Genomic DNA, 123,178 nt, shown 5'->3' with positions numbered 1-123,178 from the left:
CATCTCTCTAGCCTCTTCTGCTTCTCTCTTCATTTTTAAGGACCCCAGTGATTACATTGGGCCCACCTGGATAACCCAGGATACTCTCACCTTAAGGTCAGCTGATCTGCAACCTTAACTTCATTTTCAACCTTCAATTCCCCTTTGCCACGCACCCTAACATGGTCACAGGTTCTGAGAATTAGGATCCGACGTCTTTGGAGGGGGGTGCATCATCCTACCTAATGCATACCTAAATGACAAAAATTATCTACATTTTTACACTTTACTTCTGAGCAAACTAAGTTTCAAAGGCATTAAATAGCTTTCCCAAAGTCTCTGGGCAATGTCATTTTCTGAGCAAAGTGAAGATACTGTTTTTCCCCAAATTACCATCCCTCTAAAAACTTCAATTTTGTTCTCAGTGTGTTCTTGCTTTTACTTTTTTTACTTTTGAAGAAATTCTCTACTATTTAAAGAATTGTATGTTTTGTGCCTTTTCTGTTGCAAGAGTATCTCGTGAGAAAAATGACTCAGAAGGAATCATGTAAGTGACTCACCTAGAACAACATGAAAGACAATGTGGTACAAACTAAAAACAAAATTCTAGTCTCTTATCCAAAAGCCCTTATGTTTTTAAAGATCCACAAGCTTAATTAGTGTCAAGGAAAAGTCAGAGAGGTAACAGTCAAGGTATTAGATTTCAATGCAGTTGAAAATACAATGTTTTTTTTGCCCCTGGTACAGCATCCTTCCCAGAGAGGGCACGTGATCATGACCATTTTGAGGAGGAGGAAACTGAGGTTTAGAGGAGCCACATGCTAGCTGGTAGCCAAGCTTTGATCCCACTTGTTTGTGCGTCTATCTGGCTCTCTCTGTATTCAGGTTTTTCCTTGACACCATGCCCTCGTTTCTGTGCATGAAGATATCTTTCTCCATCTCCAAGGAGTTTGGTTTGCAAAACATTCCATCTGCCTGCCTTCTGGTTTGAGGAGGCCTTGATCCTAACTCTGATTTCAATTCTGAGACAATGGAAATGCATAAAATTAGTTATTTGTTCCATGCAGTGATTTAGCCATAGGACTGGAATAAGAGTAGAATTCTAAATTTTCAGGAATAAGACAAATGTTATCCTGATCACACAACTTCTAATAAATGTAAGAAATGCACAATGAAAAAACTTTGAGAATCACATAAATACTTGAATAAATAAGGAACATTTTTCTTGGCACAAGACATGTCAAAGAGCCAACTGTGAGCAGTTTCAGGGCACATACCCCTCCTTTGCTATCTTTCCAGAGCTAGCATTGCTACATAGAGTAATTGTGGAGTTTCTTACTCTTTTGCTCTCTAATTTTGTATATGAGGTACACTTAGCCAAAATATATCCTTGCCTCCTTCTCTAATTGTTAAAATCCCAACCATAGGGTCAAATGAAACTTAAGTGCTACTTTCTCTAGAATGTCTTTGGCATGTTAGTAAAAAAAAAATTCCCCTAAATTATGATTTTTTCCCCCAGATCTATTGGCACATCACGCATTCAGTTGTATTTATTTGTGTATTTTAAATGTCTCTATTATATTAAAAGTCCAGCTGTTTTAATTTATTTTTGTCTTCTAGTGGGTCCAGTAGAAGATAATCTTCTAATAGGTCCTTTAATGTGATATAGTACATTGTACATAAAAGGTGCCCGATGTTTCGTCGATGAATAAGTAAATGAACGCAGTGAACAAGTGTAGTGCCAGGCAAAGAATATTACTTAATCTTGTTTTTCTTTTTTTTTCTTTATTTTTTAGCAATTTTTATTTTTGCTTCTAATATAGTACCTTGAATGTAGATGTTCAGTGTTTACTAATTGTTTAAAATACTTAATGGTCTTTTAAAAATAACAAAAGATGTGAATAAAAATAGTTGTAAAATATATTGTTTTGAGTTCATTTTTCTTAAAAGACATATGATTTGGGAATTATGAGCTACAAATGAGTCGATCTTAACAGTTTTAAAATGCATTTTATAGAGATGTAGTGAGCTTTGATAGTAAATTTATGTAGATTTTGGACTTCAACATACTTTGGTGTGATCCCTGGCCTTGTCATTTGCTGTATGAATTTGGACAAATCAGTTAACCTCTGTGAAACTCATATTCAGCATCCGTAAAATCAGGGGTATGAACATTAACTTACAAGTTAGTAATATTAAGTGGAAACTATAAAAATAACCTAGATTCTGTGCCTCACTCATAATAGCAAATAAGCACTATTTCTCATCCTTCCCACCCTCTTTCATTAATAATTTGTAATTTCCTTAAACAGTAAATCTAACTAAAATGCATAATGTCCTTATTTTCATTACACAAAATTAAAGTTTACATGCACAATGTAATCTCGACTGTGATGTTTTGCAAAGCATTTAAGAAGTATCTAGCATTACCAGTGTTTTGGACTTCTGTTCCCTTTCTCTTTTAGGAATAGTACTTTCTTCTTTTGAGAAACTATCTTCCAACTCTGTAGAGGATCAATAATCATAATTTCTACACCCTCCCCACTTCCCCATGCACTATCCACAGGGGTAGGCATGTTACCAAAATAAGCCAATCAGGTTTTCTGTAGGATTTGTCAAATGTGAACTGCAGTTAAAGCCTCTCTTTCCCCTGGGAAGAAAGCAGAGTATCTTTGAGCCTGGGTGTAGTTCACTATCGTGGCTTTCTTTTGGACAAAGCCAGCCTGCAACAATGACGTCAATGCACAGAAGAAAAGCCCAATTACTCATACATGCCCCCGTTTCATAGTGTGATTCAACTAAATCTCCAGTTCTGGCTAACTCAGCATAAGTTTGATTTTCACATTTGCAACCAAGTCAAATAAAATATAAGCAGTGAGTCACCTGAGATTAGCTGGATCTTTCTGCCTCCTCCCTGGATAGCCTCTCAATCTTAGTATCTAAGCCCCAGGTGCCTACCAGGTGAAGCACTTAGGTCTAATCACTGTATAATTTACTGGCTTCTGTTTCTCACTATAGGCTGTATCCTTAATCTTGGTCAGGGTTTGGCAAATACCAGGGTTTTGTTTGGCGAGGAGACCAGGTGGGAAAGTGTGGCCATATCAGTTAATCCTTTAACATCTTCAGAAAAACAAAATCAAAACCAAAAAAAACCTCTACAGGACATGCTTTGTTCTCAAAGAGCCAGTTTAAGGTCCATCCACCAAATTCTCCTGCTATGTGTAAAGCAGTGTGTGTCAAAACAACCTTGTAAAACTGAGATCCGACCTGTTATGAGTTGGGGGAGGGAGATCCTGTACCAGAGTCTTGGGTCCAAGTTGCCTGAGGTACTAAACTGAATAGCTTCTTAAATAAATGAACACATCTTAAATTCAAAAGAGCTGTTTCTCTTGTTTGGTCAATTTCCCCATCATTTCTCTCCCTTGCATCTTTTCTCCCTTATTTTCCAAATAACATTTTTAGATGACTTTTAAAATGTAATGAGAAATATTTATAGAAATATTTTAAATGCAGAGGGGGAAAGGAAATAAGAATCACCTATAATACCACCACTCAGAGACATTCCCTATTATTTTTTTTAAACTTCTTAAAAATTAAGTTTATTGGGGTAACATTGGTTAATACAACTATATAATTTTCAGGTGTACATTATAATTTGACATCTGTATATTCTGTTATGTGTTTATTACCCAAAGTCCAGTTTCCTTCAGCTACTGTATATTTGATCCTCTTTACCCACTTCATTCTTCCCCTACCCTCCTATATTTGATCCCCTTTACCACGTCTACCTCCTCGTTCTTCCCTTATTCCCTACCTCTGGTAACCACTAGTCTATCATCCATGTCCATGAGTCTCTGTTTGTTTGTCCTGTTCACTTGTTGCTTTTATGTTTATATTCTGCATATACGTGATATCACGTGATTTTCAACTTTTTCTGTCTGGCTTATTTTGCTTAACATGATTATCCCGAGGTCCATCCATGTTGTCACAAATGGCAGTATTTCATCTCTTCTTATGGCTGAGTAATATTCCATTGCATATATGTACCACAGCTTCTTTAGCCAATCATCTATCCTAGGATACTTCTGTTGCTTCCATGTCCTGGCCACTGTGAATAATGCTGCTATGAACATCAGTGTGCAAATATCTTTTCGGATATGAGTTTTCAAATCTTTGGGTAAATACCCAGTAGAGGGATTGCCGAACCGTATGATAGACCAATTCTTAGGTTTTGAGGAACCTCCATACTGTTTTCCATAGGGGCTGTACCAATCTGCAGCCTCACCAGCAGTGTATGAGGGTTCCTTTTTCTTCGCATCCTCTCCAGCATTCATTATTACTTGTCTTGTTGATTATAGCTATTCTAACAAGTATGAAATGGTATCTCATTGTGGTTTTGATTTGCATTTCCCTAATAGCTAGCAATGTTGAGCATCTTTTCAAATGTTTGTTGGCCATTTGTATATCCTCTAGGGAGAAGTGTCTGTTCAGGTCTTCTGCCCATTTTTTGATTGGACATTTGTTTTTTTGTTGTTATTGAGTTGTATGAGTTCTTTGTGTATTTTGGACATTAGGCCCTTATTGGAGGCATTGCTTGCAAATATATTTTCCCATTCAGATGGTTGTCTCTTTACCTCGTTGATGATTTCTTTTGCTGAGCAGAAGCTTTTTAGTTTGATGTAGTCCCATTCATTTATTTTTGCTTTTACTTTCCTTGTTTTTGAGGTCAAATTCATAAAATCCTCTTTAAGTTCAAGGTCCTTGAGTTTAGTTCCTATGTTTTCTTCTATGCATTTTATTGTTTCAGGTTTTATACTCAGGTCCTTTATTCATTTTGAGTTAATTTTGGTGTGTGGTGATAGACAATAGTCTAGTTTCATTCTTTTGCAGGTGGCTTTCCAGGGTTCCCAGCACCATTTATTGAAGAGGCTTTCCTTTCTCCACTGTACGTTTTTGGCATTTTTGTTGAAAATTATTTGCCCATGTAAATATAGATTTACTTCTGGACTCTCAATTCTCTTCCACTGGTCCATGTGTCTGTTTTTCTGCTAATACCATGCAGTTTTGATTACTGTTGCTTTATAGTATAATTTGAAGTTGGGCAGAGTGATGCCTCTAGCCTCGTTCTTTTTTCTCAGAATGACTTTGGCAATTTAGGGTTTTTGTGCTTTCACAGAAATCTGATGATATTTTGTTCTATTTCTTTAAAAAATGGCGATGGGATTTTGATGGGGATTGCATTAAATCTGTATAATGCTTTAGGTAATATGGTCATTTTAACTATGGTGAGTCTATGATTTCTTTTAATATGGTCTTGTAGTTTTCATTATATAGGTCCTTCACCTGTTTCATTAAATTTATTCCTAGGTATTTTATTCTTTTTGTTGCAATTGCAAAAGGAATTATTTTTTCCACTTCTTTTTCTGACATTTCATTATTAGAGTATAGGAATGCTACAGATTTTTGGACATTGATTTTATATCCGGAAACTTTATTGTATTTGCTTATTGTTTCTAATAGTGTTCTTATGGAGTATTTAGGGTTTTCTACATAGAGAATCATGTCATCTGCAAATAGTGACAGTTTGACTTCTTTTTTTCCTATTTGGATGCCTTTTTTAATCTTTCTCTTGTCTGATTGCACTCGCTAGGACCCCCAATGTTATATTGAATAACAGTGGTGATAGTGGACAGCCTTGCCTTGTTCCTGATCTTCAAGAGAAGGTTTTTAGTTTTTCACCATTAAGTATAATGTTGGCTAAAGGTTTGTCATAGATGGCCTTTATAATGTTAAGGTACTTTCCTTTTATACCAATTTTGTTAAGTGTTATAATCATAAATGGATGTTGTATATTGTCAAGGGCTTTTTCTGCATCTGTTGATATGATCATATAATTCTTATGTTTTAATTTGTTTATGTGGTGTATCACATTAATCGATGTTGAACCATCCCTATGCCCCTGGGATGATGCCCACTTGATCGTGGTGTATAATCTTCTTAATATGTTGCTGTATTCGGTTTGCTAGTATCTTATTTAGGATTTTTGCATCTGTGTTCATGAGAGATATTGGTCTGTAGTTTTCTTTTTTTGTGTTATCTTTACCAGGTTTTGGTATCAGAGTAATATTGGCCTTATAAAATGATTTGGAAAGTGTTGTCTCCTCTTCAATCTTTGGGAAGAGTTTGAGGAGAATACATATTAAATCTTTGAATGTTTGGTAGAATTCACTGGTGAAGCCATCTGGTCTTGGACTTTTACTTTTTGGTAGGTTTTTGATGATCGTTTTGATTTCCATCCTGCAGATTGGTCTATTTAGATTTTCCAATTCTTCTTGTTTCAGTCTAGGAAGATTGTAATTTTCTAAGTACTGGTTCATTTCTTCTAGGTTATTAAATTTGGTATTACCTACTTTTTCATAGTATTCTTGTATGATCCTTTGTATTTCTGCGATGTCAGTCATAATCTCCTCTCTTTTCCCTCGTTGTTTATTTGTGTCCTTTCTCTTTTTTCTTTAGTGAGTCTAGCCAGATTGATTTTATTAATCTTCTCAAAGAACCAGCTCTTTGTTGCATTGTTTTTTCTGCATATTTTTTCTATTATTTTTTCTTTGTTGTTGTTTTCAATTTCATTTATTTCTTTCCTAATTTTGATTATTTCTTTCCTTTCTGCCAACTTTAGGCTTCATTTGTTCTTCCTTTTCTAGTTTTTTAAGATGAAGTATTAGGTTGTTTATTTGGGCTCATTCTTGTTTTTGGAAATAGGCCTGTAATGCCATGAACTTTCCTCTTATGACCACTTTTGCCGTGTCCCAAAAGTTTTGATATGGTGTGCTATCATTATCATTCATTTCTATATATCTCTTGATCTCTCTTTTTATTTCTTCTGTGACCCAGTTATTCTTCAGTAGCATGTTGTTTAATCTCCATGTATTTGTAGTTCTTCCTGATTTCTTTTTGCAGTTGATCTCTAGTTTCAAAGCACTATGATCAAAGAATTTGGTTGGTATGATTTCAACCCTCTTATATTTGTTGAGGCTATCTCTGTGTCCCAGTATGTGGTTGATTCTTGAGAATGTTCTGTGTGCACTAGAGAAGACTGTATATGCAACTGTTTTGGGATGGAAGGCTCTATAAATGTCAATTATGTCCAGTTGGTTTATGTGTCATTTAAAGATGTCATTTCCTTATTGATTTTCCGTTTGGATGATCCGTCCATATCTGACAGTGGGGTATTCAGGTCCCCTATTACAATAGTGTTTTGGTCTGTTTCCCCCTTCAGTTCTGTTAGTAATTGCTTTATATATTTCAAGGCTCCTTGATTCGGAGCATAGATATTAATGTGTCATGTCTTCTTGGTGCATGATTCTCTTTATCATTATGAAATGTCCCTCAGTATCTTTCTTTACCTTTTTTATTTTGAAGTCTATTTCATTCGATATTAGTTCTGCTACTCCCACTTTTCTCTGAATGCCATTTGCTTGAAATATCATTTTCCACCCTGTCACTTGGAGTCTATATTTGTATTTGGAGCAGCATATGGTTAGGTTTTGTTTTTTGATCCATTCTGCAACTCTGTGCCTTTTTATTGGTGAGTTCTGTCCATTTACATTTAGGGTGATTATTGAAATATGAGGTCTTCTTATAGCCATTTTATCTTTTGCTTTCTGGTAGCTTGGTGTTTCCATTGTTTCCTTGTCTTTATGTTTCTGTCTTCTTTATTTTAGTTGGCTTTTGTGGATTTTGCCTCTGTTTCTTCTTGTTTTATGCTATATACTTCAGTTCTGAACCTTCTGTGTATCATTACTGTTAGGAATATATAAAGGATAGTTAAATATATACAGTCATCTATTTTCTTCTGCGTGTGCCTTATTTCCATTCTCCTTCGTGAATTTGGATCTTTGAATACTCCCCTTTTCAGTCATTGTTATCTCAATTTGTCCCTATGTATGCTGAACATTCATTACTATCTTGCTATAGCAATTCTGTTCTTATTATTTAAGCTTATAATGCCCTTTTCTTAGTAAGGGTCGCACTCCTCTGCTTCTGTTTGCCTGATAGCCGCTCTACTAATTATTATTATTATTTTTTTTTCATTTTGTTTTAGGTGAGCTGACCGCTTTCAGTATTTCCTGTAGTGCAGGCCTCGTAGTGGAGAATTCCTTCAATTTTTGTATGTCTGAAAAGGTCTTAATTTCTCTTTCATATCTAAAGGAGAGCTTAGCTGGATACATTATTCTAGGCTGGTAGTTCCTTTTGCTTACTAGTTTAAATATTTGATTCCATTTCTTTCTGGCTTGTAAGTTTTGCACTGAGAACTCCGAAGTTAGTCTAATGAGTTTTCTTTAGAAGTTACTGTTTTCTTCTCCTTGGCTGCCCTGAGAATTCTGTCTTTGTTGTTGATTTTTGACCATTTTAATACAATATGTTTTGGTGAAGGTCTATTGGGGTTGAGATAATTGGGTGTCCTGTTGACTTCTTGAATTCCAAGCTCCAGCTCATTCCTTAGATTTGGGAAATTTTCATCTGCTATTTGTCTGAAAAAGCTTTCTAATCCCTGTTCCTTTTCCTCACCTTCAATAATGCTCATTATTCTTGTTTCCTCTCCTGATGGTATCTGCTAGTTCTTGTATTTCTCTTTCATTATTTTTCATTCTTTGGTTTCTTTCTTCCTTCTGATTTATTTTTAGATTTCTGTCTTTGATATCACTGATACTTTCCTCCATTTGGTTAACTCTATTCTCCAAACTTGCTATTTCATATTTCGACTCTTGCAGTGTGTTCTTCATCTCCAGAAGTTCTATTTGGTTCTATTTGGTTCTATTTTGAGGGTTTCAATCTCATTGCTCTGCTTATCTAGTTGTTTTTTCAATTCCTGAAATTATTGATTTGAGTTGTTTTGGATCTTATTCAGTTTTTTCAGAAGTACCATCCTGAATTCTCTGTCATTTAAGTCACATATTTCTATCTCTGTAAGCTTATTTTCTGGAGATTTTTCTCTTTCTTTCTGAGATGTCTTGTCATCTTGGTTGTTCATGGTGTTTAATGGACTATTTCTCCACCTGGGCATTAATGGAAATGTACTCTGCTTTTTTTCTAGAAAGATGATTTATTTTATAAAGGTCTCTCTTTAGTCTGCTGAAGAGAAGGCGCTTTTCTTTTGGTTTCCAGTAGGTGGTATCTATGCCTCTTGGATCCCTGGTTTATATAAAGCCTTAATATACCTTTTAATTTTCCTATAGATATTTAATCATGCTCACTACCCTCAGTTTCAGTTCCTGTCAGTGCTAGTGACAGTTTCAGTAGCATTTGCTCAGATTCCCCTTGAGCTGCATGGCATTTCTTCTCAGAGGGTATGCAAGGAGGGGCTTTCTGGGGTGGGAGCTGGGGGCTGTGGCTCAGCCTCAGTTTTGCAACCGTGGCTGGTAAAAATCGACTGTTGTTTCTCTGCTATCCTGCTTTTCTGCTTTCTGCCCTAATGACTGGGCCCTGCTGCTGGCTGTGTGGAGCTTACAGCACTTCCGGGTAGGGCTGATCAGGAAACTCGCCACACCTTACAGTCCATTCCCCCACCCTCCCTCACCCCCCCCCCCCCCCCCCCCCCCCCCCGCCACACACACAGGAAGCTTCGGTGGCTGCGAGAAGCAGTTTCTTTATTTTTCCCAGTCCACCACCCAACTTCCAAGTTCTGACCTGTGCTAGCTCTTATGCACAGATCCCATGCCCAGATGTGCTGGTGTGCAGTTTGGGCATTTTTTGTTGAGTTTTAGATGTTCAGCTTATTGTTTCAAGGGGAGAGATCTGGAGACATCTCTCACACCATCATGTTTCTCCAAACTTCTCTTCCCTATTAATTTTTGGCATATATTCTTCTCTTTTTCTGTGCAATAATATTTTAACATGACTGATATCATAATGCATATCCAACAGTGCATCTTTCTCATATTTTAGTTGAACAAATCTAAATGTTTTCTATTTAGTTTTTTCTATTTCTTTGATGTTAGAGATAAAACTGCCATAAAAATCTTAGCAGTGATGATCAGATCAGAAATGACATCAAGTGCATTTATGGGAGTAGAATCTGATGCTAATATGGCTGATATCTGAAAAAAAAAAATTCATCTCTGGGGAAAAAGGAAATCCAGAACTATAAAAATTAGTAACGGCTGGACTTCCAGTCTTTCTACACTGCCTAAGTTGAAAGTCCATCATTTCCTGTGCTCGTTTTTTCTGTCAGGTTTCCCTTGAACAACCTGGAAAATCTGCTTTGTCAAACAACAGAATAGAAGCACAGTAGTTTGAGTATGAGTTGAAAATGACAGTAGTGTTTCTCACTGTTTCAGAGGAAATGCAAAATACAAAGATGTTGAAATTAAGACATTATTAAAGAAAAGAGTAGAATGCAATAAACATGTGCCACTTTGACACCAGTCACATGTGGCTCCTCTCCACCTGATCAACCAAAAGTTCCTTAGTCTAGGGACAGTGCACAAAGACACTTTTGGTTTCTGCCTAAGTCATATGATTATGCCTGTGACTGACCACAGAATTTGGCAACCTTTTCATTCAAGTTTTGAAAGGATCCAAATCAGATCTTTGGAAGAATGGGGTGGTATCTTTTAAAGAATGAGATGGAGAAAACAAGAAAAGATTGGTAAAATAGTTTATATCATGCATTTTTAAAAGATTCAATTTGGCCAGCAGGAAGTATAAGAAACAGGAATAAAAGCTGAATTTGGCCTTAACATTTTTCAAGAGATAAATGCTGCGGAGATTTACATGGAAGTGAAGAAGGCCAGAACAGGACTGACCAGGTGTAAAAGCAATAGTATTAAAAAATTGGTTTTATTTTGTATTTTTGAGACTGGAATCCTGATAAAACTCTGATTTTCCATCTTTGATAGGGTGGAGACTTATTTCCAAGGTATCTTCTATGTTGAGAACTCCATCTGTGACAACTGGAATGATTAGGCTTTTGAGAAAACTAAGAGAACAGCACAGACCCTGCTTAAATAAACTTTGGTTCTTTTCTTTGAACTATAATGTGGTCAAATTAGACTTAGGTATTTACAAGGGGATTTTGAAATTATCTTACCCAGTGGTTCTTAACTGGGGCACAGAGTGTGAGTAAGATAGCATTGGAACACATTTTCTTTCTCTTGCTGAGAAATGCTGATAGCATCTAATTCTCTTTTATTTCAGGTAGGGAAAGCAAAAGCCCAAGAAAACAGGTCAAATGCCCAAGGGCACTTTGTCATTAATGATATGATAGGACTAAAACAAGAAAGGAAGCAGGATAGCATTCTTCCTACCTTGCACCTGGAAGCCACATGGCCATTACAGCATGGAGGCACACACCTTACCAATGGTGTTGCTGAGAACTTCCTATCCTCATCCCTGAATTACATTTGCTCCCAACCCTTTGCATCTCCGCTTTTAAACTCTTTCCTTGACCAAGAGTCAGCCATGGTGAAACTGGATTTATGTGTGAGACTAGATAGGCCTTACCTGGTGGAACAAGTCTAAACGACCAGGAGTTGTTGAGAGAGACCATAAGGCCCCATACAATTCAACACCAGTGCTATGTATGATGATGTCCTCATATATAAGGGGTGAGGAGGTATTGGTCTTCTGATTTTGGTGTGTACATTAGCCTTAGAAAGTCTGATATTTCTAGAGATAGGTGCCCAGGTGCTGGAAAGGTTTTTTTTATTTTTTCCCTTCTCTAAAAAATTTTACCCAAGCCCCTCGATAAGGATGGGAACCTGACATTTCAAAGAGCTAGCAGCAGGAAGTCTAGAGCCTTTTGGTAATTTATATTGGTCACTTTTCATTTTTTCAGCTGCTCTGACAGGATATAAATTAAACAATTCAAAGATAGTTTTTCTCTTCAGAGCTGAATGTGCCTATTGCTCCAACTACTGTTATTTAGGAATGTTTTCACTTTACTTAAAGAAAATATAGGCATAAGTATGTTTTAAATTATCCATGATAATGGTGGTAGTGGTGGTAAAGGGGGAAAGGATAAGAATGTCTGCAGTTAGTTTGAAACCATATTTTCAATATTCATACTAACTTTAGGAAGGAGTTGTGGAAACGAGTCCATTAAAATCTCAAGTTAAATAAGATGGTCATATGCCAGCATGTTCATAATTGCACTATGTGTAATCGCCCCAAACTGGAAACTTATCAAGTGCCTGTCAACAGCGGAATAGATGAATCGTAGTATGGTCACACATTAGACTATCATTCAGTAATGAGAATGAAGGATCCACAATCGAATATGAAAATATCAATGAATCTCACAAATGTAATACTGAAAGAAGCCAGCCGCAAAAGGATGCATGCTGATTGATTCTATTTACATAAAAGACAAAAACAGGTGAAACTAGTGTATGATATTAGAAATCAGGTCAATAGATGTCCTTGGAGGAGTGAGGTAATGGTTGGGAGAAGGGGCTTCTGGGATCTGGGAGGCAATGTTTTGTTTCTTCTAAGTGTTGGTTATATGGTTATATTCAGTTGGAGAAAATTCATTAAGTTGTACACTTATGCTTTATGAAATTTTTGTATATATGTTGTATTTCAATAACATTTTTTAAGAAAGGCAAATGGACATTTTCTAGAAGCAGGAAAACCAACAAACAGGAAAAATACAACATCCTCACTTTCATCTTTTGTTGAGAAAAATAAAGACTTTGAAAGTGTACCTCTTTTTAAAATATGAATCAAGTAATGGACTAAAGTAGTCAACAGGATAGGAAAAGAGAAGAATATAAAAGCCTCAAGAGATGAGTTCCTATCAGGGACCTAAACGGTCCCCTCCCAGATTGCGGAGAGTTAGAATTTGAGAAGCAGGTCTATCTGAGGTGGTGGTGTGGAAGCCTCTCATTTGTATTCAGAAATGCACTTTTCAGGGTGAAGGGTTAAAGAAGTAGGACTTAGTAGTTAAAATATGGTCACGGATGGGGATTAGGAGTAGCGAAAGTAGTCAGTAGTATTGTAATGACTGTGTGTAGAGCCAGATGGGTGCTAGAGTAATTGGTGGAATCGTGTCATTGCTCCAACTGTACTGTATACTTGGAACTCATAACCAGTGTACTGTATACTTGGAACTCATAATAAAATAAAAATTTTAAAAATGCACTTTCCAAAGCTAGACAGCTGACACAGCAGGCTTAGTGAGTAACGGCCCCACATTTCAATTTATTATCAAAATATTTCCATCAGATGACAAATCTGAAAAGATAAGGAGATGCAGAGCTACATCGATGCAGGCTTGCCCCTTTATTACAGCCACCTCAGGGACAGGTTTAATTTTGAAAATCCTGCTTATAAACTACAAGTCATGTATCTTTAGACAACTGTCCAATGGCAATTTTTAACCCAAGGTTTGTACTTAAAACTTTTCATCAATATGATTTATAAGTTTAAAAAGTCTCAAAATGTTTATCTGTATATCACTTTACAGATCTTGGTTCGTAACCATTTATCTCGGTCTGAAATGTCAATATTCAATGATTACCTATAATAATAATTACTTAGTCATAAATGTAGTTAATAATTAAATATAAAAATTATTATTTATACATTACTACAAATCTCTTAAAAAGACCAAGTTTTGAGAGCGAGAGCAAGAAACTGCTTAGAAAATTTCAGGGAGCCTTAAGAATCCGAGTATCAGTCAAAGCCAAGTATAACAAAAAAACAGTTGTAGACATTTTAGCCCTAAGTACTTAAAAGAAAATGATCTCAGAATGAATAACTGATGACAGGCAAAGTTAGTTTAAACTACATAAGTCCCAATGTCCCGGTATGTATAAGAATTCTTTGGAAGAGACTTGAAGAATAAATGTTGCAAATAAAAGTAAAAACAAGGACTTTAGCAATGTGCCTTTAACTCTCATGCCTCAGTTCTGCTGGTGCCTTTCTCCTCTTCATTTTCCTCTGGATTAGAAACCCTGCTCTATGTAGTGGTGAACACTGATTTTAAAAGACAACATCAAACTGGCAGATCACGTGAGAAACAGAAATGAATGGTAATACTCTCTTTACAAATTAAGCATTATTTACACAGTGAGAAATGATTGATTTGATAAGACATTAGAGCCCCTCCTCCCTCCATGTCTTTTCCAGAATAAACTTCATTTTCATTATGATGCTCTCATCTCTGTTAATTGTCCCCATGTAATAGAGTGGCTTCTGTGGCCCATTCTCTTCGCAGAGTTCCCCATTTCTGCGGTGTTAACAAGTCTAGCCAAGGGCTGCACCAGTTCTTCTGAAGATCACCAAATTCGGCATTTTGTTTCTGGATTCATGTATGAATTTTTGAGGCAATGAAAGGCTTCGGAAAACTCAGGGGAGTTCTGCAAAGTTCCAATAATTCTAAGAAACAAACAAACAAAAGTCACCATCAGCATCTGATATGCATGTCCATACCATGTGGGAGCTCTACAGAACTTCTTTATGTAGGCCCAGCGAGTGAATTTGGAATTTATAGTTTAAAAGAAAAAAAAAAGAAAAGAAATTGGTAGAATGAGATCATTCCTAATTAACAGAATTTGTATGTGGAAAGGTAACAAAGTGTAGAAGTTAAGAGAACAGATTTTGAAGACAGACTATATGGTTTGAACCCTGGTTATGAGTTGCATTCATTTAGCCTCTCGGTGCCTCAGTTTCCTTTCCTGTAAAATGCATATAGTAATAGTACCTGCATTTTAAGGTTGTCATGGGGAGTTAATTTATAAAATAAATGTGTTTGCAAGATAAATGCATAATTCATATTTGGAATTGTAGTTAAACTAAGAAGAATTTGACCAAAGAATAAAATCATGATTTTTCACTATATCTTGAAAGGGCTCACAAAATAATTTAAATATAATGGACTTTAAATAGATATTTGTTGATTTAACAAGGAAGATAATTCTTTTCTTCCCCCCCCCCCCCAGAAAAAAAAGAACTCCATAAATATCAGAAACTTGATTTGGCCTGAATAACTGGAAAGGGCTGGCAACATGACAATTTCTTCTTATCTCTGACCCCAATGGGCAAAAACAACACTGACCAATCTACTATCGGCACCAAGCAGCATTTGAAGGAAGACAAGTCAGTACAATGATGCAGAGGTGATGTTTTCCCATCATCCCCGAACCAGCTCCTTCCCTTCTCTTCCCACTGGGACCACCTGCCACACCCACCTTGGGTTAAGAGGAGGTGGCTGCGAGGCAAGCGGACTGGAATAGTGGGAAGACTAGGAATGAGTTACACAGAGTATGTTTTAAGTTATGAAGATCCGCACACACAGCGGATGTGCTAACGTATACATCTTCCCACTTCTCTCTCCTCGAACCTGTTCTCCACACAGCATTATTAACATTTAAATCAAATTCCATAAATCTCTTACTTAAAACATTCCAGGGGCTTGAAGGAAAGCCATCCACCCCACCGTGACCTCCAATGTCCCGAGGACTCCAGTCTACCTTTCCGGCCACCTCACGATACGTTTCTTTTCCCGTTTCTCATTATAGGCTCAAACTATACTGAACTACTTTCCATTTCTCAAACCAGCCAAGTTCACTCCCTCTTCAGAGCCTGCTGCTCCTGCTGAGCCCACACCCTGCTAAGTGACTCCTCAGTGACTACACGGCTAGCTCCTTCTCAGCCTTCATGTCTCCACTTACACCTCCTCAGAGGCCTGACGCTGTCTAAATTGACTCCTCTCACCTGTACTAGCCCCGTCACAGCACTCACCACAGTTTACAATGACCTGCTCTCCTTTACTTCCTGACATATCCACTACAGCGGAATCTCTACGAAGGCAAAATACTATGTGTACTTGCTCCCTGCTGCACCCCAAAGCCTAGCACAGTGCTTTGCGTATTGCAGGACTCATTGCTCACTGGAGGAATAAATCTGTCGCTTGATCACAGTGATTACATGTACAGGAGTGATAAGGCATTATAAAGAGAAACACTGCTTAGTATTTTTGTTGTTTATTTGCTACTATGAACTCACTAGGACAGAAAGAAAGCTTTTCCTTTCCCAATCCCCATTCTAGGAAAGAAAGACCCATGCTGAACTTCTCAAAGTCTGACTTTCTAATGTGTCATCCATTACCACATCGGCTACCTCTCAATACCGCCCCCCCCCCCCCACCACCTGTCCTTCAGAGAGGATGTAAACATTTTTGGTTTTCAGGACTCCTAGTGGAGTCTTAAAAGAAATCTGTCTGGGATAGAGGTGAGGGTTGAGAACGGGTGGAGGCCAAAGCTGGGGAATTTACATCTGTTAGTCTACCTGGGAGGGAGAAGACTGGCCCACATCCCCAAGCCTGAGGAGGGGCCCCGTAATGGCGTGTGAATGACCAAGACACGCCTCCCTCCTCTCTGATCGGAGGGTGCGTGGCTGTCGGGGAGCCTGATCATCAAAGGTCAGGGTGGCCACAGCAGAGTGGAGACGGAGGCTTGTTGGTAATTTCTAGGCTTCCATGAGGCCTCTGGGTTCTTGTATAGCCCCAGAAAGGAGTGCGCTGAAAACTGCTGAAACTAAATTTCTCACATCCTGGCTTCGGGTGGGAGCTTAGAGTATGAATTAATTTGATGTAAATGTAATAATAAGTGTGTCATTTCCTACATCTGAAAGTTCAGAACAATTCACTTGATACATGGTCAAACATGACTGTATATGTAGGAATAAAAAGATTTAGACATCAGGGCTCCATATGGGTTTTCAGTCTTTTAGGTTCTAGGCCCACAGACTCTGAGTCAGAGAGCTCTGGCCCATTTACTCCGATCTCCTCCCACTTTAAGAAGCCCTGTACACGAACTGAGAGACAACTGTCAGGATGGCCTGACAAGGCCTCCAAGTAAGGAGGCATTGACTTGAAGAGCTGTCGTTGTTGTTGTTTTTAATTTTATTAATTTTTTAAAAGAATTATGTCTTAGGTATAATCATATGAGGACAAGAACTTCAGTAAAAATGTTCAAACCCAGGACTTAATTCTACATTTCTCTTAAACATATTAAGGAAATTAAAAAGAAGAAAAAACTATGCCTCAAAAGAAGTCTTTACAAAACACTACTAGGAGTTAGCAATGTGACAATACTCAACCTAATGCACACTTAACTCTCCAGCTCCATACCACCTCCTCTCTCTGCAGCCAAAGGCTTCACTTAGATCATTTAATTCTGAATAATTAGGTCAACAACATATCTGGGGTTCATTTATTTACCTAGGACTCTAGCTATTGCTTGGTTGTTTATAACATCAAATCTTTGAACAGATGACATAAATAATCTGTTTCGAAACGTGTATACATTATTAATAAAAAAATGAATCCATTCTCTAAGAGTGGGATCATACTTCATTAACATTACATAGAAACCTTACATGAATTTCATGCTATATGAAAACTATATAGTTTTTGTATTTGTGTTTATAATAACAGAAGAGGCTTTTACTGATTATTTCTTAAAATGGTTTAGTTGAACTTTTTACTTTATCCCATAAACGATGTTATTGTACTGCTGCTGTTTATTCCCTTGGCAAATAATGGCTCATATGAAAAACATCTATAGGTGAATGGTGGGGGGAGGAGGAAATGGAAGACAGTGGTCAAAAAGGCATAAACTTTTGGTTTGGATGTCAGCTGAACCTACTGTGGTAATCATTTCATAATATATGCAAATCAAACAATCAAGCTGTATGCCTTAAACTTATGTAGTGATATATGTCAATTATTTCTCAATAAAACTGGAAAACATCAAAACAAAAAACACCTAAGAGAGATGGAATTGGACATCATGTGACCAAGAGTGGACTTTGTATCCTATAACTGACCCGATTACTCCGGTCTGCAATTAACTGGATTTTTGAATTACTGAATAAACATTTTTGCAATTAATGGGTCCTCTGACTTGGCTACAAGGTTAACTAGAACCATTCATGAATAAACTCTCCAATCATTACCATTAACTAATGTTCATGATTCTTTTAAAGTTCACATCAATCAGCATGTTTCACTAAAAATTTATAAAGAAATAAATGCCTAAATAGATTTCTATGTATGAGCTAAAGATTAATAAAAGCTAACAGGACTTCTATAAGACTCACCAAAATCCACTCTAATATTTACAAAAATATCAGAAACAAATGCTAAATGGAGATAAATGGAGAAAACATTGGTATTTCAAAGAGGGTTTAGCTTAAGTATGCTAAATCATGGAATTCTAAGGAACAAAATAGCTATATTACTTGAAAATGTCCACATAAAACACTACAATTTTTTTCATAAGTATTAGTAATCAAGCTATGGAAAATATTTCTCATATTATTAGTGGTGTTAGTTTTATAAAGTGCCCCTTTTCTGACTGGAAAATAGTATCCAGCAAGTGAAGCATCTAAATTAGCCCCATTACTATTTAAGTAGCATACACACTGGTAACATTCTGTCCATTAGGACTTGCTTTAACAAATTACCAGACCCTAACATGTTTCATAGACATATTCCATATAAACAACTTTACAAATTATAGTAAATATAATTTTACAGATAATAGTAAATATTATCCTAACACTCATTCCCTGAAATGACTGTGGATGGCTAACAAAAGCAGGATTTCTAAAAAGAAGTCATTTAAATTGTGAATTCAATTTCTACAATATCAAGGGAAAATGTTTTTGTTTTAAATATTAAACTTTTATAAGTTTATTTAAAAGTATCTAAGACTTTAGTTAGCAAGAATAGGATAATTATAGCTTAGACCTAACAAATGGTTTTATTGATTCAGCTTTATATAAAGAATAATTTGCCTTTTGTTTTTTGTACTGTGGCTGTTTAAGCATAAGACTACCAAAACTTCCTCTGTTTCAGAAATTTCTACATCAACCACTCTACACAATTTTTCAATAGCAACTCAATGTCTCTTAGTTTTCAAGGTTCTTTAAAAAATATGTTTTACTTTGTACAGCCAGGAAGCAGCCTGTTTCCAAAACTAAATGTAACCTCAACCTTTTGCCAAGGAAATCCCTTTACCTCCAGAGAAAATAATTTCCTTGACAAAAGGTTGGCAAAATTTACCCTTAAAAAAAAAAAAAAAAACCATCAACACATACTCTTCTTATTATGAATGAAAAATAATCATAAAGACATCTTTTGGGCCAGAACAAAGAAAATAAAAGTTGAAAATAATTTCACACATTTATAATAAAATGATAAATATTTTTACAAATACAAAATTCTATGTATTTATAAAAAATTGGTAGTTTAAAATTCATAGTAGAAAACAGTTACATATCACTTAACCAGTGATCAGTTATTGACATTCTGAACTATTCAAACATAAGCAATGAACAGTCAGAAGCCCACAAGGAATGTTGCAAAGTCCGTATACTTTATTCATATAAGTTCTTATTCTGTTCATACCTTTCTTATCTAAAACCAATTCTAATACTAATTTTCAAACACGAATATGTAATAGAGACTTTGAATGCATTTTACCATTAATCTTCCTAGCAACTCTCATAACATTTTAATCCTCATTTTACATATCAAGAAATTGAGACACAGACGCTAAGTAACAGCTCGTAAATGGCAAAATCATGGTTGAAACTCATGTGTTTCTTATTTCAAAACTTACATCCATTTTTTCCCATACAAGTGTAAGGAGATATTTTTTTTCTGTGCATATTAAAATGGAGGGATGGGACGGCCACAAGTAACAGAAAAGAGAACCAAAGACAAAACAAACAAACAGGCACAATAAAATGTCCAAATGAAAAGTCAAAAAGCACCACCATTGGTGGCTCTTTAGTGTAGGAATAAGTAGCTCCCCACACTCCAGGTTTTGAGAATTTCACTAGACTAATAAACAGCGAAACCAGAACAATTAGTCATAACAATAATTTGCGTCACCAAAAAAATAAAATAAAAAGATTAGGTTTTGTTCAGGATAGGCAGGAAGGTTGAAAATGTATTTTAAACAGAGCGATTTTAATCCAGTGGTTAAGATAAAAATGTTACTACTCAAGAGACAAGTTTCAGCTATCAAAAAATTAATTAATTTGCAACCCCCATTCTCTGAGGATGACAGATGTACCAATATTACAATAATATTACTTAAATTCACTTAGGTTTCTATGAATATATGCGCTATTTCATCAAGATATGCAGAGCAGAGTTTTGAAAAATTAGATTGTTTGTGTAAGCTTATAATTGCTCCCTGTTATCCTCAGATATGAATTCTTATACTTTAACTTCCAAAGATGAAAGACAACTTTTAAGAACTGAAACTAAAAGTTACTTGGATAAACCATTATGTCAATTGATCCAGTGACTTCTGTTGCTCATCACCTAAAAAGTAGTTAATTTGGATATCCTAGCAAGACTAAATTTAGCTTGAATTATACACACAATGGGCACACAATAAATAGTTGTTGAGTGAATGAATTTTGAAAGAACCATTCAGGTAAATACTGAATTATGATGACAATGAAACTAGAACAAGATGAGTAAATTACTTAATTTTTAAATGTGCTATTTTATTGTTTCACAATTGAATGTGGTTTTTCCCTAGGAGTGAATGATGCAGGCACTATGCTTATGTTTATTTAGCAAGGCCATTTAAAATTTAGCTCATAAGTTCTTTTGTTCTCGAACTCTGTTTTCCAACTATCCTATACAATTTTAAATGTTTTTCAGACATTTTTGCCTTAGAAGGTTGTTGTTGATCAGCAAATCAGTGATGAAGTGTTATAGTATTAGGAATTTAGTTCTAAAATAGATACATAGGATTTAGGATTTAACATTCAAATATTGGTTAGAGTGATTCTCTTTCAATCCAATATTCTCTTAGATTTTATGATTTGGGAAGGACTTTAGATATCTTCTAACTTAACCTTCCATTCTGCAGAGCATTTTTCTCCACTGTCCTTGAGGGGTTGTACTCTGACCTCTGCCTCAAGGTATTCTCTCCCTGGAGTTTTGGGGATAACCTTATTCCCTGTCAGACAATCTCTTACTACTAGGAAGTTTCCCTTTATGTGGAATGGATATCTTTCTTTGGAACAGCTACTCATTGGACTTAGGCCTAAACCTTTCACAGTTTGTTAGAAATGTGTTTGTCCTAGTTTTAAATAGAGCCACTGTTGTGAGGTGATATTTATGTTGGGATCCATCAAGAACTGAGCCTAAGTTACATATATTCTGAAAACAGGAGCACTCAAGGCTATGCTTGTGCAAACAAGACATTTATCCTGATGTGTTCTGATGATCCTAACTGTAACCCTCAAAAGAAAAAAAAAAATACTAGATGTCCAAATGTTATAGAATCAGAGTTAGAAAAGGCCAGTTTCCAAACATAGAAGTAATGGAGCCAATACTGAAGCACCTTGACTGCTCTACCAACCCACGCACCTGAAATTGCCTGGACTGTGGACATCTGTTTTAATGGAGTTGACTGCATATTCTGGCCTGTAGGTCCCACACCACACCTAGGAACAGGGATACAAAAAGAAAAACAGTGTGCTTGGGTTTAATCGAGGATTACTTGTTTGGGGAGGCAAGGGGAAAAGCAAACTTCCTATTTGTAAAAGTTAAATTGGGATTCTGCATTCCTCAACTATTTACTCTTCAAATGATGTTCAATGATAGGCAGCCAGGATCATAATTATCATTAATATGATCTGACAGTCTATTATACACAGTGAAATTTAGTCAAGTCAAAAAATTTGCCACAACTGATTTAAACAAGAAAACTCAGCACGCAATATCTAACTTACTATAAAATTGTAACTCAAAATGATTTTATATCTATCAATCAAGAAAGATATAATACCTGGGCAAAGTTCAAGAAGAATAGTTGCTTGTGATTTAGGTCAAGTCCAGGAAGTAATTTTTCTTCACCATTCTTTTTAACATAATTTTGATAGGCCTAGACAGTTAATGAAACAGAAATATGATGTTTATCATTTTCAAATTATGTATATATATAAATATATGCAAAAGACCATGTAAGCAAGTAATTAACCTTTTGTATCAGAATCATCATAATAATATATTTACATATGGTAACCTACAACTATTTCATGGATTAGAAAGAAAATGAATTTATTTATAAATGCTCTGAAAAGAACAGGATACTGATTAACAGATGACAAGAGCCTAGCACAGGTCAATGGTCAATAAATGTCAGTTGAATGAATAGATGACTTAAATAAGTAATGAAAGACTTATTTAAAGGTAGTTCTATTGATAGATGGATATGTTCAGCTTGTTGGAAGAATGGATTGCCAAGGGAGTCTGTCATTGCTATATTTAGCTTAATTACTACTCTTAGCAAAATATACTCAGTCCAGACTTTGTTTGAGTGATTCTTGCCAAAAGTCAAGGGATTCTCTTAAGATCCCTTAAAGGCCTAGTATCCTATGATTCTAAAAATAAGGATGAGCGATTATTTTGGCACCCTGAAGACAGGGCAAAACAAACCGAACCTTAGTTACATTAGGATGAAGGAATTTAGACTACTTGAACATCAGAAAATGTTCTCAATTCTTAAGAATTTATAGATACAATGGAAAAATGTAGTATTCCTCTGCTAGATATACTTAAGGGATTAACAACAAACTTTTTCAGATATGTCACTTCCAATTTAATATAAAGGTAAGTGATCAATTCGATAAACAGAAGATATGTTTCCTTTCTTTCTACTTGTCATTAACATAGATTTATTGACTCTTTACTATGTAAAGATGCTGGGGAAACGGGGGATACTTGCTCCCTTTTAGGGAGCTCACAATCCAGCAGGGGACAGGGCCTTAGGTGTTACAATTTTATGTACAATAAAATATTTGATGATTATAATTTGCTTAGTTATAATAATCCTGTACTTGCTCTAGGTAAGGATCTCCATGGAAGCATCGGGAACCCAGATTTTTATAGCAGTGATTCTCAATCTGTCTACGTATTAGAATAACCACGGGATTATTAAGAGTGCCAATGCCTTCCAAGCTTCCAGGAAAGATAGAGCGACAGGGAATGAATTTACCCTCCCACTGAAAAAACCAAATGATGGACGAAATATAGGAAACAATGGCTTGCATGATGCTGGACATCAGGAAAAAGGAGAGTGACCTCTGTGAGATGGTAAACAAATAAGATGAGCCCTGATTACCCCAGCTTATTGCCTGAGCTTATCCAGCCTACATCATAGACAAAGGAAACTTGAGTTGAGAAGGAGTTGAGTTCAGGGAAACCAAAGACAGGGTACTGAAGAGGAGAAAGCTACACAGATAGAGGATCTCAAGAGATCAGATGATCGAGTATTCAGCTGAGTATGTGAGTACCAAAGCTAGGGAAGGAAGCACGCATAGGATTAGAGATAAAAATGCCTGGTGCTTACACCTGACAAAAATAAAAGACCTCGAGATTCACACAGTAGGATCTTGCCCCAACAGTGAAGAATAACTATTCTCTTTAGACTGAGCACTCTCCTAGTCTCACTGAATGAGCTGTAAGAGCAAGATCAAAACAGACCAAACCATTTCTGAGAAATTTAACTGTATCCTAGAATAAAGATCAAGAATATTTATAGGAAAACAAAAATCAAAAATATCCAGCACCCAAAGAGGTAAAATGCACACTGTCAGGCATCCAGTAAAAAAATTACCAAGCATTCGAAGAAGCAACGATCTCCTAGGACTTGGCTGGGATTCATTCTTTTGAAAACTCTGCAGCCAGCTTAATCTCCAAAGTCTCACACTCTGATCATCCATGTTCACTGCCAAGTGACAGGCCCCACCAGTCATCTCTCCCACACTGCTCTGATGCTTCCTCGTTCCAGACCCAACCACTGATCCTCTCCTCCACTCCTCTAACCCAAACAGTTCTGTGGTAAACAAATAACGCTACATTCTCATCCACTCCATGGAACACTCAATCCGTCCCCTTAGAGAAGCCTGGTTCTATCCTGGGAACACCCTGTCACCTGTATTTTCTCAAGTAGATTCTGCTGGTTCGCCCACATCTGGACTACCTCATTGTGGGAAGCAGCACACAAAAATCACCCTCACTCTTCATTGTTGCTTCCAAGAATGGAATTCCTCCATTCTGTGAAAATCCCTACTTTTTCTTGTGTGTATGGCATCTACTAGATCATCTAAGAAACCTTATTTATGGAGGGTTTGCAGCTATATCTTCAGCACTAAGAATAGTGTCAAATGCGTAAGTATCTGTTGAAAGCAATAATGAATGGGAGGCTAAATGAGATTCTAAGGGATGCTCCGTGATAAACTCCTCTGGTTATAAGAGTTTGGATGACTAAAAAGCCACATGCTTAAATCCTATCACTTAGTCCCTCACTGTACCATTGTAACTGGACTGAGGTTTAATACTGTGCCCGTGGACTACGCTGGTTATGACTCCTGAACACTTCTTCACCTGTTGTGAAACCAAGGGTCCTGTTCCGCCCATTGACTAATGACTCTGAAACAATCTTTTTTATGGGGCATCTTTTGGAATGAATTTATTTCAGAGATTATTTCTTAGAAAAACGTTGCCTCCTCTGTGAACTGGCACATCTCCACATTTCTGCTGATAGAGCACTCCGTGTTTCATCTGCTCAGCTCCTTAGGCTCAGCTCAATCACAACTGCACAGTCTCTGCTCATTAGCACAGTTACAATCCCCTTTCTCTTCATATTTTCCATTTCCATCATTTATTGCTGATATTATATATGTCCTTTGCAAAAGACTTTAAACGAATGATTAACTACGACAAATACATGCACAACCACTAAAATAGGAAGAGAATATCATTACTCACTCTGTATGCTTGGCCAATACCTCCATTATCAGCGATGTTTTCTCCCAGTGTATTAATCCCATTGAGCTGTTAAAAAAACAAAACAAAACATAGGTTTAAAGACCCCTAACGGTATTATGATTGTTAAGAAAGCATCAATAATTCACTTAAGATTGAACATATCTAAAACGTTTCAAGAGAATGCCGATGACATACATGCTGTCCACCTGCCAGATCCCAGGAGAAGTTTCCATACTGGTACACCATGCACTGGGACTGCTCTTTAAAATTATTTGCAGACTGTTGAGTCCACCAGTCAACGAGGTCTCCATCCTTGTTAAAATTTCTGCCTGTAATATGTTTATTTAGGTGAAATGAGAACTCATCATATCAACAATTACAATAAGATACCTTTAATTCTAAGTGTGAGAACTGAAATATCACTGTGTGAGAGAACATTAAATTGCACGAATAATGAGAGGAACTATTATCCTGTCTTGTCCAGATGGAACCTGGACTGCCAGGGCTTTCTTTGATTAAATGCTTTAGTATTTATTAATCCAGATATTTCACCTACTGGGCTCTTGATATCTAGGCTGGGGCCACCAGACAAACACTCCTGAATTCATGCCATCTTTCTGTGAGATGGCTTTCACCCGAACCACATTTGTTTAATTTGACATTCTGAGATTGTAAAAGGTCAGTATTTTTATTCTGGCATTCATTTCATATCTCCCCCATGACACATTGTGGACTCAGTTTACCTCTACTTCAGCGAAAAGAAAAAGTCACCTTCCTTCCTGGAGTTTCCTGCTAACCTTCAATATGTGGATCGTTTTTTTTTTGTTTGTTTGTTTGTTTTTGGAGCTACGGTGGCATTTACATACGTCATATGTTTAACACTGATAACTATCTTTTTAATAGTTATCTATGATGTAAGAAAAGGGCTATGAAAAACAAACTCACATCGCGGTTCCACCAATTCCTAGCTCTGTAACTTTGAGCAAGTCTTTTATGTGCCTCTATTTTTTTCCATTAAAAAAATGAAAATGGCATTAGCACCTACCTGTGAGAATTACTGTACAGTTAATTAAGTTAATTATACAGTAAGTAAGTCCTTTTCAAAATTATCCTCTTCGCACCTCCTTTTCTTTCTCTAAAGTTAGATCTAGTTAAGGCTTAATTAGTTTCGCCCTCTCGTTCTCTTCCTATTTTCTTTCCACTTGGAACCCAATCTTTGCCATAGCTTCAACTATCAACTCTTTACATATCTCCTGTCTTTACTTATAGTCTCAAATTTAATTGACACTAAATCTACTTTGCCCAATCAAAAATCTGTTTTGCAGCATATAAACATTTGCGTGCCTACTGTTTGCAAGTATAAGATAAAAAAAAAAAAAAAAAAAGAACGAGTCCCTGACAACAAGCAGTTGTAAGAGCCTTATGGCTTACGGACACCTTACTGTTTCATTTTATGTCTAACTTCAAGACATGGACTCTACCCTCTAAAAGTCTGGAGAGATAAGACATAAACAACCATGAAATTAGACCAAATATTATCATTGGTGTTTTCTCAAAGTGAATACGTGTTTCATTCCATCAGAGTGTAAAGCACACACTGCTTAACTCACTATTAGAAATCTACGGTCTTCTTCAGCAACACTTTAAAAGGAGCACTAACAGTCTCGTGATTATTAAGCCAATGATACGTGGATGAATAAATGTGTTTTTATATTGATAAATTATAAGTTTTAATCAGGTTTATTAGGCTATATTTCAGTCAAAGGACTGTCAACGACACCTTACCACTGTCATCGAAGCCATGAGTGATTTCGTGTCCGATGACCATACCGATGCCCCCATAGTTCAATGAGTTAGACTGCTGGGCACTGAAGAAAGGGGGCTGCAGAATGCCAGCCGGGAAGACTAAAAGGAAAGAAGATGGTTAAGGATTATATGTGGCATTATTTTGTAACAGCAGGGCTGGAGTTGGCTTCTTGCCTGCCAAGCTGTTTTCCAGTGTGTCTGTTTCACTTAATTACATACGAAAATATTTTGTGATCCAAACAAATGCAGGTCTTTTCTTATTGATGACAACAAAGAGTTCATCCCAGAGCAGCAACACAGCCCATGATTTATAATCACAATGCACTTGACAATCTCTATTAAGATGGCTTTCTGCTATAAGGAGTTGAGAGCAAGGGGAAATTATCATCTTCGTTCAGAAGGTCTTTCTTCCATTGTAAATATTTGGGAGAAACAGTTAATAAATAACACAAGTGTTACTTGTAATGTTGTCTCTAACGTTTTATCTGCCTACCATAGCTTATTTGATAAAAAGAGCCACTCCATTGAAGATATCCACCAATCACATAACTGTATTTTATTTTCATCAAGGCATTGACTGTTTATTTCTTTATTTATGATAGGTGTCCTTCTTTTTCTTGACTGCATCACCCCCTGCACCTCTACTATTTGCCCTTTGAGAGCAGAGATTTGTATGTCTGTACATATGTTTGTTTTTGAGTTCATTTATTTTTTCAGTTCATTATCTCTGGCATCTAAAACTAGAATGGTGCCTAGAACATTCTGGGTGCTTAGCAAAGGTGTTGCATAAATTAATAACTGATGATAAATAAATGAATAAATGAATTTACTATAGTGTTCTAAAGACTTTAGGAAATAGATAACATTTTTTTAAGTCTACTCTGGCATGTACATTAACTTGCTAACTTTCTACACTTAGATGTATTATTAACTTTTTAAATTTCGTGTGTCAGACATCAAACTCTTCATTTTCTCCCTTAACCATTACTCTCTTGACTTTATTATTTCTGTTAATGACATCTGAAGGGTCTCAATTCACCCAAAGTGAACGCTGTTTACTTATTTTAGATGTTTCCTTTCTTTTACAATGTCTTATACAGTCTACTTAGGATTGGTCTTCCCACTTCCTGTCTCACCCAACTATAATCTAACCTAAATCTGATCTATCCTGCAGCCAGACTGAAGTGCAAGTCTGGTCATTACCACTCCCTGCTATAGAACCTTGGATGGCTTATTATTGCTCTCTAACTAAACACAGAATCTTTTTCCTGGCCTGATTCCAGGGTGTTCTCCTACTTTTCTGCCTCCCTCATGAACTCCCCTTCTCTCATAATGTTCATAATTTAGTAATTTTATCTTTGATGTTTAAAATTCATATCCAGTGAATAACTGAAACATTATGTTCTATAATAAGAAAATATCATTAGTATAACATCTCTTATATGTAAAGCCCTGGGCCACTGCTCTGTGGAATACCAGCAATATAAGGGCTTTCATTTAAGAAATTTAAGATCTAGTTAACAGAGTAGCAAATGTTTCTTTGTCTTTCAGGTAGGGCAAATAGCCTTGCAAGTGTTTCAGAGATAAATATTAGATATTCAAAGAGTAGGCTTCAAAAATATGCTAGGCAATTTTAGTGCTCTCCAGACCTTTAAAAAATCTGTAAAGTTGCCACATTCAAAATGACAAAATAATAATAATAAAATAAATACTTTGGTGAATTTTAATGAAAGTTATACCTCACATGTAGCTAGCTGCCTGAGCTATCGACAGTGCCAAGAAATTATTTTTAGTTTAAAGTATAAAAATTATGTGCAGTACTTTAACTTAAAGTGAACACTATCTCCCACACTATGTACTTTGATTAAAATCCACCCATTATTTAAATGCTCTTATGAAACGTGCCAGCAAGACTAAACATTAACTGTAAAGATCCTGCTGCTTTAATTATACCCGACATGCCATTCTTCAGGCAAGTGATAAGATTTTTATGGCTCATATTAAATACCAGTCTTCAAGTTCAGTTTTGCAAATTATAATTTCTCCTTTTACTCTGTCAGCTAAATCTCTACAATGAGCATTTTCTTCATTGGCCCTATGGCTGTTACTAGTAGACTTCACAACTGTTGATAAAAACCTACTGCTCAGCTGTGCTTTTTTATGTTCATGGATGTCAACAAGTTAGTTACTTAAATAAGTCATTGGCCCATCAAATGAAAGATGTGTTTCTCCCTGTCCCCACCCCCTCACTTCCTTGGTTTATTTTTTGTTTGTTTGTTTAAGGCTGCAAGCAATTCAATTATAGAACCTTTGATATAAATGTCAAGGTTGCAATTAGGTAAAATTATTTTTTTGGTAGAAAAAAATTGAACATTATTTTTATATTAAATGGAATAGCAATATGTTAGAAGTATTTACTCTTAATTTTCAAATCTGAAAATAAGACTCCTATGAATGACTAAGACGACTTTAGAAAATTTAATTATCTCAGGGTTGTCATAGATGGACCCAGGCTGAATATACTAAATACAAATAATCCATGGATTTTCTAAAGTTGAAAAAAAGTTCTGATTGTTAATGAAAAAGGAAAATGCAGAAGTAGTAAGACTTCTCTTATGACTTGATCAATTCCTTGGAAAGGCTTTAAGGTTTAATGAGATAATTGGATAGTGCCTGGAATTTACAGGGAAACATTTTACAAAATATTTGAGTGAAACTTTCCTAACTGCATGAAAGGTTTCTAGAGCTCCGTGGAGTAAATACACAAGGAATAGGAACCAGTAAATTAAACGCTTTCCAATGTATCTTCTCCTGGAAGGCGACTTTTTTTATTGATGTGAAGTGGTAGAGGTATATAAAACGTGGAATGTAGCCTACATGCATGAGTTATGACAAAAAGTGTTGGGAACTGAATTAAAAAGTAGAAATTATTAATATGAATAACTCTTTATATGATAATAAAACAAGTTCTTCTTACCAGGACATAAAAAGACCAACCCGATGAGAAATGTTATGCAATCTTATTTAGGGTATTTGTGTGAGGGTGGGAGGGTCATTTATGAGACATGTGCTATTCCATACCAGTTCTAATTCTGTAATGCATATGATACCAAATCCATTAAGACAGTGCTGCAAAAGTTATATATGTATGCGCGCGCGCACACACACACACACACACACACACACTCACACTCACACATACACACTTTTACCAAGAAGAAACATAGAGATCTGGATCTTCAATTATTTTTAGTTAAGACAATGCCCACTTTGAAGATTTAAAAATGAATTGTCAAAAAGAAAACATCACATGTCAAAGATTTCTCCTCTAGCATGACACTTTCCCTTTCTCTGAACTGCTATTCTTAGCAGACAAGCATATGAAAAGAAGTTAAGAATTTATTGAATTTCGAATTTCCATCAGGTAAATTTGTCTTAAGAATATTTAAAAGCTCTTTCTTATATATTAAGAATGCTTATTACAGCCAATTCTTGATTATTCAGAGGATAATTGTCTGCTTTGAGAAATCTTAGGGCACTTTTATCTTCTTTTACTTTGCTGTGTGCTTATTCAGTCTGAGTGTATTAAATACAAAATGAGAACATCCTCAGTTCTTTTCTGATCAGGGAATCTCTGATGTGGACCAATTTTGAGCCATCTCCAGGGCTGTAGGTAGTTCAGAGCCAAATAAGGTCCTGCCTTGACTTGAACACATGTGTGGAACTGCTCTAGGGAAGGCATGAAGGAGCAAACACATCAGAGTGGTCTAACAGAGAGTCCGTCTGGCTCTTCTTGTTGGGATGACTCAGCATCAGGTCTGATAGGATCCAGGGATCACTCTGAGCTGGATTAAAATGAAGCTATATTCCTTAGTCTGGCCTACTGCAGAACCACAAAGTCTAGGCTGCCTTGCAATTTCATTAAAAGTTAATTATTCTATTTAAGTCCAAATCTGGAATAAACTAGATCTTACACAGACAGAACTACTGAATATCACAAGGAGATCTTCAAAGTAAAGTGTCCACTGTGATAAAGACACTTCTAAGACAAGGTCTAAATGGTTTCTAAGTCTACATTACAACGGATAGACTGCACAGTTCTTGAGTTGATCATTAAACAGTATCTCGTCCTGAGTTTAAGTAATCATTTCACTGGCTGTAAAATGTATCAACCTACACTTTAAGCTAATTGATTTTAACTGGGTGCACATGCCTTAGTTATTAGCTACGTGTTATATAAAGACAACCTTTTTCTGATATGATTCATATTCATGTCACAGACCAAAATGAATTCCAGATGGATTAAAGATTTACTAAAAAAAAAAAAAAAAACCCATAAAAATACTAGAAGAAATTGTAGATTACTTCTTAATTTAACTTAATTTTTAATTTAACTCAGATTTAAAAGCAGTGAGGTAAGGTATATTCTGACTTTAAAATAAAATAAAGGTTATAATTTTAAGTTATTTTTTAACCAATGGTAAAAATCTTGCAGGATTTGAAATCATTTTTAATCTAATTAGCAACAGAATTCAAGAAAAATAATGCTTAGAGGAGAGTATGAGATACAAAAATAGTAGTTGATAAAAATGCTAAAATGATCTTTCTAGATTCTTGACTACACTTAGAAATAAAAGGCTGGACAGAGTATGCCTGGAGAAGCTGGCTCTACTGTTTCGAATACTTCTATTAATATTGAATCAGTTGGGTGCCTTTCTACATACTAAAAGCCTTAGGAAAAAAATGGCCCATTTATGTGATACTTAAGAGAGAGTTTAAAGATGTCAAAGTCTTCTCAGGAAGAGGAAAAATATATATATCTTAGTTATATTAAGCCATTTAGCTATTCATTACATCATTTGTTTATGTATTAATTTCTATACATATTTTTGTCATATTATTAGTGAACATATGAAAATTTTTTCTTTATTGGTCAAAAGTGATTAAGTAAATATAATTTCATATGGTGCAACCTAATATAATTGACTTTTCAACTTTCTGAGCCCCTTGGAATCTTCTAGAAAAAATGATGATACAGAACAGGACCATTTCCACCAGAGTTAGCACACAGAACTGCCAAGAAAATTAAATCTTTGAAAAGTTGCTTCTTGGAACCTTAAACCACATTAAAATGCTGATGCTTAGAAGTCCTAAAGTCAATACAACTTCATAGATAAAAGGGACTTTTAAAAAGCATTTAGAAATAAGATAAACCATTAGCTACAAATGATTTATTGTAAAAAAAAAAACTAATGTGATTTGTACTCATTTAAAATTTGCAATTATAGTGAAAAGAGGTACATACATTTATGTACATGGAGTATATTCAATACATTAGTAACTCAACCTATATTTCCCTTTTATGGGAAATATAAACACATCATGCAATTCACTATAGGTTAGAAATAATAAAGGAATATTAAAGAATTATTTAGAAATAGATCTTACCTATCTGATTTCTGCCTGCGGAATAAAATGCATTGACTACAGCTGCTCCACTTATCCACCTATAGAAAACATAAGAACTTGTTATAAATGATACTGCATTATATGATTCAATCCGCTCACCACAACAAAAGCATCATTACTATCCCTATATAGATCTTAAACTTTCTGTTTGAAATATGATCAACAAATTAAAATTAGCTCAGTAGGTAAGGAAGCTCCTTTGAAGGCATTTGTACTTCTTGACAAACAGAATATATACAGGTCTATAATCTGTTATTTCATTTGCATGAATTTTTATGGAGACATTGGACAGTACGAAACCCATTCAAATGTATCTCTTTGGAAAATGCAATGGATTAAGATTATACTGAAATGTGTTCAGCTTTATGTTCCTGATACTAGGTAACTATGACCAACAATTCTGGAGCAGTTGGCAGAATATTGAAATAGAAGTAGTTAAAATTTCAGATTCAAGTATATTTAAAATTTTTTAAATTCCTAGTTTACAAAGAGCGTTTTTGGGGTAGTTAACTTCAGGTGGCCTGCCTCCAATTATTATTATTTAAAATTATTTTTTAAAAAGAGATATTCAAAATAATTGCACAAAAGTATATCTTTGTATGATAACTGCAAAATGAAATCCAGGTGATTCTTAAATAGATTTGTCTGTTTGTATGCAGTAACTTAGGCTCTGTATAGAATCTACAGATCTTATAAAATAAAACTTCTGACTTCAGAAGACACTACTTTAGTTGAGGAGAGGAGAAAGATGGATAAATAACTATAATACAAAACATAATTTTAAAATTAAAAAAAAATCTCCTAGACAATAATTCAAGAGCATCAAGTTAAAGAATGGGTGCCAATGTTTCCATGTCTTTTTTGCTCAGATGTTATTAGGCCTGCATATCAATAATCATAATCAAACAATTTTGTGCACAAGGATTAATATTACCATCTTAATAGACTATTTTATATATATATTAATGTATCTTTATATATTAATTGAAAAATGGACGCTGACTTTAGATAACCGCCTGAATGTCAGCACACATGTATACACTTAAGACAATCGTATATTATCTAATGGCTTCATTGTAGTTATTCCACTTTAAGGGAATTAGGTGTGGCAATTATTATCCTACTCATGGAAGGAGTTTACAGTAATTAGTCCAATGAGGTTAAATCAGCGCTGTTTCCAGACTCTGCTTTGCGAGATAAGCAGTACAAAGTCAGCTGCCCAAATCAGCATTTTAGCTACACTTTCAGTTAACTATCGTGGGATGTCAGACATGAGTCCTATTTTGAGCTCTAAAAATAACAGAGAGGACCATATATTACAAGTGTCCAATAAATTCTAATTAAGTATGGGTTTTATCTCCAATAACATGACTAAGACATTTATATAACGGATTTTGGCCTTAAAAAAAAAAATCCAGATTACATTTCTGTGAATTTTTCTTTAGGAAGAAAATAAGTTTGAAGATGGAGAATGTTGGCGGGGGGAAGTTGACATGTATTTCTTCTTTAGTTTGATGCTGTTGTTTTAAATAGAGAGAGAAAAAAAAACATTTTCAAACAGGATGGTGTGACTATCAGTCCTCCCTAATTTCATCTCATCGAGTCATCAATATTTTAATTTTTTGAAGGCTTATGATTGCAAGCATATAATTTTATTTATTTTAATTAAATGTCACTTGCTTCCTACATGATTTGTGGTGCCCCACAACAAAAACATGTATAAATAAATCAGAAACTGTTTAAAACAAGTATATTTTGCTTGTGTGACAAAGGTATTATGAAACAAAATATTTATATAAATAAATAAAAATCATGATCAGTAAAAATGATGTATCAGGTCTATGTTTGTAAATATTCGTACAGTTGTTATGACTCAGGTTCCAGTATGGTTGTAAGTTGTCCAGCAGGAGGGACAAAATGGAAAGTGAACTCAAATTACTGAGAAAAAACACTGTTTCTTGTGGTGACTTTAGAAAGGTACTTCTGATGTGTCTTCAACATTTTGATAGCAAATATGGCAGTAGACTTTATGCGCTAACAGCTCATAATTATTTTAATTGTTATAAACGTTCATTTAACATATTTACATGTCTCAGTCATTTTAAGTTTCAGTTTCTCAATTGTGAATTTCTGATGCAGTGATACTATACTCTGCATAGGCTTTTATGGGTAATCACATATAATATGCAAATTATTTGGTTCTGGATTCAGGCACACGGCTAGTAATAAAATACAAATGGTGCCAATCCAAAAATATTTTTTAAATAAATATACTGCAGAGAAAAAGAACTAAAATATTTCAAACAGCGACAGATCTTAAAATTAGGACATAGATGAATGAAGCTTATATTACCATCTCATGTTTATTGCTTTTGTAAAAATAAATGTCATATCTTTTCTTTTGATGCATTTCTGCTTTTCTGTTACATCACTTTGAAAAGTTTAAGATTGCATTTTGATTAATGTTTGTAACTTTCCAACAGGGAGGGTTTTACATATTAAAATGTCCACTGTGAATTATACCGTCAAGAAAATAGGTAGCTATTAAGACCATGGAACACTCAAATAAAATTAGAATTATGGTGGTTAGGATCACAGAGCACTAGTGTAATCTTTAGTGTCCTCGAATCACTCCTGGGAAATTTACCCAGATTCAACTGCACAAGACATATTGTCCCTGGGAATGATCAGAACTTGAAGTACTGTCATTTGATTATTACATCTTAAATAAAGTAAAAATAACAGCTACAGGTTTAATGTCTAATATTTGTGGTCAAATTGCTAAATTAGTATTTCAAAGAAGATTTTTCAAATTAAATGGTGATGTAACAAAAACTGTAAGTTCTTTTGATTTGAATGCAGCCTCAAAGTTTCAGGAGACGCTTCCATTTATGGAATACAGACAAATTTGACCTTGAATAGCAATACAGAAAAGAGACAATGCACAGAAGAAGGGAAAACCAAATGGTGGTGATTCTTGCCCTAAATAATGGCTAGTGTGGGCTGCCTGAAGATACCTTTAAAGTGTGGAGGTCAGACCCTAGCAGCCACTTAAGCAGGTATCACACCTGAGACAGGAGGCAAATAACACCCTGTTCTCTGATTTCTCTCCCTGCCTCTGTGTTCTGTATGTGTAGGAGTAAGGATATGTATGGTGCAGTATTAAGCCAAGAGTGAGAAAGCAAGAAGCAAGAAAACTTTATTTTTAATTTCGGAGATGTAATTCTGTCAGGTAAACTTGTGCTTTGGGGTTTTCAACAGTGGAACAAAGAAGGGCCACTCTATGCAGTGGGGCCCTCAAAGCTGAACTAACAAGCTAGATGGGAAATATAACTGAAATATCTGGAGAGAGGAACCAGGTGTTTCTCCTCTATCTTTTATTACCCTGAAGAACCTAAGTGATGATAAAATGAAAGTACACAAACATAATTTTTACAGCTGGGAAGAGATGCAGACGTCAACAGCCTGATCCTATAGTCTTTTGGATATAATAAATCCACTGGATTGCAAAAGCACCTGGAACCAAACTTCTGGTTCATTCACTCATGTGTAACTTTAAAACTTAAAACAACAAGATAGTTAATGCCCTTTTCCCTAAGAGTGCTGTTTCTCAGCATCTAGTGGTATCGAAGCAACTCCTTCAAAATCATCAATACAATATAGTGGTTGTCTCTGTCTTCCTCAAGTACTCTTTGAAAGGCGAATTTCTCATTTTGTAATCGCAAGAACCACCATAATCCTTTACTTTTATTATTATTCTCTCATCAAGATGTCAGTTTCCTATATACCTTCACTCATTTTTCAAACCACCCATATAAGATAGATGACACCTCCAATTTTCAGGAGTAGAAACTAAGGTACCATACGGTTATCAAATTCTTTCTCCTGTTATACTTATTAACTAAGTGATGCAACTGGGAAAGGGAAGGAAACTAAGGAGAAGGAGGACTCTCATTCCTATCAAATCTCTTACTTCTAAGCTATCGATCTGAATCATACACAAAATTTCATTACAAATACTGAATGCTATTTTCTTGCCAAATTCTTTAAAAATGAAAGTGCTCATTTTTAAATTGCTTCTGTAGGGGAGAAAAAAATTTCCCTCTACCCTTTATAGGATTTTTTCGGTTGGCCTAATAATTAAATTAACATAAAACAGATTAACAGAAAAAAAATTTAATTACGTATGCACAGAAGCCTCACATAGAGAGGGGCTCAGAAATAGGCAGTTGAGGGTCACATGCCCTCCTGAGCTAAGGAGAAGAGATTAGAGACCTGGGGCTTCAAAAAGAAGGAATTCAATTCAAAGGAAAATGGTAAGAACAAATGTTTGGTAAAAAAATGTTTGCCATGCCAGAGACAATGGGACACAGAGAGGAATTTAAACAAACAGTCTGTGGAGAACTTTCCCCAGTTTACCACAACTAGCCCTTACTCTTTGTGGTTACCTCTGGTGTTATCTATCTTCCTTGACCAGGCTTTCTATTTAAGTATTTTTAGGTCATTAAGAGAGAGGGGGAAAAAGCTTTTTCTGAGTCTTTTGGGCCTTGATTGTCTTCAACTCAAAATAATCTCTATGAAAGTGGCACATTCTGGGGTGGCTTGTTCTGAACCCCTTCACTTCACACTTAGGGCTCCCTCTTACTCTAAGAAGTTTTAGGATGCTGGCCTCTACATAACCCTGACAATAATAACATCATAATCAGACAGTAACGACAACAACAACAAATCAACAACAACAATAACTACTATTTAATCAGCACCTACGTTATGTGGCAGGCAAGTATTACAACATACAACGCAATGATCCCACAAGGCAAAAGTAGATGTTACTATCTTCAGTTTATAAAAGAATCATTGAGGCAAGAGGCTGTCTAAGTAGGTTGTCTAAGTTCACATGGCTAATAAGTTTCAGAGTAGAAATCTTAACTCATGCTACCCGTTCCCTCTACTCCCCGTCTCCCACCTTCCCCACCACTGCTCCCTGACCCCACAGCACAAGTTCTTTCCACTGTTCTACAGGTGCATTTTTTTTTTTTTTACCCAAAGGCAAAAGCATGGACTAAAGGGCCTCATTAAACAGTTCACTGTTGTTGCATAAGAGCTGTTAATATAACAGGCATCCTCAGTGAATCATCTTACTGTCTAAGGGGTGAGAGCCACGGCTCCTATTCTGACATTAAATTGGGAGAATCCACTTCTGCTTCAAAAAAAAAAAAAAAAGATAACAGAAATCACTACTCTGATTTCCTCCCTAGAAGTCATCAGTTGGTTGTGCGTGGTTCTAAGTTCAGCAACAAGCACAATCTTTTGAGTCTTCATGTATGTGTGCACCCCCACGTATGTGTTATACCAAATTCAGAGAAATTCCCAATTTGAGAGATATATGGGTGCGTGGATCATTTCTGTCAGAATTTCCTTTTGGTGGCTTTTTCTCTTGATTTAGAAGAATCTCAGGGTCTTTCGGGGAAGCACTGAAACCTCTTCCTTCTCATATAACCCCTAAGCAATGATATAATTCAACATTTTAAGTCTACATCTGTCTAGCTCATTAGATGGGAACTCCATGAAGGTAGAGATAGTCCAGGTTTTCTCTTTTTAAAACTGTGGTAAGAACATCCACTAGGAGATCTATCCTCTTAACACAATTTAAGTGTACAATATATTATTGTTAGCTACAGGCGCAATGCTGTACATCAGATCTCTAGAACTTATTCATCTTGCTTAACTGAAACTTTAGGACTGTTGATTAATAATTTTCCACCCCCAGCCCCTGATAATAATGAATAATGATTCCATTCTTTGATTTTATGAATGTGACTATTTTACATACTATATATATATATATATATATATATATATATCTGTGTGTGTGTATATATATACACACACACAGATATGTATATATACACACACATATATATGTATATAGACAGATAGATAGATAAATAGATAGATAGATAGATAGGTAGAATCATGCTATATTTGTCTTTCTCTGTCTGGCTTATTTCACTTAGTATAAGTGAATCCATGTTGTTGTATATCACACAAATTCCTTCATTTTAAAAGCTGAATAGGATTCTACTGTAGGCATTATCACATTTTCTTTACCCATTCATCTGCTGGTGGAAACTGGTTGTTTCCACATTTAGCTATTATGAATGGTGGTGCGATGGAAGTGGGAGTGCTAACATCGCTGAGACCCTGATTTCAGCTCTTCTCCATATATACCCAGAAGTGAGACACTGCGGACTTATATGGTAAGTTTCTGAGGACCTTCCATACTGCTTTCCATAGCTGCTACTCTTGGCATTCCCATGATGAGTACTAGGGTTCCAATTTGTCCACATACTCGCCAACACTGTTGTCATTTTTTTTTTTTTTTGATAATAGTCATCCTGATAGGAATGATGTGATATCTCATTGTGGTTCTGATTTGCATTTCCCTGATAATTAGTGATATTGAGCATCTTTTCACATACGTGGTGGCCATTTGTAAGTCTTCTTTGAAGAAATGTCTATTCAAGTCCTCAGTCCACTTTTAAATTGGGTTATTACTTTTTTTGTTATTGAATTGTAGGAATTCCTTATATATTTTGGAGATTAGCCCCTTATCAGATATATGATTTACAAATATTTTCTCCTTTTCCATCAGTTGCCTTTTCATTCTGATGATTGTTTCCTTTACTGTGCAGAAACTTTTTAGTTTGATGTAGTCTTCATTGTTAATTTCATGTTTTGTTTGTAATTGTATCTCTAGGACTTAGAACAGTGTTTGGGAACATGATAGTCACTCAATATGTATCTGGGTCTAAGCATATCAATGGGTCCTTCAGGCTCCAAGAGTGCTGGCCCTTCTCATCCTGGGACCGTGGCAGGGTGGAAGGTACAGGTTAACGTGAGGCACTCCGATTATGTGACCTATAGAGAGCAATGGCAACTGGAAGCCATGAGCCATCTAGACATTACCCTCTCAAGAGGGTAAACTTGTATAAAATTTCCAGAATTCCTTTGCAAAGTTCTCCCAGTTTAAAACTTCAACCTTTAAATTATTTATCTTCCCTCCCTACTTCCCTTTCTCCTCTGAACATAAAACAAAACAAAACCCTCCTAGAGTGCTAATTAAAAAGCAGAAATATTTTTACTGATAAAATGTGTTTTGCTTATAACCCCAAAACACACTGGAAAACTGCAAAATCTGTTGGTTTAATGGAAGTATAAGAGATGAAAATCTAAAATTTTCATCTATTACAACATGTGCAGAAGATGAGCGTACACCGTGGCAGATACTGCCACGGCAAGTTAGTCATTTGTCTAAGTTTAGTCTAACTGTCTGTTATTTTGTCTTTCTGGCTGAGTCGTACTTGGTGAGCCAAATAATCTTTCGTACAAACTTTCCCCATCAATCTATACCCATAGAGATTCGTTCGTGTCCGACATCTCCAGCACTCTGAGCATCTATCCTGGGCAGGCCCTATTAATGCTCTACCTCCGTGCCATCTCCTTTACTCACATGTCTTACATAAGTATTCTTCTTTTGACAATCGAGTTCATTGATACAGGAATAAATTAGAAAGAAGATTTATTCTAGAAACATCAGTGAAGGGGAAAATCAGAAGGAATATTTTAGAAAGCGCTGAGGTACTTCCCTACCTCTCAAGATTATGTCCTTTTTCTCTTAATGTGGAGAAGCCAAGGAAGAAACGTCCTAGTTCCCACCAAAACCTCGCAGTTAGGGCCCTAGAATTTTAATACTGGAAAGAATGTTATAGACATTATACAGTCTGAATCAATGCGCTCATTTTATAAATAAGAAAATTTAATGGCTTTTAAAAGGCCACAGGTAGTAACTGGCAAAACTGGGACCCTGCAAGAATGTTACTGACTCAATGCAGGGGCAAAACTACAATGTTGCTTCACAGGGTACCAACCTCCCTGACACTTTTGGTGATGCTGGCCTTTCAGGGAGAACCACATAAAGCCACAGCTGTTAGGCTGCCAGCCTCCACAGTCCACTCACTTCAGGGGCTTCTCACTATCCAATTAGAAAAAAAAAGTAGGCTTAAAGCATTGAAAGGAAAGAAACATGAACCAGGCATTTTGTTTTGTTTTTAGTGAACCTTCTGTTCACCTCAACATTAATTTAAATGCTGACGTGCTGTTTCCAAGGAATGTTTTACTAATAAGTAAAAGTTTAATTGTGGTTTAAAAAACTGCTGTCTTAGCACTTTGTTTCCTTGTAATAGTACCAACCAACTCTGCCCTTCATCAGACTTAATTGCTACTCACCTGCCTCTAGGGTCACATCTCAGTCATTTCTTTATCCACTACGGCGTTTAGCATTGTGCTTTGCGTGCTTCGTAGCTGCTCAATAAAATGTTTATCAAATTGGCCACTATCAGTGTCAGTGTGTTTTTATTTTGATGTACAACAGCAGAAAAGATTCAGCAATGAAATAAGTCTTTATAGTTTATAAATAGAACCTCCACAGCTCAATGGTCATGACTTACAATGACTGGCACTACCTATTCCAGTTATGTTATAGAAAGTTTTATTCTGAGAAACTAACAAAACAACATCAAGTTTAAAAACAAGAAAAGGAATTCGCTTTGTTTTGTTTTTGTACATTTATTTTTTCTCTTTAGAGATTTACGTCTGCTCTATGGACTGTAAGTGAATAATCATGTTACTAGAAGTAAATCATTATAGATACACGGTCATGCTCCACATAATGCTTTAATCAATGACAGACTGCATGTACAGCCATGGTCCCATAAGATTATCGTAGAGCTGAAAAGTTCCTATGGCCTAGTGACATCATAGCCCTGGTAATGTCATGGTATAAGGCATTACTCATGTTTGTGGTGATGCTGGTGTAAGCAAACCTACTGCTCTGCTAGTCATATAAAAGCACAGCACATACAATTATGTTATAGTGCATAACACTTGATAATAAATGACTATATTACTGGTTTAGTGGTTATGGTATTTACTATATTCTACTTTTAATCATTATTTTACGAGTGTCTTCTCTCTACTTAAAAACGAAGTTTGCTGTAATAGTATGCCATGTCACACTGGCAACAGCCTTGAACATCTCATGTTTACTGCCTCTCTTGATTGCATCATTTCCTCTTGTGCTTGATTTAATCTAGTGCTTTTTTATACAGTAACACTCCGTGTAGCCTTGGAGCCTAGGAGCAATACACTGTATCAAATAGCCTAGTTGTGTAGTAGATTATGCCATCTAGTTTGTGTGAGTACATTCTCTGATGTTCGCACAATGCTGAATTCACCTCACAACACCTTTATCACAACAAATTCTGTCATTAAGTGGTGCATCGCTATATATCTAAGTAATTTTTCCAATGAATATTAAATTCTCAATTTAGCACTATTACTATCTAATATGAGGTGTCTGAAATTCTTTATAATCTGGCAGCAAATCCCCAAAGAACATAATGTTTGCGATGATTTCATTAACACATGCGAGGCATTAGAAACCACATAAGCCAAGAGCTTTTAAAATTTAAATCCCTGTCCTTTGAGGTTGCCAGCTGCTTCAATGGGCAGAAAGAGACCCCTTTAGCCAAATAACTAACTCAGATATATCACATGCAGACAGCCCGACTTCCTCAATGTTTTGAATTTGTTAAACACAGAGCAGCACAGATTATGTTGCCTATCTTCACTAACCATGATGGCGAAATGCTTAAATATGACAATCTTTACTTTAGTGGCTGAGTTAACGCTATGAGTATTATTCCAAATTGTCTGTTTTATCATTTATTCATTCCATAAACATTGAGGAAGGGTCTACGATCTGTTCATCATTGTTCAAGCTCTGCTGACACAAGTACATGGTTTCTGCTTTCGACAAGCATTAGTCCAGAGAAATATAATAAAATGTACTGGTGTTGTGATTGACGTGTGTAAGGTATAGCATAGGCACAGGGTGAAGAGAAAAACGCAATGGGATACTATGAGGAAGGAGGTAACACTGAGTTGTGTCAAGCCACGTGTAGGTTTCTGTTAGATGAACAAGAGCAGAAAAGGTGGTGCAAGGTAAGAGACGAGAAGGGGAAAAGACAGAGCAATGACTTGGAAGTCTTCCTGTGGCTGTAGCTTTGAGGCAATGCTGGGGGGAGGGGGCAGGGCAAATCGACAGGAATTCTGGGGAGCCAGTGGGAAGTGTGCAGAGCCTTGCAACAGAGATACACTGAAAGGTTTTCATGGGAAAATAACATGGCTCAATTTGTGCCTTTAAAATTTCTCTAAGGCAGTAGTAGGAAGAATAAGCTGATGGAATGTGAGATGGTCAGTGATAAAACCAGGAATAATATTCCAAGAACTCTGGCAAACAATGAGAAATGTTTGAATTAAGGCAGCGAAAATGGAGAAGGTATGATGGAGACCGCTCACCCCCAATGCCTATGTAATATTTAATTAACGGCTAGTGAATACAAACTTTTTTTTTTTTATGAGAATTTAAAGTAGATATTACATTGATGTCAGAAATGAGAGAAAGGGGTCAAACTAGGATGATAAGATGAATCCCTAAGATGTCTCGGTAGTAGTAAGACAGAAGTTATTGAAAATATGGGAAAATATGGAGATATTGGGATAAAGGTGACTAATTTTTTGTACAAAATGGCAAATGTGTTTGTAGTGTTACCGGAAGACCTACATGAAGGTGTTTCGTAGGCAGCTAGACATTTGAGTCTGGAGCCCAGCAAATGAACCTGGGCCAGATACAAACATTCAGTGGTCACAACAATGGTAGAAGATGCTAAGAAGTGTACGAATTTTCCCAATGAGAGCATTTGTGATAAAAAAAGAAAAGGTCCAGAAGTTTACTCTCTGGTCAACTGACTGAATTTATTTAAATTAATTGTTCCCTTAAAACATCATCATTTCTCTATGATACCCTACAATACGACCCTACTATCATCAGTAGTTTTTCTCATCTCTATCCAATCAATTGTGGGTGTGGAGACCTATTTCTCCTGAAAAACCTCCAGAGTGAAGACTTGAGTATCTGAAAATATAATTCTCTGAAAGATAATTATAGCTATGTGAATAAGTAGAAGCAATATATATTATCTGCCTGAACATGGGCAGCGAGGACTTGAACTTGATGCTACACACAAAAAAGGAAAGAAATGTAGTGACTTTATTAGTTAAGCAGATACAAAACAAGTCAGGAACTTTCACTATAAGAAATCTCAATAAAATATGAGAAAGTTTTATTATGTTGTGCCTATAGGGCAAAATCCTAATGATTTGATGCAATCACTATCAAAAGTGCTTCCAATACTTTCAAAGACAAAAAATAAAATTTAAGCCCAAATTGCCAAATGAAAGGCATTATCTTATAAAAAATATTCCACAAAAGTAAATATGAACAGATATGAGTCAATACAAAAATGAACTGACATTAACTCAAGGGTTCTCACTTGGAGGCAGGGGTGGTAGTGATACTTAAAAAGAATATCAGTAGAGTAAGTCCTCACTTGACGTCACAAATAGGTTCCTGGAACTGTGGTGAAATGACAGAACCAGTTTTACCTTGCCTAACTGATGTAAACTAGAGTTAAAAGTTCCTACTTAATATAAGCATCTCATCAACACTATAACGAAACAACATTGAACAAAACAACATTATTCAAGGACCTGCTATCCCTGGGTCCCCACCCACAGCCAGGTACATCACAGTCTAGGGTAAAGTTGGGTAATCAGTACTATTTCTGTTGCTCCTCCAATGACCCTAATGTACAGTCAGAATTTTGGACCCTTGTACTCAGTATATAGGCATTAAATGGGGAAGAAAAACAAACTAGCCTGGTATGGCAGAGAAGACCTCAGAAGTTATATTGCACTTGTGTTTGACTATCAGAAGCTCAAGGAAAGGACCCAAAAAGTACTACTGAGCTATGCATGCCACTGACCAAATGTTAATTCAGATATTGTATACAAATTTGGCTTTCAATTATCTACCATAAAGAGAAAAGGGCTCAGAGAAAATCAACACGTATGATAAAGGGAATGAAAAGTGCAAACTACATTACAAAATGATTATAGAACTGGGACTACATCGACTTCAAAAGAAAAGATCAAGCAATATTTCAACAACTGTTTTTAAAACTATAAAAAAATATTCTGGTATCATATGAATGCAGATTATGTTAACTATTTTCAGAAAGACTATTTGACAATATTTGTAGATAATTTACATAGTGCTAACAAATATTAAATGTAAATTATATATATTTTAAAGAAATGAAAATATTCAGACTTCTAAGAAACTTCTCAGATTATAAATTTAACCCTCAAAATATCCTTTTTGATAACTTTGTGGGTTTCTAGAAAAAGGGTTTACTAACCGATTATAATGCCAACCATATGCACCCATTCTCTTCTTCTTTTCTCGCTGGGACACTAAACATCCTCTGACATTTGTGGCCCCATTTTTAGCACCAGACAACACAATATTTGCCCCAGTATAAACCCAGAGGTCAGCAAGAGAAATCAGTGTCTCTTTTGGGATAACTGTATAAGGACTGAAATGTATCGGTATTTCCATTTAGAATTTTGTCCAACCCATACTTGGTATACTTAGAACAGTCTTAGCATCAAACAGTCCCACTGCACTTTGTATTTTTTTGGCACAGTATTTCCCCACGGGTGGTGCAGTTTATTACATTATGTCTTTCCTACTTTCAGGGCCCTGGGCGGGCCACCCCCAAACATCCCACAATGGCATATCAATTACTTTGAATTAAAGTTACTTGACAAGCAGCTGGTGCAAGAAGGGCACACTGATCCTCCCTTGTCTCCCTAAATGCAGGAAATAAGTCTCTCCTGTGAAAGATGCCCTCTTTGCTCTAGGAGGCTGAGAGAGACACCATTATCCCTAGAGTTAAGGAATTCAAGGCCAAAAAGCTTGTATAAACAGAAATGATTTCTTTACTAATTGACAACCCAAGTCCAAACTTTGCTTAGACTCTTCCCTAATGAGCATACAAATCTAACTTTCTTTGTCCTATCAATTCTTCACTGATTTATTGTTTCTTTGTCTAAAAAGTATAAAAATCTGGATGTTTCATCATTTCTCAGGGTATCATTTATAATCTCCTGTGTGCACGTATTAAACTGCCTTTTCTTCTGTTAATCGGGTCATATATCAATGTTATTACTAGTCCAGCCATAAAAACTCAAAAAGAGTGAAGTGGGAAACTTGTCCTCCTCCTCCACACTACCTTCTGCTGTGACAATGTTATGTAACACAATCAAAGTTCATCTTTGATTCTCCCAGTACTCCAGGATGCCTGAACTTAGTGTTCAAAAATTTTAGTTTAATAAACAAATAAATGGAAGAGTAAATGAATGCTTAAATAAACCAAGCACCTCATTGGCATGTTATTCTGTCAGCTACCACACAAATCAAGTTAGCATATTTATTTTTCACTTGTTCACTCATTAATTCAATTTTAACTGAAAACCTTCTATGTATTCATCAGTGTGGTGGATGTGGTGGATAGTCAAAAGCAATAGACCCTCTTCTCTAGGAGCTGAATGCCTAGTGAGAAGTCAACACAAGCAATTCTAGGGATTTAAGTTCGCAAATACATGTGTTGATAAATGTGTTAGATGCCTCCAATTAATTGAAAAATAAACACTAAACTCATAGTTAATGTGAAGTACTAATGCCACCTATAAGCAAAGATTAAGCATTTGCAGGCTATGAATGAGAGTAATTCCTGGTATCTTATATTTGACTACCACTAGGGTAAGAGAAGTGTTACGTGGAACATCTAGGAAGGGCAGGAGGTGTAGAATGACCGACTGATAGAAAACAGGTGGAGTTGTAAGCAGAAGAAAATTCAAAGTATAGCAAGTAAGGCCTCAGAGAAGGCTTGAAGAAGCTATGGGTTATTTAGATTAAGGTGTTCTTGAGGAAAACAGAGGGGACACATAATAAAATGAGAAGAAATCAAAGAGATGAGGTTGTGTGAGGACATACATTAATAAAAAAATTATTACATTTGGTTAAATCTCTGACCCATCCTTAGTATAATATTCTTAGATGTTATTAAAAGTACTTTATAGAAGGAGGACAATTATATTTTTTAAAACTAAGTTCTAAGTCAGGCTCTTTCTCTTAATCCAACAAGGAAGAGGGGAAAAAATCCCTCTTCTGAATGAACATATTAGAAACGGGAATATACATACTCATCCTTGTCCACTTTTTCTCGAAGCTTCTTTAGTTGTTTATTTTGGCCAAACTTCAAATTTTGAATTATGTTCTCAAAATATTCATCTTCTTTGTAGTTCAACTATATGATATAAAAGGTTTTGAAAAAAATATTAAAACCAATAAAACTTTTTCTAAAAAACATAGGGAATATTTTCTTAAATTCTATCAATTAATAAAGTTAATAGAATATTAACACTTATCAAAGAACGATTTAGTTCCAGTCAGCCTAGTTCTATATTACAGGTCACTGCTGGCCGAGCTGAATCATTAAAAAGTCTATTCTTTTGTAATTAATCAAATGAAACCAAGTGTCGGGCAAGGCTTACTATATTGATATTAATCCTCACGTACCAGGTATGATAATAGAACCTACTTTGTTTTTCATATGTACCTACTATGTACCAAGCACTGTTCTAGAAACTTTAAATGTAGATTGCGCTCTTTCGATAATCATAAAGATGGACTGTTATCACCATTTAAAAATTGAGAAAACTGAGGCACAGACAAGTGCACTTGCCCAAGATACTGGGTGGTAGAGCTGGGATTTGAACCCACACAGTTCAGCTTTGAATCTATGGTCTTAGTGACTAGGCTTCTGCCACAAGGGCCCGCAGTACAACATGCCGCGGCCAGCCATTTAAAGAAATAGTTAAGCCTACAGATGGAAAAGGAGAAGAGGACACTGTGGCTTGCAAAGCCCCACGTTAGACTACTAATCAGTGGATGGGGAATTACTGTCATCCTCGCTCTATGCAAGGGCCACCATGTCATCGCCGGGGTCTCAAGTAGTTGTAGTGATCACAAGGTCACCAACAGGGCCATCAGCTGAGTCCAATATCAGTATTGCAGTGACTTTAACCAAGTCTCTTCTCTTTTCATTGTTACATTACCAGAGGAGAATAAAATAGTCTCTGATTCTCAAACGACAGATTTTTTGTTTGTTTTTTTTTTTTTTTCAATAAAGAATGCGCGACCTGGATTATCCAGTGGAGGAATAATTAGAAGGTGGAAGGAAACGAAGATTTTACTTTTCGGGCCTGCAGAAGATGAGGCCGGCACAGTGCTGGGCAGCACTTTGATGTCCACCCTTGGTACGCTCTACAGGACACAACGTTTTTCTTACTGTTCTTTAAATGGAATACGTGGAAACCAAAACAACAAAAAACAAATCAAAACCAGGAAAATGAAACAAAAGGCTAAAACTAAAACAAACATAGATCTGTCTTTAGCGTTAAAGGCTTTATATAATAAGCCCTATGGTTTTTGTTTACTTCACATAATTTCTAGTATCTCATAGCTAGAAATGATGTTGCACCAGCCCCAAGTGTCATTAGCCCAGAGTCTTTATAGAGACTTACCTCATGGTATTCATCATTCAGTTTTTTATCATCTGAAACAATGTCATCAGGATAGCCGATTCTTTCTTTAATTGCTAAGGCCTATGAAAATTATAATATTGAATGTGAGAATGATTATGTAACTTTCAAATGCAAACATTATAATCTGCCCATGAATATCAACTGAATAACTTGATCCATACTATTTACAAAGAGAAGCTGACAACATTGAAACAGAGATCTTTGCAGTAGCTTCTTTTTGAGATTCAGAATAAACAAAAAAAATTGGTCTGAAATTCAGCTTCTAATGCCCTATTTCACAGGCTACAGCTTTCTCAAGAAAGTCAAAACAAGAGCTGACAAGTCATTGTTTCACATATATTGTACTTTCATGAACTTTTTCTTCTATTACAGGAGGTTTAATATTTAAAGCTTCCATTCTAGTAGGTTACAATCATCTTCCACTTTACTAATTTGGCTGAAAGAACAGACATGGGCTTACAGGTTTAGTGCTACTATTTTTCCTGAATATTGGCTCTTGAAAGTTTTATGTTCTCTTCGATCTCCAAAACTGTGTACCTATCTTCTCAAAGTTAAATAAATGACATTAATTAAACAAGTGGAAAACAAGAGTTTTCCTTGTTATATCAGCTCATATGTATGACCTGCTTAATGCCATTTCTAATTTTTATGTCTATTTTTAAGCTTCCTTATTTTTATTTCATGATTACCACTTGTTTACTACTTGCTATTTCTATTTTTTTGCTTTCTCATTTTTCTCAAAGGTATTCGACTTTTGATTCTACCATATCACACTGCTCTTTAAATTTAAATTTTCATGGAGAATTAAGCCTGAGTCTCTGAGTTATTTGGTTTGTCATCAAATGGATGTGGTTTTGTTATAAACATGTTTCATAAGCCCAGGATTTCCCAGTGGATCGGATAGGATATGTATCATGAAGTCAGTTAGTTTGCGTCCATTTTCTTATAGGCTTCATGAAGTCAGTTAGTTTGAGTCCATTTTCTTATAGGTTTCCACACCATTGGTTCATTACAAATCAGCCCCCCCTTTCAATGGCACTTTATTTTCTAAACTCTCAAGTGTGATGTATAGTGCCATAAAATCACGTCCCAGGAGCATGTAACCTAGATTAGTGTGGGGTCAGGGAAGCCTTCCTACAGGAAGTGTTTCCTAACTTCTTTTCGTCATGGGACTCTCTTGTGTGGAACAACTTGGCAGGTCCAGTGTTCCGCGACACCACCTTGGGAAATGATGATCTAGAACACTCCGATTAGCTACATCAAACAGATCCATGTCTTGGATAGATAGACATAAAAGGAGCAAATCTAGCCAGAATTTCTGAGGACTTAAGCAGAGTGATGAAAAGGTAGCTATACTGGGGGGCCTAAATTCTAGACCTAACCCACCTAGGGCTCTGTGAGAGTTTCTAAAAGATAGTTCCTCCATGTGGTTTAATCCTGAAACAGATCCAAACTACAGCTTGATTCTCTCATGATAATAGGCTTTGAACTCCTTCTTTATCAGTTCAAAGAATACTCTGTTCTTTCTGCAACCCTAACTACAGAGGAATAATTAGGTTGCATGTGAATATTGCTCATAAAGCACGTACGGTTTTCACTGGACATGTTGTTCCTTCAAGTTTTATATAGTTATCAAGACAAATGAGCACAGTAAACTTAAACATAGCATTTCCTTAGAAATCTCACCTTTATTCTTATGTGAGATATTAAAAGTCTCAATAGAAGGTGTACAATGGGTGCAGATAGGAATAATTACAAGAAGGCTCCTTCAATATCCCTCTAATTATAGCACCTTATAATATAATACTCAAATAACGCACCCCCTAATATTTGCTTGAATAGAAATGTAGTATTTTTTCTCTCTAGGTGATATATAAAAAGCTAACTGGGCATGTTTAAAAAGATTTAGCTAGAAATTTGCATTAAAAATTGAGGGCAAATTTTTATCATTGGTAGAGCCTTTTCAGGTATCTTTCATAAAAGGAAGAAAAACATGAACTGCTGATAGTATCTTTCCATTCTTTCCTGTTCACATCAGATTCTCCTCTCGTTTTCTGAAATCTTCCATAAAAAAAGGAAAGTTGAAGCTTTTTCAGAGTTTTGAACTGAACATGGCAAGTAGGAGCTGATCGTAAAGAGATAATAGAAAATGAAAACTATATAAAAAAAATTGAAAAATGCTCCTAGAAACATAATATCTTAAAAGAGCTTGTTTTTATTTTATGTAATTCTTGATTATATTTTTTCTAAACTTTCTTAAAAGTTACTATTTCCTTTGACATTTTTCTTTGATAGGCAGCCCTGTCTTGCTTTTTACCTTTTCTTCAGCTCTCTTTTTTGTTTCAGCATCCATCCACGTGAGGTCATCTAAGGTCTGAATAAAGACTTCCCGGATCTGTGCGATCAAATCCTCAACCTCAAAGCAATAGAAGACAAGTTTCGGCCATTAATTATTATTATTTATTTTTGGAAAACACATTTAAAAAATAGAGCTGTAAGCTATCTTTATGTGACTCAATATGTTAATAATGTTAATAAACGTAAATTTATACCCAAACTGTGACCTTAACACATGAATATATGTGGGTAATTATATTTTTAAACCAATATTGCTACTATCGACACTAATGGTTAAACGGGTCTTAATATATACTTTTAAAAATCATGCTTAGATTGTAATAGTTTCCATTATCACAAAAGAAAAACTAACATAAAATATTAGCGTCATTACCTTTTGTAATTTGTTTAAACATTAAGTGGCATTTTAATAGATTATTTCGCCATTTCTTTACATTCCATTGTTTTCATTTCAGTAACAATGAAAAATGGAATACATTTCTCACAGAAATAAACCCGGGTTTACTTTCTAGGTTTTTAAGAAAACACTAATCCTTGGTCAATTTTGCGAATAGGAGAATTTATAAATGACTATGTCAACAGAACACGTGACTCGGTACTCTGAATCTACTGCTATTGGAAAACGGATGGTTGGTTTTAAACTAAACAATATTAGGATCAGAAACATAAGCAGATCCTCGGGGGAGGGAAGAGGAAGTTTACTGGGAAATAATGGCAAACTGTCATTCAAAGATTCTCTGACAATTAATAAAATTTCAACCAAATTATAGACTATTGGAATTGTCCACCAATACGAATAACTGATAGTGTACTGTGCTGAAAACATTACCACATGTTTACTCTCTCCAGCAAATGCTGCTTCTACATAAAGCCTTCCCACAGCATTTTCCATGTTCCCATTGACATAGTTTGCACAACGTCTCCAAGTTGCGGTTTCTGATGTTGTGCCATAAAGGGCCTGTGGGAGAGAAAAAGGAAACGGCGTGAGATCAGGAGAAAGCTGCAGCATGGTAAGAGCACAAATTTCACAGGACTCTATTCTTTACGTCTCCTAAGTTTTTGCAATATTCACTGCTTCTCCTCACAAGGCACGTTGTCCTTGCCTATGATAAAATGTAATCCGATCAAACTGTTTCTTTACATATGATCTGAAAACAAGGTATATTTTCACTACCTGTCCCAGGAGAACTTCTCTGGCTGTTACAAGTTAAGATCCTTTTAGACAGCTTTAGAAAACAACAACAACAGAACCCCAAAACAAACAAAAAATAACACTGTTACCACTGCATTAACATAAATGTGAAAAAATGTTCGATCAACGTAACAGGGGAGAAATCGGGCATACGAGAAAACATATTCCTGTTTTGTTTTTTTTTTTAATGTTTTAGCTGAAATTCCAGTGCCTAGAAGAACTATATGTATATAAATTTAAGTACCAACAAGGGGACTGACTTAGGTAAGGGAAATTAGCAAAACACCATTTTTACATTCTTCAATTTTAAAAATGTGTCTACATTTTCTTTTAAAGGGTAAAAAAAATATAAATCAATCTTAGTTATTTCCTTTCCATGACACCAAATATATCTGCCAGAATTTATCCTTTCTCAATACTCCCTGCCCTCTCCTCTCACAACAGAATTAGATGATGATTGTTTAAATATAGGTACAGCCTAATAAAAGGCATTAAGGTTGTCTCCAGGTAGGTGTGTTCTCAGTGGCTGTCCACATCAGTGTAGTCCATCTATGTATATGTCTAGTGTGCTATGAGCACCTGAAAAGTCAAGTTAATTGAGATAGCCCTTCAATTATTTTTAACAGCAAAAAAAACCAAGCCAGTATCTTTTATGAGCTGCTCACACAACCAAATGCATATGCTTCCAGGGTATTTCAATCATGATGCTGCCGTAATCATAGGATGGCAAAGCCCATGAAAACTGGCTTTTTCTAGGTACCATAGCCTATAACATGGGCAAAATAACCAACATTTGGAAAATAACCAACATTTGGCATTTTGTCTTTTGGCAAAGTTCACCACATTTAAGCAGTGTACATGGCACCTTCATAACCATGTATCTCTTTATGCTTTAAGTCTTAAGAAAAGAGAGATTGTTTCTTCACCTTGCGGAAAGCATTTCTGGACTCCTTGTAGGTTCTGCTGAGGCTGCTTACAAGATCCATTATGAACCGCCAGGACATTAAATTTTGAAGATCTCTGTATAAAAAAACCCACCACCCAGCAACAGAAAAGATGAGGCTGCAAAGCTTCTAAAGACTGATATTAAATGTAAACTCTGAGGACATGGGCACTCTGACATACCTACCTGGCAGAATATTTTGTAAGAATGAGCTTAATTTTGGTTAAATATTCTGGAGCATAAACAACCACATCTTCCTCATTTGTAATATTAATATTCACAGTTGACATAATTTCATTTGTGAAATTTGACCAGCTGAATGGCTGGAAAAGAGCAGGCACAAAATATTCAATAATTATACATTTCTCTTCCCGATTCCAACACTTAATTATGGTTATGGGGTCAGATGGGGTTAGGGTGTCAGTTGCATCACAATATAATTATTACAATCATCAGCTTGATACTTGTTTGAGATTTTCTCTCAATTGTTTCAACTAGTTGTAAATAAAAATTAGTTTTGCAGTATGATTATTTTGATAGTAGAATTAAACCAACCACTTCAGAACAAAAGCAAAGCCTATAAGCATAGAGAATATATAGCTAGAAATTAGGCTCAATGTTATTTTCTTGGTCTAACCAATATAAAAAAAAAGAAACGTTTAGCTTTAAAAATAAAACTTCCTTGGTTTATGCAAAAATTTAAGTGGGTATAAAGTGTTTATCTTTTAAAAGTCAATATTAATGAACAAATAATTCGAATACAGTAATACATCTCAGTAGATATTCTGCTGTAAATGAAAACATACTATAGTTAAAGTAGAGGTACAGATATGTTATCGATACACCACAGGTGGTCCAATGAAGCCAAACAAAACACATTTCAAACTATAAGTAGTGGGTCCATAGCCATAAAGTGTTTACAGTCAGAGCTAGGAATCTTGTCTATTATATTTTAAATGGGAATTGTGACTATTCAACCATCAGTGGACATTCTTGAAAATCTTGCTGAAATGCCACACTTCAGTGTTTGATGATGTTTAAGATCACCAATATTTTAGGCTCTATGATTATATATCTACATCGCTTACTAAGTATGAAGTGATATGTAAGTTTCTTGATTTTCTTTGGTGGTCTGGACCATTCTTGCAAACATATTTATTAAGCGCTTATTATATTAAAAATTCTATGAGAAATTCTTAACTCAATAGGTTATGCTTTTTAAAAGTTCTTGCTTATTAGTGCCAAAGAGAATCCATCACTGAATGTGGTAGTTTGTAGATTTTCCCATGCATGTTGCTTTACTTCCCAATTGTATGCATCAACTATTACACGAGTATAGTATACGTGAACAGCCCCCCAAAGAGATAATTAGATATTAGCTAATGAATTACAGCTAAGCAAAAAAGATGTCAATGGCTGTTTATAAATGAAATTGATGAGACAGGTTTTTCTTATTTCTTGTGTTTTATTTCTCCATCACTGCTCTGAACACTTCCATAGAAAGCCTTGATGAGAACACAGCAAGTTCTATGAATAAATTATTCTTTAGAATGTTAAAGAATTTTAAAGAATAAAAGCATTCTAGTGCTTTTATTATTTGATTGTCCAAGTCTGATGGCTATAAAATAGTCTTCCAAAAAATTTTTCAGTTTTAATGTTTTCCAAAAATCCTTTTCTATGTTGGTTCCTCCAAACATTGAATAGCTGCCTTGAGAAAACTTTTACCTTTGAGGTTCCTTCCAACTAAATATAAATATAATAATTTCAAATATTTTTTTCCAGGTCTTGTCATGAAGTCAAATGGTTGGTGTCATCTAAGTTCATTTGATGTTCAATTTATTTCAGTGAATAAATCATTATATTTTAACAAACTGCATTTCAATGTTGTAATTTTTAGAAATGGCTCAATAAGAGAATAAATAAAGCTTGCTGCTTACCTTCCCATTGATCTCTAGTGAAAAGTTTCTTTGGACCTCAGCTAATGTCATTTTCTTATAAAGAAGCATTGGATCATTTCGATCTTCAGGTTTATCTGTAGCCTGTGGATTTAATTTTTGATCATAATTTTAGAACTAAGAATTCTTTAGAAAAATATAACTATATTTGAGGAAAAAATATGAGATAGGTACAATATAATTTTATTTAAGTTCTATTCTGCTTATTTTGTAATTTATTTTGTCATATCAAAAAGAAAAGAGATATTAAAGAGACTTTAAGTATGTTCAGTAATAATTATCAAGATTTGGCTGTGGTGCAGAGTACAAAATTTTTAAAAAATCTTTTTATATTTGAGAACTGCTAAACCACATTAGTGATATTTGCAGGCTGCTTCTTTCTATGGCTAATGGCCAGCTCAGCTGTGTCATAATAACTTCTTTGAATATAGTCATTTCCAATTTATCATTCAAATATTTTGTCTCCCACCCCCACCACTACTATTTGGCGTCTCAGTTAAAATCTAGACAGGGAAAAAATAAGCCCACAATGGGTTTTACAAGAATTTAAAGCAAGACAGAGAAAATTTTTAGTACATAGCAAAGGTAAATTGTGTGTTATCTGAGGACAGTGTTAGCACCTTCTAATATTGTGACTGCCTAACCAGTTTAGTGCTCTATACTCAATAGCACCTGGTTTTATTTTTTTCACTGAATCAAAAAGGACAACTGCAGAAGCAACTCCCCAACTAGTGGTTGAAATGAGCAAAAGCAATTTTAAGTGAGAAGAGACAGAGGTAGAAGTTTAAAATGGGAATTATTTCTCAGTGACAACAGCTCCAATTTCCCCATTAGGTCACTTATTTATTCATTTATTTAGAAAATTACTTATTGAACATCTCCTGCATGCAATATAAACTGGACACTGTTAGAGATACATAGGTGATTCACAGATGACTAAGGTACACTGCAGTCTCAGAGTGTAAGAGAAAGGAGAAAATATAGACACAAATAATTCTAAGGTGAGATACAACTACCCACATAGCTGAGGGTGATCAAAGGAGAACATAGTCTGGGAAGGTGCTAGTGGCAAAAACCTGAGCAATAAAATGTTCTCCTCTAATAACTATTTTCAACACAGAACCACATGTAACCCATCAAACTGCCATTCATCCGGCTGCAGCTCCAACCAAAGTCTTGCTGTGATTGGAGATTTTTGGTTTCATGTAGCGTCAGGAAAGCTAAAACTGCCCTCTAAGATCTTAAGGTTTTCAAAGGTTCTGATGAGAGTGGCGAGCGGATGGGGATTTAGGAGGGTAGGTTGTTGTCTGCAATGTCAGAGAGATCTCTGTGGCTGCTAGACTAAAACTGACCAGAGCTTCAATGAATAATCTGGATGCTGCTTCAACAGAGTACACTGGCTTGAGACTGCAGACTCAGTAAGTAAGACAAGAAAGTGACAACTCAGAATCCAAGGGCTCATCTGCAACCATTGGAAATTCATGAATACACTCCTTGGGCTTTGCTGATAAACTCTTCCTGTAGGATCTCTCCTGAGCTGAGCAGCCTGACAGTCTGAGCTCATTGACATTGTGTAGTCCTGTGGCCATTCAGGGGATGATACTTCTAAGCAAAGGGATAGAGACAATCTTTGTGATCACTATAAACTTTTAAAAAAGTAAAACTGGAAGTATCAAGACTAAAACAGCTTTACTGAACAGTTAGCAATCAAATGTGCTCTGAGTTTCAAGGACATCTCAACGACAGTTGACTGTAAATGGAATTTTGATGTAATCCACTTATAATAGGTAATTAAGTATATCTAGTTTAATATTTGTCAGACTTAGTATGTCTCCTGAATGTCAAAAACCCAGTTTACTATAAAATTCCATAGTTTCAAAGGTCCTCGTAAAGTCAATGATCCATTACTGAGCTATGCATTTTTATCCCTTGGTTAAGGAGTTGTTCCTTTTACCCTTTAAAATATGATAGAGAGAAGAAAGAAAAAAAAAAGTGGTTAACATTATTCAGTGTATCATAGGTAATGTGTTTTACATTGGCAATTTCTTTTTCCAATTCCATAACTTTATTCATTTCCAAAGAAATCTGGTTTTCATCTACAGGCAATCCTCTTTCCTGACGAATCAATTTGGCCACAGAAATCATAAAATTCACATATGCTGTACAAGCCTGTAAGAAATAAATAACAATAAATTACTGGTGAACCTTCTAAATACTCTTCATAGTGCTTTAAGTTAAAAATTTATTTTCAATTCAATATTAATTTTTGGTAACAGATAAAACAGTAAAATAAAAACCCTTTCTAAATCCTAAAAGAAATGACCTGTACAGATTCTTAAAAAAGGTCAACATGTCTTTGAACAAGAACAAAACAATAAAGTACAGCTTTAAAAGTACTGAGTAATTTATAACTGTGGTTATAGAGATTTTGCAATTTTCAGTTTTTAGTGCTAAGTAATTCATAACTGGTTATGGAGATTTTGTAATTTTCAGTTTTTAATCAAGTTATTTTAAGTTACCTTAATAAGAATGAAGTTGCAAAACACGTGATCAGCAATAACCTAATATTTTTTTCTTAAATACTAATATATTCCTTTACCAAATTTCTTTTTCTTAGGTTTTCCTGCTCATACATATGTTTTTTCACCTATCCTTAAAGAAGTAGCCACAAACTCATAGAAATTTATCAGAATATCTTTATATCTGTCTCCTCTGGCCATGCAGTTTTTTTGTTTTTGTTTCTTTTTAATGAGTCTGTGTTCTCATGAGTTCCTCCAACACAAACAGGTGGGTGTCAGTTAATTCCATAGTTGGGTCCCATGAATATAAAATTTCTCTGTAAGATACCATATTTGGATATCAGCTTTTTCTAAGAATGCAAATTCAAATTGTTTTCATTTTTATCTTCACATACATTTTAACTTTCTGAAGGTATGCTATAAACTAGTTACATTATGAACCTTTTACAGAATATACAAATGCCTTATTCAAGTTTAGAGTGGCATCAACTCCAGGAAATTGAATGCCAATTACATAAATCTCAACCCATTGCCATTTAGCCATTATTATCTATCAATGGTTAAAATAAATTATGATACCATCTCACCAAAATTCACTCAAAACTTAAGCTCCCAACACCAGCTTAACAATGAACAATCATAATTAGGAAAGTCATGTCACACAAGTTTGGGATAGATGGACACTTCTGTGCTTCTAAGACTTGTTCACAGGATAAATACAAACGAACGCAAATAAAGACTCATGGACATGAACAATAGACTAGTGGTTACCAGGGGGTAGATGGGATAAAAGGGGTCAAATATGTGGTGACAGAAAGAAATCTAACTATAAGTAGTGAAAACACAATGCAATAAAAATAGTAATAGTGAAAAACTAAATACAAAGGAAGGCCATACAGTGCTTAACACTTTCACAATTTCAAGAGTGTGATATCCCTACTGATCAGTTACTGTTTACATTCACTACAAGTGCAAAGATATCTGAATTTACGGTGACTCATTAAGAGGATCAAACATAAAACTAATAAGAAGATGGAAGTATTTTATCTAGCAAGAATCTAAGAAAATCTACAGTGTGATTATCAATTTGAAAGTCAAGAGGACAGCTTTAAGTAAGGTTTAGGTATTGGCATTCTATGACCTTTACTAAATGCTAAGTAAACAGTTGCCTGGGGAGAAGGCTCTCTCTTTCATGGATACCCAGCAATGCTGGGGCTGTCTGGTTAGCATCTCTATCTATGAATCTGCTACTCAACAGAACAAACTATTTTTTAGCTGGGAGTCTGTATTAAAAATCTAATCACTAAGGTAACAGGATAATGGAATGTTTTTAGATATATTCTTGTCAACTCCATTCTTTTCCTTTTAAAGGTAATCAGAAATCTTGTTTCACTTTGAAGTAAACAAATCTGTCTGAGTTCATACCTTATGAGACCAACTGTTATAAAATAGAAGCATGTAATGTTTTGAATTAACTGTATTTCAAATCATATAAATTCATCTGCATTCAGCAGGGAATTACTACTGACTATGAAGGAAATGGTAATTTGAATTTTCCAATATTAACTTAATAAGATTTTTTTTTTACACGGTGGGATGCTTTTTTGTTAGTCAGGTGAGAGAACAGTAACAAGAATGCTCTCTCGCACTTTGTGATTCAGTAAACTGGTTCCACTCCAGTATCTTCATCCTTATAGATAAATCTAAAGTCTATGGAACTTGGCATGAGACAAGAATGGAGGACACTTTTGGTTTGCTAAGCTGGTCAAGCTTCCCAGAAAACTGGAAGCACAAGCTTCTGGGATGCTTAAATGTTTAATACAGCCACATGGAACACACTACTTCCTTTAATGAGCTCCATTACCTGGCAACTATGCTAATGCGACAGGTTAAAACATATGTCTGAGCATCCTGATAACCTTTTCCAGCTTCCGCATTTATGTCGTAGCTGTCAGAACCCAGGCTTACTGCTGCAGTTCAATACTTTCTTCAAGATGTGATTCTACCTTGAGGTTTTAATTTTCTTCCTTGAGATACTTCTACCTATGTAAAATGCCACCTTACGGTAACTGTCATGATTTGGGGGAAAAGGTAAACACATATTTTAACATTTAAATAGTTTGGCCGGAATGTTTTTAAAGTTGAAATTTAATTTTTCTATTTTGTCACTAAGAGAACATTAGTTATTAGGACAAGGGCCAGAGTTACCTATCTTTTTTGAATCAAAGCAGACTAGTCGAATCCTTGATACAGTGAATCATTTATGTGAGAAAACAATCCACCAAAATATCGATGTAGCTCTCCCTTTAAAAATAAAACACTGTAAATCTCAGTTATTATAACAGCAGGTTCGAAGATGATAATTGGATTTAAATGGTCGAGTAAAATCTATAACAGTAGTTTTGTGAGTTTTTAAAGTACACAATATCAATGAGAAGATATGTACCACTACCCACCATCATGAACTATTATTCTCATTAGAAGTATCTTCATTTTGCAGGACCAAGCAATGGTACCTATATATTAGTTCTGTCCAGAAGTTGGGCTCCTCCCACTTGAACAATAGCTGATATTTGTTGGAGTTGCCAAAGAGGAAGAGAACTATTTCATTTGACTATCATCCTTCAAACTTTAGTATCTTTAACGAGTGACAGCAAGACCTAGGGAAGAACTGATAGCTCGGCAGTCAGAATGGCTAATATTTGTGAACCTTAATGTGCCAACAACCTGTCGATCAGGAGTTTCATTTCCAAAGATTCTGTTCTGGGACACCCAGTTCTTAACAATTTTCTGCCTTCCCCTTTTTTGGGGAAGAAAACTGACATAATATGAAGCATGAAGTGACTGAGAAGTCATGGAACTATACTCTTCCTAGCTAGTGATGCTGGAGGATATTCAATAGTGTTACACAGAAAGTTTTTTGGAGGAACATACAGAAGACATTAAGCAAGGAAGAAATGTTTCCTGTCAAAAATACTTGGAATTTTTTCCCCACTTTAAGCAGTGTGTCAGGGAGCAGGCAGCTGCCAGCACAGAGAGAGACCTGAGCAGGGGAAATACTGGACACAAGAGGATCCACTGTGGACCAGCATGGAGACTGTTTGGAGCATTCACCAGGTTATACGGAGGAGAACCTGCAGATTCATATGAGCATTTATTGTGTAATTTCTAAGGTTTCTTGCATGTTTAGGAAGCTGCACGTGGTTCTTTTTATAAACTTGGTTCAGCCAATCTCAAAAAAATTCCCTTATCATAGTTACTAAGTCCCAAGTTAAAGAGCTCCTTTATGTTTTATTAAATACAGATACCTGGACCTTGTAAACCCTCCTGACCATTAGTCACCTGGTGCCCAAAAAGGACAAAATAAGGACAGCAGTTTCCCTTGCAAGACTTGTTTTAACGAGTCAACCAAGCAGCAGTCAGTCAGAGTGATCTTTTAAAAAAGCAAATATAATTACATCTAAATTATCCACCCACCCCAATCATTCACTTTATATCATAGCACCCTGTTTTAATTCCTTTATAACGGTACTCTCTCCATTTATATTATTTCCTGAAATAATCTACTTGTTTCTTTATTGTCTATCTCCTACTATTATAGTATGTGTTCCATGTGAAAAAGGACCCTTTCTGCCTTGTTTCCTTGGTAACCCTAATGCATAGGAAAGTATCTGTCACATAGTAGCAACTCAATGAATATGTGTGTCTGGGCTTGTGTTTTGGGTAAGTGGGCAAAGTCCTCTCTAGGTTTTGCTTGGTTCCAGCTCGTACCTGCTCATTGGCAGGACTGTGAACCTCAGCTGTGCTCTCACCGGGGCAGGCATAGCTCAGAGGAGTTTCCTGGTCTGTGTTTTCTCTTACTCAGACACATAACTCCTGGGTCTTTTCTTTCCAGCTTCTGACCATCCTGACCATGTTCTAAGTCCTCTATCCTTATCCCTAAAGTGCCTTCATTTTTTAGGAACCCCCAGTTTTTCAAAGAGCTCTAAATTTCTTCACGACTCTGGCATCCTTCTCCCTTGCCATGCCCCATGGCATTATATTCTAGCTTCTACTTTCCAACTCCTGCCTGACCCCCTCAGGCTCTCACCTGCTAGACCAGCGGTTTTCTCATGTTTCTTTTAGCCCTGAAATTCTCTGTTCAAGTAAGTATTTTGTTGTTGTATACACGAGTAAAATAAATTACGATGGACTTTCCTAAAGTATGTATACATGAAGGTGTGGCTATAAAAGTTCTACCTGTGGTTCTACTACTATTTTGCTAGTGTTCTAAGGCAAACCTCTTAACCTCAGATTTCTCACCCATAAACTCTATAAACATAATATATTACTGACTCTAGATCTGATCACCATTCTGTTACTTGACTACAAATACAGTATTTACCAGTCCATGGAGTGCACACTGTGGCAGGGATTGCTAAATGTCGCTGATACCCAAACTCCCTTTCTTCTTTTCAGTAATAGAACCTCCCTCCTCATCGACCCAACTTTAATGAGGCACATTTTTTGGCCACCCAGCTTAAGACTACATTTCCTAGTTTCCTTCATATTTATTTGTGGCCACATAGCAATGTTCTAACCAATAGAACGTATACAACTTCTCCATCACTTATATAAAAAAATGTATCATTTGTCGACCAATTTCCCTCTCCCTCTCCCCACCCCACCCGTGGCCTGAGATGAGAACAAAGCACTGGTGAACAAACTTTGACCGGTTAGTCTAATATAAAACACCAGAGGAGGTGGATGTCAGAACAACTAGGTCGAAGAAAGCTTTGGTCCTAGCCATTCCCATAGAGCAGAGCTTGCCACCTCGCCCAGACTGCCTGCCTACTCTTGGACTATAACAGGAAATGGAAGTAAACTTCTCTCTCATTTGATCTACAGTATTTTCAGGTCTCTCTGTTACTGGAGCGTAGCCAGGACCCAACTAATTCACAAACTTAAACACCTTGGGCACCAGAAAGTCAACATGAATCAATGAATCATATGGATGATGACTGCGAAATCTAGAGAACAAATACCTTTCCTAAAGGGGGCAAACACCACAAAGCTCCACATGGCCATGCAGGCCTAGGGTTTCCAGTTCTACTAGTTTATCAAGAAATCTGGATTCTCAAGTGAAATCTTCAAACTTTTTAGAATATTGGAAACTAATCCAAATTACAATAGAAACAAAAGCCTGCAGGTTAAAGGGGCCTCTGTATCAGACTCAAGCCTATGACTGCCAATTTGTGACCTGTTCTGCATTATGAGATAGCACTGAATATGAAATGCACAACAATGCAATCATCTTAACAACAGCTTTTTGGAAAAACGGCAACAAAAAAGAAACTTTACCATATCAAATGTACGGTATTTTCACATCAAAAACATTAAAAAAACAGAAAAAAAATGTATATTTTTAGAATTGGAAAAATGTGGTACGCTTTATAGGACACAATCTTAAATATGAAAAACATCCCAGTTGAAGATGATGAAAATGTAGTAGAATGAGCCAAAATTCCTCAATCATCCTCAACTCTGCAATAGGAAGCAGCTGGAGAGCTTGTAAAGCCAATAGTTGCAACCCACACAGTAACTAGAGTATAATAAACTCAAGTATCTCACATTTCTTTGATTGTGGCCTTCTATAATACATCTTTTTCTTCATTTCAATACTATGTAGCCACTCAAAAAGATACTTTATAGTAAATTTATTCCATGTTTTTGAACTTAATTATGCAAAATAAATGCTTAGCATAAAAATATTTAGTTAATAATTTTAACGAGGCAGTAATTTCAGCCACATCACTATACTGTGATCCATTAGCTCATCAAAGGTAAACTTAGCTTACTTCTGTGCTCCAAAATAATTATGAAGAAAACATTTACAGATCCAACACCTTCTCCAAATATCTGATAACACATCCCATTGCTGAGCTGCCTTCTGTTGTTCCTTCACAACAGATAAGCAGGAGCACACAAACCTCAGCTTCAAGGAGGTAAGGCTGGGAGACCCTTGGCTAGCTGATCAACATTTGGATCAGCACAGCGAAGGTTCGCCTTGAACCAGATGCCCCTACCTAGGGAGTCCTCTGAAAGTCGAAGCAGAAGGCCCCGGAAGCATGCTACAGAGTATGATGTGTCTCATACTAGACCATTCCTTGGTCCTCATCGGTACCACCCTCAACCATGATTAACCTGTTCATTTTTCAAATGATCCAATTTATAGCAGAATTAAAGCATTTCAAATGGACTTTTCAAAATGGATCATATGACAAGTACTAAAAATCAAGACATAAATAAGGAATTTCAGGTTTCCCTGTTTTTTAAAATACCTTCATTCATTCTGCTGAGAATATTCATTCTATCAAAGGGAGCTCACCATCATTTTTGATTTTAAGTATGTGTCCAGAGTGAAGAACATACAGAGTTTAAGTTTATCCTTGGTCTTAGTCTTTTTCACTATTTATAAGTTTACACCAAATGAGTCTGTAGTTTTATTTTTATTTTACTTTACTTTTACCTCTTTATATATTCCAGTGCATTCATAGTAGTCTCTGGAAGGGAGGCCAAGTCGAGCTTGGTCAATCTATAAAAAATATACACAAGAAAATAAACCATTTAGCTGACACAGAACAGGTGGACAAAACACAAGCATGCTTCTTTCTGAGTGAATACACAGTCAGGAAATGGTTTCCACACTATTTCTAAGCATTAGACTGATGGGTAGTCAGATAATCTGAAAGACTGTGCTGTATATATTTGAGGAAATCCAAAGAAAACTTGAAAAGAAAATGTACTGGGGAGGATTTTTAATGCAGCACAGAAGGTGCAAGTGAACAAAAACATGTAAGAATCTAGGACTGGGGAGTTTCTAAATTACACATTTATCGGAGATTCCAGCTTCCTGAGATTCTAATATGCTCCCCTGGGGGACATTCTCTTCTAACTCTACTCTTAATTGGGATGTGAAAAAATAAAAGATGGAAAACCTCTATGGTAATGCTACAACTTTTTAGCTAGTGGAATCTCACGAGAGAATTTTTTTTCTGGAGAACCGCTACCCTATGGGAGATGAAGAAGACGTCTCCTCACTTCTCTCCAAAGCTGCTCTGCTCAGGACTTCATCAGACCCAGTTGCCAGCTGAGTGTGCAAAAAAGGAAACTCAGGTCTGCTATCCTGTGTCTAGTCCACCTCAAAGCCAGTGAGAGCTCCCCGGACACACCCGCAGCTCTGTACTATTGCTTCCCGTGCACTGCACGGGAAGAAGATGGGTAGATCGGCGAACCAGAGAATTTGTGGGTTAAAGTGAGAATCCTGGCACAAAGAGCCAGGATGATACGAAAGAAACGTCGCCCAGAGGAATGGCATGGAAAGAGCCAGAAGATATCTCTACCAGAAGGGTACTGCTCCTTCTCCAACCTCCTGACCCTCCTTAAAAAAAAAAAAAAAAAACTGTCATGATCATGATGATCAGGACGCTGGCATTCGGAAGCTCAAGGAGAGGACTTAGGAAGGGAGAGAAAGCGGTCCAGTGAAGAAGAGAGCTAGATTCAAGGCCTTGTGATTTTAATAAAAATGGCAATGAGGACTTATTCAATAGTGATATAAATATGATTCTATGACCTGCAACTTTAGGTTTAGTTTCTTTTACAGGAGACCATGGAAAAGCATTATGAATTTTTTGGTTCATTCCAAACATACTCGTTTAGTATTGATCTTGTTCTAAGTGACACTTTTGGTAAACCTAAATGAATCGCTTACATTTTTGAAAATAACCTAACAAAGCCATTTTAAAAGAATGGCATTTTATTTACCTTAACTGAGAAAAAAGTACAGACATTCTTTAGGGAGAAGCAAATTGTGTTTGAAATGCCTTTTTTATGTTCTTTTTGGCCACGATTAGGAATTTCTGGTTTCCAGACCTGTACTACTTATGTAAACCAGACCATGTTCCTTTCATGAACATACAAAGAAATTTGGTGCTTTTTCTAAGTAGGAGGGGCCTGAAGTCTTTCATTTCTTATCACTTATTTTATAAAGGGAGAGTTATCTAAAATGAAGCAGGAAGGAGAGATGAATGTCTACAACACATCATTAAGAAAATAACTTTCAAAATTGAAAATCCAGATATCAGGAATAGAACATTAATTTATTATTACCTTGTTCATTCACTTCAAATGAGAATATGCATTATTTGTAAATATCAATAATAATGTGTGCAGTTTTATTACAATTTAAAAATAACTTTGGCTGACAGCCACAAGCACTTACATGAATTATATGGTTCACAGAGCTCTTATCGTCAGTGCCAACGAAAAAATTAATAATGACTTTTTTCCCATATTTAGAATTCAGCTGTGCAATAGATTTCTCAGCTGTCCAAGAGGCACCTAAAGCAATGAAAGGTGAAGTTTACCTTTAGAAGTTTTAGTGCATTAATATGATAGTATAATGTAATAACAGATTTTATTTGAAATTATTTTTTTTAAGAAAAAAGGTAAACTGCCTTACCATACGTTTGCTCCCAGTTTTCCGTTACTACTGGCCACTCATATATATCTTGTAGAAGTTTGAGCAGTGGCGTTCCACCTCTGCTCTCAATAACAGCTTTTGAAAACAATGAAAATAAATTTATTAAGAAGTCTATGCATATTTTTGGCACACTCTTAATAAAATAAAATTAAGAACACTTACATTCATTTATACAAGATCTGTACAATGTTTTTGCTTTCTGCACTGCTACTATATCTTCAGTTTTGGGTTCCTGAAGGACTTCTGAAAGAGGGCATTTAATAAAATACATCAATATAATTGCTCATTTGCAGCTGTAATTAACATTTTCAGCACAGGTTCAGTAAGAAACTTGTTTCTTTGTACGTATGTTCACTCCCTCCCCAAGCCAAAACCCTACAGGAAAAACCAAATCCCTTACCTGATCATAATTCCTAGTACAGAACTGGGGGTTAGTTTCATTAGCCAAGTTACATGAAAGTGTTTTTGACTAGATTATCTTTTTTATGTGTGAATGGTGATGTGTGCCGCTCTGCCATAGATAAGTTACTTTTCTTTGAAATCGAGATTAAAAAGAAAACAAATAATAATACGCAGGAATTTGGAATTTAATATGATAGTCCTCTTGATGGCTGAAAAATAATTATCTTTGTGTGATTGTACTGTTCATGCTCCGTATGAATTGAATAAATTGTTCTACTTGCTTGGTTGCTGGAAAATAGCAAAACTTGTTTTTCTACAAAATAACTTTTAGAAGAGGAGAGAGGATGGCAGATAGCAGAGTGTTAGACAAGACTTTCTCTACTTCCCAGGGAAAGTGTCTTAGCTGGATTAGAAAAAAATATACCTATTCTAGGAAGGCAAGTCTTAGTAATGTCTGATAGGGATTTCGACACATGCCTGGGATGGGAAGGCCGTGTAGGTGGTGTCTAGTGGCATCCTTAATTTCTTCTTCTGTATAATGGAATAAAGATGCTATCCCTAGGGATGATAGGGTTTAATTGTTTGTGTAATTAGAAATGAAAGCAGGAATGCTAAGAAATACCAACATATCCATTTCCGTGTCCACCACCCTCCAATTGACTGGGTGGTGGTCCACAAAACTTAGACGGATTATTGACTTCAGGCTTGTGCACTATTCCCTGTAATGGCTAAGATTTGTAGCCTAAAAAATGGATATAGTAAGAGAAAAATCATTGATACAAAATCTACTAACCTTTCAAAATGACTTCCAGTTCATCTCTTAAAATGTCAAAATTACTGTAACGGGAGCTGGTCTCAGGAATGACATTGCGTTTCAGCCAACCTCCACAGGCGTACTTGAAAAAGTCTGAACAAGGCTCAACAGTGGTATCCATATTCTGGATGAGTCGAGCAGCTGAAAGACCAGAGAGAGGATGAGATAAAACAAAGAATGTGTTTCTTAAGTCGTTTGGAAAGGGAAAAAAGGAGGCATGTTGTTTCTTCCCCTCATGAGCATGTCAACTGGCCTGATGCTCCTTTTTCTGACTTAAGTTATTGTCAATTTGAGATGGAATGATATATATTATATATATATAGTCCTATTTTACTATAGTTGGTTGATTTTATTCTTGAGAAATCTAGGTCCTTCCCTCCTATCTCTTTCCCCTTCCCCCAAATAACTGAGGTCCTTGCTAGTTCACATATCAGTTGAAAAAAAGAATATAGGTCTGCCTTGGCCATCCTGGGCCTGAGGTTAACACAGGTCATTCACTCTTCACTTTGATAACTTTAGCTGCTGACTCTGCTCTTCAAAGGGTTGTGACTTTTGAACATCTCTGAATATCCAAGAAATGAGGGATTGTTAACAGATTTTACCATTTCAGTAAAGATCTGAAGCTAGTTATTACATCTTAGACCTTGTTTACAACATTTTTGCAATTCAAATTTGACATGGAATTTGCATTTGTTTATGTAGAGTCTGTCATTAAAAAATTGTCTGTAAGCTTTTTCATGTCCACTCTTTTATCTTTAAGGACTTCGGAAGAAAATGCAAATCAACCAACACGTAGCACTTACAATACACGAAACACCGACTGTGCTAGGTGCCGCGACTGATAAGACGATGTATCAAATATGAGTTATTGCCACTGAAAGGGAGCATATTTCGTACGGGAGGCCAATGTCCACAATTCCTACAGCTGGAACAGTGAGGAAACTCCCACTGCTCTCCCCACTTTCTCATACAACTCGAACTGCTTTGCAAGGAAAACAAAAGAGCAATTGAGAATTCGTCTGTGTCAAGAGAGTGTAAGTTCTCAAATGAGCTTTTGAAAATACTTCACTTTCTGAATAAATAAATTATTTAATTAAAAACTTCAGAAAACTGCTGAGCCGTGTGGAATTTTTCAACTTGGAATGGCAGATCTCTTTTCCAGCTGAGCCTCGAGCCTCCACTTCAAACCACCTCTGGACCCATTTGTTTGGCTGCCATCTCAGGCTCCATCTCTTTAATACTAAACTCTCTGGGTTGCCTCCAAACTTGTTCTCTCTGGACTTTTATACTTTGATATAGAGCACAATTGTTATCATGGCCTCCGGGTTTGAAACCTTAGCTAAAACTTTTTTTCTCCCTTGCCATTGGGCTTATCAGTAACTCCTTTGTTTCTCTTCTGTACTCTTCCTACCATCAGTGTCAACCTAGTTTACTTCTTCATTCATTGTCTTTTGATTAGAAGTCACCCAACTACTCGTCTTGCTAGTACAATCTCTCTACTTTTATATATTCTGCACATCTTTTGCAGATTAAACTTTCCAAAACACTCTTTCACACTGGCCATTCCCTTGTTCAAATATGTTGGGGACTTGACATGGTCAAGGTTAAATTACAACTCTTTAACTTGGTTTCTAAATCTTTACTAGACCAATCAGAGGTCTCCACCTGCCTTTTTTCTCTCTACATTTTCATACAAACTCTCTACTCCAACTAGATGGGCTTGTGCTACAAGTACTCCTGTGTTTTACCCTATGCCTTTGCTTCTGCTCCGCCACCACTCCCCCGGCCCCACTCAGCCTTTTAACCCCTCTCACTCTCTCCAAATTCTACCCACTTTTCAAAGTTCAGCTTATGTCCCATTTCCTCCCTGAAGCTTCCATTACTCCAAACTTCAGGGACTATTTCTTTCCCTGAACTGAAAGCTCATTGCCTCTCTCAATCTTTAATGCTTAGTTGAGGCCACTTTGGGTTTCCTCTAATGGATACCTACTCTACTTTCCTAACCATTCTTTTGATGGACTTGACCTCTTCATATTCCCATCACCTATCACCTCAGTAAAAGGTGTGAGAATATGTTTATGTGCAACAACGTTCCTGAATCACCCATGAGTCCTCTAACTCTTTGCTCCTACACGCTCTCCTCCCTTGCTCCTGCAGGTCAGACCAGTCCTCATTTCACGACCTCCAGGGTCCATCTCATCCTTTCGATTTCCACCACCTCCGTTCTCTTTCAGGCCCTCCCTCCTCCTCTCAGGCTCTATTCTCGCCCTTTCGCCCTAGATATGACCCTAGGCCTCTCCCCACCCTACCCGCCCTATATGCCAGTCAGATTAATGGTGTCATAACATTATGGCATGCCATTTTCCACCTCAAGGTTTTCAATATCACCTTTTGCATTCATACCGAAGCCCAGGGTCCACAGAATATTCTAACCCTAATGCATCTAGTGAAGCTTCTCTCTCACTCCTTTCTCACATGAGCCATCTGCCCCAACTAAATGAATGTTTTAAGTTTCTGCTGTGAAACACCTTATAATTTTCTGCGTCTGCAACTTTGACCGTGTTACCTTAACTGCTACTAAAATATTTTTTTTCCACATTTAAAAATTTCAGGCAATTTTTAAGGCTCAGTTCCAATCTTCCTTATTCATGAAGGATTGTCCTTACAAAGCTCCTATCAGCTGGCATCATATACACTTTGTTGTTGTTGTTGTTGTTGTTGTTATTGTTGGAAAAATCTTTATCTCCTCCACTGGACCGTGGTTCTGGTAAAGGGAATGTATATTCCAGCTCTCTCACAGACCCTAAATTGTGCTCAATCCTGACTTGTCAGAAGAACCTTTAACTTGTTATCCTAGGTAAAAATTAGGAAATTTATCTACAAAAGGTGGAATGAAAAAGAAATTCCCTTGAACTTTGAAGGAAATAAAGATATGATGACAGGGAAAGTGAAAATAAAGATCTAAATACATAGAAGATGATCATGTACAGTGAAAAACCAGAAAATTGGAGCCTGAAAGAAAAGCTCACTAAAGACATTCTTAGCATACATTTTTAACCATTTTATGTAACTCTTACTTTTCAAAATAGTTTAAAAATTTTAAGCTGAATATTATAAAGGCTCCTACCATTTGGGGAGCACTTTTATTTTCTTCTTCTCTCTGGAGAAATGGATAGTTCATGTCCCAACACCCCAGAATAATAAACTCCTAGTTGGGAGAGCAGTGATGAAAAAATAGAATAAACAAAAATCAGGAACAAGTCTTATTGCCTATTTGGAAACATCACGTGACCTTTCATGCACACTGAACCAAAAGGAGGAGTGGCGCTTGCAGAGCTATGTTCGTGAGTGCAAATCTACTGTCACACATTGCATCTGTACTTTCCACATCTCCCACAAGGACAAAAAGATGCTCCTTCTCTTAGGCTGAATTCCTCACTAGATACCCAACACAGTTAAAGCAATTCCATCTGGGCAACAAATCAAAGATGCAGCATTTAAACAACTTGTGAGGGATATGCAGACAAGAGATAGGAAGAGGCAACTTTGCAAATTCCTTCCTGTGCCACTTTTTAAATTTCCCTATGACCAGAGAACTCATCTGAGCATGGGCACTTCCAGACACTTCAAAGAGAGCTCTCTGTCCTCATGAATGTTTTAGGGCCATGGGCCAAAGCAAGTCATGGGCTAACACTTTTATGCTGGGTCTTTGATCAACCTTCCTTTAATCTCTTATCGTGGGTTTGATTCTGGTTTTGCACCCTATCCTCCGGACCTCCTCTGTGCTGACTTTTCTTTGAAGTCAGCAGTGGACTTGTGAGTAGAAGGGCCGTAGGAAACAGACGCATAACTGTCAAACTGGTTATAATTGTTTTTATATTTTGTACTTTGTTTGGAATTACTCAACCTTTCTACATTGCCACACCTGGGCTCTTCAGTTATTTCCTCATCTGTGGGCCTGTGGCTTCTGAGTAAACAAATGTGGTTTAGAAACAAAATTATTTATCTTAACAAGTAGATATAAAAACTGATGTAGTAAAAGGCATGGCATTGACATGGAATGCTGTTGACCAGATATTTGTAAAGTGAAAGAAAAAATACAATATGATTTTTAAAAATCTGTATAAAAGGACAGAAAGTCTAAGGGGCATTTATGGCAGTTATATCTGAGTGGAGGGATTATAAGTGTGTTTAATTTTGTATTATTTGCTTATGTTTATTTTCTGATTTGTATGAGATGAACGTGCATTGTTTTTGCAATCAGAAAAAAGTTTATTTTTAATTTAAGGAAATAAAGACAAGAAAAGTAATCTTCTATTAATAATGAGCTTATTTCTTATGAATGACAATTCTGAATGTTCTAAACCGATAATAAATGACATACCATTATTTTCCAAACTAATCTTCTTGTAACATTCTCTCAACTTATTTGACTACAGGAATTAAAAACAAGTTCAACTACTATCTGGGAAGTCATTAATTACTGTATTCATTACCAAGGGCCTATCGTGTGGATATGGATTAGGAGGTGCCGTATAAGCTGGGAAAATGTTTGGGGTGCTTAAATCAGGCAGACCTGTTTTGAATCCCTGAGCATCAGCACATTTTAGTTTATAGCAGTCACGCCTTACCCACGGTTTTGCTTTCTGTGGTTTCAGTTACCTGCAGTCAACTGCGGTCCAAATATTAAATGGAAAATTTCAGAAATAAATAATTCACAAGTTTTAAATTGTACACTGTTCCGAGTAGTATGAAGAAATCCCACACTATCCTGCTGCATCTCATCCAGATGTGAATCCTCCCTTTGTCCAGTGCATCCAGGCTGTATTTGCTACCTGTCTGGTAGGCACTTGGTAGCTGTTTCGATTATCAGATTGACAGTTGCAGTACCACAGTGCTTGTATTCAAGTCACCCTTATTTTACTGAATAATGGCCTCAAAGCACAAAAATAGTGATACTGGCAATTCATATACATCAAAGAAAAGCAGTAAAGTTCTTCCTGTAAGTCAAATGGTATGTCTATATAGGAAATAGCATGGTGTCTACAGGATTCAATACTTATTCTCGATTTCAGGTACCCACTGGAAGTCTTAGAACATATCCCCCCTGGATAAGAGAGAGCAACTGTACAAGATTAAGAAATGTCCCTAAGATTAAGCAGCTAGTAAACAATGGCACACCAGGACTTTCATTTAGGTAACTGCAGCTCCGAACTCATCCTCTTTCCTCCATACTTTGGATACAGCAGATGGGAACATATGAGAAGCGTATTTCTTCTTTCTTATTCTTTCCCAATCACCTCTTATTTTCCTCTGGCCCTGACTCTTCTTTACTTCCTCTTCTCCCTGCCTTTCTCAGAGCCATAGCTTCCCTCCTTTCCCAATGTCAACCTTATCACTAGCAATTAGTGCTGGGTCAAAGGCAAGAGAAAACATCAAGACTTTGGAAGGTCTATAGTGGCCAGAAAGAAGGAAAGGGAAAAAACACGAATTCTTCACAGTGGGGCAAGCAGACAGGAAAGTGGCATGGAAGCTATCTGTCCTCAAAGGCACATCCAGTAGTGTGTCTTATTGAGGTGTACGTGGAAGCAGGGTTCTGCCTAATCTACCTTTGGATAGAAGACACTGGATTATTGAGAGGGAAAAATCTCAGTGATGTTTTTAGAGCAGTGCTTTTCAACCCAGGCTAACCATGTGAACCATCTTAGAAGCCTTTTAATTATACAGATGCCCGGGATCTACCCCTAATCAGTTAAATCAGAATCTTTGAGGTGGTCCAGGCTGTTTTTTTTTTTTTTTTTTAAGGCTTCCTAAGTGGTTCTAATGTGCACTCAGGGGAGAACTGTCAGATCAGATAACAGAGAAACATGGAAAATGAGGACAAGTGAATCCAACCTCAGAAAGTAAAGATGGTCCTATATGAATGAGGCATATTTCTTCTTGCCTTTCCGGAACGTAAGTGTGAATGGGCTCTCATCATGACAACCCGTATTTCTAAGTGCACTTCAGTCTCTATGAGTCCTTGGCACAGTATTTACTACAGGGAGCCACATGTGTCCCTGTGTAAGCAAGCCACTTCTCCCAGGCCTCCACTCTACTATACTAACTTTGGCCTCTACGACCTCTTGCTGCAGACTCCATGCATGACCCTGCTGGTGCTGGAGCTGTTCGATGCATGGAAAATGCTTCTTTTCCATCTTTCATTGTCTTAGAGGGGTCCCAGGAGGGCTTCTCGTATCTCGAGGTGAAGAGATCTTTGAAATTTTACCTCCATGCCTCTCTCTCCCAAGAGCCACAAAGACCAACAGGCCCAGTCTGGGGGAGATTACAACAGCAAACACTTCATTACCTTCAGAATCACTTCTCTTCTCTGATGGCCAAGGCTTTGTTCAAGGAACATTTGTGTTGAGCTTGACTTACTGTTCTTTTAAGATGAGCTCTCTCTGTCTCAGGAGGCTCCTGGGCCTTGCAGGCAGTAGACTTAAACATAACCACTCCACCGGTTTCCAGAACATGATTAGACACAGTGGAATTTCAGCCACACACTGGAACCCTGCTACATGTCTACCTCAAGAGAAGACAATCTTGGGTTTGCCTTTAAATACCAATGGCACCCGTGCCATAAGATACCCCCCCTTTCCTATCTATTTGCACTGTTTTTCAGCCAAATCAGTAGTTTGCTAACTGAAAATGGGATTTTTGGTGCTGCACTGTGGAGAGGAGACTGTTGTTCTATGACATGATCACTGCTGGACCCACAAGCTAGATCTTGGACAAAACAGAGATCACTTCCCATAAATGTCCTCAGAGGCTGTCTGTGTGACCCTCACCCTGTGGCCCACAGCGTGCTAGCTCCTGAGACAGGCTGCTGCCCTATGCTAAGCAAGCACGTAAGGTGGTTTCCCTTCATCTGATGCCAGTTGCACCATAACCCTACCCATCCTGCCCTGCTCTGTATAGTTCTTTAGCACCTGCCACACAGCACAGACAATATCCACTTCATCATGCCACCGCCCAAGACGTGCCTCACATATAAGTTCCCCCAATACACTCTTAATGTAATGCTGGAATTGTCAGCATCTTTTTTTGGTCTATCCTACCCTCCGCTTACAGAGGCATCTTCTCAGGGCTCTTCCCCAGGTCTGTGTGTATGAATATGTACACGACAAGTGTCTCAATGTTCATACGTGTACATTCCCTAGAGGCTAGTTTTCCAGGCGCACACGCACGTGCGTGCATGTGTATGTGTCTGTGTTTGAAAGAAATTTCTGCATGTGTAAAGAGTTTCTGAGGAAACTGTCAGTAAAATAAAGGAAACTTGAAATAAATAAGATTGATACAGCAGCAAATGAATAAACTGGAGAGCACAAAGCTTTGAGCTAGAGCACCTTTTTGTGGGTTTAATTTTATTCAACACTGGTCCCTACTTAAGGTCACTGATGCCTTCCCATGAGAATGTAATGGAATTCCTGGGAATTACAAAACAAATACAGTCGATTTTCATTATTCAGTGGAATTTTGTTCTAAAGTGGCCACTAACACTGAATTAGCAAGTATTGAATCATTGACCCTTGGGGGAACACAAGGTTAGGTTCCTATGAGCTCCTGATCACATGACATTTTCATCAACTGATCAACACATAATCATGTTTTATGTGTGATTCTGTTTTATTTAAAAATATTTAATGTATATCACTAATTAACTAACATCGAACTCGCAACCAATAGCACTGCAACTTACACCTGAACAAATCTCATCTCATACTTGTCTTTTCTCTGTAAGGCACACCACGGCCTTCTTATTCTTGGCCACGCCAGATCACCCTTCAGTACTATGCTTGGTGACCATTTTAAACAAAGAAATCATCAACAGAAAGCACAAAAAGTGTGGAAAATGTGGCACTACAGAGACCAAGAGACGGAATCACATTTACAGGCTCCGTGTGGTGCCTCAGCTGGGTTTGCGTGTGTACAGCGACTCAAGTCTTGTACCAATCTGAGTGTGTCTGCACCGCAACTATTAAACTTAGGATCCCAAACAAATTTTAGCTGACAGGTGAATTAGCAAATAGGGAATTCACAACTATAATTAGGATCTTCTATAGTTTTGTCCATTTTTAGTTTGAGGTTTTTTGAAATATTCAGGAAAACATACAATACAGACAGCAAAATTAAGTGGAAATGGGATGCAAACAATTTTTCTCAATTAACACTGTATTTTAAAAACTCTTGGCCCCAGTATGTTTTAGTGTCAAATATCTGAAATGAGATAGGCAGCTCTTTACAACACATACAGCACATACTTGGCTCCATGGCTAAATTTCTGCACTGACTATTCTTGCTCCACTCAGAAGGATGGTCTAGGGCAGGGGTCCTCAACCCCTGGGCCACGAACCAGTGGGTGGCCAGTGAGGAACCAGGCTGCATAGCAGGAGGTGAGCAGCAGGCGAGTGGGCTAAGCTTCATCTGTGTTTGTAGCCGCTCCCTAGCGCTAGCATCACCATCTCGGTTCTACCTCCGATCGTCAGCCATTAGAGTCTCACAGGAGCACCGGTCCCTGGCACCAAAAAGGTTAAGCACCTCTGGTCTAGGAAACGGTATATAAGCAAAACTGTCTTCAGCTTGTTGTCTCCAACTTGACCTAAGCCCTTGGCTTTTCGACCACAATCATATAACATTTTCATTTCGGTATCTTAAAATCACTATAATCAGTCTGACTTATGACTGTTTTGAAAGGGTGTAGGAAAGGGCAGAGAAAAGTTGGGAACCCCAGGAGCAAATGCTCTTGCGAAGCCCTTAGGGCATGTTATTTCTGATCCAATCCTCTGTCCTAAATGTTTGCTTTATTAACAGACACTAAGCCTGATATTTCTGACTAGGCAAGTTTTGAAAATTTAAAAATGTCCTTTGACAACATTCTGAAAGTATTTCTTACCTCATTCTCCTGCTGCCACCCTCCTCCCACCATCCCCCAACTAAAATTAAGGCAAAGTCAGAACATTTTGAAAGAACACAAGGAAAATGCAATGTAATCACAACGGGTCACAAAGGACTCCATTCAAGAGGCAGTAATGTGGAAACTAGAATCTGGGGGACCATTACTAAAGAGAAAATGACTGAAAATTAGCAAGCACACAGACTAATGCTAATAAGAACCAAATGGTTTTCATTGCAAACATTCTGGATTCTTCTACAATCCAGTCCTCACATTTAAATGAAATCCTTCTCCCCAAATCACTTTTTGTGATAACTCTGTCGAAGAAAGGTTGGGAGTGAGACAGGGTAATACCCGATGCTGAATGTGATCTGGACTGCAAGTTTTTCATTTAATTCCGACACTCTCTGTCAACTTCTGGTTAAGTTCCAACTAAGCCAAGGTCAAGTGTTAGACCTATCTAACTGGTCAGCATGAAGAAAAGCCATCGCTATACAACTGTTCAGAAACTGTGGATTTACACAAGTAAATCTGAGGGAAATTTTCAAGCACAGTGAATTAACTCTGTAGAGTTGCAGCTCTCAAGAAAGGAGACTCATTTTTTGTGTTCTAGCTGGAGAAAAAAATAGTTTATAATTATATTTCTTATATACGTGTGACCAATTCATCTTAAATGCATAGGCATACACACACAAAGGCACAGGCCTATAAATAGTTAACTTAGAATCCATTCGCTATCAGAGTTACATATGGAATGTTAGCTATAGCAGTGGGCCCCAACCTTTCTGGCACCAGGGACCAGTGCTCCTATGAGAACCTAATGCCTGATGATCTGAAGTGGAGCTGAGGCGGTGATGCTAGTGCCAAGGAGCAGCTGCAAATGCAGATGAAGCTTCGCTCCCTTTCCTCCCACTCACCTCTTGCTGTGTGGCCTGGTTCCTAACAGACCACAGACCGGTACCAGTCTGCAGCCCAGGGGTCGGGGACCCCTGAACTAGAGGATTTTTTATTTGGGTTTAGCCAAAGAGATTTACGTAATCATAACAATAATGAAGTTAATGTTTGACATGTATCAGTCATGCTAGGTGCTTTTTCTCAATTTTTTAACATTTAACTCTATATGTAACTATATTTATGTACCCATTTTTGATGTAGAAATTGAGGGTAAGGAAGGAAGTCGCACCTATAATCACACGGTTATTAAGTAGCAAAGTTGACTTCAAGCAGCCTGGTGGCTAGAGTCTTAGCTCTTCACTATGATGCTGGTTTTAATTCTTTTTCTTCCTTATCATTGCTCTATAAAATAGGACATATTACCTCTATTTTAAGGAAATCTAGCTATAGGCTGATTACAGGCTCAAGGTCACCAATATGAATTTAGATTGTGCCCAGGTCTGATTTTAAGTTGATGTTTTTTCTACAGTATCATTCTGCTGTAACTCCAAATAACAAGAGGGAGAAAATCCAAATTAAATTATACAGAAACCACTGTTTTTATTGTTGTTGTTTTGGATCTTTTTTTGATGTTCAATTAAAATTTTAATTGGTCCATAACATGAATAGAGCTACATGAATTTTTCACCTCACTTGGCTCTAGATTTTAGAAGTTGTTGAGATAATCACAGAACTCCAAAGTCTAATGGACCCACAATAATAATCCTTAGCTGGCTCTTCCCAAATGAGTGAAATTCTTAAGCCTTATTTCATAGCCTTTTTAAATAAATGGCCCACAGCCGAGTGGGAAGGACAATCGTTTTCCAGTAGGGATTTCTCCAATTTTCACAACCAAAAACATCTTCTGCTAATAAATGAAAGCCCCGAAACTGTGTTACAGTTGAATTGAAGTGCCATAAGTCTAAAAATAATTTTTCTTTTTCAGGTCCAATTTGCATTTTAAATCCTAAAAGATTCTTTGCTACTAAAAAGCTATTAGAGGTTACACTGCAACTTAAATATAATATATCACTTAAAATTAGTTATGAGGGCCGTGTGCTGATTATAATGTTAATGAGCAATCATGGTTTTTTTTTTTTTTGTAAGGAAGTATATAGAAGGTCACGAAAAGGCTACATTGTTCCCTTAGTAACTCTCTCAGGTAGATCCCAAGGTTCCCGGACACTGGCAGGTGTCTCTGAAGAAGAAACAATGAAATGACATATTCATGTTTCTCCCATTTAAACACTTTGTTGTTTTAGATCATGTTGTTGAACAAGAATAATCAGACTGATTTCAATAATGTGTAATTACTAAGAGCAACTCAAAAACCTTTTGCCTTTACATCAGTTTTGGTTAGGAAGTGGTTCAAACAGGTCAGAGCAGGAGGATAAACTGGGTTAACGGTGCTTCTCAAATGCTGCCTAAAATGAAGTCGAAAATGTATAAAGGCTCTTCTCTAGTGAGCGCTGTTAATTTAGTATATATTAATAAACCATGAGTTTAGTTGACACAAGGTAGTGTTTGTTTCCATTTTCTAAAGAATAAATATCTCCTTTCTATTATAGAAGGTCCAGAGGATTATTCTAAATCACTGGCCTCCTCCAAAAAGATTTTCACCTGTGGAGCATGAAAAGACTGAAACTTTTCATTTCACTTTGACAAATATTTTTGAGTATCCCTCTATGTTTGACATTATTCGGAACCAAATATACCATCATGGGAAAAAAACGGACATAATCCCTGCCCTCACAGAGCTTGCAGATTTTCTTCTGAAACAAGGCTATTTCTTTCATAATGTACATAAGCTCCTATAATGGAACTATATATCTAGATATGAAGGGTTGTTATACACAGTTCTTATTTTCAATTCCAAAAATTAGCCAATATTCACCTGACAAGTAAAGTACCTGTTTTATATGGAAGCTAGAGACAAGGAGTCACTCTCAGTGAGTTTACGCTTGCATGTGGGAGCTGACCAGGAATTTGAATGAGCACGCTACAAATGAAGCCACCAGAGAGAGAGAAGCCTTAGAGGGTGATGGTTGAAGAGTCACGACACTTGCTAAATAGTGCAGTTTAAGAGAAGGAAAGCTTAAGGGCTTCATTAAAGGAGACCAGAAATGAGTTATTGAGAAGGGAGAAAGAAGCTCCAAGAGAAATGGAGATGGAAGAGAAAGGCCAGACTAATGGAGATTTTAGTCCTAGAGAGCTGGAAATGCTTACCTGAGTGGGACATTAGTTGAAAATAATCTTTGAAACAGGAAAAGAGTGGAAAAGAGAACTACATATAGAAAACGTTTCCTTGCTGACCTAGTTCTAGCTTAGGACAGTAGATTTCACAAGATAAATTAAACAATTGAGAAGAGAATAATTGACTTTACTGCCAGCAAAGGAGATGAATCAGACAGAAAAGGGCTAAAGTTAGGAGCCTTGACAGAGAAATAGAGAACTGAGAGATCTGACTTACATAAATGGGGCAAAGCCAGATTGATGACACTTGCTGCTGTATGTTGTACCAGGTGCCCTGAAAAATCGCTTTGCTTTGAAAACAACCGTTATGTGACCTCGAGATAAGGAATCTGACCATAAATATAAAGAATGAATAAAATATTTATTTAATAGACCAATCTTTATTGACAATTTGTTATGTGCCACGTACCTTGCTAGTTGCTCTAAACAAAATGGTGAATAAGATAGAAATAGTCAAAACTTATTTTATAGTGGGAAAAACTAGACATTGGATAACTGACTATAGGTGAGATGTGAGTTTATGTGCAGTGGATATGGTGGGCTAGGAGTAAAGAAGGAATTAGCTAGGCCGAGGTGGAGGGTAGAAACAGCAATCCATTCATTCATTTATTCATTCAGCCATTTAACAGATATTTGAGTCGGGTACTGAGCTCTATTCCAGGCAGAGAAGGTGAGTAATGGCTTTGACAAAAGAGGCAACCGAAAGAGGGCTGGAGTGTAGAGTGGCTCTCTATGAGTGTGGAGAGGTAGGCCGTCCTCTGAAGGAAGAATACAGGATAAATAAAGGATGAAGACCTAGGTTCTCAAGGTTTCAGCACCCCAGATGAAGCCGGGCCTATCTTTGATTGGTGGAAGCAACTGTGTGGGAACTAATAAGCAGGGGCTTGGCCTTTGTCACTTTGTCCGGTGAAATGGAGGGATCTGATCATAGGAAAGAGGACTTACTCTTGCCAAGGGTGAAGGAAACAGCCCACCTCGTCCTAGAGGTCCTCAACACGGCCATCTCCCAGGAACAGCTCTCCCTTTATTCTCGATCTATATTTACGGCTGGTCGCAAAGTTCAAAATCATCTCATAACACATGACCTGTCAAGTCGGCTTAGGCTTTCATGAGCCTTAGCTTGGACTAGTTCTCTCCATGAATCCAGACAGAGTTCTTGTGGGCTGTACATGCTAAGCTGCCCTTGACTTCTGTGAGGTTCACACATCATAGCATCATTTATATGACCACATGTTCAGGTGATAGACGGAGCCTTAGACCACCAACAGTGCAATGAGTTATCAGTACAAGATGTGTAATTTCTGAGAAATAACTCAAAGTATATTTCTAAGTAACCCACAGAGTATAAAAGCAAGGATAATTGTAACCCTCCACCCAAAGCAAGGATTCTAATTTCAACACTTTGCACAGTGACAGATCCATAATGGACATTCCAAAATAATCCTTCATTCTCAGTTAGTTAAGTCTTTTTATAGTAACAGATCACCGTCTGTTATTTAAATGCTTTAAAAACCACACATGCCCTTTATCGGAATCGTAGAATATTTTGATACTGGTTTCTTTTTCCTGTTTCTACATTTGAATTAAAAATGATTTTGTTGTTCATTTAAAGTCAGGCATTATCTGAAAAATTTTGAACTTTCACACATAATTAGATTTTCTTTTATTAAACAAAACAAGACAACTGATTCTTCACTCCTACGTTTTTAATATTAATAGGTGTTGTGGCTGGTAGTTGAGGGAAAAGCAGGATCCTTGGCTTTCTGTGTTGGCATACAAAATTAATAAGCTGTTCCTTCCTCTGTAAATGAAGAAGCATTTTTCTTCCATATAAAATGTTTGTCATTTACATAAACTGGGCTCAGGTAGAAGTAGTTTTGAGCTAGTCCAATGAGACTGTATCTTATTTTACAAGGGATCAGAAACAGAGGGAGCTCCTAGCTAAAAGCAATGGAAAGAAGCTATATAGAATGAGGACCAGCAGGCAGCGTCCAGAACTGGGAAATGAGCCAAAAATGAGATCTCAGGGGACAAGGTAGGAATCCACTTACTAGAGGCAGTCACCAGGTGCGAAACTGACTGGATGTGGGGCCAGAGCCATGGACCTTGGTCTTAGTGAGTGTCTGGACCTGCAATGGGGCTGATCCTGCAACACGGGCCCTGCATGAAACTAAACCAGTCTAACTTTTCAAATCTTCCCACTTCTTTTCTTTGTTTAAATTTTACTACCATAGTTGAAATACATCACATGACGTTTCATAGCATCTGTTGCTACTATCTTATGTTCTCTTTATCTACAGCAACTAGAACAGTGCTCAATAAATATCTGGAGAAGACAGGACTCATGATGCTGGGGAAATCCCCAAACCGCCTGGTTTAACGCCATTTCAGATTATGGCCTTCAACTTCGACGAGGCCATCGGTTCTATGTGGCCCTGGTTTGCCTTCACTTCCACTCCTCCCACTGCCTCTTTTAAGGATTCAATAGTCTCCTCACTTTTTCTGCCAGCTTACTCCCAGGAGCAGAGTTTGCCGGTGACTTTACTGAGAAAACTGAAGTAACTGGACAATGAGCCATGTGGCTCCCTACCCTTCCCAGCCTTTACACTTAGTATTTGCATCCAAACCATCACCGCGTCGTTCCCCTGGCAACAGAGGAAGACGACGTCCTCCTCCATCTTAGAGTAGCCTTTCCTCCGGGCATACCCTTTCTTATATCTATCTCCCAGGAACAAGATCGACATGTTTCCCACATTCCACCTGCATCTCACGCCTCTTCCTCTCTGCGTTCATTTCCCAGTCAACCTCTCCGCTGCATTTCACTGCACTTTATTGATTTTCCTTCCACTTCCCTGATTCCTCCTTTTCGGTCTCCTTTGGAAATCTTTGTTTCCTTCCTAGGGCATCTCAACCACACCGTCCATATGCTGACGACTCCCACATCCTGATCTCCAACCTTGGCTTCCCTGACCTTTGACACATGGAAGACTTAGTGAAGAAGGGCCAGGTTGAAACCCCTGAAACAGACGCCTCACAGAGTCCCCAGCTTCACTTTGCCTTGCCCTATAGCTTAATGATTGTCCCCACCTGCTTGGAACGTCCCCTGCCATAGAAAATTGCCCTGAGACTAATGATTAATACCTTTATGCTTACTGATCACAATCCTTCTGATCTAGCATTCTTTCCAGATGACCCCCATCTTTGTTCCTGGGTTGCTGACGCCACCAGAGGACCATGCTGCCAGAGGAATGGCTCCGCAAAGCATGACAGACCCTCAGAACTGCCCCGTAGCACCTGGAGTAGTTCCCAGATTTTCCCTTAAGTACCCTAAGCTGGACTGAGAAAATAAAGCAGTTTTTTTTTGGGGGGGGGGGGTGGGTGAGGCAATCCTTGGTTGACCTCACAGATTGCAAGAACCTTATCAGCATACAATCCTTTATTTTTTATTTTTTGTTTCTTATGCCTACAGCACCTGGTTTTCTTGGGTGGTCCCCCATCCAAGTACTAACCAGGTTCGATCCTGCTTAGCTTCCGAGATCAGATGGGATCGGGCTTGTTCAGGGTGGCACGACCGTAGACAATAAGGTAGTTTTTTGAAGGTCTTAACTTGCTGCCTTCTCAGATCACTGGTGCTCTGACAATAAACACTTATTCGAAATATCCCAACTGCTGTGTCCATCTATTAGCTGAGAGGTGCAGGCAGCATAAGCCCCGGACTCAGCCGCCCTCCGGTTTCATTAGCAGTATCTCAGATCTACCCTGTTTCAAAGGGAATTTTTCACTGCACTGGCCCCAGCCCATCACCAAACCAGCTTTTGCTCTGTGTTCCCTGGCTCAGTGAGTAGCAACACTTCACCACCCAGTTTCTAGTCCAGAAACTTGAGTTATACTTTACTCACTTCTGTTCTACTACCTCACATATTTAGACAAACACTATGTCTTATGAATTCTACCTCCTAAATATTTCCTAAATCCATCCATTCTCTCCACCCTGTTACCATTCAAAACCAGACAACCGTTAGCACTCATCTAGTGGGCAGTAGCCTAACTTTCTGCCTGCAGTCAGCCTTTGGTTATAGTCAGTGACCCTTCTCAACAATTCCCATCAGTTCATGCCTCGTTTAAAGTCCCTTCTGGAACTTCCCACTGCTATTGGTAGAAGTTCCAAACACCTTAACATGGAAGATCCAACTCCTGCTTGTCTCATGTCAATGGTTCAACACTCCCCCTTCTCACTCCCACCCTCACATCCTTAGACACACCCTCTACGACTCAGCCCTGTAACTACACTTTCAGCTTCTCAATCTTGCCAAGCTCTCCCTCACACCTAGGACATGGAAATATTCCTTTGTAGGGAGGGAAATATTTGCCTCCACTTCATCAGGTCTGAGCTAGGTAGCAGGCGAACTTGAGAATGCTACACTCTGCTTAAAATTCTTTAGGTGCTCCTGTAACACATTTATTCCTTTTCTATGGACTTTAGGAGGAATGACAGTCCTCACAGCATATGACCTAGGCCCTGTTTACTTGTGCAGTCCCATATCTTGCTGGTTTGGTGCATCCCGTTACACCCCAGTCACCTGGAAGCACTCGCAGGTCCTGAACTCGCCATCTTGCGTCCAGTCCATGCACGTGCTGTCTGTCCTCTGCTCCTCTGGTCTGGAAATCCCTGGCTCTCCTTCAGAACTTAGTGGGCAACACTTCCTCTTGAGAATGCTCTCCTGGCCCCGTAACGATCGCTCTAGTTGCCCACTCCCATGACCGATCTGGTTTAGGTGCTCCTTTCTCAGAGTGCCTGGTGCACGCTCTGTCAGAGCACTCTCGAAACCATACGGCAATTTTGTTTATTGATCTGTCATGCTAACCAGACTATCATTTTTCTGAGGGCAGGGGGTAATAATGTATATCTCAGTTTACATTCCCATTGACTCGAAAAGTACTCGACATTTAGAACGTGCTCGATGAATGTTTTTGAAAAAAAATGAATAAATTAATGAATGAATGAGGAAAGAGGTTCTGAAGTCTATGAAAACATTCATGACTGCATTGTACTGGGAAAATTCAAGAGGATATTCCAGGTTCACCTTCTCTATTATTAGCAGAAAAACAGGCCCCGTGTCTCGCCAGCTCTGACTTAGTTTTCATTGAGTAGCACAGTCTGAAATGGCACCTTTTGAAGCAGTCAGTTGGTTGACAATACCTTCTTTTAAAAATGCAAATGTCCAGGTAATTCGTATATACCTTAGTGTTGATGTATTTACCTAAACTGCATTTCCTCTTAACATCTAACAAAGACCACTCCACTGAAGGAACGGGAACTTTGTGTGTCAGGGAGCAGAGAAGGTCTGGCATGGGTATATTTTAAAAGTTTCTCCAAGTATCCTAATAAGCAGCTATAATTGAGAATCACTATTTTTCGGTGCTTCTCAGACTTCATTGTGCACACTATTCTTTGGGGGACTTTACTAAAAATCCAGCTGCAGATTCAATACAACTCAGATGGAGCCTGAGAATGTGCATTTTTGCAAGTTCCCAGCTGATACTGATACTGATGCTGTTGGTCCATGGACCACATTTTTAAATGCATGGATCTAGTTATTCTTCTCTTGTTCCAGGCCTCTGGCTTATTTACTTTTAGGGGTTACTCAGTGGTAAAGGAAGGGCTAACAGTGAGAGTCCGCAAGGATAAGCATAGAGTAGCTACTGCTCAAATCTAGATGTGCCTGTTGATAGGGTTTGCTTCACAGGAAATATGGATCCAAAGTGTTCATTTCTGATTGTGCTCATTTTAACTGATTCATAGGCTGAACTGTCATCACCTGTGCTAAAATAGAGCACAAGGGTCAAGGACAATGTTAATAAGGGTGACATATTTTTATCTGAGACTATCTAAAATGTACTAATCTCTTTCTCCTCCTTTCCCTCTCTCTTTCGTCCATACCTTTTTCTCTAAAAATATACTGACTGCTTTTTGAGTCTCGATAAATAGCTTTAAACAGTGCATTTGTAACATTCAAGAAAGAAGACGTTAAATGGAATATACGTTTTGCATTATACCTATGGTGCACCTCCCTGAAGGATGAGTAACATGAAATGGGCTGTCATTACTCTTTGCTGTTTCTCTGTAAAATGAGACACTTTCAATTCCAATTTTGTAGATAAGGAAAATGAAATGCAGAAAGCTAAACCGACTTAATTAAGATCACATACTAACAACACAGGATGTGGCCAAAACTAACATCTTAGTTTTCCTCTGCTAAGTTGGCTTAGTAGAAAAAGAAACTGTAATCTTTAAAAGATAGTGCCTTCGTTATTCGTAACACTCGCATCTCTTTGAAATAAAGTTCATTATTTAACAGTATTTTTCTTCCATGTATCTATTGCTAGAATTTATCTATATTCTACTCATCCAGTTATTAACTTACATTGTTCATAAAAGAATTCAAAATGGCCTTACAGGAATACATAAAATAAATTAACTCATATACATTCCATGAGAAGGAAAAAAACAGACAGGAATAATGCTAATGAAGCAAATATATACAAAGAGGTAGGTCCTAGAAATTACAGGTTAAAAACAAATTTGAGTTTTGATTTACTAGTAGTCAGGGTGAAAAGGGAAACATTTCACAGATTCCGTATGAACAACTAACAATTTTTCCAGAAGTAGGATTATCCCTGGTACTGTTCTCTGGTAGACCTGGCATTCTGACTCAGACTCAGAGAAGGCTGGTCCACCTGGCCCTACAACCCCCATCCGTCTCCGACTTCCTCTGAAAGTGAAACCCTGGGGCACGCGCATAATGTTTCAAATAGCTAATTCTGAAATAACTTTAACTTCCTAGTTGATTTACTATTCTCTGTAGATTTTTCATCAGCATAACCTTAATATAATTAAATAATAGGTACTCACTCAAAGTGAGAAGCTTGAGTTATTTAGTAAAGACTTGGGACACTGAAAACTATACATATTGTGAAAATGGGAATCAATGGACTCGACATTTAATAACATATAATCTAAATATAAATAATTATTTATAAGTAGACATTAGAGATGGAAAAGAGGGATGAGAGTGGTTTTATTGTTTTTAAACCATTTTATTGAGTTATGATTTGCATACCATAAATAACCTAATGATTTTGTAATAAATTTATACAGTTGTGCGACCATCGCCATAATCCAATTTTAGAATGCTCTGGAAAGTTCCATTGTGCCCATTTGTAGCAATCCTTTCTCCACCCCCAGCCCTAAGCAACAGCTATTTTGTTTTCTGCTTCTACAATTTTGCCTTTTTTGGAAATTTCATATAGACAGAATTATATAATATGTAGTCTTTTGTGTCTGGCTTCTTAGCATAACAGGTTTGAGATTCATCCACATTGCTGCATGTATCATAGTTTGTTCCTTTTTATTGTTGTGTAGTACTCTTATTTATAGCCATACCATATTTTATTTATTCACCTGTTGATGTACATCAGAGTTGCTCCCATGTTTTTGCTACTATGAATAATTCTGTAATGAACGATGACAGAATAAAAGACCTTGTGAGGATATGTGTTTTCATGTCTCTGAGGTAAGTACCTGGGAGTGGAATTGCTGGGTTATATGAAAAGCATATGTTTAATTTTCATACTAATTGTCAAACCATGTTCCAAAATGGTTTTTACATTTTGAGCTAGGATGTATTGAAATAGTTTACATTCCATCAGCAAATGTACGATGGTTCCAGTTTCTCATATCCTCACTAATACTTGGTATTGTCTATCATTTTTATGATAGCCCTTCTAGTGGGTATAGGGTTCAGGGAGTTTGAACAAAAAGAATTTTTTTCCAATTTTCCATCAGCCAGAAATAGGATCAAAACTAGCTTCAACCCCACCCCACTCCTGCCCCGCACCAGGCTCCCCATAGCTCCTTTTCTGAATGGGCTCAGAGAATGAAATTTTTCAAGATTCAAAGGCTGTGCAACTTTACTTTTATGATCTTTTAAATTCTCTGTTTTTTTCTAAATTTCCCTTAAATAATCTATACATTTTTATCAATTTGAGCTTCATATTATGTTAAAGGCTTACTGGAAAGCACCTTGGATTTGGTGATGAGCAGGACAAAGCAAGGTTCTGTCAAGTGCAGAGGGGCCGATTTCCCATACCCCTCACTCCAAAATGTTCAAAGTCAAGTTGGGATCCTCATCTCAGCCTAAATTCCTATTTATATCCACTCTCCCTTACACGTCGGTAATTTCTGCAGCTGTAAAACAAACTTTTAGATTCCGAATAAGCTCACAAGGCATTACTAATTTTCTTTCCTTTTAACCGCTTAATTCAACTTATCTATGTTTTCCATACCTTGACCATGCAGTTAAAAAAAAAGATGCTGTACTACTGTTTAAAAACTGCCCAGAAGATAAGAAAAATATGTTATGCATGTGTGTATGTATCACATAAGTGACTCTCTTTCTTGGAAAGGATTTGATTGACAGATGCTAATTTTGACTGGAGAATTTTTTAAGCAAATATTGCTATACAATTGTCAGAAGAATGGTGTCAGGGAGGCTGCTGCAAGCAAATTGCCACATGCCACATTTAAATTAACAAAGGTATGCTTCAGCAGTTTTTCCACTCAGATACCTACTGCATTCTTATTCCCTGAAGGATTTTTTCCAAACTTAATTACGTAATAAAATAGCCTCATCTCCTACTCTGAAAGGTTGTAACTTTGCTGGCAGCCCTCAAGAGTCAGTCTGCAGTACTTCCTGTACTTTTCTAGTGCCATTTTTCTTCACAGAGGCTTCTGAGGTGTTAATAGGCAACAAAGAAGAGACCGTGGCACAGAGAGGCAGAAATTTCCCTGTTGCTGTCAAGAGGAGGCCAGTTAGTGCCAAGATACTTTGCTTGGGGCCTTATTAGGATCGGGCCCTTGCAGGAAAGACTAGATATTTGGAAGTTTCATTTATTTCAAGGTTCATAGCTCAAGCCACACAAAACTGATAATAAATCAGAATGTGAATATATTTGTCACGCTGAATATATCTTTCGGGTGAGCAGGATACCTCTTTCTTTGTATTAATAATTAAATACTCATCAAAAGTTTAGTTGGTTAGTGGAAAATTAAAGGAAATTAAAATAAATTAAATCTCTGAGGGGTTTCATCCAGGTCTTGATGCTCTGTAGAGCCAACACTGCAGGTAGCCTGGTTCTCTCTTGTGAAGTGTATTGCTCAAATATCTGGGCTTCTCTACCCCCTGGAGAGTTCGAGACTACACTGCTAATATTTGGTCCTTTAGACGCCTCGATTCCATGTTGCATTTGGTACTAACTGGTTCCTGGGTCTAAGCGATGATTTTTTCTCCTCCTTCTCAGTCTGGATTAAATATTTCAACTCTCTGAGAGTCATATTGTATCTTTTAGCTTCAAATTCTAGCAGGAGGGGAGGCAATCTGCTCTCATATACTGCACGTACAGGCAGGCATAGGGTATTAAAAATTTGACAGACTCCCAGTCTTCTTTGAGGCAACATGGAGAAGTCATGAATATAGGCTCTGGAGCCAAGATGCCTCCTGGGCTAGAATCCTAAAACAAGTTTTTTAATCTGTAAAAAGAGAGTATAATGGTACCTACCTCACGAGGTCGTTAAGGGATCAAACGTGTTAGGACACGTTAACTGCTTAAAACAGTGCCAGACACTCAAGGGAGTGTAAGCTGTTATTATTCTATTTCATTATCTTCTGTTTTTATTTTATTATATGTTATTATTCTATTATTATTCTCTTGTATGTTATTATATTTCTCTATTAATCTATTTAATACTCCTTTCCTATATCTGTATCTTACACACCTTAATTTAGTAATAAAACAGCAATTTGGCAGGAAACTGTGTGTGTGTGTGTGTGTGTGTGTGTGTGTGTGTTTTAATTCTTCAAAAATAGTCTTAAAGGAACTATAAAAGGTGCATTATTGGTTCTCTATTGCCACTATAGCAAATCACCATAAACTTAGTGGCTTAAAACAACACAAGTCTATTATCTTATAGTTCTGGAGGTCAGAAGTCTAAAAAGGGCCAACAAGGCTGTGTTCCTTCTGGATGCTCTGGGGAGAGCCATTTCTTTCTCTTTCCAGCTTCTAGAGGCTAACACATCCCTTGCCTCATGGCCACATCACTGCTTCCTTTGCTTCTGTTATCACATCTCTTTCTCTGATCATGACCCTTCTGCTCCCTTCTCCTTATAATATATATATATATATATGACTACACAACACCACCTAGATAATTCAGGATAATCCCATGTAGAGATCCTTAATTTAATTACATTTGCAAAGTCTCTTCTGTCTATCAGGTGACATATTCACAGGATCCAGGGATAGGGTATGGACATCTTTAGGGAGGCATTATTTTGCCTACCACAAAGGGAAAAGCACTGGATGATCTCTTGAGATCATTTCAGCCAGTGGTACCCAAACAGGTGATTATGCTGTACCAGGGGACACCTGACAATGTCTGGAGACATTTTTGGTTGTTACAACTAGGAGGAGGGTGTTACAAGGCATCTAGGGGTAGAAGCCAAGGATGGGGCTACACATCCAGTAATGCACCAGACAGCCACCTCTCCCCAGGAAAGAATGATCCAGCCCAAAATGTCAATAATGATGAGGCTGGGAACCCATGATGGAAAGCATATGAGAGTCCTTGAAATCTTCTGAATTAGGAAGGTTGTAATGCAACAGGAGCCAGTTTCAGGATTTACATTCACACAGAGAAGTTTGAGAAATCACATACAAACTCTACCTCCATGTTTTAACAATTTTATATGGTAAATAAGAGATGAATACTGCTCATACTTTAATAGTAGGGTTTTGTACACTGCCTTAACTGGTTACTTGTTAAGTAGTGTTTGTTTTAAGTCTCTTGTAATCTTTTGTACTGCTGCATTTCATATATAGATAAGTTAGTTCAAGGTGTTTATTAAAAAATCATTTTATGTATATTATGAATATTTAAATTCATAGATGCTCAGATTTAAGTGCCTAATGCCAATTTCAAGGTGACCCATAGGCTTCTGCAATATTTTATTTTTGCCTTGGTATGGCCTGATTTCTATCCCTTGACTTTACAGGATCAAAATGAGAAGTATAATTACCATGATATTCCCTTCCACAGGGAGAAAAATTTCCTTAGAACCAGCTTTCACTTAAAGGAAACACCTTGGGTATAAGTTTCCAATTCTGAAGAATTTCTGTGCTCAGGTTCAATTCTCCCATTCTTTTAAAGTTCATTTATAGAATTGCTAGTAGGAGACATTATATGTTTTTCAACATCTTTTTTTTTCCATTCTTCCTTTTCCTTTCCATCCATTCCACTCTTCTCATTCTCTCCCTGTCTTTATTACTTTCTTTAGGTCCACAAGTTCCCCTAGAGTTTCTTTAATTTGCAGCAACTTCTGAAAGCATTAGTTGTATTTTCTGTGGCAGAAAAGATTTCTTAAACAGCAGAGGACTGCATATGTGTGCTTAGGTGTCAAGACGGTATCCATAAGGATGAGTGTCAACCTTATTTTCTTCACTCAGGAAGAATAATAACTATGAGTTATGAAAGTATTCTAACAGATGCTGAACCAACAGAGCAGAATGAAGAAAACAAAAAACTATTCAGAAACTTTGTTTACCACTGAAGCTATTTCTACTGTATACATTTCTCTGCCAAGATACAGTTAAGGGAGAAAACAAAAAGAGAAAAAGAGTAAGAGAGAGAGAAGAGACTGTGTGAAAAAGAACCTATAGATTATGATATTTAAGAGACATGCCAAGTATTTTTTGAGGGCTTAGAAACCTGGAGATAATAAGAGGTCAATACATAAATGGAAGTTTCTCAAGACAGGATAGGTGTGAGCATAGTACTAGGGTGGGCAGCTGGTAGAGAGAAAGGAGGGGGAGGACCTGGGGATAGAGCAAATGGTAACCTTGACAATGTGGGCACATAACAACTCTGGCACAGGGACACTGAACATCTTCCAGCCAAGGCCCCTATACAACCATTTCCCTGGGGAATAAACTTCTTTTGTTTCTGGGAAAGCCCACGATGGGAAAGTGCCTGCTATTATATTGCTGATATTCCAATCAGGTCTCCTTCAAGACATGTCAGAGGTACAGCTAGTGCACTTGAGATTCAGGGGGAAAATCATCATCCTCCTCCACATTATCATCATCATCATCATCATCATCATCATCATCATCATCATCCTCCTCCTCCTCCTCATCCTCCTCATCATCCAAAAACAATACAGAAAAGCAAAGGACACATATTTGGAATATTAGACTATAACCTAAAATCCCAAGGATATTTTGCCATCATTATTTTGCAAAGTTCAGTTCATAACAAAAAATACAGTTAAAAATATCTAAGAGAAAATGTTTAAAAACCATTTGGGACAAGTTCGTTCTTGGAAGGAAGTTTAGAATCTCTTGTCAAATGGCATTAATACTGCACTCATATCCAGGTGCTGTGCCCAGCTATACTCTTCTTTTCCTTGTCTAAATGCCTTTTTTTTTTCACCATATTCTAATGGACGTGACTTCTGTAGCTCCGTACACTTCTCTCTTCCCTTCTCTGACTTTTCTTTTCCTTCTACTCTAGGTTTTGATGTCCTCTTAAGTTCAGCCATTATGTCTTTTCTTTTCTCCTTTTGGGAACTCGAAATTTCCCAAGGCTTCAGCTTTTACCCTTGGGCTGACAGATCCTAAACCTACCCCTTGAGAGATTCTGAAATACTGCATCTCTACCTTCTCATGTCTATCCCCACTCGGATGTTGCCCATGGTTTACACTCAACACGTTCAAATCCATACTAGTCACACCTCTCCCTAATGCGAACCTACCTCTTAACTTCTCATTTTTGTGCATTGCCGCTATTCTCCTGCATCCATAGGTTTTAAAAGTTGGTATTATTTTCAAATTATTCATATCCTTCAATTAGCAAGTCAATTATTTTGAGCCACTCAGTTCTCCCTGCTCATTGTCCCACAGCTCTCTCATCCTACCACAGGCTGACCTCAGCTCACACCTGAATTATAGCAACAGACCCTACCTACCTACTCTCCCCGGCTTATCACCTCTCATTCAATCCACTCAACCTACCATTCCCAAAATCATCTTTCAACTTTTGTTTTATTGAGTGATCTCTTCAGGACAGTATCTATTTCTTTGTTATTACGACATTAAAGCTAAACATGAATTTTCGGTGTTCTCAATAATGTGCCCCTATCTATCAAGTTTACAATTTTACTGCTTCTCAATATGATTTATTCCTATTGTTCTTAGTCCGTATTTGAAATTCCCTCTTCTGTTCCACCACTTCTAAATCCTAGCTCTGCTTCAAGGTCCCTCCCAAGTCTCAACTTCTCTACGTAGCCTAAGTGATGACATGTCACTCCCTTCCTAGTTTTTATCCCTCTAATGATTTGCATGGAGAAATTTTATATTAATACTGAATGATATGATTCTCATTATTTCCTATATAACGATTTTTTTTCTCCAATTACATGGCAAGCTACATAAAGCTGGCAAAAAAGTTCTCTATCACCCTACCATGAACACCAGGGCTGAATAGGGGGAATTCTTTTCCAGAATAAACAAGTCAATTAATCTACTACTTAAATATATTTTTATTTTCCTTGACTATAAATAAGTGATCCATAACAAAAAAGCATAAAGCAAATTTAGACATATATCTATTAGCATTTGATTTTTAAATGTTATACATCAATTATAAAACTATTAAATTGAAAAACCATCTTCTTACCTGATTTTATGCAGTCTGATGACTTGCAAATACCATCTAGAAAAAGGAGGGTAATGCATAAATATTTGCAATACATTTTCTAATTTCTCTGTTTTTTGTTCTTCTAAAAACTGCCGATTAATTAATTCCTTAAACCAATTACTAAACCTGAGCATTACACATCATTGCCAATAGTTGGGAAAAAATATAGAGAAATAAAATAGGCAAATCCTAAGTTTAAAATTTTTATTATGAAGAAAAGTGTATTTATTACATCATCTCTACTCACTAAGCCCTAGATCTTTTAAATTAAAATGATCAGTTGTGTTAGTCTGCTAATCATGTTTTTTTTTTTTTTTTTTTTTGCCATTAAGGAACTAATCTTTTCTAATCCTTATTGTGAAAAACTTCTAAGACTCAAATTTGACCTCTTAAATTCCTGTGAAGCCCTTTAGAATTTCAATGACACAGCAAAATTTGACTAATTGAAGTTGGCCAAAAAATTGTGTATACTTTAATCAAATAAAATTATACATTAGAATCCTCATAAAGTAAGCATAAGTGCACTAAGTATACTCGGCAATTAATAACTTAGCTCAAACATAAAAGACATTGTACTTTAGTCAAAGTTAACTGTTTTGACATATTGATGTCACACTTTCCAAATGAATCTTTGTAGCACTATCTTTAATTGTCTTTCTCCTTACCACATTTGTTTGGTAGATGGGAAAGGCTTCACTCTCTTGTTCAGTTATGTGTGCACAGGTGTAGGAGGAACTCACCGTCATAGGTGGCATAGAGTCCTATCATTGTCACAGCAATGATGGTGAGGAGCAGGACAAGGACAGAGAGACTGATCTCCAGCGGCGTCCATCGCTGTTTCTTCTTTGGCTTTGGAGTGTTGATGTCAGTTATATCCATCTGACTTTCTGATCTGCCCATCACCTAAAATCTGCAAAAAAATTAAGTTTTTTAAAAAGTCTAATAAATTATATATATATAATTTTCCAAATGCTAGATGCAGCTGAATAAAGGTAAAAGGTTAATTTATATTAAATAAGAAATAAAAAAAATTTTTGTTGAAAGTCAAATTTTTGATTCTGACCGAGAAGAATATAGAGCCAGATGAATTTGACAGGTCCTGGTCACAACGTTTTGCTTTTGTTTTATATACCACAGAAGATCCCAGCAAAATTAGACAAGTAGACTCAGTTAAATACTCACGTAAGATTCCTTCAGCAGTTTATAAGCAAATAATTGCTGTATCATCATTAAGGAAAGTTTAAACTCACCGTTTTGAACTTCAGACAAGGTCAAAGGTGAATTTTATATCTTGTTCCGGTGGTTTCCTTTATAAGCTTAGAAATGAATGACTAACACTTTGGGGTTTTGACTAAGCAATAATATGAAATATAAATATAAATATAAATATAAATGAACAAACACTTGTGATGGTTTAATTTACTCTTAAAAACTACTTTTGATTTTGCAGTTCAAAATTATGACTACTGCTGATAAGAGTATCTAGCAACTTGTTAACATTCTGAAAATGGTCACTCATAGGACCAAAAGTCAGTGATTTACCTCCAGGGATGAAAGATATTAATTATGTTCTCTTTGTGCAATTGAAGAAGAAAAAAATATATGATTTAAAAACTTCTAGCAGGTCAGGGTAACAATAGTTAAGATGTTTAACTTGTATGTACATTAATATTAATACTTCTACTAATAATAGCTGACATTTGAGTACTTCTCATGTGTCAGTCACAGTTCTTTGTGCTTCACAACTAATAATTCATTTAATCTTTGTAAGGTGAATATTAATATTTCAATTCTATGTCTTAGGAAACTGGGGTACAGAAAAGTCAGGTAATTTGCCCAAAGCTACACAACTAGTAAATGTGCTTTATAAAAAATATATTTGGTCACGGTTTGAAATAAAATTGTATGATGATATAATAAAAGCCACTTTAGATCTTACTGCATAAATTTAGGAGGGGAATTTAGGGGATATAAATCTAAATATTAAATTTCATTGTTTCTTTTAGAGGCCTATTGATTCTCTGTGGGCCATCCACCAAGCACAGACAACTTCAATTTTTCTGCAAGACTGTAGAAAAAACCATTATAAACTAACAGATTGGCTTTTTATAGCTTGATACAAATTAAGCATATAATTTAGTTCCTAGATGAAGTGACTGCTCAGAAATGCTCTAACAGTTAAAGATCTGTATTGAATACACAAAATTCCCAGCGGGTGTGTTTTGTGGAAACTGAGGCACTGGATAAAGTAGAAACAGAGTCTATATCTGAAGTGTGGCCGAGGAGATCCAGCAGATAACTAGGAATTTAATCTCCCTGGTGAGTTATTAATAAGTGAACCACAACCAGACTTTAAAGTTCTGGATACAAAGTCTTAAGTATGCTGCCCCCTTGATTACATGAGGCTATAACCAAGGGCAGACTATCAAATAAAAATATTTTATTAGACCATGAAAACCGTGTCTGCTCAATAACAGTGGAATGTAATGTACCTGAATGTTAAAATGTCTTCCTTAATGGTTACGTAACTCGTGTTGGCTTAGTCTCACAACCCCTGGGGTTATGATATGGAATTGCATTGATTGTAGTCCTTGTAGTTTTAATAGGGGTAGTGGTTGGGGAAAGAAAAGATGGGAACAAATTTAAGACTTGGACAACATACAGAGAGATAAATAATAAAAGGAATAATTTTCCTAGTTCCCCCAGAAAAAGTAGAGACTGACCTAAAAACACCTATTAATCACATTTGTACAAATATTTCCTTTTCTTGAGTATTTCTTCTCCTGCTCTAACAATATTTCAGAAGACAATCTAAAGAAACATTGCCCTGGGATAATACAAGCCAATTCTCTTTTTAGTTCTTTCCTAGAAACAACCATCAGTTTCTACAGTAAAACTTAGGACCAGGAAGTAGGGCAACCTTGGGGTTAAATTAAAGGTGCTCTTAAGCATCACTAGGCTTTTGCAGGAAAACTTCTGGGCTCTTAATGGTTCTGCACCTAAGGCTGCAGAAATTGGTATAAGGCAATGAAGTCGGTGACTAAAGCTGTTTAGTCCTTTTACCTATGTCAAACAATAATCATCTTTGCATCATCTGCAAAACTATCTACATCCTTAATATATTTCACCTGAACTGTGATACCTTAGAAAGCTTAAATCAAAACTAGACACTTCCACAGAAGAAGAGAATAGAGAATTAGGAGAGCTAAACCAAAAGAATCTTGCAAACTTCAGCTTGAAAACATCACTGAAAGAATAAATGATTATTTTTGCTTAAGCAGAAGCTGAATTTCAAAGCAATATAAAGCAGCAATGCTTACACCAGTTGAGTATACACATAACTTTATCGCACAGTCAAGTCAAAGAACCTACAGCATAACTAGTTTGCTAAAAGGAAGTTTATAAACCTAAACAATTTTCATCTTCACAGCAGATTACTACTACATTAACATTTCGAGGAGTGCCTCAGGTACCCTATGCAATTAGTTTGTATTATGGAAACTGAGGCACAGGAAGCAGGAGAAACAGGTTTTATATTTAGCCTGGAGCTGGAGAAGCTGAGGAGGCAGGTATTCAAGAGAAATCATCTTGTTTTCTCCTTTGTAAATGTTTGCTGGGCGGATAATATGGAGTTCTGGACACAGTGTTCCAACCACATTACTCCCAGATGCAGTATAGCCGGACAAGGAAAAGTCACAGCACCGAATCCTAGAAACTATCAGACAATTGTTTTAAAGTGCTAGAACCCCGCAACAAGCAGCAGAATTGAAGAAGCTACAAGTCTTCACAGCTTGTTTTCAGATTAGGAGTCGCAAAATGCTGACACTGTAAATCAGGTACTACTTTTCAGTTTAATAAAATTATCATTTGCATCATATGGGGGTGGGGGTTGGAGGGGGTGGACAGACATGACCAAGTGGCTAAAGAGGAATGTTAGGCTGCAATTACCCTTATTGTCAAATAATGCAAATAGACTAAGAACGATTAAGTAAGCAAACTTTCATCTACAAAAGAACACTCTACCCTTACTCCTGCCAAACAACCCTTGTGCGATTTAAGTGTGCTAACTGTATAAATTATATAATAGGAAACAGAGTCTAAGCAAGATGAAGAGGTTCAAGATAATGGAAAGATCTTCATGCTAGGGAAAGTAAAAATAAAAGAGAGTTGCAAATGAGAAAATCTGACAGAAATCAATATGAAAACAAATCGGCTTAAAATAAAATAAAATAAAATAAAATAAAATAAAATAAAATAAAATAAAATAAAATAAAATAAAATAAAAAGCTGTGTCTGTACAGCGGAATGGCAAACTTCCACCCCCAAATCAGCCCCGCTGCTATTAGGTAGCACTGATGTTGGTAATAAAACCTAACTCCCCCAGGCAGGGGCTTGCAGGGAGCTATGGAAATGAACCTGATGAGTCGCCCTGACTGCACTTCACAGCCCTCCTCCAGGTCACCCTCTCGGCCCCTTTCCTTCACTCTCCAGGTCCGGGTTACGGCTCCTTCACCGGGCACGCCTCCCTTGCCCACGGCCTCGGGGTCCCGGGGTCCCGGGGTTCCGGGGTCCCAGGCTCCCGGATCGCGCCAGACCTGAGCCGCTGACCTTGCGCGGCGCGCCTGCGGGGCAGCCGCTCCCCCCGGCCGCCTTTGCTCTCCTCGCGCGCGTCCCACCGGCTCCCACCCCCCGGGCTCTCGCGCCCTTTGGACCCTTCTCCCCCTGCTGCCAGGCGCCAGCCAGCTCGTTCTCCCGGGACTCACCAGTGAGATTCAGGAGAAGTTGGAGGCTGCTGAGCAGACACATCCCGACCAATGAGCGCGCGGGGCCGGGAGCCCCGCAGAGCGCCGGTCGGTCCGTGCGTCCGCTCCGGCGCGCCCCGAGCGGCGCGGGCTCCGGGGGGCGGGCGTCGGCGCCGAGCCGAGGCCGGACTCCGGGAAGGTGACGAGCCCGCCCCGGCCCGGGCCCGGGGGCGGCGGGAACCCCGGGCATCCCTCCGACCCGCACCCGGAGAGACTCACCGTGGCCTCTCAGCAGATCCCGCGCCGGGAGTTGGGCGGCTGCTCCCGCCTGCTCTCGGTCAAGCTTCGCCACTTGCTCATCTCCGCGCCCCGCGCGTCTCGGCGCTCTCGCCTCCCCCCCGCCTCCCGCCTCGCCGCTGCAGGACCAGCGAGAGGAGCAGTTCTCTGGGTGACCTGAAGGTTTCCGCTAGGTCTCCCCAATCCTGTCACATCAAGCGTGGGGGACGTGCGTGTATGTGAATCCCCCCCACCCACGTGCCCCACCTCACCCTTTCCAAAAGGGCTTTGCCAAACATTCTTGGAATTGCTTAGCTTCGGGGATTTCAAGAAAACAATACATTGCCTCTTGGAGATTCAGGAGTGCAGATGATGGTTCTATTTCTTTTCATATTGGACTTTCTTTTTCTCACATTCTTCTTTCGCTCTCTTTCTTGCTCCTTTTCCTCCCTATATCCACGCTTCCTTCCTTTCTCATTTTTCCCCTCTTCCTTTTTGTTTTCTGGTTTGTATTTTTTGTTGTTGTTGTTGTTCTTCTTTTTTTTTTTTTTTTTGGTTTTTCTTTTTCTTCTTCGCCTCTCCCCCTCCCTCTCCCCGCCCCTCCCTCTCCCCTCTTTCCTTGCCGTCTCTTTTTTCTTCTCTTCCTTTCTTTTCCTTGGTCAGTGTAGTATGATGTCAAGAGCTACATTCTGTACTGAAACTCCACTCCCACCTTCTGACTCCAGGGAATCTTGTAATGAGTGTACGTGAGGGCTTGGGGATGGGGAATGAGAGTCAGAGGAAAATAAGCTAAAGTGTGTCTGCTCTATCTACTAAAAGTAGCTGCAATGTGTCTGAACCCTTGTCATCTTAATGCAGCCAAGCAGCACACCGTTTCCAGTAATTCCTTCTCAAGGAATTGCTTGTGATTCTTTCTCAAGGGGCGCGGGGGCGGGGGCGGAGGGGTGGGGAGCGGGCGGACTTTTAGCACAAGGGCTATTCCTTTATAAAATCTGCCTTAAACAGCTATGCGTCAAGGAGCTCAGAACTGAAACTCCTCTGATTTTTTTGCTTCCCTAAATTTTAGTACAATTATTCAATGTCTAGTATATAAGTAGGTTTAATGTTATCCTTTTCCTGCTTTGAATCACATGTAATTGCAAATATATCTAAATGCAGACACACACACACACACACACACACACACACACACACACACACACACCCCCCTTGGGGAATTCATACTGAAATACAGGTGGGTTTTCCTGACCCTGCAATTATCTATTTTTAACAACAAAATGACTCACTGCCTCTGAGTAGAGACCCTTTGCACTGATAAATTGTATACTCTTTCCATGGTAGAGAAACCTGAAAACTAAGGAGTAAAAAAGTGATACTTGCTAGTGAAATAGTAAATAGAATGCAATGGAGAGACATTAAAAGAAGTTAAAGCAAGTATTAAATTAGATTAATATAGAGAAGTCTAATGTGTAAACATTAAAAGAATTCTCTCTACATCTCTATGCTTTACTCTTTCTTGGTGTGTGTTGCAGATGCTGCTTAATCATCATAGGAATCCTAAAATATGGGTGTAATTACCACACAAAAGAGCATAAGGAGCTTGGCTAAGTTAAAAACACTGGTAAGTGTCTCAACTGGAATTCGAACCCAGTTCATTTTGATTCAAATGCTGAGTTACTGTTATCCTCATTTTATAGAAAGGATTGGAGCATAGAAAAGTGATTTACTAAAATACATTCTGTGAGAAATCTAGACTTCTAACACTCTAGTACTTAATTTTTATTACCCTTCAACTAAATTACCAAAATGTTATTTTAAACTTACTTAATCAGCAATGAAATATAGTAAACTAGAAAAAAGTCTTCTTTCTTTCTTTTTTCTTCCCCCATGTAGCCAGTCCTCAATTTCTTCATAAGGAGGCCTGCGCATTAAAAATTTAATACATTTTTTCTCATTAACATAATAATAAATGTTGGTGGTGGGGGTGAATGCCTAGGCCAAAATAATTACTAAATTTGCATATCAACAGGAAATGCAATAAACTCATATGCCTGGTGTTAACGTTTCAATTTAAACTTTTCAAGCTAGGTTCTGTTTTCCAATTTGCACAAAAATTTTAACCAGAAAAAGTTCCTTTGGAAGGTAATAACATATTCTCGCAGTTCAGGAATAGCTTATTATCAGGAGAAAATAAATGGTTTGATTTATTTGTAGTGCCTCTATACTTAGAGCTGAAAGTTAAAAACAAAGATAATTCATTTAAATTTTTTAAATTAAAGATTTGTTAATTAAAACTTTTAGGCTATTTGGTTATGAGTTCTGTAGACCCCAGAGAAGAATTCATTTGGCATGAACCCTGAGAAGGAATTTATCTGCTCACATGGATTCCCTGTGCTCAATGGAGGGCCGAAATTTTATGGATAATAAGAGCCTACTGGCCATTTACTCTTGGACTCCTCACTTACTCTGTATACTGGGAAGAACCTCAGACTAAACTCTTGGCTTCTAACACTGTGCTACACTTGCCTATGCTAAGGCAGCCACTACAGGGAAACCCTGGTTTTGACTTTTGACCAATGGACTGAGGCCTGCCCTGTCCAATCAGAACTATGCAAATTATATCTTCATTTGAATCAATATTGACCAATCAGAACTGCATGATTTAGACCTATCAGAATCGTATAATTTGAAAGCCTCATTTACATGAAACAGACAAAAATGGGAATTGGGGACAGGAAAATTCTCTATAAAAAGTGACGTCTTTGCCTCAGCGGAGCACAATTAAGGTTGTGTCTCCTAGGCTGCAACTCTTTTCATGCAAATAAATGCTTTTATTCCTTATTACAGTCTAAAATTAATTTTAGCTTACAGTTTTATCTCGTTGCAAGAGAAAAAAAAACTGTGGGAAGATGATTCAAACAATTACTTTTAGCGAGGGTATTTTACAGGGGAAAATGGATATACAATACACAGAAGGACTAAAAAATGCATAAAGTTAATTTTAGACTCTGACTTCCAGCCGAAGTCTTAATCTCATTGAAGTTGACCAGAAATTTAAGGGTTTCATCAAGAATGCTAAATCTCTTTCTAGAAGAAGGTTATGCAAGTTCGAGAAGATTTTTTTTTTTAACAGATTAAATAAAGAGCCCCTGATAAGGACACTCAGAAAACTGAGGTTTACAGAGATTGTCCAAGTCATACAGTTTTTTTGAGTTGTAGGGATGGAGAATAAAATAGTCCTCTTGGCTGTCATGCATTAATTATTAAGAGTGGAATGCATTGGTTTTGGCAGAATGCAGAGTAGATACTTAAAAGCTGCCTTTGTATGCAACGCGTATGAATGACTGATTAAGTATTTTCTAAAGGCTCTTTAAATACACAACTGACCCAGCAAGAAAGTGAAGGAAAACCTTAGAAATCCTAAACATGAGAAGCCAGGAATCCAGAAAGATACATGAGTGCTGAAGATGGCACTGCTCTTGGGCATCTACCCATCTCAGGAGGCCTCACCAAACCTAGGTGACCTAGAACTTCAATTTTCATGGGACTTGCAAATGGCAGGGACTTTTTACAAAGCTTAGCACAAAGTAAGGTGAAAAGTCAGATTACAGATTGCTACATAAAGTTGAGACCACTGAATCAAGAAACATCTGCAGTGAAAAGGTGAACCAGAAAAAAGAAAGAACAAAACTCGAACCCCTTTTCCCACTCTCTCCGTACTATTACCAGAACTCCGAAATGTTAGGTAGCTAGTCAGACATGAAGGACAGGAACAAAGGAATAGGGATCCAGCCTAGAGACTGCCCAAAGAACACCCTATTGGCAGTTAGAGAACCCCTCCTGCATCCCTACGGATAAAGGAAAGGTGGGTCATAGTCTTAGCTGGCCTAATCTGGCCACAGATGCCTACACAAAAGAGCATTATAATACTATGTTTATGCCTAAAGTTCATGAATCTAATTATAAAAGACTCAATTCTGGGTAAGCACATGCACACTAGGCAGTTATACAGCAGCCAGGTTTCAATCAAAATGACCTCACTTGCTAATTAGCTAAGAATGCCTTTGTAACTAACCCATGGCTGCATTGCTGCCCCCAAATATAACACAGCCCTCTCTCTCCCCCGGGGGTTACAGCTCTCCATCTTCCTTGGCTGTAACCCAGACCCTGCTTAGGGATACGCATCCTCATTTCCACGAAGCTAGTTGGTTTAGACTTGACTTGTCTTCTACCTCATACTGTGCTTTGAATAAATGAATATTTCTCATATTCGCTGAGTCAAAATTCATTTCTTTGGCAGTGTAAAGGACCTAGAGGTGTGTTATCGGAACTCCGATCGCTCCAACGGTAACAGTTTTTCCCGGTGCTGTGAACTTGGGACAGTACCCCACCACTACGCCCCCCACACGCCTCCACCAGCATAAAGATATTTGCTTTTTTCTGATTTGACTCAGACAGGTTAAAGGTATAACAAAAAGCTTCTGGTGAAAAGTCATGATCAAGCCAGACTTCCAATGTTTTTTTTTTCTCTAGGATGCAGGATTTATGCTAATTGTATAGCCTGAAAATTCCCAAGATAAAAATAGTGAAATGATACCAGCTAGACTACGCCAAACAAAAATGGAGAGAATTATTACCACCTAACTCTCACTAAAGGAATGTCTTGAGAATTAATTTATAAAATGAAATGATACTACATAGAAGATCTGATATGCAAGAAAAAATGATAAGCAAAGAATATAGTAACAACATAGGTAAATCTAAGCAAATATTGACTAAAAGAAGTATGGGAATAAAAAATACTGGACAGTGGTGGTGTGTAACTTGAGATAGTATCAATTTGAGTTAAAACATTCTAAAGTGCTTGCTTCTGTTGTTGGTGAAGGGGTTCAAAATAAGCCTCCCCAATATGTGATACTTTGGTGTTATTCTGAACTGAAGACAGTTGAGACCCTTTAGGCTCATGGGATTTTATCTCTCCCTTAAAAAATTTAAATTGGAGGACTTGCCCAAAAGAAGAAGCATTACCAGAGAGAACTTTTTATGACCTATGCATAGGGCAAGGCAAGCATCTAATACCTGAACATCTGCTCTTTTTATTGTCCTTCTAATGACCTTTCTCTCCTCTGAAGCCCCAAGGTGCCTTGGTTTATCCTTAGTTCAGAACATCATGTATGCCTGTGGAAGAGAGACTATACTATGATGTGACCACTGCCAGCTAGACCAGGAGCTAGACCAGGGCTAAACGAAGGCTGCTTTCCATAAATCCCCTTGGTGACCATCTGACCAACCTCTTCCCTCTGCCCTGCTGTGACCTGGTTCCTGAATGGGCAGTTGCCCTGTCCCAGGCAAGCATGTAAGGCATTTTCCCTCATCTGGGACAGATCACGCTCTAGTACCCCTATACATCCTACACTGTTCTTTATAATTCTTTAGCACCTGCAGCTTAGAGATGTGGCTCATATGTATACTCCCTTAATAAACTCTTGATATAATGCTAGAATTGTTAGTCTCTTTCTTTGGTCTTTTGGCCTCAGGAAATTTTATAAACAATACCTTATTTTCCCTTTATCTCTCATGCTCTCATGTATGTGGGGTTTCTGACTCTGTCATATATGGGGGTTCCCATACATAGGTATGTAATTAAATTTGGTTATTTTCTTTTATTAATCTGTCTCATGTTGATCTGATTATTAGATCAGTTGGAGGAACCTAGAGGGATAGGGGGAAGTTTCTTTATTCCCTACATTAGGATGGAGAATAATGATATTAAGTTTAGATTTTATTAATTATAATTTTTTTTGTAATTGTAAAAGGATAACTATGTAAAATTACTAGTGTAATCACTAAAAGAATCAAAATATAGTGCATAAGGTCAAAGTTGTAAAGAAAAAAACTAGAATTAAATAAAAAGCATCTAAAGGAAGATAAAGATGAGAAAAAATAAAATGTTAGATAAGGACAGACAGAAAGTACAAAATAAGATTGTAGAAGTAAATCCAAATATATTAATTGCAATAAATATAATTAGACCTAATTTTCAATTTTGAAGAATAAGATTTGTAATACAATAAACAAAATCCAGCTATCTTCTATTTAAGAAACTTACCTAAAACATAAGACTATAACTTGGTTGAAAGCAAAATTATGGGAAAATATATATCAAACAAATATTAACCAAAGGAGAGCTGGTGTAGCAATATTGTAATCAGACAAAGTAGAATTAAATTTTACCAAAAAAGAGAGTAATCAGTTCAGCAGAATGATTTACATTTAAAACTTATGAATTGCTTATTTCTAGAATTTTCCATTTAATATTCTCAGCCCACATTTGACTGTAGGTAACTGAAACCATGGAGAGTAAAACCTCAAATAATAAGATCTTTAAAATTTACTCAGTTGAATTTTGTCTTTTAACAAATAACACATGAATCAAAGATTGAATCGTAATGAAAATAAAAAATCCCTATAATTGAATGGCAACGAAAATATTGTATATCGATATCAATTGAAGTATCTAGAGGGAAAGTTATAGTCTTAAATGCTTTTACTTTAGAAGAAAAAGCTGAAAATTAATGATGTGAACATTTAATTTAAGAAGTTAAAAAAAGAACAACAGAAAATCCTAAGAAAGTAAAATAAAAGAAATAATTACCTTAAAATAATAACTTCATGGAAAATACATAATAGGGAAAATCAACAAATTCAAAGTTGGATCTTTGCAAAGACAAAATTGACAAGACTAATTAAGATGGATGAGTGGGAGGTTGTAATAAAATACAATGAGGCATGAATAAAAGAAGGAACCACAGAAAAAGCAGAAATTAAAAGATAATGAGAATGTTTTGGGCTGCTAGGTCTAATATATATTTTTTAAAAATGAGAAGAAATGAACAGATTATAAAGAAAATACAACTAACAAAAACTGGTTCAAGAAGAAACAAAGAACCAAATAATCCTATAATCAAGTCGATTTAACTAACAAGTATGAATCTTTTCATAAGGGAAGGAAAAAAACAGGCCTAGATTTTTTTTTAAGGCAAATTCTACCTTAAACCAAAGGAATGGACAGTCCATTATCACACGAATTTGTCTAAAGAATAAAATGGATATTTCTTAATTCATTTAACAAGGTTAATATAATCTTGACACTAATAACAAAAAGTGTATCTAAAGGGAAAATTAAGATCAAACTCATTCATGAATTTTGAAGAAAAAAGCTAAAACAAAATATTAGCAAACTAAATGCAGGCAAAGCATAAAAATGGCTCAAAAAACTAGGAATACAAGTTTAGTTGAACATCAAGTATTATATTTAGAGGGCTTAGGTAATATGATTACAAAAGAAACAAAGAAAGAAATAGAGAGTGGAGGGAGGAAAAGGAGATAGAAAGGGAGGTAGAGAAGAGAAAAGAGAAAAAAAGGAAAGAATTAAGCAAATAATGACAAAACTGTCATTGTTTGAAAATAGTGTGATCATCCATACTGGAAAACCAAAGCAATCTAATAAAAAATTATTGGTATTTATAAAACAGTACTATGATTGTTGACTATAAAATCTGTATTAGAAAGTTAATTGCATTTTTATACAATAGAAAATGTTAGAGAATGTAATCTTAAAAAGACCTACCTGCAGAAATAAATACATATATGTATAGATAATGATATAAATACAAATATAGATATAGAAAGATGTTTCCTAGATAAATCCCATAAAAGATATGTAAGTCATAAATCTTCACAGAAAGTTACTGAAGAAGACCAGGTAAATTGAGGGACAAATTAAGTACTTGGATTTGAATATTCAATATAATAAAAATAGCAGTTTTCCTTAATCTATAGATTAAATTAAATGCCAGTCAAATGCCCAGTAGGTTTTTTTTTTTCTTAGAAATACGATAAGCTGATTATAAAATGTTTACGAAAGAGCAAAGAAAAAATTATAGCCAGGACAATTCTGAAAAGGAACAAAGTAGAAGGGATTTAATCTACCATATAAGAAGACTTAGGAAGTAATTTTAATAGTAATTTACTAATTAAGAATATTTTGTCGATTAAAAGAAAATAGATTAATGGAATATAATAAGGATTCAAAAAGTAGACTCTTGCATAAAAGAAAACTTGATACATGCAGAGGTGATATTACAGATAGGGAAAGGATTTAATTTTTTTTTAAATTATGATACAAATTGCAGATGGAAAAAATCGCATTTCTACATCATACAAAAAATTAATTTTATATGAATTAAGAATTTAAATGTGATAAGCAAAACTTTCTTGCAATGCTAAAAGTGTTAAAAGTATATAGAAGAGAATACCTTTATAATTTTGTGGTAAGTAGTGATTTCAAAGTCCCAGTTCAAAAAATAGATTTATAAATTTAATCACAAATTAAATTGTATTTCTGTATGCCAAAAAACTTCAAAAAGAACATAAAATACAAGCTATGCACTAGGGAAATACATCTCCAACACATAAAAATGGAAAAGTATTAGAATATATAAAGAACTGCAAATAAGAGCCAAACAATTCCCCAAAATGAAAAAGACATAAACAGGCATTAAAACAGATCAAATAGTAATAACTAGGCATATAAGAAGACATACAATCTCATTAATTAATAAAATGCCAATTAAAACTCCAAGATAAAACCAAGTTTTACTCACCTGACTTCTTCTACACTACTGGTAAGAGTTTTAATTTATACCATTTTCCAGGCGGGGAAAAAAATGTCCTTGCAAAGGGCAAAAGAGATTATTGGCTACCTTTTCAATGGAATTTTAGGCATTGGTAGAAAAGGTGGGAAAAACTTGCTCTAGCACAAAGGTAAGAAAACTTGTTCTGTAGTGGGCCAAATAGTTAATGTTTTTGTCCACACATGTTTCTGTTGAATTTTTTTTTTTCGCAACTACTTAAAAATGTAAAAAAAAAAAAAAAAAAAAAAAAAAAAAAAAAAAAAAAAAAAAAAATTGTAGCTTGAGGGCTCTGCAAAAACAGGCTGTTGACCACTTCTGGATCTGGTCAGCTGGCTGTAGTTTGCAGATCTCCAGCTAGAGTATATACCTTGGGCTGACTTTCTATTGACCATGCTGTTTTAAGCTCTGAAAAGGTAGAACTTTTTCTGGCAGTAATACTATTAAAAAGATAACCCCGGACATTACATTTTTTTGGTCTAAGCCAGTACGAGTTTTGACAGGCCAACTATACTTTAGCTAACAGCTTTGGAAAACATTTGCGTTATGTAGAGAAGTTAAAGAAGAATATGATTTCAATCCAGCAATTCTACCTTCAGATACGCTAAAAAAAAAAAAAAAACCTACACATGTGCAACTGGAGATGTGTACAAGACTTCAAAGTAACATTGTCTATAATAATAATTAAAAAACTAGAAACAACACTAAGGTTCATTGATAGACTAATGGATACAATATTGTAATATTTTCATGAAATGAAATACTAGAATACTGCACAGAATGCAAAATTACCAACTGCAGCTAAACGAGTCAGTATGGATCACTCAAAAATAGTGTTGAGTAAAAAAGTAAACAATCCTTTGCAAAACTGTATAGATACAAAGAAAAGATCAGATGAGTATGGAATCAGGGAAGCCATAGTTTAGTGGGTAAGAGAAATGCAAACAAGCATTTACAATAGAACATGGTAGTTTTCATAATCAAGTTATTTACAAAGTTCATTTGAAATAGGTGACAGGGCAACTGTTGTCATTGTGCATATCTAAATACTTCATCTTCCAACATATATTTCACTTGATTTGAGGGATTTGCCAGGTAAAGGAGAGGACAGGAGGAATTAAGACAGAAAGGACATAGAGAACGCTGCATGTTGTATGAGATACATTGCAGTATTTTGATGACTTCAAGCAGTTTAATATTGCTCAAGCAAATGAAAAGCGTGGGACAGTGAAGAGATGGCAAGTTGTTTCTTGAGAGGACACTGAGGAGGTAAGAACCAGGCAATAAAGAAATTATTTACATTTTGTTGCATTCAATAAAAAGTCATGGCGGGCTTTGTGCAAGGGAGCGATGAGGTCAGAGTTTTACATGAGGAAGTCTGTGCTGTGTTAATAGTAATGGGAAACATGGACAGAGGAGAGAGCAATGTAGGCAGAGAGATCTGTTAGAAAACTACTGTGAGTCTGAAGGTGGCTGTGCTCTTGATGGCCATAGTCAACAAGGGCTGAGACCACTGATCAACTCTCTCTGCCAGTCAGGCCAATATTGAAAAGTGGGTGATCCTAAAAATATAAAATGCATTTTTTTTTAATCTGAGAAATGGTACCTAACAGACTTCTCTATTGTGATTAATTTGTATGGTCAAGAATAAAAATTTTCTAATGATCGAAAATATTAAAATTGAGTAAATTACCCAGTGAATTTCTCTTTCTCTTCTAACAGATGTCAACAATAATAATTTATATTCAGATTAAATAGTTTAATTTTATTTTAACGAATCGAGCAGCTAATCAAGAAAGGCCAACTTGCCTACCGTGTGTTTAGAACACGAGCAACCTATTTTGTTTTGGCTTTTTTTTTTTTCCAATTAAAAATTAAAAGAAAAAAGAACTTGTACAATAAGAGATGTTCTAAAAATAAATAAATCACCGGAGGCAATTAAAAGAGAGATTTCTGAGGTATAATTACCAGGATTTAGTGATCTTTTAATATTGAAGGTAAAAAGAAAAGAAGGAATTTAGAATGACTCCTACAGTTTGGGGCAACTTGATGTGTCTGTCATTTCACTGAGACAGGGAACACTTGGTGGTGGTGAGGTATGGATAGGACGTAAGACGCCTTGTTGAAACTAGCATTCTTGTCATATGATAGAACATAACAATGAGATATTTGTTGCTTCTGACAATCTGGCAAAACATCTAAATATTTGTTATATGCCAAATGTAATAATTAACTGTGATGATGGGACAAATAAGACTCAGAAACATGTGACTTCAAGTTTCACTCACCAAGCAATTTTTGATTGAGTATAACTGACTGACTGAAAATTAAATTTTAAAACATGGAATAATAGAGTGTATCCTCTGAAAAAAGTGTTTTTTGTGCTCTGACATTGCAGGGCAGAAAAGTCCCTACGGGGACAGGCTGCACTTACCCCACACACGAGGACATGACTAAGCTCAGTTACAAAGATGTACACATCCACCCACATCCTCAAGATGATTGCACGTCTCATCTCATCAACATTCTAAAATTCTTTTATTGTTAACATATAGAGAAAGGAGAAGGAGGAGTGGTTTTACAGCATGACTTGCTGGACACTTGGCATTCAACCAGCCTGGAACCAATTCTGGCCTCGGGGGAGGGCTGCCTATACCAGGCTCTTCAAGGATGCCCATTACCATATACCAAGAAACACTCCCATTAGACCTCTCTAATGCAATTCCTGTGGACATCTGTGGCCCGGACTTGGGTAAGCGCAGGAAGTTGAGTCCTATACAGTAGCAGCCACAGGAAGAACCCAGACTGAGGACAACTGCTCAGCCTTGGCACAGTTTACCTTTAAATCTCTGGTTCTTTCTGACTCTGACCTTGGGCAGGGATGCTGATTACAAATAGTCAAACTAAGACAAGCAGGATAAAGAAAAGAAATGTGGATTCTAAGCAACCTCTGAGTAGGAAAGTTTGCATTTGCCTTGATATAATCATATTCTAAATGTAATTGATTCTCAACTTCTCTTGGATCTGTAATGATTCCAGGAAAGATGCCAAGTGAAATAGAAATACCTTGATTTTAGACTCTTATATTTTCTGCTTTATACCTTAGCAATCCATTTGCAAAGGTAAAGCTTATCTTTAACCCCATCATCCTTAATCCTTTTCATTGGTCATTCTTACTAATGCAGATTACTGTATTCACGTACATTCTTTAAGGCCAAAGAAAAATTCGTTAAAATGTAACCTGATCTGCACATTCAAATGTATATACATAGTGGCTTTTAGTGTATATTTTTATTATAACATTTAAAATGCCTGAATGCTAAATCCTAAGGAACACTAACTGCTCACTTTTACAAGATACTTTTTAATGTAAAAAATCTTTTCAAGTATAGTGATTTGTAAATGCTATTCCACGATAATTTGTTCAATACACATAAAGGCTTTGTAATGTTTAAAAGTAGGCCAGAAAAATTAAAGACGTGAAAGTATTAATAGGATCCATTTGACTAGGGCAAAATTCTATGCAATCGAAAGACAGCTCCGTAAACATTGAATAATGTGGTCTGTCTTGTTTGAGTTCTTATCAAAATAATTGTATCATTATAGAAGAGTCATTGTCTGTTCTCCTAGTCCACCTGTGATATCTGATGGTTTTTGGTATAGGGAAAATAACTTCTTCCTGTTCCCTCTGGTTATCCCCATTTCCTGCTGCTTCTGTAGCTGAGTGGGGAGGCAGGTCCCAATAAAGTATTTCTGCTGGGATTGCCTGACATCACAAAAATAAGGGATAGATTCAGTCACATTCTTGTTAAATTGAGCCAGTATCAGGATATCAACATAGCTGAAGGTAGTGGAGCCTCTTTAGTTAAACTAACGGCGTTGCTTTTTATTCATTTGAAACTCAATGAGTTTCTGCTAGGAATTCAGGGTCAGATTAATTTCTCCAGTAACTCTTTGAAGTAGATGTTAATAAAAGCAAAAAAGGTTTTTCCACAAAGTGTAATTTTTCTCCTCCTCTGTTATCCCCCAATAAATCACTAAGGCACAATTTCACATTCCAGTAGGGAATGATTAATATTATTCCAAGGTGCCTCAGAGAAAAGGGGTCAGGTTAGGACTCTTCAATTACAGGGATGCTCATCTTCCCTCCAAATCAGTCCCTTGCGGGCTCTGCCTTATCCTGGGTCTGGACAAACATCTCTTTACTCTGAGTTGTTCTGTCTAATCCTCTTACCCCTCTTCTTTAACATATGTATTTCTCGAACTTTAGTTCTCAGCTTCCACAACACTGTGCTATCACTGTCTAACACTGGCCTCTGTTGTCCTCTATTTCCCCCACGTGTCTATTAAATATGGATGAAAAAGAGGTTGTATGAAAAGTAACCTCACAGGGTGATCTGATCATAAATTCCTAACTGGGCAGGTCATGGTAGGTAGTCACACCCCAGGCACATAACTTCTTTAGCACAAGACTCATCTTTGTCTTAAGCCAGCCCTGTCCATTGTTTCTGTGTGTTGAGGTTAACACACCGTTGAGTGTCCCCTTGCGGACCCCACCTTCTAAAGTGTTTCCACTTTCAAGAGAGCGCATAATTTTAACTCTCCTATAATCTGATCCCCGCCTCACTTTCTCCTACCTTCATGTAAACGTTTTTACATTCCCTACTTCATCTCAAAAGCATAAAAGAAACTGCAAATTGTTGTTCATGAAGCATTTTTTCTCAGTCTGCTGAGATCTTGCCTCCAGGCATATCCTCTGTTTGACTCAAGTAAATTCTTATAAAAATCCTCTAAAGGTTTGGACATCCTTACGTCAACATAAATAAAGCATCTTTCTTCTCCTTTCGTCTCGCTCTCATTTTTTCCGTGATTGTTTCTACCCATTCTCACTATTTCAGCTGTGATCTCATGGCACACAGCTACCAAACCTATATCCACGAGTCCAATGTATTTCCTGAAAAGTGGACCCACTTTTCTCTCCATTTTCAGGACCCTTCACATACCCACGCTCCTGTGAACCCATAAACTTTATGGAACCAGCATTGCCGTAGTTCATCTGCGCTTACACATCCAAGTGGTTTTTAATGACTTATTACTTCCCCATGCAGTAAATTTCCAAGTCCTAAAATTTTTATCTGCACAGGATCTCTTGAATCCTTTCCCTACATTCCACTTCTTATGCCCAAATTAACCAGCACAAACACTCTTCTCTTATTTTTCCTAGATTATTATACTAACATTTTAACCATTATCCTTACAAAAACACAATTTCTCCTTTTTTTTATCCCAAGGTTACCACAGACTCAAAGGGTCTGCTCTACTGTGTGCATGTAAGCCAAACAAGACATGAACAGGAAATTGCAGCAAAGAAAGTAAAGGATTATTTAAGGAATTGGTGCCAGTGACCAACCAAGCCTGGTGAACACAGGTGAGCTAGTGCTCTCAAAAACCTGGCTCCCCAATAACCTCTAGAGACGAGGTTACATAAGGGAAAAATCATTAATCATGGTTACTATGGGAGTTGGGGTTGTGGGCTCCATTAATTGGTAGAGGCTAAAGGAGGGGACAGTTGATCATGGCATTAGGTCAGGATGTCAGCCATGGCATTGTTCTGTCTGGTTTCCAGGGGATGTGGTCTGTGAGGCCATTCCACTTCCATGAGTCCAGAGCTGAAACATAACTGAGGTCCAGGTGTTATCTTTGTTTGACTAAAACATTATTCAAGTTTGAGGTTAGGTCATTGTATCCTGGTCATGCTCCATATACTTGAAACTTTAGTCTTAAGTGAGTTTGTTGCTGACCAGAACCTAATGTCCTAAGAGCTTAATGATTAAAAGGAATGGACATACAGTATATGTCCAGGTAGAAGAATCTGGTGGAAAGAACGCAAGTGAGTCATAGTTCTGTCAATCAGGTTAAGCAAAGCTAGCTTGGATTAAAGCCAAATGCACACTAAAGAAATGAAATTCACGTGTGGTTATACCAATTCATTGTTCACTTTATTTCCTAGTTGATTGAAACAGAAGTTTGGATTAGGTCACTCCTCAGCTGTCCAAAAACTTTCAATAACTTCTTAGTGTTAAAAAATTCTGTTGTCCTAAATGTCATACATGCTAAGCTGAACTTAGCGAAACTTGTTCTGTTAAATGTGTGATAGGCTTGTTGGAATAGGAAATGTGGTTATAAGATAGAGACTTCAAAAAAATTAGCTGATTAACACCAATGATGCTATGTCAGACAAGCCTACAATATCCAAGTTTCAGAGCGCTAAAACTCTTAATTTTAATTTCTATTCTCTTTTTTCTCCTGTGCCTAGTTACTTTTGATTGAGTGCTGAAGAGTGTATACAAAAATTTGTGACAAGCCTGATATGTTACCTTCTTCCTCAAGGATTTATGTTTGTTTCTTGTAGGTGACTAGGGACTAACACTCTTAAATTCAAAGAACTAATGATTAGACTGATATCTGAATTTTCAATATAAAGAATAGATGCCCAAAAAGTCAGTGGAAAGATCATTTTCAAAATTAAAAAATCTATATGTTCAAGAGTGAAGATAAACTAAAGGAATTTGTTATCAGCAGATCCAAAGCAAAAGAAATATTAAAATATGTCTTCTTACAAAGTTGGAAGAATCACACTACCTGATATCAAACTATAGTATAGGGCTATAGTAATCAAAACAGCATAGTACTAGCTTAAAAATACATACATAAATCAATGGAACAGAATAGAGAGCCCGGAAATAAACCCATGCCTATATGATCCATTAATCTATAACAGAGGAGGCAAGAATATATAGTAGGGTAAAGACAATCTCTTTAATAAATAATGTTGGGAAAACTGGACAAATGCATACAAAAAATATGAAGCTAGACCACTTTCTTATACCACATATAAGAATATACTCAAAATAAATTAAAAACTTAAATGTAAGACCCAAAACCATAAAACTTCTGTAAGAAAACATAGGCAGTAAACTCTTTGACATTGCTCTTAGCAATGTTTTTGTTTATATATCTCCTCGGGCAAGGGAAACAAAAGAAAAAATAAACAAATGCGACCACAACAAACTAAAAAGTTTTTGCACAACAAAGGAAACCATCAACAAGATGAAAAGACAACCTACCAAATGGGAGAAGATATTCACCAATGACACATCTGATAAGTAGTTAATATCTAAAATTTATAAAGAACTCATACGGCACCAGAAAAACAAACAATCCAATTAAAAATGGGCAGAGGACCTGAACAGACATTTCTCCAAAGAGGATATACAGACAGCCAATAGACATATGAAAGATACTCAATAATCAGAGAAACGCAAATTAAAATCACAATGAGATGTCACCTCAAACCTGGCAGACTGGCTATCAACAACAAATCTGCAAAGAACAACTATAGGTGAGGACATTGAAGAAAAGGGAACCCTTGTGCATTGCTCATAGGATTGCAAATTGCTGTAAACACTACAGAAAACAGTTTGGAGGTTCCTCAAAAAACTAAAAATAAAACTGCTTTATGACTCAGCAGTTCTACTCCTTGATATTTATCCAAAGAAATTTAAAATACTAATTCAAAAGTATATGTGCATCTCTATGTTCATTGCAGCATTATTTACAATAACCAAGATATGGAAGCAACCTAAGAGTCCATCAATAGATGACTGGATAAAGAAGAAGTGGTACAATGGAATATTATGTATGCAATGTGATATTACTTGGCCTTAAAAAAAAAAAAGAATGAAATCTTACCATTTGCTACAATATGGATCAACCTAGAAGGTATTATGCTAAGTGAAATAAATCAGGTGGAGAAAGACAAATACCATACGATTTCACTTACACCTGGATCTAAAGTACAAAACAAACAAACAGAAACGAACTAATAGACACAGAGAACAAACTGATGATTGTCAGATGAAATGGGGGTGAGGGTCTGGGTAAAAAAGATGAAGGGATTAAAAAGTACAAATTGGCAGTTACAAAATAGTCACAGGGATGTAAAATACAGAGTAGGGAAGATAATCAATAATTTGTAATAACTACATATGGTGTCAGCTTGGCACTAGACTACTAGGGGCAATCGTGTCTTAAATTATGTAAATATCTAACCACTATGTTGTACACCTGAAACTAATATAGTATTGAATGTCAACTGTAATTTAAAAAAAATAAAAGTGTGTTCTTTTTGCAGGTGGAAGAGGATGTAGGTGAAAGCTCAGGAAGGAATAATGAGGAAAATGAAGGTAACACTAAATGAATATTAACTACATAAAAATTAAATGTACAAAAGAATTACAGTATATGAAAGGATGCCATCTAGCACCATTTCCAGTCAACATTGAACAAAATATCCTGACTATGGCGATAGGAAGAAAAAGAAATAAAGTTGGTTTAACGTTTGGAAAGGAGCAAATAAAACTGCTGTTATTTGCAAATAAAATGATATGTGCCTAACAAATCTAAAAGAGCCTACAGTGAATTGTTAGAATTAATAAATAAGTTTGGTAAAGTTGGGATACATAAAAGTCAACATAAAAAAAAACTTTATTTCTATGTACCTGTAACAAATGGGAGTTTACATTGAGATACTGTCATTTATAATAAAGAATGTGTATTTGGTCTTTATCCATTTCTTGATGCAGAGCTCCTAAAACCCTTGATTATGATCCCGATAAAGATGTCTTTATTATGTTAATGAGGTGACTTTTAGAAAGCCCACTTGGTCTGCTAAGGCTGGGGGGCTGGTTACCAGAGGAAACAACCATGTGATTAAAGGGTTGAACCACACTCCCCCTACCTCCCCCACCTCTGAGGAGGGAAAAGGGGGGTTTGGAGAGCTTCCTGGTTGGTGAACACAAGATCTGAGGAGAGCAGTATTCGAAAAATGCATAGAAGTCTGCACCCTTTCCCTAAGCCTTTCTCAATGCATTTCTTCCATCTGGCAATCCCTCCATTATATCTTTTTGTAATAAACTGGTAATCAAGTGCATAAACTGATTCCTGAGTTCTGTGAACCGCTCTAGCAAATTAATCAAACCCAAGGAGAGGGTGGTGGTAACATCTGACTTATAGCCAGTTGGTTATAAATACACATGACATAAGGTCTTGCTATTGGCATCTGAAGTGAAGGGCAGGCTATGGGACCAAGCCCTTAACTTATGGAATCTAATGCTCTGTCCAGGTAGGTCGTGTCATAATTGAGTTGAATTATAGGACAACTCTCTGGCGTTGGGGAATCGTTGGTGTGGCACGGTGCGGGAGACTCACACATCAGAATCGATGTCAGAATCTTAGTAATAAATGATTGTTATAGCAATGACTTTGTATCCCAGAACAAAACTGAATGAAGAATGCCTGATACTTTTTGTACAGCTGCTTTTAACTTGGCGGATCTGTTTTACATTGTACATGCAAACTATCCTTTTCTAAGGCAAACCCTAAACAAAGTTCTGAAACTGCAGCATTAGTTCCCCTCTCTACCCTGTCCCCATTTTGCTCATTCTTAGTGTCAACGGGTCATCAGGATTTTCCCTTCATTACAACCAATGTACTTGCTCTCTGGGAAGGATCTGAGGGCTCTACAATCTGGAAATTAGAGTTGAAAAGAATCAGATTATCTTGTTCAAAGACTCTTATTTTACCAATGAGTAAACTAAATACCAAAGAGGCCAACATACTTGCCCTAAATTACCTGCACTAAGTTAAAAATGCTTGTTGAAAGTTAGTAAACCATTGTAACCATAAGTATTTTACTTAACACATTAAGAAAGCTTCTGGCTAAAGAGAAAGATCTTTAATAAGGAGTTTCAACTTTCAGTCAGCTCACAGGGACATTTGCAGATTAAAGAGGCTGTGTTCCATGTAAGAAATTATATAATTTTGCTGTAATTTCTCAGAGCATTATTCTTATACCCAGCCTCCCAAAGGGCAGGTATGAAGGTCTATTCCTGAAGTCAGTAACCTATGACATAATAACCCAAAATAATTTTGGGTGGCATGTATTTGTGGTCACTTTCTAACCTTGTCATTATTATACAAGAGAGTGATCAAGTGATTCACAATTCCTGCTTTCAGGTCCAGTTGCCTCCTGACCAAATCTATTCAACAACTTCTTTACTGAAATCTCATATTATTAAATTTTTTAAATTTTATTTTTGTGCTTATTATACTGCTTGTGAATTATGACAATTTTTGCCTTTTTCATACATATGTACATATGTAATTTGTTTTGTTATTTTTGTACCGAATTGACTACATAGAATTTTAATTTACCTAGAATTTAATAATTATATAAATAGCTTTTATATTATTTATTTTTTTAAGTTATATATATATATAATTGTTTAATATACTTTTGAGTTGAACTTGCTAGTAATTTATCTCAGATGCTGGCATCTTCATTCACAAATGAAGTAGGCTGTAATTTCTGTTTTCTATGTGTGGCAGGCAGTGTAATGATTAATTGTTTGTCTTCCAGAACGAAGTTATCTGGGTTTCATCCCAGTACCACCATTGACTAATTGTGGGATCTTGGAGAAGTTACTTAACCTTTCTGTGTCTGTTTTTTTATCCGTAAAGGGTGATAACAAGAGTATCTATCTCACAAGCATTTTGTGAAAATTAAATGGATTTATATTCAAAGCACACTTACAATAGTGTTGTTATACAGAAAGCTCTTTATCAACACAAGGCATTTTAATGTTATTCTGGCCAGGTTTTGGTATCAATATGCTAACTTCATAAAATATACTTGGAAATGATGCTTCTTTTGTTATAATCTTGAAACACTTAAAAGGCAGAAGAATTAATCATTCCTTGAGGATTCGAAATAACTTAGTTATGAAATCATCTGGAACCTGTATCCATTAAGGAAACTAGTGCTTTGACAAGTTTACATTATCTTCCTCTTCTTGGAGTAGTTTTAGAAATAAGTGTTTTATTTGAAAATTACACAGTATTTGCAAAATATTAATATTTTTCAAATGTATCTTTACGAAGTTTTTGTTTTCAAGCTTTTCTTCCCGATGAGTCATAAAAGGTATTTGTTCATGTTTTGGCATTTTCAGAATCAGGTTATGCTTTTGTTTATCAATTTACTCTTTATTTGTTTATTTTCCATTTAATTCTGATTTCATTTCAAAAATTACTTTCTCTGAGTTTTAATTTTTCTAACTTATTAAGTTAAATGCTTAGTTCGCTCTTTGTTGCAATGCTGGCAAACTGCTGTAAGAGTATTAAAAAAGAGCTAAGAGATGAGTCTTTATTTTTTTTAATATTAGCATGCTATATATTTTATTTGTTGTTATTTCATTCCCATTAATTTATATATTCATTCACAGATATTTATTTAGCACTGGACATTGTCCAGGGTTCCGTTGATGGGGCAGGGCAGTGAACAATAAATCGGACATTTTCGTTGCCTTCGAGAGGAAAAAATGCAGCAATTAAACGTCCTTTGAGGAGAAGATGCTCTTCCCCTTTTGAGGGGTTTCAACTGATAGAATTCTGGTCATAACATAACACTTCTGGTCAATTATGACTAGAATTCTTCATTAAAAGTTTTGATAATTGAAACTTAAATACACACATGTATTATTATTATTATTATTTATAGTGGTTTATATAAGTGTTTTGAAAATCAGCCACCTACCAATGCATTGTAGAATAAATGGTAAATACATTGGTAGTTAAGTAAACTTGGCCTGGGCTTTCTGAGGTGAGGTAGTGAGAAAAAAAGTGTAAACTTTTTCTTCTAAAAAAAATTAAAAATTAAAAATAAGTTTAAAACATCAACAATTACAGACAAGAACGAAAAGAAATTTTAGTACAACAGCAGGAGTTAAACAAATAGATATATAATGAAGCCAGGAAAAGAGAGGCAGAATATGACAGGCATTAGGAAGCTTCCCTCCTCCATCCGTCCTGTAAGACATAGAGGAAAGGAAATGGATTACGTCCTCAAAAAGGCTACTGGTCTCCACCCCTTCTCTCCTCCCTTCTCCTCCCATGCACAGTCACCCCAGTTTGAAGAAAAATGAAAGAATGAAATCAGCTGGGAAAAAAAACATGTCATATACTTTAGGAGTATGAAATTATAAGGGTTCATAATGAGCCACCCCAAGATGTGCCTCAGTGGAATGTGGATTATTTTGAGCTAAAGACAACCCAGACCCCACGGGCACAAGAGAAACTTGTTCCCCTCACTTCCTCTTCACTGTCTATAAGAATTTAAATTAGGAGCCAGAAATGACTTTTTATTTACCTGCATGGTAGGTGATTATTGAAAATGTGCTCTCCCTACAGTTACCTTCTGAAGCTTGAGGGTATATTACCTCTTCCCTAGCTCAGAATGTCTTATGTACCCATTTTTCCTTTTCGTCTCTGAACCTCTTATGCATGTGGGGTCTCTGGCTCTCTCATGTATGCAGAGTTCTCATACATAGGTATGTATTAAATTTGGTTATTTTTTTTTCTTGTTAATTGATCTCATGTCTATTTGATTATCAGACCAACCAAAAGAAATTTGAGGGTGGAGGAAAGTTTCTCCTCTCCCACAGCTGGTGCTGTGAGCAGGATAACTCGCTGTCTGGAACCCCACATTTCCCCATGAGGCTGCTGCAGATGAGATCCTGGGGTGTCTGACACAGGCTAGCAGAAAGTACCACACACCCCCAGATCTCTGTCTGCAGGATCCAGTGAAAGTGAAGTGGCAAGAATCTTTTTCTCTCTTCTAAATTTAAATTGGCAGGAAAATATTTGTGGCTTAGCGACTTGGTTATCATGGATTTCATTAGTTCTGTTTTTCTGTTTCTCTGCCTGGTGTCTCTCCTTGTAGCTTATTATATGTCCTGAGAGCTTGGCCTTTATGATCAGTGAGAATACTTTGGTATCCTCCACTAGAAGGTGCACTTACCAGGGTGCATCAGTTGTCCAGTCGGAAAAACTGGGGTTCCAAGCTTTGGACAAGCTTGAAAAGGCTCTTGTCCCTCTTTGTCTATTGTGCCAACTCTCAGGGAAGTTTGTCATAAGGGGCCCCATAAGGGGCCTTTGTTGTCTCAACCTTTGTTGCTTGTTAATACTGGAAAAATCCTATTCCAATAGTGTCTGCAACACATCCTTAATGCCTGTACAACAAATGACTTTTTTTCTGATTATTTCCTCACTTCCTTGGTTAAGCCATAACAGACTTATTGGTTTGAGTCAGTACATATCCTACAGTCAAGGCCCAAAAATGAATTCTTTTAATTGGAAAAACTTCTATTGGAAAAAAAAAAAAATGTTCTTTTCTTAGCGAGTTCTCATATTGTTATAATAGCTGGTCATTAATATTCCCTTAATAAGATGAAAGGACAGAACTTTGAATAAAGATCAATATGTACTCAAACCCCTTCCTATTTGCTTTCAGATATTTGCAGATATTGTAAAAATTAGGACATCGAAAATACAATTGTCCTGTACTTAAAAATAACTTAGGGCTGAATAAAATAAATATTGTGCGGTTAAAACAACAGTTTTAGTACAGTACTACCAAAGGCTGATTGGGCCAAATTCAACCCCTGAGGTTAACCCCCAGCCCCCCAAAGTTAAAGAGCTCCAAACAAGTCTGTTCTATTTACCCCAGTGTGAAGAAATTTAAAAGACTGGAAAGAAGAGGTTACAATGAGAAACCTGCCCAACAATTTCTTGGGGCAACAGTCAGGTTGGTTAAATCAAGTTAAAGATTGATAACAGGACCCAGGGGCCTTGGTTTGACCCCTCCCTGAAGACTCAAAGCCTTTTTACTAAAGAATGCGTAAAATGGTCAGGGGATAGAAGAGAGAAATTTCCAGGACTCCTTGATATGGGAATTCATGAACTGTGGTACCAAAACCCATTTGTGAAGCCCTGACTCAGACTACATTAGATTAAAAGAATATAGAAGTGTAAGGATTGATAAGAGTATAAAAATTGAAATGTTTAAGCTAGCTTTATGTTAAAAAGAGTTATGTCAACTTTAATTTAATGTAGGGAGGATAGAGAATTAAAAATGTTAATCATCCACATTCAGAGACCGCAATGTGCTGATCAGCCCTGCAGCCAGGCCAGGAGGAAGGACACCTGCAGAACAAAGGAAGATTTCTGCTGGGATTGCTAACGACCCATTCCCCACACCTGTGAAGGGGAAACAGGATCCATGAGTCATTCCCTATGGCTAAAACCAAGGGGGAACCTAGGTTATGAAAGGCTAGGAACTGCCAGTAGGCCTTTCACTCTACATATTCTTACCTTTTCACACTCTTCTCTTCCTCACTGAAAACCAAAAGAAAGAACTTATAGCCTCCATATTATGTCCATATTACAGGAAACAACAAAATCTTTTAAATGATAACTTGCAGAATGATATAGAAACTGAATTCCCTGAACACTCACTATCTTTCCAAGTCTCTCTTGGTCCCTCTCTCTCACTCTCTGTCTCTGAGAGGAGACCCTACTCTGTCTGTGAGTGTTACTTCTAATAAACTTTCCTTTTGACTCTAACTTTGGCGTGTGTGCTGAGTGTGTGTTGAATTCTTCCTACACTCTTCACCAAGAGACCCTCATCTTCTCTCTGTACAAGGCGAGGTCTCCTACTCATTTGGGGGAAATTTGCCCAGTTCTGCGTCAAATCAATTGCATCTCTTTTCCCTGATTGTACTGTGGAAACAGACATTGTGATTCGCTGGAGAACTGGGACATGGAGGCTATAAGTTCTTTCTTTTGGTTTTCAGATGGAAAGACTCTAGAAGGTTATAAACTTTGTGCCCTCTCAGATTCATGGACGTATTTAATACTGCCAGAAACCTTTACTGTTTGTCTCAGCCAAAAACTGTCAAGATATTTGAAAGGATTTATTAACTTTTTGATAAAAAAATTTGGCAAAATTGAAATTTTGAGCTCTGCACACCAAGCTAAAAACTATATACCCAGAGGGAAAGAAGAAAATTAGGGATTATGTAGTAAGGCAGGCAGGTCAAACTATGATGTCACTTAAGTTACATCTCAATTCTTTGGAGGAATTGAAAACAACTGTCTTTATCTTACAAATCTTTGCAAAACCAGAAATGCAGCTCTAGAAGTCCACCTTACTTTATCATCCCCAATTCCTAAGACTGAAGAACAAAAAAGGAAATGAGGGTTTTTGTTTTTGTTTTTGTTTTTCTCTAAAGCACACACTGCTGTTCTACCTCTAAGGCTTCTTGCCAAGAACAAATACAAATCTTAATTGTTTTCTCCACAAATGTTAATAAGAAAAGCTTTAGTCGTATACCCAGGTAACCTTAATTTATTCCATCTGCCAGAAACACAGTTTGGATCAATCTGTTCTTTTACAATGTCATACCCATTTTATGGCAGAAAATTTAAAAACGAAGACTAAGAGGTCTCCACTTGTGCCTGTCTGTATGTTCATGTGTGCTGGGTGGTGTTTTCTACCTTTGCATGGTATTGTTAGTTTATAAAAAGAGCTCTGTTAAGATGGCTTAAACAAGCAAACACTTATATGAGAATTTCTCAAAAATAGAACAGAAACTAACCTAAATGCTCTTCAGAATCATATGATCTAGGAGAATGGTCGATATTAAAGTTGGTTTAAGTTTGGTTTGGTTAAATAGGTATGTCTGTAGTCAGCATTAAATAATATTTTTATTCTTTTTGGTAAATTGAAACTTTAAAGTTTTGCTAGCTAAATTAAATGGCAGATATTCATCGAATGACTAGACCATTTCCAAATAAGACAAAATAATGTAACATTAATTTACTGAACATAGATTTATCTACCTTTTGTTTCTTATTATAGAGGAAATAAGATATTTGGCTTTATTAGTAAACATGTCTTGTGCCACATTTAAAAAATTGTGCTATGAGAAAACATATATTTCTAGAAGTTATAACATGTTTACAAATTTATTAATCTAAAGAATACTGGTATAGCAGAGTTCACAATCACTTCTTAGTTTTCACTAGAAATTAATATCTTTAAAGGTTAACAATTTTAATATATGCAATTAAAGCTATCAAATTAATAGTAATAGGGAAAACAACTTTGTTTACATAAAAAATAGAATATGTTTTGGTTAAAAAAAAAGGCATGATAGATATATGGAGATGTAGTTTTGAGGAAAAGGAAAGTAATTTTGTCCTAAAGACTGATTGTTTCAGAATAAGACGACAAAAATCTGAATGTAAAAATGAATCTTGAGAAAGGAAATCTTACATGCAGTCAATCTGAATAAGACAAATAAATTTAATTAAGTAGGTGAATTTAAATATCAAAAGTAAGCTGATGCACAATTAGAGTTTGGTTTTCTCCATCTGCTAAAAGGACAAAATTTTCTTGGACTATTGGTCTACTACTGATACTGTGAAAAAGCTTTCTACCTTGAAAGTAGATTCTGTGTTTTATCAAGATAAATTTCTGTTTTATGTTGTCTTAATCAGGTCCTTGATTACTTGAGAAAACAATCTTCTCAATAGTAAGAACTAAATTTTGCTAACAATTATGTTGACTTCTGTATCATCCTTGAAATCTTTTATTGTCATTTTGGTTAAATGGGTAATTAACATTATTTCATAATAACTTAGGACCATATTTAGCCAAATGTCCAAACTTTTTGATATATTTTGACAAACCTCCCAAAATTCAGATTATAAATAGAGTTTTGACCTGGGAGTAAATTTGAGATATTCCAGAAAGGCCCCTGGAATACCTCACAAGTTTTGTTCTTTCTCTTTACAAAAGAGAAATATTATACTTATTGGGCTCATTTGATATGTTAAATTGCATGGGAAGCTTTGTAAAATAAGTGATGATAATTTTCTAGGATATATTGTATGGATAAACAATGGCTATAAATTAAATGAAGAGTCAGGGCTATGGGAAACCCAAGATGGCTGCTTGGTTCTTTACTGCTGCCTGGCAAACTTCATTTTTTACAGTTTTTGCTTCCTTCATCCACCATAGTACATTTTAGCTAGACTACTGCCACTTAGTTTGGGTTATCAATACGTTTTTGTTGTTGTGTACGTGTTTTCTGGATGGGTTACAGCCTTTCCCTAGGCTGACGCCTCTCAGTGGCAAAGAAATTGTTAGAAAATGTATTTCCCA

The 123,178-nt window shown here is 36.7% G+C and overlaps 1 protein-coding gene and 1 pseudogene across 6 annotated transcripts; both read right to left on the bottom strand.

The window, feature by feature from the left end:
• Positions 1-13,143: 13,143 nt before the first annotated feature.
• MME (membrane metalloendopeptidase) lies at positions 13,144-97,503 on the bottom strand. 6 transcript variants are annotated; one of them, XM_036218993.1, is made up of 23 exons: positions 96,951-97,057; positions 93,083-93,252; positions 92,322-92,357; positions 66,388-66,549; positions 65,355-65,435; positions 65,172-65,267; positions 64,932-65,050; positions 63,180-63,245; positions 56,187-56,321; positions 54,135-54,236; positions 52,384-52,520; positions 52,181-52,274; positions 50,892-51,020; positions 50,022-50,120; positions 47,684-47,764; positions 46,301-46,404; positions 32,048-32,106; positions 26,579-26,698; positions 24,989-25,122; positions 24,794-24,859; positions 21,810-21,905; positions 21,389-21,465; positions 13,144-14,361 (listed from the first exon to the last, which is right to left on the bottom strand). In XM_036218993.1, the coding sequence occupies exons 2-23, from the start codon at positions 93,240-93,242 to the stop codon at positions 14,262-14,264; spliced, it is 2,253 nt and encodes a 750-aa protein (XP_036074886.1). In that variant the 5' UTR covers positions 93,243-93,252; positions 96,951-97,057; the 3' UTR covers positions 13,144-14,261. The 6 variants fall into 6 exon arrangements, with proteins under 6 accessions (XP_036074886.1, XP_036074887.1, XP_036074888.1 ...); XM_036218994.1 differs by having other exon boundaries at positions 96,938-97,050; XM_036218995.1 differs by lacking the exon at positions 96,951-97,057 and adding an exon at positions 96,759-96,897.
• LOC118602396 lies at positions 81,990-82,108 on the bottom strand (annotated as a pseudogene).
• Positions 97,504-123,178: the final 25,675 nt, after the last annotated feature.

Source organism: Rousettus aegyptiacus, unplaced genomic scaffold, assembly GCF_014176215.1.
Source record: "Rousettus aegyptiacus isolate mRouAeg1 unplaced genomic scaffold, mRouAeg1.p scaffold_m13_p_4, whole genome shotgun sequence".
Classification (NCBI taxonomy): Eukaryota; Metazoa; Chordata; class Mammalia; order Chiroptera; family Pteropodidae; genus Rousettus; species Rousettus aegyptiacus.
Note: the sequence above shows the minus strand (reverse complement) of the source record. Positions and strands in the feature narration are given on the sequence as shown.

Coding starts and splice junctions, on each gene's coding strand:
- MME (XM_036218991.1), bottom strand. CDS start 93,242: ATGGGCAGATCAGAAAGTCAGATGGATATAACTGACATCAACACTCCA. Junction 52,275..52,383: donor CTTACAAAATATTCTGCCAG/GTAGGTATGTCA, acceptor TTTTTTATACAG/AGATCTTCAAAATTTAATGT. Junction 21,906..24,793: donor GTATTGGCCAAGCATACAGA/GTGAGTAATGAT, acceptor TTAACTGTCTAG/GCCTATCAAAATTATGTTAA.